At 41.4% G+C, this 144,179-nt stretch overlaps 2 protein-coding genes across 3 annotated transcripts; both read right to left on the bottom strand.

The window, feature by feature from the left end:
- Positions 1 to 42,279: 42,279 nt before the first annotated feature.
- Positions 42,280 to 114,774, bottom strand: heatr6 (HEAT repeat containing 6). Of its 2 annotated transcripts, XR_012099893.1 has the most exons (21): positions 114,585 to 114,774; positions 97,490 to 97,597; positions 95,086 to 95,226; positions 92,399 to 92,514; positions 87,993 to 88,107; positions 85,337 to 85,438; positions 84,551 to 84,691; positions 80,784 to 81,079; positions 79,769 to 79,946; positions 77,093 to 77,299; positions 75,361 to 75,460; positions 70,671 to 71,032; positions 66,472 to 66,594; positions 64,360 to 64,446; positions 64,006 to 64,140; positions 60,018 to 60,140; positions 58,181 to 58,305; positions 56,842 to 56,938; positions 54,670 to 54,874; positions 51,036 to 52,429; positions 42,280 to 42,997 (listed from the first exon to the last, which is right to left on the bottom strand). XR_012099893.1 is itself a non-coding variant. In XM_073053339.1 (20 exons), the coding sequence occupies exons 1-20, from the start codon at positions 114,771 to 114,773 to the stop codon at positions 51,870 to 51,872; spliced, it is 3,510 nt and encodes a 1,169-aa protein (XP_072909440.1). In that variant the 5' UTR covers position 114,774; the 3' UTR covers positions 48,054 to 51,869. The 2 variants fall into 2 exon arrangements, 1 of the variants encoding a protein (XP_072909440.1); XM_073053339.1 differs by lacking the exon at positions 42,280 to 42,997 and having other exon boundaries at positions 48,054 to 52,429.
- A 6,194-nt stretch (positions 114,775 to 120,968) lies between these two features.
- On the bottom strand, positions 120,969 to 125,982 carry LOC140731679 (dynein light chain 2, cytoplasmic). Its single transcript, XM_073053338.1, has 3 exons — positions 125,828 to 125,982; positions 124,445 to 124,581; positions 120,969 to 122,229 (listed from the first exon to the last, which is right to left on the bottom strand). The coding sequence occupies exons 2-3, from the start codon at positions 124,574 to 124,576 to the stop codon at positions 122,092 to 122,094; spliced, it is 270 nt and encodes an 89-aa protein (XP_072909439.1). The 5' UTR covers positions 124,577 to 124,581; positions 125,828 to 125,982; the 3' UTR covers positions 120,969 to 122,091.
- Between the last annotated feature and the right edge of the window lie 18,197 nt (positions 125,983 to 144,179).

Genomic DNA, 144,179 nt, shown 5'->3' with positions numbered 1-144,179 from the left:
AATCCCTTTGAGTGCAGAATCCTACAAAAGGTAGTGGATTCGGCCCAGTACATCATAGGTAAAACCCTCCCAACCATTGAACACATCTACATGAAACATTGCCATAGAAAAGCAACATCCATCATCAAAGATCCTCACCTCCCAGGCCATGCTCTTACCCCGCTGCCACCATCACTTAGAAGGTACAACTGCCTCAGGACCCTCACCACCAGGTTCAAGAATAGTTACTATCCCTCAGCCATCAGGCTCTTGAACAAAAGGGGATAACTACACTCATTCTATTTCTGGTGTTCCCAACAACAGATGGTTTTCCATTAAGGACTCATTATCTTGTTATTTCATGCTCGTTATTTATTGCTATTTATTTATATTTGCATTTGCACAGTTTGTTGTCTATTGATCCTGTTTATAGTTACTGCGTTATAAATTTGCTAAATATGCTCACGGAAAAAGAATCTCAGGGTTGTATGTGGTGACATGTATGTATGCTAATAATGAATTTTACGTTGAACTTTGATCTTCAAGAGGCTGCAGAGGATTGTAAACTCAGCCAGCTCCATCACAGGCTCAAAGTACCCCACCATCGAGGACATAAGACCATATGAATATAAGATATAGCAGCAGAATTAGGCCATTTGGCCCATTGAGTCTACTCCGTCATTTCATCATGGCAGATCCAATTTTCCTCTCAGCCCCAACTTCCTGCCTTCTCCCCATATCCCTTCATGCCCTGACCAATCAAGAATCTATCAACCTCTGCTTAAATATACATTAAGATTTGTCCTCCACAGCTGTGTGTGGCAAAGAATACCACAGACTCACCACTCTCTAGCAAAATAAATTCCTCCTCATCTAAATGGGTGATCTTCTATTCTGAGGATGTGTCCTCTGGTCTTAGACTCTCCCACCACAGGAAACATCCTCTCCACATCCACTCTATCAAGGCCTTTCACCATTTGATACGTTTCAATGAGGTCACCCCTTATTCTTCTGAATTCATATGACAAACCATTCAATCCTAGAATTATTTTTGTGAACCTCTTTTTAACCCTCTCCATTTTCAGCACACCCTTTCTAAGATAAGGGGGCCAAATCTGCTCAATACTCCAAATAAGGCTTCACCTGTGCTTTATAAAGTCTCAACATTACATCCTTGCTTTTATATTCTAGTCCTCTTGAAATGAATGCTAACATCACATTTGTCTTCCTCACCACAGACTCAACCTGCAAATTAAACTTTAGGGAATCCTGCACAAGGACTCCCATGTCCCTTTGTATCTCAGTTTTTTTATATTTTCTCTCCATTTAGAAAATGGTACAACCTTCCATTTCTTCTACCAAAGTGCATGACCACACACTTCCCGACACTGTATTCCATCTGTCATTTCTTTGCCCATTCTCCTAATTTTCAGCCTCCCTCTATCCTCAAAACTATCTGCCCCTCCACACCTATCTTCATATCATCTGCAAACTTTGCACCAAAGCCATCAATTCCGTGTTCCAAATCATTGACATATAACGTAAAAAGAATCGGTCCCAACACAGACCCCTGTGGAAAACCACTAGTCACTGGCAGCCAACCAGAAAAGGCTCCCTTTATTCCCACTCTTTGCCTCCTGCCAATCCATTCTGGGTCACAGAGGCAGAGACCCGACCACTGTGACTTTCCTCTGTTAGGTCATCCACCCCGTATCCAAAGTGATATTCCTGTTGCTGAGGGGGATGGCCACAGGGGTACACTGGCTCCTTCACCCCTTTCCCCTGACTGTCACCCAGTTTCCTGCATACTGCACCTTGGGTGTAACTACCTCTCTATATGTCCTATCTATAATGCCTTCAGCCTCCTGAATTATCCAGAGTTCATCCAGTTCCTGCTCCAACTCTTTAACGTAGATTGAAGCTGGTTGCAGTTCCCACAGTTGTAGTCATCAGGGACACTGGAGATCTCTCCGGCTTCCCACATCCCACAAGAGCAGCATTCAACAATCCTGCCTGGCATCTCTACTGTCCTAGTTGAGCAGATATAAAGAAGGGAAGGAAAGGGGGGAAAAAATTAAGATAGAGCTTTTCTTTTCTTTTGTTTTCTCTGACAAAAGACTCTCTTTGTTGAAGACTCAAAGAGCTAAAGCATCAAGATCACCACTCTGACTCTGTCCACTCAGATGATGGCTGCAGTGCTTGCCCCGTCTTCCTTTAATTTGCCCCTGCTAATCAATTGCAAGCGCCAATTTGGTCGCTGGTCAAAGCTCTTTTTCGCTATACTGACCCACTATTGCCTTTTGTACTCGGGCAGTGGACCTGATGGAAGTCCCCTCCTCTCAGAACTTCCAATGACCAGACATCTTCAACAGGCTGCAGAGGGTTGTAGACTGAGCCAGGTCCATCACAAGCTCAACCTTTCCCAGCATTGAGGAGATCTTCAACAGGCTGCAGAGGGTTGTAGACTGAGCCAGGTCCATCACAAGCTCAACCTTTCCCAGCACTGAGGAGATCTTCAACAGGCTGCAGAGGGTTGTAGACTGAGCCAGATCCACCACAAGCTCAACCTTTCCCAGCACTGAGGAGATCTTCAACAGGCTGCAGAGGGTTGTAGACTGAGCTAGCTCCATCACGAGCTCAACCTTTCCCAGCATTGAGAAGATCTTCAACAGGCTGCAGGGGGTTGTAGACTGGGCTAGCTCCATCATAAGAATAGCAGTCCCCACTATTGAGGATATCTTCAAGAGGCAGTGCCTAAAGAATATAGCATCCATCCTTAAAGACTTTTTCGGACTTGCCCTCTTTGCATTACAAACAACAGGGAGGAGGTACAAAAACTTGAAGATCTACACTCAACTTCTTAAGAACATCTTTTCCCCCTCCACTATCAGATTCCTGAACTGTCCATGAACCAATGAAGATACCCATGTCACTTGTCTTTTACACTACTTATTTACTTTGTGTCTTAAGGTAATTTTTACGTCTTGCATTGCTGCTGCAAAACAACACATTCCAGTGATAATAAACTCGATTCAGATTCTGAGATTTATAAAACAATGGTACATCTTGAGAGAGTAAATACAAAAAACCGTAGCTGAGAGGTCAGAGACCAAAGGGCATAGATTTAAGATGATTGACAGAAGGTTTAAATGAGAGATGAGGAAACTTGTCAGTGTGAACTCTGGCCTGCTCACAGATTGTGACAGCTTGCACTAGTGAGTAACGCTCTTCGCAAACCCTGGTGCAGTAGCAAGGCTGAGTGACCTCTAGTGGAGAGGAGAATCACTTCCCTTGCGCAGAGGATTGTAAATGTTCGGCTGTTGGTAGTCACATTGAGTTTCTTCATGGCTGCAATCATTTCATGGACATGAAGAAATCAGAGTATAGGGTTATCAGTAAAAAATGAACTTGAGTTAAGGGACCAGCAATTAATGTTTGAAAGGTGATAGCTATACTCCTTAGAGCAGCACATTTTTCTGTAAGATACATATATCTTGATAATAAATTTACTTTGAACTTTAAACAAAATGAAGGAGGAACTCAGAAGGTCAGGTAGTATTAATATAGAGGAATAAACAAGCGACGCTTCTGGCCAAGTTAATACACACAAAATGCTGGAGGAGCTCAGCAGGCCAGGCAGCACCTATGGAAATGAGTAAACAGTCGTCATTTCAGGCCGAGACCATTCATCAGGATGAAGCGCCAACTGTTTACTCTTTTCCGCAGGCGCTGCCTGGCCTGCTGAGCTCCTCCAGCACTTTGTGTGTTGCTTGGATTTCCAGCATCTGCAGACTTTCTCTTGTTTGTGAAATTTTGGGCCGAGACGCTTCATTAGAACTGGAAAGGAAAGTGGAAGAAGCCACTCCTCAAAGTCCATTTGGTTGGCTATCAGTCTTCATCATTCTATCCACTCTTTGTATACCTCTAAAAACAAGGCCCAGTGAATTAACAGTCTAAAGTCATGGCACAAAGCAACACCCCACCCTTAGGTAGGAACCAGCGACAGCAGTATCTGTACAACTTTAATGCACACAAAGCCTTCAATTCAGATATAAGTTGATTTTTCTATCCAAATTGAAGAATTCTACATTATGGGAAAGAATATATTTATTAGCTGCTTTACCTATATCTCTGTGCGCAATTAATCACTTTAAGAAAAGCAATAAAACGTAATTGATTCTGTCATATCTTTACTCAAATAGGAAGTCTTAAAACGCTGTTTGCTCTTTGCTAATAACACAGACGGTTTTACTATCTGAGATGCAACCTTTGAACTGTTCAAATGTATGACTCAATGACCTTTTTAACCCAACCCTTCCACCATCCCTCCCCCATCCCCACACACCCTACCACTGCCAGCTCCCCTGCAAGGGAAGTCTATGATGATTCCAGGCTCTGAGCTTCCTGGGTGGAATGGTTTTAAATTTAACAGTCTGGTGGTGTTTCAGTGTTTCAGTATTACAGTTGAACAAAGGGAACTATGGAGCTATGAGGGAGGAGCTGGCCAAAGTTCAATGGAACAATACCCTAGCAGGGAAGACAGTGGAACAAAAATGGCAGGTATTTCTGGGAATAATGCAGCAGGTGCAGGATCGGTTCGTTCCAAAGAGGAAGAAAGATCCCAAGGGGAGTAAGGGGCAGCCATGGCTGACAAGGGAAGTAAAGGGCAGTATAAAAATAAAAGAGAAGAAGTATAACATAGCAAAGATGAGTGGAAAACCGGAGGACTGGGAAGCTTTTAAAGAGCAACAGAAGATAACAAAAAAGGCAATACGCCAAGAAAAAATGAGGTACGAAGGTAAACAAGCCAAGAATATAAAGGAGGATAGTAAAAGCTTCTTTAGGTATGTGAATAGCAAAAAAATAGTTAAGACCAAAATTGGGCCATTGAAGACATAAATAAATGGCTCCATTTATTATGGGGAACAAGGAAATGGAAGATGAGTTGAACAGGTACTTTGGATCTGTCTTCACTAGGGAAGACACAAACAATCTCCCAGATGTAATAGTGGCCAAAGGAACTAGGGTAAAGGATGAACTGAAGGAAATTTATATTAGGCAAGAAACGGTGTTGGATAGACTGTTGAGTCTGAAGGCTGATAAGTCCCCAGGACCTGATGGTCTGCATCCCAGGGTACTTAAAGAGGTGGCTCTAGAAATCGTGGACGCATTGGTAATCATTTTCCAATGTTCTATAGATTCAGGAACAGTTCCTGCTGATTGGAGGGTGGCTAATGTTGTCCCACGTTTCAAGAAAGGAGGGAGAGAGAAAACAGGGAATTATAGACCGGTTAGCCTGACATCAGTGGTGGGAAAGATGCTGGAGTCAATTATAAAAGAGGAAATTACGACACATTTGGATAGCAGTAGAAGGATCAGTCCGAGTCAGCATGGATTTATGAAGGGAAAATCATGCTTGACTAATCTTCTGGAGTTTTTTGAGGATGTAACTATGAAATTGGACAAGGGAGAGCCAGTGGATGTAGTGTACCTGGACTTCCAGACAGCTTTTGATAAAGTCCCACATAGGAGATTAGTGGGCAAAATTAGGGCACATGGTACTGGGGGCAGAGTACTGACATGGATTGAAAATTGGCTGGCTGACAGGAAACAAAGAGTAGTGATTAACGGGTCCCTTTCAGAATGGCAGGCTGTGACCAGTGGGGTACCGCAAGGTTCGGTGTTGGGACCGCAGCTGTTTACAATATACATTAATGATTTAGATGAAGGGATTGAAAGTAACATTAGCAAATTTGCTGATGACACAAAGCTGGGTGGCAGTGTGAAATGTCAGGAGGATGTTATGAGAATGCAGGGTGACTTGGACAGGTTGGGTGAGTGGGCAAATGTATGGCAGATGCAGTTTAATGTGGATAAATGTGAGGTTATCCACTTTGGTGGCAAGAACAGGAAGGCAGATTACTATCTAAATGGAGTCAAGTTAGGAAAAGGGGAAGTACAACGAGATCTAGGTGTTCTTGTACATCAGTCAATGAAAGCAAGCATGCAGGTACAGCAGGCAGTGAAGAAAACTAATGGCATGCTGGCTTTTATAACAAGAGGAATTGAGTATAGGAGTAAAGAGGTCCTTCTGCAGCTGTACAGGGCCCTGGTGAGACCACACCTGGAGTATTGTGTGCAGTTTTGGTCTCCAAATTTGAGGAAGGACATTCTTGCTATTGAGGGTGTGCAGCGTAGGTTCACAAGGTTAATTCCCGGAATGGCGGGACTGTCATATGTTGAAAGATTGGAGCGACTGGGCTTGTATACACTGGAATTTAGAAGGATGAGAGGGGATCTGATTGAAACATATAAGATTATTAAGGGATTGGACACACTGGAGGCAGGAAGCATGTTCCTGCTGAAGGGTGAGTCCAGAACTAGAGGCCACAGTTTAAGAATAAGGGGTAGGCCATTTAGAACAGAGATGCGGAAAAACTTTTTCACCCAGAGAGTGGTGGATATATGGAATGCTCTGCCCCAGAAGGCAGTGAAGGCCAAGTCTCTGGATGCATTCAAGAGAGAGTTGGATAGAGCTCTTATAGATAGCGGGGTCAAGGGATATGGGGAGAGGGCAGTAACGGGGTACTGATTGTGTATGATCAGCCATGATCAAAGTGAATGGCGGTGCTGGCTAGAAGGGCCGAATGGCCTACTCCTGCACCTACTGTCTATTGTCAATGGTGGGGGGGAGAAGGGTGTAAGATGGGGGGGTGGAATTTCTGGGTTAGAATTAATATTTGAAACTGAGCTGGTGAGCTGGGATTGCATTGGAGCAAGGGGTTGATATCCAAGGTAACAACCGGAATGTCTGTGTATAACTGTTGCCCCAGTGGTGTTGAACTCAGTAAGTGCAGTCGTAAAGTTTGTAATGTATTGCTGCATCCCCAAATATTGCAGTGTCAGAAATTGCTTTGAGGTGGTATGGTGGGAGGCTCACCTCATGAGTGCCTGACCTCTGCACCCCCCCCCCTCCCTTCCTGGTCTGTTGCTCAAGGCAGAGGCCACTGTTACTGTTCTACCTGGTCCTACCTCTACACACCTCCCATTCCCATGGTAATCACTGGCTGCAGGACAAGGATGTTGTTAGGCCTGTGGAGTTTTGAACCCTATGGTGACCCTGAATCTGCAGAATCCTAAAGGAATTTTGGGCATTGACATTTTTCTTGATATAGAAGAAGAAGCATTGTCTTCAGTCTTTATTTGCTGGGTACTTCATCTTTTCAATCATTATCCACAGCATTATCATATTATCACAGGACTAAGACTATCAAAAAGATAACGGAGTCATATACTTAATAACAGCTAACTGTGCCAGCCCTATAGATTACAGTAGTCCTGCCATGTAGACAATAATTCATCTGTAATATTTCTTTTTCAAAACTATCTCATATCATTCCAGCAGCAATACAAGGATAAGATTTCTCTCAAATTCATAAGCACGTTTGACATCTCGCCAGCATTTGTTGTGTATATCTCAAGGTCAGAGCTTTTATGAGTTGATTTCAATTTTGCTCAGGGCTTTTTCCTTTTCCTTTACTCAATGCCTCAAGAGCAGGAGTTTCTGACCTGGGGTCCATGGTCTCCTCAGTTAATGGTAGGGGTTCATGGCATAAGAACATTTGGGAATGCCTGCCCTAGAGCTATAGATGTAGTCAATTAGTTCCCACCTCTGTCTTCATCTCCAAAGCACCCATCCTCAGTAAGACTTGAATGCCTATGAGATGACTTTTTAGAGCAGTTTGTGCTTGAGCCTACTCAGGGAAAGGCTATCTTAGATTGGGTGTTGTGTGATAATCCAGATTATATTAGGGAGCTTAAGGTAAAGGAACCCTTAGGAGGCAGTGATCATAATATGATTGAAGGCATTCTGCAAATTATGAGGGAGAAGCATAAGTCAGGTATATCAGTATCGCAATGGAATAAAGGGAATTACAGAGGCACGAGAGAGGAGCTTGCCCAAGTGGATTGGAGGAGAATATTGATGGGGATGACAGTAGAGCAGAGATGGCTGAAGTTTCTGGAATAGTTCACAAGGTGCAGGATAGATATGTCCATCAGAAGAAGTTGCTCTCAAATGGCTGGGGTAGGCAACCGTGGCTGACAAGGGAAGATGAGGATTGCATAAAAGCCAAGGAAAGGACATATAAGGTAGCAGACGTGGGTGGGAAGCTGGATGATTGGGACGTTTTTAAAATCCAACAAAAGGCAACTAAAAGGCCAAAAGAAAGGAAAAGTTGAAATATGAGGGCAGACTAGCCAATAATATAAAGCAAAATACTAAAAGTTTTTTTGGTTATATAAAGAGTAAAAGGGAAATGAAAGTTATGAGGTATAGTGGCACAATGTCCTCCTGGAAGAGTTGATATCATTTGTTGGGGCGAGGCTGTCAATCAGCCACTCTTTTGCAACCAGAGAGATATGAGCAGGGAATGTTCCTATCAGGAGATTTGCAATGTTCAGTTATTTCTTTCCTTTGTCATTGCCTTCTCCTCCAAGAGGACCTCAAACTTGCAGTTGGGCTTTGAGGCCTCCTGCCTCAGCGACCCAGAGAGCCACTGTAAGTATTGCCTTCTTGGACACATCCATCTTCACCAACTGAAAGGACTAGGAACTCACTAATGTGTTTTTCAAACCCTTCAGCAATCAACCTCTCCTGCTTCCTTCTCCTCTCCAACACCTACCAAAGCAACACCAGCATCTGTTGTTTCCTCCGCATTTCCCTCCTGTCCCCTGCTTGTTCTCCAAACCAATTCCAATGTGCAAGATCCCCTCTCTCGATACTTCTTTGACCACGTCCTTTCATCGGGGTCCATGGCATCAACCGCCCTATACTCCAGAATTCCCTTTACAAACACTTGCACTTTCCATCTGAGCTGCATCTAAGCAGATGAAGCATCAGAGAGTGAAGATTGTGGAAGGTGACAGACAGCAGATTGGCAAGGAGAGCATTGAAACAACGATCAAAGTCACCCAGCAAAGATACAGCAGTAGAATGGCTGAGTAGGAACTATGGTAAGTAATTGGGAATTCAGTGACCCCCATCACCCAGGACATGCCCTCTTCTCATTGTTTCCACCAGGAAGGAGGAACAGAAGCCTGATGGTACACACTCTACAATTCAGGAATAGCTTCTAGGGGAACATCCGATTCCTAAATGGACATTGAACCCACTATCTCATATTTTTTATATTATTTCTGTTTTTGCACAACTTTTAATTTAACTATTTAATATACATGTATACTCACTGTAATTGATGTTCTTATTTATATCTTTTCTATGTTTATCATGTATTGCATTGTACAGCTGCCACAAAGTTAACGAATTTCACAACATATGCCGGTGATATTAAACCTGGTTCTGATTTTAATCCGAAGAACTCGAAGGACTTACTTTTGGGGGGCACAGTAGCTTAGTGGCTAGCACAATTCTTTACAGCACCTGGAATCTCCAGTAGGGGTTCGATCCCTGCCACTGTAAGAAGTTTGTAAGTTTTCCCCATGAACATGTGGGTTTCCTCCAGGTGATCCAGTTTCCTCCCACATTCCAAAACGACAAGGTGAGTTGTCGACTGCAATGTTGACGCCAGAAATATGGCACTACCCATGGGCTGCCCAGCACAATCCTCGCTGATCTGATTTGACTCAAAATGACACATTTCACTGTATGTTTTGATACACATGTGACAAACAGAGATAATCTTTTATCTTTTTATAAGGACGAGTTCTGAGCAGAATTCAAGATCATTCCCATGTAAAGTGGAATTGATGCCTTTTAAGCAACAGATGAAAATTGGAAGCAACACAGACAAAATGCTGGAGGAACTCAGCAGGTCAAGACAGCATCCAATAAACAGTCAACATTTCGGACCAAGACTTCTTCTGGACTGGAAAAGAAGGGGAAAGACGCCAAAATAAAAAGGTGGGGGGGGGGGGAGGAGGAGGATAGCTAGAAGATGATAGGTGAAGCCAGATAGGTAGGGATGGTAAAGGGCCGGAGAAGAAGGAATCTGACAGGAGAGAAGGGTGGACCATAGGAAAAAGTAAAGAAAGAGGGGTCCTAGGTGGAGGCGATAAACAGGTGAGAAGAGGAGAGAGGCCAGAGAGGGGAACAGAAAAAGGGAGGGGGGAGAATTTTTTTACCTGATTTGGAGGCTACCCAGATGGAATATATGATGTTGCTTCTCCACCCTAAGGCTGGCCTCTTCTTGACACAAGGGGCAGCCATGGACTGACATGTCAGAACGGGAATGGGAATTAAAATGTTTGGCTTTCTCGTGTTTAAGGTAAAAATTTTAGACAGGAACAAAAACTGCAATCGCATCTAACTCGCCCTTCCACTTATTTCATAGAACAGTACAGCACAGGAACAGGCCCCTCAGCCCACAACGTCTGTGCCCAACACAATGCCAAATTAAACTAAATCTATTCTGCCTGCACATTGTCCATATCCATCCGTTTTCTGAATACTCTTATTCATCCAAAGGCCTCTTGATAATGTCACTATTGTATCTGCTTCCCCAATTACCCCTGGCAGCAAGTTCCAGGCACCCACCACTTGCCCCACGCTCCTCCTTCCTTCCTTCCCTGTCGCCAATTTCTCTCTCGCATGTTCTTCTACTCCCTTTGATCCTCCTGACTCACGGTTGCACCAGGGTTAGCACCCACCAGCTGATTTCCATGTGGGAGGAAGCCAGAGTAAGCCACAAAGCCCGGGTGGTCACGGGGAAAACAGGCAGACTCCACACAGGCCATCCCAGAGGCCAGGATTTGAACCTGGGTCCCTGGAGAAGGGAGGGGGTAGCTCCATCTGTAGCAACGCACACAAAGCGGCTGGGGGGAGCTCTGCAGGTCAGGCAGCATCTGCAGAAAGGAAAAGGCAGTCGACGTTTTGGGCCGAGACCCTTCTTCAGGACTGAGAAGGAAGGGGGAGGGGAAGGAGGCTAGCCGGAAGGTGACAGGTGAAGCCAGGTGGGTGGGAAGGGTCAAGGGCTGGGGAAGAAGGAATCTGATAGGAGGGGAGAGTGGAACAGAGGAGAAAGGGAAGGAGGAGGGGACTCAGGGGGAAGTGATAAACAGGTGAGAAGAGGTAAAAGGTCAGAGTGGGGAATAGAGGAAGGGTGGGGGGGGGGGGCAGTTTTTTACCGAAAGGAGAAATCAATATTCATGCCACCAGGTTGGACGGAATATAAAGTGTTGCTCCTCCACCCTGAGGGTGGCCTCCTCACGGCACCCTCGATCTGCACTCTCCCGTCCGTCACAACCGAGACAGTGGCCTTTGTTATAAACACCAGAGGTTCTACAGATGCCAGAAATCCAGAGTAACACACACAATATGCTGGAGGAACTCAGCAGATCAGGCAGCATCAGTGGAGGGGAACAGACAGTTGATATTTCAGGCAGAACACTGATGAAAAAGTATTTGTTATTTGCTAAAGTGAATCTCCGAGGAGGGTAAGTTATGGTATTGTTGTGCGAAGGTGACTCAGGTTGTGCAATGCCTTGACGTCACATTGGGTCAATAGACTTTGAACGTGTTACAAAGAAGAGAATAGTGGCCCAAATTATTAAACTTAGGTATTGAGCATCTGGGTGAATTATAAGCAGGAAACTTACATCACTGCAAAGTACACGTATCACAATGCCTGCTCATTTTAAGTCTGGTTTCATGGCTACTTTCAAGTCCAAAACAGTCAAGTGGCGCATTGAATTTCCTTCTCTTGCCAAGAAATCTGAACTCATGGGAAAATCTCTGATCTAACATCTTCAGTGCCTCTCAGAGAGATGTCAGGTTGGGGTGAACTGAAGAAGCAAGGAGTGAAAACATTCCAAAAGGCACGCACCGATGTGTAGCTAGGCTGTAAAAGGTTGTTCGTAACTAAGGAGATCTCTAGCTCTTTATCAGTTTATCTGCAATAAATCAGACTTTAGATAAGATGTTATCTTCTCCTTGAACGCAACCATGACTATTGGAATCCTGGGACACAGGGTCCAGGAGCAGAAAACTGTACTATAAAGTTTCATCAATGGGTGTGGTGAAGCAATTAACCTTCTCAAAGTATCATGTGATCCTCAACAATATGTGTTTATCTAAACGTTTGAAAATGGCTCTGGAAATTTGATCAAAAAGACCTGGAATTGGTCATTGTTTTGTTTTACCTGCAAGCCCACATTGAACAGTGTATTGGAAGTCTTAAGGGATCTTTCGATAGACGGTTTCCCAACCCACACCTATGTACAATCCCAAGAATGAGTGTTAGAAACTCTAAACATTCCTGGAGTACTAATATCCCCACTGGACACAATTCAAGCCACCCAGGTGCTAAAGGTAACAGAAGGAAGTCTATAAATGTTGGAAATCCAGAGCAATGCACATAATACACCTGGAGGAACTCAGCAGGTCAAACAGCACCTATGGAAATGAATAAACAGCTGATGTTTCAGGCCGAATCCCTTTATCAGGAAAAGAAGGGGGAAGACGCCTGAATAAAAAGATGTGGGGAAGGGAAGGAGGCTAGCTAGAAGGTGATATGTGAAGCCAAGTGTGTAGGAAATGTAAAGGGCTGGAGAGGAAGGAATCTGATGGGAGAGGAGAGTAGACCATAGGATAAAGGGAAGAAGGAGGGGACCTAGGTGAAGGTGATAGGCAGGTGAGAAGAGGTAAGAGGCCAGAGTGAGGGAATAGAAGAAGAGGGATAGGAAGCAATTTTTTTTTACAGGAAGGAGAAATCAATATTCATGCCATCAGGTTGGAGGTTACCCAGATCGACTATAGTTCAGCATTTAATACCATTATTCCCACATTCCTGATTGAGAAGGTGCAGAACCTGGGCCTCTGTACCTCCCTCTGCGAATGGATCCCCGACTTCCTAACCGGAAGATCACAATCTGTGTGGATTGGTGATAACATATCCTCCCCGCTGACGATCAACGCTGGTGCACCTCAGGGGTGTGTGCTTAGCCCACTGTTCTACTCTCTGTATACACAGGACTGTGTAGCTAGGCATAGCTCAAATACCATCTATAAATTTACTGACGATACAACCATTGTTGGTAGAATCTCAGGTGGTGACGAGAGGGCGTAAAGGAGTGAGATATACCAACTAGTGGAATGGTGTCACAGCAACAACCTGGCACTCAACGTCAATAAAACAAAAGAGCTGATTGTGGACTTCAGGAAGGGTAAGACAAAGGAACACATACCGATCCTCATAGAGGGATCAGAAGTGGAGAGAGTGAGCAGCTTCAAGTTCCTGGGTGTCAAGATCTCTGAGGACCTAACCTGGTCCCAACGTATCAAAGTAGTTATAAAGAAGGCAAGATAGCAGCTATACTTTATTATGAGTTTGAAGAGATTTGGCATGTCAACAAATACACTCAAAAACTTCTACAGTTGCACCATAGAGAGCATTCTGACAGGCTGCATCACTGTCTGGTATGGAGGGGCTACTGCACAGGACCGAAAGAAGCTGCAGAAGGTTGTAAATCTAGTCAGCTCCATCTCGGGTACTAGCCTACAAATTACCCAGGACATCTTCAGGGATCTTCAGTGTCTCAGAAAGGCAGCGTCCATTATTAAGGACCTCCAGCACCCAGGGCATGCCCTTTTCTGTTACCATCAGGTAGGAGATACAGAAGCCTGAAGGCACACACTCAGTGATTCAGGAACAGCTTCTTCCCCACTGCCATCTGATTCCTAAATGGACATTGAAGCTTTGGACACTACCTCACTTTTTTAAAAATATACAGTATTTCTGTTTTTGCACATTTTTTAATCTATTCAGTATACCTATACTGTAATTGAATTACTTGTTTATTTATTATTATTATTTTTATTATTTTATTTTCTCTCTCTCTGCTAGATTATGTATTGCATTGAACTGCTGCTGCTAAGTTAACAAATTTCACGTCACTTGCCAGTGATAATAAACCTGATTCTAAGGTGTTTCTCCTCCTCCCCTGAGGGTGGCCTCATCTTGGCACAAGAGGAGACCATGGACTAACATGTTGTAATGGGAATCGGAATCGGAATTAAAATGTTTGGCCACTGGGAAGTTCCACTTTTGGCAGATGGAGCGGAAGTGCTCGATTAAGTAGTCCGCCAGTTTACGACGGGTCTCACCAATGTAGAGGAGACTGCATCAAGAGGACCAGACACAATAAATGACCCCAGCAGATTCACAGGGGAAGTGTTGCCTCCTCTGGAAGGACTGTTTGGGGCACTGAATGGATGTTGAGGATGTTCACCTCAGTAAGATTTCTTTCCCTGTTGGCTGTGGTTTGACTCGACCACAGGGTCTAATTCAGTGTGTGATATCCTCAGTCATATTTTTTACTGTTATGCTCTATGTACTTCATTTAGCAGTTCCATAAGAGCGGTCTGTTCTGTTTTCAGCCTGTTTGGATTATTGTTGAAGGTAAGAGATGAGGAGAAATGTGTACCATCCAATTAGGATGGTCGGATTAAGGGGAGGCTTCTCTGGTGAGGGGCACTAAGTTTGGCCTTCGGACTTTGGAGATGAAGAGGGAAGACACAGGAGAGAAGAGGTCATAGTATTCGACCCGGAGCGGGACCATGATTCGACAAAGCCAGGGGGGAGATCGTTTGAGGATCAGTGACGAGGAGAAACCTTGAGGTGCACATTTGACCGCTTCATTAAAATGGGCCCTTTCCTTTTTCTTTGTTCTTTTCTTTACTAACCCTTCAGTCAAATTAATATTCATAAATATAATCTTTTAATCGTATGCGGTGGCACTGATTTGTAACAGGGTTGTGAATCATACAGCATTCACACAAACAAGGGTTTGGGGTGGGAGGGTGCCTCCATCTCACTAGTTTGGTGGGGCCGAGGGTTGTCTTCCCTAGACATACACAGCCATGGAAACTAGGGGGTTTCATATGGAAGGCATTTGTAACCACTAGTCAGCCTCACGCTCTCTTGTACCCATTCTTCCACAGCTAATTCTCAATCACTTGTCCGTAAAGTACCAGAGTTCAGCTGCAAGGAGAGAAGCAAGTGTGGGTCTAGCACAGTAGTGTGGCAATTAGCGTAACGCACTACAGTGCTAGCTGTGAGATCAGTGTTCCATCCCCACTGCTGCCCGTAAGAAGTTTGTCCACCTGGGTTTCCTCTGGATGCTCCAATACTCTCCCACATTCCAAAGATGCACAGTTGGGGTAAGTGAGCTTTGGGCAGGTTACACTGGCCCCAAAGCATTGCAACACTTGCGGGCTGCCCAGTACAATTCCTGCTGATTTTATTTGGCACAAACGGCGCATCTCACTGTCTGCTTCGATGTGCAGGTGACAAATAAAACTCAGCTACACTCAGTCGATACTTTATTAGATACCTTCTGTACCTAATAAAGAGGCCACTGAGTGTACGACTGTGATTTTCCGCTACTGTAGCTCATCCACTTCAGGTTTCAATGTGTTGTGCATTCAGAGATGCTCTTCCACACACCACAGCTGTAACGCATTGTTATTTGAGTTACTGTCACCTTCCAGTCAATTTGAACCGGTCTGGCCATTCTCCTCTGACCTCTCCCATTATCAGGCCTCAGAACTGCTGCTTACAGGATACTTTTTGTTTTTGACACCATTCTCTGTAAACTCGAGAGACTGTGTAAATCCCAGGAGATCAGCAATTTCTGAGATACTCACACCACCCCATCTGGCACCAGCAATCATTCCATGGTCAAAGTCACTTTGATCACATTTCTTCCCCATTCTGATGTTTGGTCTGAACACCAACTGAACCTCTAGACCATGTCTGCATGCTTTTAAGCATTGAGTTGCTGCACATGATTAGATGTTTGTGTCAACAAGCAGGTGGACAGGTAGACCTAATATCGTGGCCCCTGAACCTATCTATTCATTCTGCTCACTTCACAATATCGTTGCAGGTAAAGATTCCGTTCAGCCCCTCGTTATCCTGCAAGACCTGCTTCACCTCCCTCAACATTCTCCCCATTGTCGTTTCCCAAATTAAGCCTTGCTTTCTTTGTCTCACCACCCTTGTCTGGGAAATTATTCTGAATTTTAATCATTCTTTTGTGTGATTGTCTGTATGATAGTCCTAAAGTTACCAGCTTGTGGCTATAACACCGCAGTGGTATTCCCACAGTTTAAGATAACCTCATACACTTTGTACGGTAGCATGGCGATTAATTACCACAATGGCATGTAGATATCTGAACTATTGATCAGGAGACAAGAGTTCAAATCTTACTATGATAGACAGGGACTTAAGATGCAAATAATTCTGAAATAACAAAACTAATTTTGTTAATTGTGACCATGAATTCTAATTGACTGCGTCACTGACTGGTACGGGGGGGGTGGGGGGGGAGAGACTATTCCACAGGATTGAAGTAAGCGACCGAAGGTTGTAAAATTAGTCAGCTCTATCATGGGCACTGGCCTCTCGAGTATCCAGGTCATCTCCAGGGAGCAGTGCCTCAGAAAGTCGGTGCCCATCATTAATGTGCTTATAGAGCAACCTGGAAGTTTCAGAAACAGTATCGGTTCATGCCGTCTTCTCATTGTCACCATCAGGAAGGAGGTACAGGAGCCTGAAGGCACATGCTCAACAATTCAGGGACAGTTTCTTCCCCTCTGCCAGCAGATTTCTGAGTGGACATTGAACCCATGAGCACTACCTCACTACTTTTTTTAATTTCCTATTTTTTGCACTACTTATTTAATCTAACCATATAATTGCATGACAAATGCCAGTGATACTAAACCTGATTCTGAAACTACCAGGTTGCTAAGGAAGCGCATTTGCAGTAGGTATGTCCTAACCAGGACTTTCTTTAAATGTGGCTGGACGCACTGCAAAGAAATGCCCTAGCAGAGAGCAGTAGGGAATAGACATTAGAGTAGTGGGAGTGTGGAGTGCACTGCTGGGGGGCAAGTACACTTGGGAGACTCTTGGATGGGCACCAACTTACTGCCTGTTTCGCCACTGGTGTTTAGGGCAGCAGTGAAGGATCACATCTCTGTCAGTGCTTGGCCACTCAAATGTAGAAGGATTCTTATTGCTGTTTCTGTAACAGTGATGCAATGAAGGTCCTCCATCTCTGGTGGTGTTCAGGGCTTCCTTCATCGTGTCAGTAGCTCAGCTTTCACTACTGTCAGTCGTGCAAGTCCCCGGGTGGAGACTCAGGAATACCACTGCACTCAGATGTGAAAGAATTCTTCATTGTTGTTTCCGTAACAGTTTTGTTTTACCAGTCAGGGTTGTTAGCTCTGAGATGAACCCCTGAACCTGGAGGACCGGTGGACCACTCTTAGTCTGTCCTCTACCCTTTGACCTGTTTGGCATGGGTGACCTCACCAAGAGCCAAAGCACAAGGCCCTGACTCCAGCCAACACAGCTCTCCACTGAGGCATGCCAGCCTCCAAACCATGACAAGGTTGTGGTCCTCTTGGAGGGATTGGCACGCAGATGAAAGAAAAATGGAGGGCTATGTTGGGGGGCGGGGGGGAAGCATTAGATTGATTGTGGAATAAGCTTAAAGTTTGGCACAACATTGTGGGCCAGAGGGCCTGTACTGTGCTGTACTAGAACATAGAATATAGAGATCTACAGCACATTACAGGTCCTTCAGCCCACAATGTTATGCCCACCAATGTTGTACTCTAGAAACTAACTAGAATTTCCCTAGCGCATAGCCTTCTATTTTTCTAAGCTCCATGTACCTAGATAAGAGGCTCTTAAAAAGACCCCATTGTACTTATCTATGTTTAGCCCTGCCAACTCTATAATAAAAAAATGTGTTTTGTGTCCATATTGGGAAGCTATGCTCTCTAAGGTCTGTTCTCAGAACTGCAGCCACTGGGCACAGTGATCAGTCTCAGTCATATTCTCTGCATGGAGTCCGACACTCGAATAACCTTCCCATTTCTCGAACTAGGCATAGTCTGACCACAGCCCTATAAACATTGATCAGTGCCTACTCTGATATATAGGTGATGGTGTTGGCTATGTCATTTATGACCACAAGATACAAATCCAGCAGATTTATGAAGCCATTCTGCCATTAGCCTACACAAATTCATTGTTACTGAAGCAAATTCAGACCAACATGCAACACATTTGCAAAGATGCTGAATTAGATCAGATTTTATCCAAAGCCTGAATAGTTGGAACTTAATTATTGGAGATCAATTTAAGTCCTGTAAAAAATGGCTCTGAGTAAATGGGTGTCACTGGGAAATATAATTCTGGTAGCTATTAATTCTAAGAGGACTCACAAGAGACTGCAGAGGCTGGATTCAGCAGCAATGCACAAGAGAAAGAGGACCTCTGTGGGTCAGGCAGCATTTATGCTTCAGTTTGAGATCAGATGATGGGTTTCAAGCAAAACAACAGCCACCCGTTTCAGGTTCAAGTTTAATTGTCACTCAACCATACATGAATATAGCCAAACGAAACAGCGTTACTCTGGGGCCAAGGTACAAAACACAGAGCTAACAAACATACACAGCACAAGGCACATATTGTACTTATAGGGTAGTGGTAAACATACTGTCACACAAAATAGTAATAAAATAGCCCAAGCCCCTGAGTGTCATGACCTGTAGGTTGAATGGTGCATGGCACAAGCCCGCAGCAGTCTGATCATCACATGCTAAAAAAAAATGCAACCGTAGACAAACGCAATCCAGCTTGTTTTCCACCGAGTGAAAACTAGAAGGCAGCACCTCCAAGAGGGGCCAACCCCCCCCCCCCCCCAACCCAGCACGGATACCACACCACACTGCCTCCAGCATCTCCCTTCCCTGAGCGGCTGGAACCGGGGACCCCATGGGATGAGGGCCTGGACCGAGACCACTCACCTCCCCCACCGTTGGTCTTGCCAATGAACCAGCGACCTGGACTTGCAGTATTTCACACTACCAATGTCCAACAGGGTCTGGCCATCATAAGAAAAATGTCTGAGATAATTATGTTATGAAACTTGCAGCTCCTCTGTGCGCAGTACCGATACCTTCTCCTCTGAGTGGCTGAAGCAGACTCCACTGCTATTGAACAACTTGCTAATGGGGCAGACCTGCAGTTCTTGAAGTTCTTGATAGCCAGCAGAGTACTGCGATCGTAAAAAAGACAGAGGACAAACAATTATGCCTTTGGTTGGACCCAGAGAGGCCACTACGTCTGAGCACGCTGCCATTCTACCAGAAGCCCCCTCCATAGATGCTGTCTGAGTTGCTCCAGTCTGCCTGCTTTAAGATTGGCTCCTGAATTAGCAGTTATTTTTAAAGAATATGAATAAGGGTGGGGGAAAAAAAGCAAGTCTGAGCTCGTGATTTAAAGTTGTTACTGTCAGACTCTGAAGAACCAAGAGAAATTTCTTACTGGTGCAGTCATACCGCTGACAGACACACTAAATATAAATTGTCCCTAATATCCCACAGAAAGAGTGTGCAAACCACCGTTGTTTTACGTGTATTAGTCAGCTCCCCAAGTCACGAAGAGAGGAATTATTTCTTCTTACAGAAAAATCATCAACTGGTGTATCTTAGGATTGTTTACCATAAGGCATACTGTCGGAGTGAATTAGGCCATTCAGCCCATCAAGTCTGCTCCATTACTCCATCATGGCTGATTTATTAACCCTCTCAACCCCATTCTCCTGCCTTCCTCTCATAACCTTTGACACCCTTAGTAATTAAGAACCTATCAACCTCTGCTTTAAATATACCTAATGACTTGGCCCCCACAACTGTCTGTGGCAATGAATTCCACAGATTCATCATCCTTTGGCTAAAGAAATTTCACCTCATCTCTGTTCCAATTAGCTCCAATCTGCTAATTAAATTTGCTGACGATACTACACTGATTGGCCTAATCTCAAATAATAATGAGGCAGCCTACGGAGAAGAAGTCATCACTCTGACACAGTGGTGTCAAGAAAACAACCTCTCCCTCAATGTCGCAAAAACAAAGGAGCTGGTTGTGGATTACAGGAGGAATGGAAACAGGCTAACCCCTATTGACATCAACGGATCTGGGTTTGAGAGGGAGAACAGCTTTAAGTTCCATCTCATGTGGTCTGTACACACCAGCTGTGTGGTGAAAAAGGCACAACAGACGGTTGAAGAAGTTTGGTGTGGGCCCCCAAATCCTAAGAACTTTCTATAGGGGCACAATTGAAAGCATCCTGACTGGCTGGATCACTGCCTGGTATGGGAACTGTACCTCCCTCAATCGCAGAGTTCTGCAGAGAGTGGTGCGGACAGCCCAGCACATCTGTAGATGTGAACTTCCCACTGTTCAAGACATTTACAAAAACAGGTGTGTAAAAAGGACCCGAAGAATCATTGGGAATCCAAGTCACCCCAAACACAAACTGTTCCAGCTGCTACCATCTGGGAAATGGTACCACAGCATAACAGCCAGGACCAACAGGCTCCAGGACAATTTCTTCCACCATGTCATCAGACTGCTTAATTCATGCTGGCACAACTGTATTTCTATGTTATAATTGTTGTACATACTATTTATTATAAATTACTATAAATTGCACATTGCACATTTAGACAGAGATGTAAAGATTTTTACTCCTCATGTATATGAAGGATGTAAGTAATAAAGTCAATTCAATTCAATTCTAAAGCGACATCCTTCTATTCTAAGACTGTGCCTTCTTGTCCTAGACTCCCCCACTACTGGAAACATCCTCACCACATTCACTCCATCTAGACCTTTCAATATTCAGTGTAGTAGTAAGATAAATATTACAGTTTGGTGGTGGACACAGGATGTCCTCGACCTGCACAAATGCATCACGGTCAGGCTTGGCTAACGATACTTATCATTGAGTATAAAGAAAGTAATGATATTCCACCTGTTTGCATGATCTCTACACTCATTGTCTTTAATATTTGGTTAGTACAATTGGTTTGTTATTGTTGCATACACTGAGATACAGTGAAATACGTTGTATTGTGTGTCACCTAGACATCACTCCAAGCAAACGTGCATCACGCTGGAAGGCAGTAACAGAATGCAAAATATACACTCAGGTAGTTATTAGATACACCTGTACACCTGCTCATTAATGCAAAGATCTAATCAGACAATCATGTGGCAGCAACTTGATGCGTAAAAGATTGCAGACATGGTCGAGAGGTTCAGACCAGACATCAGCTTGGGGAAGAAATGTGACCGAAGTGACTTTGACTGTGGAATAATTCTTGGCGTCAGACAGGGTGGTTTGACTATCTCGGGAACTGCCGATCTTTTGGGATTTTCACACACAGCAGTCACTAGAGTTTGCAGAGAATGGCGCGAGAAACAAAAAAGCGTCCAGTGGGCGGCAGTTCTGTTGGGGGAAATGCCACGCTAACGGGAGCAGTCAGAGGAGAATGCCCGGACTGGCTCCAGCTGACAGGGAGGCAACAGGAACTCAAGTGACCACACCTAACAACAGTGGTGTGCTGAACAGCATCTCTGACCTTGAAGTGGCCGGACTTCAGCAGCAGAAGACACTCAGTGGCCACTTTAGGTGATAAAGCGGAGGTTGAGTGTAATGTTGCAATTAAAGAGAAAGTGCAGTGGAGACAGACAAATGCGGGTCATGATGAGGTAGGTTGAGAGATCAAGAATAGAGATCTATTCATGACAGCAGAATAGAAGCTGCTCTTCCAGCCTGCTGGTGCATGTTTTCAGGTTTTTGTATCTTCTGCCTGACGGAAGGGGAGAGAAGACGATTGGGGAAGGAGGTTTTTGGTTATGTTATCTGTTTTCCCAAGGCAGCGAGAAAAGATCTGTTCCACGTTGCAAAGTCTCTAGGATGTTTACAACAGTGAGCCTCTAAATAATACCAGTAGTGTTACAATGTGAGATAATTTGAGATATACCTCATCCTCGTTATATGCGGGGGATACGTTCCTCGCAGTCGACGCATAATGTGAATAATTATTTAAATGGAGAAAATAGGGATGCATTCCAGAGGGCTTCCTAAATATGTTTTATCTGTAATTTATCCACATTTTCATACCAATAGGACACAAAAGCAGTACCACAAAGCAACATTCGTATTATATTTCATCAACTTAAGGTAATATTCAATGTAATAAATCATAGAAAGTTAACATACTGGGGTGTACAGTACTCACCAACAGTGGCAGGTGTGTTCGCTCTGGGAGATGAGAGGTTGTTGTGGTATCGGGCAGCTTTACATGGATAAGGTGGATGGTTGTGGTGTCGGGATCATATCAAGCACAGCAAGGGGTGAAGGAAGACTCACAGAACGGCAGCCGGGATGACACCGGTTTGAAGAAAGTGGTGAGGGTTGTTTGCTTGGCAGCATTTTGTTTTTCAGCATAAATTTGTTTGTAGGGAAGAAGGGTTGACGGCAGGGAACGACTGAAATGCTGACTCCATTCTAAACTTGGGTCCATGTCCATCACCATGTGTGCCAAGTGTTCCGACTTCCACCATTCCCTCACCGTTGGTAAACTCCCGGGATTTTCAAAATCGACTGTTGCTTGCAGCATCTGAGAGATAGTTCGCTGTAAAAAAAAACTTGAATGTGGATCACACCTTGGTCGAGAGTTTGAATCAGCGATGTTGCGTTAGGCGGCAGGAAACGCACTGTTATGTTAGGATGAATGCTGTACAACCGTTTAGGATGGGCTGGCGCATTGTCAAGCAACAGAAGAACTTTAAAGGCAAGATTCTGTTCCCGGCGGTAGCGTCCCAGAGCTGTGTTACCTTCACCTGATGCCGCGCTGTTTATAATTTCCAGCTTTTTTTTTCAAATGTTAAAGCGGTTCTCTGCCGCCCGGTGATGGCCCAGGACATGAGATCGGATGTTTAGGAGGCATAGTGAAATATTCCATAGGTAAAACCAACAAAAGTTTAAGAGCGCAAGATCGCACACCCACACCTTGCCAAAACCAATGCGAGACTGGCGGGAGTGAGACTGTGGGGCGCGTGCTCCTCACGTGTTGGCGGGAAAGCGGTGCTTCTCATCCCAACGATGAGACTGTGAGACGTGCGCGTGACTTGTATTGGCGGGAAAGCAGTGCTCCTCGCATAACTGTGAGTTTTGGACGCATATAAGGACACTTTGGTAGAAATTTGTTCCTCGCATAACTGTGAATCCGCATTGTCTGATGATGCATATAACGAGGATAGGGTGTAGTTTGAAGGATGTTATTGCCATAAGAATGTAAGACTGATCAGGGCCAGCTCACCTCAAGTTAAAACCTTGGGTGATCCCAATGAGTTGGACCCAGACTGCCATTATTCGATTTTTACAGAGGTGGGGGTCAGTTTTGGATTTACCAAGTTTATTTATTTATTTATTGAGATACAGTGCAGGCCTTGTGAGCCACCCTGCCCAGTGATCCCCCGATTTAATCCTAGCCTAATCACAGGACGATTTACCATGACCAATTAATTTACCAAACGGTATGTCTTTGGACTGTGGGAGGAAAGCGGAGCACACGGAGGAAACCCACACAGTCAAAGGGAGAACATAAAAAAACTGCTTACAGGCAGTGGCAGGAATTGAAGCAGGGTTACCTGTACTGTAAAGTGTTGTGCTAACCACTACACTACCATGCCTGCTATGAAGTTCTCAGGTTACACAGCAAAGTTATCAGTGGTTAATTTACTGGACCTGCATCCAGAGACCTGGGCAATTGATCAGGAGATCCAGGTCTAAATCCCATCATAACGAATAAATAAGCTTAGTCTCAGTAATAGTGACCATGATATTTCCAGACTATCATAAAAAAAAACATTTATAAACCATATAACAATTACAGCACGGAAACAGGCCATCTCGGCCCTTCTAGTCCGTGCCAAACACTTACTCTCACCTAGTCCCACTGACCTGCACTCAGCCCATAACCCTCCATTCCTTTCTTGTCCATATACCTATCCAATTTTTTTTTAAATGACAAAGTCGAACCTGCCTCTACCACTTCTACTGGAAGCTCGTTCCACACAGCTAACACTCTCTGAGTAAAGAATTTCCCCCTGGTGTTACTCCTAAACTTTTGCCCCTTAACTCTCAACTCATGTCCTCTTGTTTGAATCTCCCCTACTCTCAATGGAAAAAGCCTATCCACGTCAACTCTATCTGTCCCCCTCATAATTTTAAATACCTCTATCAAGTCCCCCCTCAACCTTCTATGCTCCAAAAAATAAAGACCTAACTTGTTCAACCTTTCTCTGTAACTTAGGTGCTGAAACCCAGGTAACATTCTAGTAAATCTCCTCTGTACTCTCTCTATTTTGTTGACATCCTTCCTATAATTCGGTGACCAGTTACGGTGACTATAATTTAGTTCATAGTCTTCATAGAAGGAAACCCCTGGTATGACCCACAGCAACGAAAACAACTTAACTGCCCTCAGCTTCAGGGCAATTAGTGACGGACATTAAATACCAACCTTACTAACAATATCCGCATCCTATAAACAATAAATAATAATGTTAAATATATAATAAATAATACCCCTATCCATTTAGTAGTTTCACTATTGTAGTTTCAAAATTTATCCAGGGCCCAACATATTGATGCAATTGCAAAGAAGGCACTACAGAGCTATAGTTCAATTGGAGTTTGAGGAGATTTGGTACATTACCAAAGACTCCAGCAAATCTCTGCAGACGTACCGTGGAGAGCATTCTAACTGGTCGCATCACCGTCTGGTCTGGAGGGGCCTCTGCACAGGGTCAGAAAAAGGCTGTAGAGGGTTTCAAGCTCAGCCTGCTCCATCATGGGCACTAGCCACCCCAGCATCGAAGACGTCTTCAAAAGATGATGCCTCAAAAAGGCAGGATCCATAATTGAGGGCCCAGACATCCACGATGTGCTCTCTCATAATACTACCATCAGGGAGGAGGTACAGGAGCCTGAAGACACACCCTCAATGTTTTAGGAACAACTCCTACCCCTCTGTCATCAGATTACTGAATGGACAATAAGCCAACCCATGAACACTACTTCTCTTTATGCACTACCTATTTAATTTAATTTTTTAACTATTTTTATCGCAACTCAGTGATTGTTTTATGTATTGCACTGTACTGCTGACATACGTCAGAGATATTAAGCTGATTGGGGAGCCTTTTTCTGATTTCTCCCAGAAGGAAAGTAGGCGTGAAGACAATTTCACTTGGTAAGATAATGGAAAACAGGGCTGGGTGAATCAGCAGCTATCCTACATGTATCTCGACTTCAGTGGGAGAAAAAGATGATACTGTTTTAAAACAGGCCACTGATTTTGCTTCTCCCTGTTTGTATTCCACTGCACAGCTAACATTACCTCCACTAGCTGCTCCACTCTCGCTCCACTCACTGACCTCGATCAAGCTGTGTCCTGATCCTTTCATATTCCTAAACAGGGTTTTTACTATAGTATAGTGGATTTGCAGGTGGCAAGGTGGAGATATTTCTCTACCCAAGGAGGCATAAAGCGCTCCTTCCCCCTGCCAGCCTGCAATTCACACTTGGGCTTTGCCCTTTTCCATTTTCAATTTCCTTTTCACTATGAATACTGCCTCATTGATATTGGAACCAACTCACTCATTTGTTTTCCAATCCTATTTCTTCAAGAAAATGATTTCACTCCATTAATTCATTATCTCACACCCCTCTAGCTCTGTGCTCTAATAATGCATTTAAAATGACAGAATAGTTGAGAAAGGAGACTTCTGTTGCACTTACATGATGTACCGTTATATATATAAAACCAGATCTTGCAGCCACGTCATGATTTCTGCCCAACTTATTAGCTCCATTGATAGCCCGTTTCACAAAAATATTCCAAAACAGAATTCCTCCCTGACATTCCGCAGCATCAATCCATCAGGCTAACAATAATGACTAAGTGAGCTCCATATTTCTAAAATCGCCACAAAATTTAGCACCGGCCAGTTAACAAAAGTCCCGCTCAGGTTTTGCTTGCATGCATCACCCGGTGAAATGACTTTGGATTAGTGTCCATTCCTAATTAACACACCCTCTTAGAGGGAAAGTGTCTGTATTTCAGAGCTTCTTTGCAGTCCTTTCAAAGGATGGCTGGAACTGACCGGTGCGAGCTGGAGGAACTCCCACTGGAGCAGAAGAGGGTGACCTTCCAAAGCTCACAATGAATCCCACCGTCCTAAACATGGCACTGACTAGGACGATTCCAATTTCTATTCAATCCATTTTACAATGAATAAGATAAAATCGTTATCTGTCAAGTGTGCTAGATTATATAATAACCTTCATGGGTAACACAGTTGCCGACAACAGCACCCTTGGAACTGTTGCCCGGTCCCAGGTTTCATCTCACTTTGTCAGCTTTCTCGGCTCTAAACCCATCACATACTCTGCTGAAATAAACAAATAAATCCCAATTTTTTTTTCAGGAAAGGAGTATCAAATTTTAAAGGATTTTCACATTGTCATGAAAGGATTGCTAATAGAGCATCGCTCAGATAGATAGTTGAGATCTTTCTTAGAGCACATTACCTCCCATACTCCCATGGCTATGGGGAGGAAGTCTTCCCAAAACGTTTAGTGTTAGGACGTATTGTGGAGTTAAGGCATGTGGCAAATATTTACTTCAAGAGCAACCAATCTTCGGACATGAATGTAAATTGTAGATTGAATTTAAAACGCAGCCCTGAAAAATAGTTTTGCTGGAGCTTTGGACTGGAGTTGATTGCAAGCCAGACAATGTGATTAACAATCATTTTGGGTGTCTGGAGTGTGGGTGCAAAGGAGGAGTGTGAAAACTATATGTAAATCAAAGGAAGCATTGCAGATACATTGAAACTATAGAACTGTCCTGCTGTTACCTTTGAACTTTAGCATATAAAAATATCATTTAATATCGGATCAGGAGGTCTCTTCCTCCAAGAGTGTCTCATTCTGTTGAATAAAACACTTTTGTGTCCTTTAGCCTCAGTGTCTCTCTGGTGACATTGGTCACGTTACAACATTTGGTTGTGTGAGACTAGAACTAGAGGTCAATGGGTTAAGGGTGAAAAGTGAAACGTTGAAGAGGTGGCACTTCTTCTCTCAGAGGGTAGTGAGAGTGTGGAATGAGCTGCCGTCAGAAGTGGTGGATGTGGGTTCGATTTCAACAGTTAAGAGAAATTTGGATACATACACGGATGAGAAGGGTATGGAGGTCTATGATCCAGGTGCAGGTCAATGGGACTAGGCAGATTAATAGTTCAGCATGGACTAGATGGGCCAAAGAGCCTGTTTCTGTGTTGTAGTGTTCTATGTATATTGAACACTCAATGGCACTTTACAACATCTGTTAAATTCTAGGTCTTAAATATCATATTATGAAGCATGGCTGCAATTAAAATCTCTATGTGGTAAGTGCAAAGCCATTTTCATTTATTATTTTATTTGGGATCCAGGTCATGCTGACCAAAGTGGCATCTACTGCCCAACCTGAGTTGCTCTTTGGATGTTGGTTAAGTCTTCTTTTTGAAGAGCAGAAGTCCATCTGATATAGAAATATGTCCAGAGTCCTATTAAGGAGGGATGGTGTACGGCTTAGAGGAGAACATGAAAGTAGTCATGCTGACATAAGCCCAAAGTCCTTGTCCTTCTTTCATGGTAGAGGTATTCCACCAACTCCTGATTTACGCGCTCTAAATGATTAAAAGGGTTTAGATAGTTAGGAGGGAGCCACTTGCTGCAGGATGCCCATCTTCTGTACTCATAAAGGTAATATTTATACAGTTTCTGGTCGACACCAGAATACTGGTGGTGAAACACAGAGGTGTCTATGTTCAGGGAAGATGATTAGACTTGCTCTTGTTTGAGCTGCACATTGTTGTGGGTGGAAAGCAGTTTACACAACAGTTTTAATTCTGTCTCAAGCCCACAGGCAGGAGTGTCTCCGTGAGAACCAAAATTCCTTGTGCTTTATACATTGTGGGTAGAATGAAAATGCATAATAACTGCATAGCCTATCAGATGGCACCATTACCACTTTATAGGAGGTGGGTGGACAGAGAGCTTTCATTGTCCTCTCGATAAGTTTAAGAAAGAGGACTCTTCTTCTTGGTCTTATGCTATAATGGTGTCAATACCTTGATTCTTAAATGTGTCATACCCCAATGTCTAGTCTAATTTCTGTTAATCTCATCTCACATTTCTCACCTACTTACTGTGTGTTTTCCTGTTATCCTTTCCTTGTCTGTTCGTGTCTCCCGGCCCAGAATTAGACCATAAGACATAAGACCATAAGAATTGCAACGTCTCTTTCAAGCTGTTGATGGTAACTCTTCCCTCTAACTCATCTGTCCCATCATAGCCCCTTTCATTCCATGTATCCCCGAATCTCATGGTCACACACATAACAAATTAAACAGACACGTTGTATATCTCTATACGTGCACACATTGAACATTGGACAGTACAGCACAGTACATGCCCTTCAGCTCATGATGTTGTGCCAACCTTATAACCTACTCTAAGATCAATGTAGTCCTTCCTCCCTTAATAGCCCTCCAGTTTTCTATCATCCACGTGCCTATCTTAAAAGTCTCTTAAAAATCCCTGAGGTATCTACCTTTACCACCATCCCTGGTAACAGGTTCCATGCACCCGCCATTCTCTGTGTAAAAAACTACCTCTGGCATCCCTGACCCCGTACTTTCCTCCCATAATGTAGTAATAAAACAATAAAGATCAGGATATCTCACAGTGCAACCATAAGACTATTGAGGATCTTTGTAAATATTGTGGTTAATTTCAGGATCCAATGATATCGTAGGCTGCAGCCTGTGTAAATGGCACAAATGTACCATTATAATTAACAGTGGTTTGTGCTGGCAGTCGTGGATCATGGCGATTTCAATAATCGATTATCATTTGTATTAAACAATTGTAGACTTGATATCAATATGGGTATAACATAAATAGATTGAAGATTGGAGCATGCTTATTATGAATAGCTCGCATTACCTTTGCCCTCCGACTCTATCTCTCATTAGGTTTCTTTCTTTCTCTCTCTCTCTTTGCTCCCTAGCGGTCTTTGTCTAGCTCGATGATGGTGCGAATGTTTCTTGCCACTTATCAGCCCATGTCGGAAGTTTGCCCAGGTCTGGGTGCATGCACGAACCATCAGCAAACACTCCCTCCTCTGACCTCCTGAGAGCAGGGTTATTGCTAAAATGACTGGAATGAGGACTCCACACTGGGGAAGCCTTACAGTGATGTCCTGGAGCTGGGATGATTGGCATCCACCAACTACAGTATTATTTAGATATTTTCCACTTGGTCCCTACTGATTACAGTTTCAGAATCAGAATTATCATCGCTGACATATAATACGTCATGAAATTTGTTGCTTTGTGACAGCAGTACAGTACAATACAAAAAATATACTATAAATTACAGTAAGAAATATATATATAAAAATTAAAAAACAGTGTTTATGGGTTCTTTGCCATTCAGAAATCTGGTGGCAGAGGGGATGAAGCTATTCCTGTACATCTGGCCTGCGATCAGTAACGAGAAAAGGGCACACTGAGGTCCGTAATGGTGAGTGCCACCTGTTTGAGGCATCACCTTTAGAAAATGTCCTCAGTGACGGGGAGGCTGATGCCCATGATGGAACTGGCTGAGTTTTACCAGGGTTCCTCGATGCTCCCATCTGTTAAGTGCTGCATTGATGTGGATGTAACCCTCGGGCTCGGCCAGAAGAGTAGAGTAAAAACAGAAATAAAAAGTAAGGTAGTGTTCATGGGTTCAATGTCCATTTAGAAATCGGATGGCAGAGGGGAATCGCTGAGTGTGTGCCTTCAGGCTTCTGTACCTCCTTCCTGATGGTAACAATGAGAAGAGGGCATGTCCTGGGTGATGAGGGACCTTAATGATAGGCACTGCCTTTCTGGGCCACTGCCCCTTGAAGATGTCTTGAATACTACAGAGGCTAGTACCCATGATTCTGTGTTGTTCCTTTTCACACCTTGCGGCGCATCAGGTAGAATTTTTTTACAGTTTCTTTAGCATTTGTGTGTTTTTTTAGGAGGCCAAGTTGCTAACTTGATGCTCAACAGATGGAAACCGTACAAGGAGTCAGCCGGAATTGAACCCGGGACCTTTAGCCTCAAAGTCCAGTGCTGATGCCACTACAACACCAGCCGGCTAGTACCCATGAAGGAGCTGACTAATTTTACAGCTTTTTGTAGCTTCTTGAGCAGTAGACCCTATACCATATCTGTCAGAACGCTCTCAACTGTACATCTGTAGGAGTTTTTCGAGTGCTTTAGGTGACAAACCAAATCTCCTCAAACTCCTAATCAAATATAGCCACTGACTTGTCTTCTTTATAGCTGCATCGATTAGTTGGGACCAGGTTAGATCCTCAGAGATATTAATCTATCTGTTGAAAAGCGAGAGATTATTAGATGATGGGGAGACTCTCCTGGTGTCTGTGATATGACATCAAGTTGGCACATGGCTGTCATTCACCTCACTAATTCTCATTCAATTGACTTTTGCTAAAAGACTACTGTATTCAACAGAGAAAGTGGGTCAAGGAATGACAGGTAGAATTTAACTTGGATAAGTACAAGTGATGCATTTTGATAAGTTAACCTACAGCAGCGTGGGGAATGTTGTAAAACAGAGCGACCTTGGGGTATAATGACGTAGTTCCCTGAAAAGTCATGAATGTCATTCACACTGTAGGTGCTGAAGATCCAAAGCAACAATGTGCAGGAGGAGCTCAGCAGGTCAGGCAGTGTCCTTTCCAGTCCTGATGAAGGGTCTCCGCCCAAAACATCAGCTGTTTACTTTTTCCCCGTAGAAGCTGCCTGGCCTGCTGAGTTCCTCCAGCGTCTTGTGTGCGTTTGCCAGGAGTGTCACTCATTGCAGTGATGCACGTGGGTTTACTGTCTGCACACGGTGACTCTGAATGCACAACCAGGTAACTCACAGGACTACCAAAGCAGGATCAGTCGAATTTAACCTGATGCCAGAGCTGGCCATTTCTATTTGATATTGCACACTGGTGGAGCACTGCACGCACTCCGCTGTGGCTACAATGCACAGCCGTCACTACGTCCATATCAGTTCAGTTTTTCATTAACCCCGTTGAGAGCTGTTGTGCAACAACAAATAAAACCTCTACAAGGGCCATTTCAAAGCTGGTAAAAACAGCAAAAATTAGCTCAATTTATTACCTTTGTTCTGCTTTGTGGTCCTGATTAGATAAGACAGGTTTCTAAGGTCAGTTAAAGGAATTCCTACTATGGACCCTCATTGCCAATCAGCTTGTTCATTTTATTTGACTTAATTTTATTTTTCTCAATTTTTTTGTTAAGGCACTGACTTCTCATCAGTATGGTTCCACAGACAGCGTAGCACATAAAGAAAGACAGCAGAGGAACAGGCCCTTTGGCCCATCATGCCTGTGTTGAACGTGCTGCCAAAACAAAGTAATCCTATCTGTTTGCACATGATTCATAACCCGCCATTCCATGGGCATTTGTCTAATTGCAGCATCCGTCATCAAGGACTCCCATCGTCCAGACCATGCTCTCTTCCTGTTGCTGCCATCGGAAAGAGGTACAGGAGCCTTGGGTCCCGCACCACCGGGTTTGGGAACAGTTATTACCCTTCAAACATCAGGCATGGATAACTTCACTCACCACAACCTGGAGATGACTCCATCACCTACGGACTCACTTTCGAAGAATCTACAACTCAGGTTCTCAATCTCAATGATGGGGTGGAAGTTATCTAATTGACCGGTTAACGGGGTTATTTGGAGAGTGAGAAAACAAACAAAGGAGAGTCAAATCTTGAAAATGTCAGAGTTGTCGGACATGCCCAGCAAGCGGAGGGAGAGACTCCTGTGTTCCTGCCATAAGGCAACAACAGCGCCTCACTTCTTCCCTTCCACCATCCAGGGACAGAAAATTGTCCTCTCAAGTGGAACGGTGATTTGCTTCCAGTTTGGTGCACTGCATTTTGTACCTACGTTGTGGTGTCCTCTGCACAGGGGAAACCAAACGCAGGTTGAGTGACTGTCTTGGAGAGCTGATTTAATTTTCTGCCACCCCCCCTCCCACTGACTCATCTGTGGCCTCCTGCACTGATATAATAAAGCCCAAGGAACTGCACCTTTCCAACTCAATATCAAAGTCAACAACTCTGTCATGGACAAAGAAGCGAGCGGAAATAAAATCACTGTAGACATTACACACCCTGCAAACTGCTATAGGGTTATTAAAACAAAAATCTTCATGCCATCTTCAAGGTTTCTTTCTGCAGGCAATTAATCTGATCAACCAGTCTGGTTCACCCCTCAACCCCGTCTATCGATTACATCAGTCACTAAATTGCAAACATTTTAAATTAATTTTTATAATGCTGTTTACATTATAAATAAATGTTGGTATGTATGTACTTATGCACGTTTTATTCCATATCTGTGTTTCTAACTTCATCTTTAAGACAAACCTGACTGTCCAGGTAGGCCCATTGTCTCTGTCTGCTCCTGCCCCACTGAACTCGTGTCTTCATACCTCAACTCCATTCTATCCCCCTTGATTCAGTCCCTTCCCTTTCCTGGACCTGACCACCTCATTTTCACCATGGGAGGGGTATGGAGGGCTATGGTCTGGGGGCAAGTCAATGGGATAAGGCAGCTTAAATGGTTCGGCATGGATTAGATGGGCCGAAGGACCTAGTTCTGTGCTGTACTTTTCTATGACTCTGTGACACATGGATGTCCAGTCCCTATACACTTCTATCCCCCCATCAAGAAGGCCTTAAAGCTCTCCGCTTCTTTCTCAATAAAATAAAATAACCAGTTCCCCTCCATCACCACCCTCTTCCATTTTGCAGAACTGGTCCTCATCCTCAACAAATTTTTCTTTAACTCTCCCAGTTTTTCCAGACTTGAGGGTAGCCAGGACCCCAGGAATGCCTGCCTTTCTGATGGCTATGTAGAACAGTCAATGTTCCAAGCCTTCGCTGGTAATGCTTCCCAACTCTCCCTCTGCTGCATTGATATCTGCATTGGTGCTGCTTCATGCATCCATGGTGAGCTCATTAAATTAATTAACTTTGCCTCTAACTTCCATCCAGCTCTTAAGTTCACTTGATCCATCTCTGACACCTCCTTCCCCTTTCTCAATCACTCTATCTCCATCTCTGGAGACGAACTGTCGACCAACATACCTTCCAATTTCCACGGTCATCTTGACTGTCCCACCCTGCCTCCAGTAAAATTGTATTCCCTCTTCTCATTTCCTTCACGTCTGCCGCATCTGTTCCCAGGATGCAACTTTCATTTCAAGAATGTCAGAGATGTCCTCCTTCCCCAATGAATGGTGTTTCCCTTCTTCCACCAGTGATACTGCCCTCGTTCACATCTCCTCCATTTCCCAAGTGTCCAGGCTCATCTCATCTTCCCATTGCCTTAACAGTGATAGAGTTCCTCTTGTCCTTATCCGCCGCCCCGTCAGCCTCCGCATCCAATACATTATCCTCTGCAACTTCTGCCATCTCCAGAAGGATCCTACTGCCAAACATATCTTTCCCTCCCCTTTCTCTCTCTCTCCCCACCTTCCACAGGGATCACTCCCTCTGTGATTCCCGTGTCCATTTATCCCTCCCCACTAATCTCCCTCCCAGCACTTATCACTGCAAGCAGCCAAAGAGCTGCACCTGCCCATTCACCTCCTCCCTCACCTCCATTCAGGGCCCCAAACAGTCCTTCCAGGTGCGGCAACACTTCACCTGCAAATCTGCTGGGGTCGTCTATTGTGTCCAGTGCTCCCGATGCGGCATTGGTGAGACCTGTTGTGAACTGGGCCACCACTTCGTCGAGCGCCTCCACACCATCAACTTGCCGGTGGCCAAACATTTTAATTCTGATTCCATTCCTGTTCTGACATGTCGGTCCACGGCCTCCTCTTGTGCCACAATGAGACCAGCCACTGAGTGGAAGAGCAACACCTCATTTTCCACTTGGGTAGCCTCCAATCTGATGGCTTGAATATCAACTTCTCTTCCCCGTTTAAAAAATCCCTCCTCCTCCCCTCTTCTTCTATTCCCCACTCTGGCCCCTATCTCTTCTCAACTCGTCTGAACTGCCTGTCACCTTCAGCTGGTGCCCCTCCTCAGAACCAGAATCAGGTTTATTATCACCGGCATGTGTCGTGAAATTTGTTAACTTAGCAGCAGCAGTTCAATGCGATACATAATCTAGAAGAAGAAAAAATAATAATAATAATAAATCAATCAATTAATTACAATATACTTATATTGAATACTCCTCTCTCCTGTCGTCCACTCTCCTCTCCTATCAGATTCCTTCCCATGCAGCCCTTTACATTTCCCGCCCACCTGGCCTCACCTCTCACCTTCCCCTCACCCCAGCTTTTTATTCTGGTGTCTTCCGCCTTCCTTTCCAGTCCTGAAGAAAGGCTTCGGCCTGAAACATCAACTGCTTATTCATTTCCATGGGTGCTGCCTGGCCTGCTGAGTTCCTCCAGCATCTTGAGTGTGTTGCTTTGGATTTCCGGCATCTGCAGAATTTCTCTTGTTTTCATTTTTAAAATAAATAAATACATGGTAAATGTAACCTGCCTCAAACACTATCATCCAGTAGCACTTAATTGTCTTATTTTTTAAATTTATTCATTTATGGGATGTGGACGTTGCCAGCTAAGCCAGCATTCATTGCCCATCCCTAACTTTAAATCAGCCAGGTTGCTGAAGTCACACATAGGCCTCATCAAGTAAGGACGGCAGGATGCCTCCCCTAATGGACATCAGTGAACCAGATGGGTTTTTACAACAATCAACATGGTTTATTTTTATTGCATTCAAAGTTCACCATGTGCCATGGTGGGATTCAATCTCATGTCCCCCAGCATATAACTGGGTCTCTGGATTACTGATCCAGTGGTGGTTACCACTACGCCAAATCTCCCCATAACCCCATATATCCATGGTGACAAAGTGTTTTGAGATGTTGGTGATGAAACATATCAACTCCTGCCTGAGAAGCAACTTGATTCTGCTCCTATCTGCCTACTGGCACAGCTGATGTCACCTCATTCGCTCTTCACTCAACTCCAGAGCATCTGAACAGCAAAGATGCATGCATTAGGACGTGTACTATCAACTGCAGCTCAGCATTCAATACTGTCATCCCCTCAGAACTAATCGGTAAGCTTCAAGACCTGGGCCTCAATACCCCCTGGTGCAATTGGATCCTGGATTTCCTCACTTGCAGACCCCAGTCAGTCCAGATTGGCAACAACATCTCCTCCACGATCGCCATCAGCACAGGAGCACCACAAAGCTGTGTGCTTAGCCCCCTGCTCTACTCGCTTTACACTTACAATTGTGTGGCTAAGCACAGCTCCAATGCTATATTCAAGTTTGCTGACAACACACCACAGTCATAGGCCAAAACAAAGGTGATGATGAGTCAGCATATAGGAGAGACTTTGAAAATCTGGGTGAGTGGCGCCATAACACCAACCTCTCATTCAATGCCAGCAAGACCAAGGAGATGACTTCAGGAGGAGGAAACTGGAGGTCTATGAGCCAGTCCTCATCAGAGAGAATCAGTAACTCTAAACTCTTCAGTGTAATCATTTTGAAGGATCTGTCCTGTGACCAGAATGTAAGTGCCATTACAAAGAAAGAACCCCAACACCTCTACTTTCTTCGAAGTTTCAGAAGATTCGGCATGACATTTAAAACTTTGACAAACGTACACAGATCTGTGGTGGATAGTATAATGATTGGCTGCCACGCAGCCTGGTATGGAAACATCAATGCCCTTGAATGGAAAATCCTTCAAGAAGTAGTGGATATGGCCCAGTCCATCACAGGGAAAGCCCTGTCAACCATGGAGAACATCTGCGTGGAGCATTGTCACAGGAAAGCAGCATCCATCATCAGGGATCCCACCACCCAGGTCATGCTCTCTTCTTGCTGCTGTCATAGGAAGAAGGTACAGGGTTCTCAGGACCCACACCACCAGGTTCAGGGGCAGTTACTACCCCTCAACCATCAGACTCTTGAAACAGAGGGGACAACTTCACTCACCCCATCACTAAACTGTTCCCTCACTTCCAATGACTCTTTAGCTCATGTTCTCGATAATTATTGCTTCATTATTATTATTAATATATTTGCACAGTTTTTTGTCTTTTGCAGATGGGTTATATACTCAGTTGGTGTGGTCTTTCATTAATTCTATTATGGTTAATGGATTTATTGAGCATGCCCACAAGAAAATGAATCTCAGGGTTGTATATGATGACATATGTATTTCAATAATAAAATTACTTTGAACTTTTAATATAATTCTTTATTCTGCATAATTGTTAATGTTGTTGTGTTTAGTTGGATGTAGTGCCAACATACCACAGCAATTTCCTAATTCAAAGTTCAAAGTAAATTCATTATCAAGGTGCATACATGTCTCTATATACAACCCTGAGATTCATTTTCTTGTAGGCACTCACAGTAAATACAAGAAACACAATAGAATCAACGAAAGACCACACCCAACAGAATAGACAAATAACCAACGAAAGAGAGAGAGAGAGGAAGAGAAAGAGGGGAAGAGTGGGAGAGGGGTAGAGGAGGAGAGAAAATGAAAGAATCATCAAGAACCTGAGATGAAGAGTCCTTGAAAGTGAGTCCATAGGTTGTGGGAACAGTTTGGTGATGGGCTGAATGAAGTTGAGTGAACTTTTCCTCTCTGGATCTAGTGCATTCCCAGCATAAATGGAGGAGACGTTGTGGCCAATCCAAACTGACTGTAAGGAAATCGAGAATCCTGCTGCACAACGAGGTACTGAGACCTTGTCTTGGAGCTTATTGACTAGTCTTGAGGGGATGATGGTATTAAATGTTAAACTGTATTTAATAGAGACTATCCTGATTAATGCCCCTTCACTGTCCTGATGTTCCAAGGTTGAATGAAGAGCCAATGAAATGGCATTGGCTGCTGACCTATTGTGAGGGTAGGCAAACTGGACCCAGTCCAAGTCTCTTCTCAGGCAAGAGTTGATATGTTTCATCATCAACTTCTCAAAAGTACTTCCTCACAATGGACATAATGGACATTTACCATTGAGAGCATACTCACCAATTGCATCTCAGTGTGGTATGGCAATTGCCCCATATCGGACCGCAAAGCACTCCAGTGTATGGTGAAAACTGCCCAGCGGATTATCTGCACTCAATTGCTCACCATTGAGAACATCTACCATAAACCCTGCCTGAGCAGGGCGAAAAGCATTATCAAGGATGCACCTCACCCTAACCATGGACTTTTTACTCTCCTCCCATCCAGTAGGCGCTACAGGAGCCTCCGCTCCTGCACCTGCAGGCTCAGGAAGAGCTTCTTCCCTGAGGCTGTGACCCTGCTGAACCTCACATCACAGCGCTAAGCAGTATTTTACCCATAGATAGATAGATAGATAGATACTTTATTCATCCCAATGGGGAAATTCAACTTTTTTTCCAATGTCCCATACACTTGTTGTAGCAAAACTAATTACATACAATACTTAACTCAGTAAAAAATATGATATGCATCTAAATCACTATCTCAAAAAGCATTAATAATAGCTTTTAAAAAAGTTCTTAAGTCCTGGCGGTAGAATTGTAAAGCCTAATGGCATTGGGGAGTATTGACCTCTTCATCCTGTCTGAGGAGCATTGCATCGATAGTAACCTGTCGCTGAAACTGCTTCTCTGTCTCTGGACGGTGCTATGTAGAGGATGTTCAGAGTTATCCATAATTGACCGTAGCCTACTCAGCGCCCTTCGCTCAGCTACCGATGTTAAACTCTCCAGTACTTTGCCCACGACAGAGCCCGCCTTCCTTACCAGCTTATTAAGACGTGAGGCGTCCCTCTTCTTAATGCTTCCTCCCCAACACGCCACCACAAAGAAGAGGGCGCTCTCCACAACTGACCTATAGAACATCTTCAGCATCTCACTACAGACATTGAATGACGCCAACCTTCTTAGGAAGTACAGTCGACTCAGTGCCTTCCTGCACAAGGCATCTGTGTTGGCAGTCCAGTCTAACTGTACTCCCAGATACTTGTAGGTATTAACCTGCTCCACACATTCTCCATTAATGATCACTGGCTCCATATGAGGCCTAGATCTGTACTGTCTCAGTACTTCTATATTTGTGTGCTGTAGCACTTACTTTTTAATCTCAGGTATTTGTAAATAACACTGTTCTTTGCATTTCTGGTTAGATGCTAACTGCATTTCATTGGCTTTGTATCTGTACTCGGCACAATGACAGTAAAGTTGAATCTAATCTAATAAGAGCTACTAGATGACAGTTACTAAGGCAGGTTATCACGTTTTTCTTCAGCACTGGTAGAAGCCTTCTTGAAGCAGGCGGATACCTCAGACTGCCAAAGCGAGAATCAGTACAGGTCTTTAGAGAGATTACAGATATTGGTGAACACTCCAGCCAGTTGATCAACACAGGTCTTTAGTACTCAGCCAGGTACCCCATCTAGGCCAGATGCTTTCCGTGGCTTCACCCACCTTAAGGGTGCTCTCACATCAACCTCAGAGACTGAACTCACAGGGTCATTGGGGGCTGTGGAAGTTTGTGATGGCGCCTCCATGTTTTGACAGCCAGAGCGAGCGTAAAAGGCATTGAGCTCATCTGGTAGTGAAACCTTGTTGTTGCCTACGTCACTTGGTAGGAGGTGATAGCATTCGAGACCTGCCTCGGCTGTCGAGCATACTTCAGTGATTCAGGTTTGGTCTGGAATGGGGAGGCAGAGGGGTGGCTAAGCTATAGCTTCAAGTCAGTGGATTAGGCTGTGTTGAAGGCCTCATCAGAGGATCTGAACGAATACACCGCGGTTGTCTCGGACTTTATAAATACCTGCCCAACTAAAAGCCCTGGATGAACCATTAGATCCACGATCTGCTGAGGGTCAGATGAGTGGCGTTCAGGTCCAGTGACTAAGTAGACTACAAAAGGTCCAAGTACAACTTCTGGAAAGCCATCTCACATGCAAAGTAGCAATTTCAGACTCTGGACCAACCGCTCTGCTGAGCCACTTGTAGCTGAGTGAAACGGTGCAGATGTAATATGCCTTATTCCATTCATTTTTAGGAATATCTGAAATTGTTCAACAACAAACTGTAGTCCAATGTCACTGACTCATTGTTCTGGAACACCAGTCCTTGAGAAGAGGCTTCTCAACACATCAACAGTGTGCGAGGCTACAGCGGAGGCTACTGGGAACACTTTTGGCCACCTTGTAGGTGCATCCACTACTACCAAGAAATTTATGTCTATGAATGGTCTGACAAAATTACATGAGTCCTCTGCCAGGGCAATGCAGGCCATTCCCAGGGATGGAAAGGACCTACCGTTGGCATCTTCTGGACGTGTTGGCATTCGGAAGAATGCGTGGCAAACGGCTCCATCTGCTGATCTATCCCTGGCCACCAGACAAAGCTTCGAGCCAATGCTTTCATTTTAACCATGCCTAGATGACCAGCATGTAGCTCCTCCAACTCTTTAGCTCTCAGCTTGGAGGATAAAACTCTCAATCCCTACATAAAGCAACCCTCGTCAAGGGCAATTTGATGCCTGCACTGGTAAAAATGGGGGAACTGGAATTTCTGCTGCCTAGTCCAGCCATGTGGTGGCCAAGTAGACCTGAGACAGTGTGGGGTCTTTTCTGGTTTCTCTTTGGATCATCTTTGGTGTAATATGGAGACTTCCGATTTACATAAGGAAGAATACTTCAAGAGAAGTGCCTTCTTTTGTAATTTTTTCCAGTATTTCCTTTTCCAAGGATAAATGGGACAATCCATTGGCACTTCCTCTTGAATTCCATCCTGTAATTGTGACCTCCGAGGAACAGAGCCCACCTCTACATTCATGCTGCTGCAGTTAGTGGGACACCCTTCTGTGGATTGAAAATGGACACAGTTTGTTAGTGAGGGTAATCCTCCCAAACAAGTACTGGTTGAAATGCTGTACACCCCAAACCAGACTCAAGGCCTCTCTGTTGATCTTTGCATAATTTTTCTCTGCAGCGGTAAGGGAACATGATGCAAAGGCTATAGCAGTTCACTTCCATCACTCACAACATTTGACATAACGGCACCTATACCATAAGGCACGGCATCACAGACAAGCTTCACTGGACGATGTTAATCATAATGTGTGAGTACGGTGTCTGATGCAACCACTATACCTTTTTGAAAGGCACCTCACACTGCTTCGTCCGTTGCCATTTCTTCCCAGTCTGCAGTAATGAGTACGAAGGGTGGAGCACAGCAGCCATGTTTGACAGGAACCTGTTACAATAGTTGACAAATCCTGAAAAGATCCGCAATTGCGTCACATGCATTGGCCTTGGAGCATCCACCACTGCTTGAATTTCTCAGCACACTTGTGTAATTCTTCTGCATTGATGGTGTGACAACGGTAGGTGATGCTTGTTTAAATAATTCACACTTGTTGCATTGTGCTCTGAGCCCATAATGTTCTAATCTTTTTAACACTGCCTTGAGATTTTGGAGACGTTCCTTATGATTATTACTGGTAACAAAGGTGTAATCCAGGTAACTCTGAGTGCCTGGACAGCCTTGTAGCACCTCGTCCATAGCTTTCCATTAGAATGCAGGTGCAGATGCTACTCCAAATATAAGTCTATTATAACGACAAAGTCCTTTGTGAGTGTTTATGGTTTCCATCTCCATCTGCAGCTAGGATTCAGCTAAGTCCACTTTGCTGAAGTGCTGAAGTGTTCTCCTCTAGCAGGATTAGCAAAGATATCCTCTTTCCCGGGAAGAGGGTATTGATTTACTTTCAATACCAGGTTGATGGTGACCTTAAAGTCACCATGGATCCTTACAGACACATTCTTTTTGACTACTGGGACCACTGGCAATCCTCATGGGCTCCACTCAAATTTAGAATGAATTCCTTCGGCCTCCGTGCAGTCTAGCTCTCTGGCTACTTCATCGCAGATTGTATAAGGAACCAGATGGGCTTTATAAAACCTGGGTGTGGCACTTTCATTCAGTACTATTTAACCCGTGCTATGTTTGAGCTTTCCAATCCCATCCTTGAACACTGCTGTGGCATCATCCAGGACCTTTCTTAGTTCGTTTTCAGTTAACACTGTTACAGGGGATGTGGCATGCAAATAGCGGATGGATCTCTGTCAAGTAGTCTTAACCAGTCACACCCCCACAATACTGGCCTCCTGTTTTTACCACATACAACCCCAACACAGCACATTGCCTGCTGTATTCCACAGGAGTTATATTTTCTCCAGTGTAAGTTCTTAGCTGCATATCTGAAGGCTTCAGTTTAGAATCTTTGAAATGCCATTCAACCTCATTTTGTGGAATGACTGGAACAACTGAGTCAGTTTAATTAATTTTCAATTGACTTCTGGTGGAAGCCAAATTGCTTGTCTATTGTTAGTTTTCACATTGTAAATCTCAAGGCTACTCTGTCCTGTGTCACTCTCATCATTATCAGATTTTTCATCAACAGCATGCAGATTTGTGCTCTTTCTGAAACTGCAACTTGACTTTTTATCTTTTTTCTCTACCCTGTACAGTCTATTTCATTTTTGTCTGCCTGACGTGCACTTTGTATGTGTCCTAATTTGTTGCATTTTCTGTTCTTTTAAATGTGAGTTGTGCTTCAGTTAGGAGCCGTTTTTGAATGCTTTCTTGTAAGTTTCCACAAACTAAATGATCTCTCAGTGTATCATTAAGCCCATCAATCGAACTGACAATGCTCAGAGAACCTCAATTCAGCCACATACACTGAAATGGACTTCTCTTCCTTTCGATTCCACTTATGAAAGCTAAAATATTCTGCAATCAACAATGGTTTCAGTTCTAAATGTTCCTGCTTTACTTTCATGATACCAGCAAAGCTCACTTCCAATGGTTTTGTTGGAGCAGTCAAACATCTAAGCAAACTGTATGCCTTTAAATCCAAAGCCCTCAGCAAAATCGGCTATTTCATTTGCTTCAAAATACTGCTCAATTTGCTCTGTATACCTTTTATCTGTTGTGTAATGGAACTGGTTTATCTTCCCGATATAACCAGTCATTTCTGCTTTTTTAATGATTATCGACCGGTACTCACTGTTTATGAACCCACAAATTCTTCCGTTTTTTGCCTTTTTAAAAAAAAACTTGATCATTTCTGCACGTACTGCACTGCATTTTTTAAACTCTACAGTTTCTTGCTATGCTTTTATTAAAACATCTCCCTCTGCTTCAACAGGTAGGTAGTCACTTCAGGTTAATTTTAAAAATACCTCATCACCACGGTTACGTTTTGTAACTCTAAAAGATAAAATTAATTGAAAGGAAAACAAAGGAGTTCAAAATGTGAGTCTAACTCCGTGCTTACTTTAAGCGAGGCACACATGTATCACGTGGTAGTGTCATGATTATGCAATTCACATACTCTTACATATAACCCACAGTGCATTACATAAACAACAAAGAATGCTTAATCAAACAATACATTTCTAGTATTTCTCAAATATTAAATACCCAACAACAATTACGGGGATAACATTTCCAAGCCTGACTCTGGACAAGTGATACAGTCTCGCTTTTCACAACATTTTACACTCCTCTGTTTGTCATCACATTCCCTGACTGCCCCCATTAACCTATCGACCAGATGACTTTCACAAATTATCCTTGAGGCAAGTTAAAACTAATTTGTTTTTTCTCCTGCCGGTATTGTGGGTCTTGGACTTGAAACATTAACTGTTTATCCTTCCACTCATTCTGTCTGACTAGCTGAGTATTTTCAGCTTTTTCTGTTCTTGGGGCTTGAACATGGTGTCTCCAAGCATTCCAGTTACAGTGCAGTTAGGTACACAGTCCAATGTTGTCCAGTAATACTTGTCAAACCTGAAGAAAGTTCAGCGTTTTTTTGTGTGTGAAGTTCTTTTTGAATCGTTTTTGAAATCACTTTGGATCAGCAACATCTCTGAAACAAAATCAATTCTCCAACAAGTCAGTAGTCTTACAAAAGTGACAACACCACATTAACCAAAGACTTTTTGCAAGCACAGCAGGCTTTGCAGATAAGTATTGCGTCTGTGTTTACTGCTGTAAACACTCCGACCTCAGTGCAGAAAATGGTGCAAACAGCAATAAATTCCCAAACTTCAACATTATTGATCTGTTAGTTTGAACAGATCTCAACTATCTCTGAGCAGCAACAAGAAAACAAGATATTTTTCTTTTCTCTAGACGAGCTCTCCAAATATTGAACAATCAAAAGATAGATGACATACTTGCTTCCTTTATGGAATTCAGAGCTGTTGTATTTCACCCTCCTTGGCTCATGGATAGGGCCAATAAGAATCCTCGTTATGATCTCCAGGTATTGACCTGGCTGATTGTCCATCTTTCTTCCTGTAGCCTCATCAAGAGATCAGTAAATAGATAAACTCCACACCACTGCAATGGCATGGAGCTATCCTGGCAAACACTGTTTAATTTAGTTTAAATTTGTAGTTTAACTTAGGACCGGTGGAGAAGATAACCAACTAGTAATTCCTGTCCCTGATCACTGTCCAAACATTGCTACTAAAATTTACACCGGGGATACAGGATAAGAGAATAAACTTCTCTAGTGTGATGCAATTAGCCTCATATGATCTTGCTTCCCATTGAAGAAGTCATTTCAGCAGGAGATTGCAGATGACCTCATAGCCATTCTGCAAGAATCAACGCCTTTATGAAAGGAGGAAGAAAATTAGCTACAAGACCAGAAAAGCAATTGAAAAATAATTAATCATTCAATATTGTACAGGTCCTTCAGGGTTACAGCAGGGTTCCAGCCCTGAGGACTGTCCGTAACCCTAACATTGCGTAAATCAGAATTGTAGATACAAACTGAGTTCCCACAGAGCAGAAGATGTTTGCAGAGATGGGGTGTCCCAACAAATGGAGTCTGAATAAGCATTTTAAATCTTGTTTTGCCATACTTAACAATAACACTGATACTAACAAATTTAATCCAGGCTTAAATCAGGTTAAAATACCTATCAAAGCATTTATTGCAGACAAGGCTTTATATGCAATTGATGGTTTTAAAAAGGGATTTGTTGCTGGCCTGAACGGCAAGTCTCTAGGTAAGGTTCATGAAATGGACATCAAAACATATTACTTAGAGTGTATACTACTTGGGTTCAGTGTGGCAAAATTCCAGCAGGACAGTCACCTGCAGCAGTCAGATGTTTTCTCAAACGCTCGTTTGTATTTACAGGCCATACATATTCGACCTGTGATGGCCGGTGTAGCAAGAATACTGAGCTAGCTTCAATATTGGCAGCCATAACACTGTTCCACAGTCTGATACATATCTTACAGAGGGAACATTTGGAATGTAAATCCTTAATTCCACTAAGAACAACAGCCAGCTCTTCCTATTGCACTTCTAAGACTGTAAGACATAGGAACAGAATTAAGCCATTCAGCCGATCAAGTCTGCTCTGCCATTTGATCATTGTTGACTTATTTCCCCTCTCAACCCTGTTCTCCTTCCTACTCCCATAACCTTTGACTCCCTTTCTAGTTAAGAACCCATCAACCTCTGCTTTAAATATACCCAATAACTTGGCCTCCACAGCCATCTGTGGCAATGAATTCCACAGATTCACCACTCTCTGCCTAAAGAAAGTCTTACTCACCTCTGTACTAAAGGGACATCTTTCTATGCTGAGGCTGTATCCTCTGGTCCTGAACTCTCCCACTATTGGAAACACCCTTTCCACTTTCACCTTGTCTCAGCCTTTCAATATTTGGTAGTTTTCAATGAGATCCTTCTCTTACTTCTAAACTCCAGTGAGTACAGGCCCAGTGCCATCAAACATACCTTATACATAAACCCTTTTGCACCTGGGTTATTCACATAAACCTCCACTGGACCCTCTCCAATGGCAGCACAATACTCCAAATAAATACCTGAAGATCAACATGTTTGGAATTCACTTCTTCAAAATACTGCATGTTTGATAGTAATCCTGCTGTTGTACTGGACTTAGGCAAGACATGTGGTGTCTTGTGTGCATGTTGGTTCTCAATACTCAAGGAAGAATATCCATACCTGGAATAGGTCCAGCATAGACTCTCCAGATTTCAGGAGGAGAAACTGAGGAAGTTGGCCAAGGCACACTTGAGTTTAGACAATGCTGTTCTTCATTGCAAGGGGTTTGGTGTAAAAAGAAATGGAAAACTGGTGCAATATTGCAGACGCCTTGCCTGGAATACTACAATAGTCTTGTTTTCCATTTATAAAGAATAATATTCTTGCAAGGAAGGCAGTGCAAAGGATAAGGTGCCACAGTAGCGCAGCGGTTACTGTGATGCTATTACAACTCCGGGTGTTTGGAGTTCGGAGGTCAATTCTGGTGCTGCCTGTAAGATGTTTGCATGTTCTCCCCATGAACCATGTGGGTTTCCTCCGAGTGTAAATTGTCCTGTGATAATGCTAGTGTTAAATTGGTGGGTTGCTGAGCGATGCAGCTTGTTGGATTGGAAGGGCCTATTCCGCATTGTATTTATAAATAAATAATTTTTTTCCCCTCAGGTGACTACTAGAATGAAATGGTGAGTGGGCCAGACTGTGCATCAACTAATCTTATTTAGTGGAGCAACATGGCTGAAGGATTAAGTATAATACTTAATCTTGATTCAATGTGCTTAGAAACCTACCTCTGGAATAAAGTTGGTCTGAGGGTCCACCTAGTGGCATAAGAGGGAAAAGCAACTTAGAAATCCCATTTCAAACCCCCAGTCCAGACCGTTGTTGCACTGCAAATGAACCATTTCTATTCTATTAACATTGTATTTTTTCCAATGTGTCATTGCTTAACTGTATGAAAAGTTCAGAAACAAGGAAACCGTAGGTGATTGTATATTCTATCATAGCCAAGGGAAGACAGAGAAACCACAGTTTTAATCTACTGCGACCTGGTTAGAAGATGAAAAAGAACTAAATTATTCTCGATTCAGAGACCCTGAACATCGAATCGTCACAAAAATCTTTACAGTGGCACCGCAGAGATCAGTGATTAAATTTGTGGTGTGTCACCCATCAGACCTGGAAGATCCCGAGCCTCTGCAGATGAGATATTGTTAGGCAAGATCATAGCCAAGAACTATAACTAACTATATTAGTCCTGGGCTGTGGAGAATTGGAAAGAGGCTAATCTTATTTACCTACTTATAACAATCCATCGGGTTAAAGCTGGCTCCAAGCAGAGTAATCCCATCAATTGCATTATATCTCTCCTTATTTGTCTTAACCCCTACAACTTATTCTCCTACATGTCCTTCAATCTCCCTTTTTGATTCTATTTAGCCACAAAGGAGTAATTTAACACCACCAGTACATTCCAACATCCAAGGTCAGGATCAGACCTGTGTTGTTGGAACTGTGAGGCAGCAGCACCATCTGCTACACCACCTTACTGCCCAACAGTTCCCTTTTCCTGCCCATTATCCTAGCTCATCACATCAGGTTTATTTACTGTCACTGACACATGTTGTGAAAAATGTTGTTTTGTAGCAATTTTGTGAAATTAGCAGCACTTGTCACAAATCCATTCCCCCATTACAATTCGGAATATGGTGTATACTGTACTGTGCAAAAGTCTTAGGCACATTAAGTTCTGTAAAGTGAAGATGCTTTCAAATTAAGTTTCTAAACATCAAAAAAATACTATAAAGAGCAGTAAATCAAATCAATATTTGTTGTGACCACCCTTTTCCTTTAAAACTGCATCAATTGGCTAACATGAGAGGGGCATAGTTTTAAGGCGCTTGGAAAGAGGTACCGAGGGGATGTCAGGGGTAAGTTTTCACAGATATTGGTAGGTGCGTGGAATGTACTGCTGGCGGATACAATAGGGTCTTTTAAGAGCTTACATGCTTAGAAAAATGGAGGGCTATGTGTTAAGGAAATTCTAGGCAGTCTCTAGAGTAGGTTATATGGTCGGCACAACATCGTGGGCTGAAGGGCCTGTAATGTGCTGTACATTTCTATGTTCTATGTTCAATTCTCTAAGGTACAATGCCATGTAGTTTGATAAGAAAATTGGCTGGCAGGTTATTCCAAGCATCTTGGAGAACTTGCCGCAGTTCTGCAGACTTTGGCTGTCTCGCTTGCTTCTGTCTCTCCAGGTAATCCCAGTCAGCCTCGATGACGTGGAGATCAGGGCTCTGTGATGGCCATTCCATCTGAAATCACACAAAAACTCCAGGGTGCCTAAGACTTTTGCACAGTAATGTTCATAAAACCAGCTAGTACTGGTTATACCTTCTCTGGCTCCAATTGATCAACGTGTGACTATCGTGAAAAAAGCCTTTTCTTACGGAAACAGAAAGGTTATATGACAATGTGGTTATTTAAAAATTCAGCATCTACAGTCCGGTGTGTCCAAATTCAAAAGTGTGAATCCTATATCAGAAATAGAAATAACCATCTGTTTAACTGTCCTTTATATAAAAATAATGGCAGATAGCAGGTTAGAACAGTTTAGATTCACTTCAAGTTTCTTTCTTCCCTTAATCATTTTTGCCATTGCTCATTTCAGTAGTTCAATGCTTGCCAACATTTTCATTTGGAAAGTAAAGAAATTATTGATGATGTTTGGAATTCCTTTTAATTTTGATAAATTAATAAGGAAAACTATTACTTCAATGTAAGTACTAATCTTATTTAATTAGTTACATAAATATAAAATTAAATTGAAAAGTGTCTGAGGCATTACATTACGGCATAAACAGAATGCAAATAAGACAATGTAGAGCAATGTAAAATTCTGCCAGAAGATCGAGGAAATTATTTCCAAGTATTGAACTGAATTTGGGCAAATTATCAAAGTGCATGCATTAACATCTGGACAGGTTTGAACCTACAGATATTTCAGTGCAATAAATTAGATGGCTTGCGATCTCTTTTTGAAAGAGCATTCATGGCTTGGCAATCCTACTTGAAAACCATGGAAATCACTGAATCTTTAAACCAATGCTAAAAAGATTTTCATTTATATTACATTCTCAGAATAGTCCAAAAGCACCTTGCAGCCAAACTATTTAACAAGTATGTTCAATGTTGTACCTGACAAAAAGCAGAAATCAAAATTGCAAATAGGAAGGATTAGCAAACTGCAAATATAATGATGGCAGGTGTGTCACTGGTGTTATTTGAGGGATAAATATTAGGCAAAGACTTCCAAGGCTCATTAATATTACAAGTAACATATAAATTGCATAGAGTAAGTACACAATTAGAGGTCTGCCCACATGCAAATTACATATGCTGCTGCAAGTACGAAAGCACAGAAATACCATTGTGCTTCAGGTAATAATCATGTTATTTGAAAAACCACAAAATGGCGGTGATGTTAATTCATACTGCGGTCATTATTAGGATTCCTGCTGTTATGTTTACCAACGAACAACTTCCATACATCTTTTCCCACACAAGGAGTTCAAGTACCATACAATTAAGAAACAATTTGAGAAAGCAAATAGTGAAAGGTTGTTTCCACTACTTTATAGATTGGACCAGATTCATCATTAGCTTGAAGGAAAATAGAGAGAAAATTCCATCTATCCTTCCCTCCCTAAATGACACATACAGGATGAGTAGATCATAATATTTAAAAGGTTTCCAGTTAATTTTCAACAAGGAAGTATCTGTGAATCCTTGGACACGTATTATGGGCCTTTCTTGATGTGACTTCTGAAGTTCATGTATCCCTACACAATCTCCCCCTCAACACAGAGCTTTAATAAATCGGTTGGTAGCTGTGCAAATTTTTTCAGCAAATCTCAAAATTTTAGGTTTCAAAGGATAAGGGGTGGGGCGTAGTGGGAATGGCATTGCACTGGATCAGAATAATTTAAGTTGATCTTGGAGATTATTTGTATAAAATTACTATATTATTGTTTGAGTATTGAATACAGTAGTTTTATATATAGTACTAGAAATAGTGAAGCAGAAATTTTATCTGAAGGTGGGTAAGTGATTATAGTGGTCCATCTGGTGACTAAGTCAGCAGATTCAAACCTGGTCAGGGTACCATGCTTTGGATCTTCCTTAACTTGGTAGGCGACTGCCAGACCTTTACATGGTGCACAGCCACTTTTGGAGCAAACTTTTGACATTGGGAACAGTTTTGAATAAGGAAGCTTGTTTACTTGACAATACCTCTGCAAAATACCTTAGAAAACCTTTACATTTTTAAAATATGCAATAACAAATGGTGCAGCAATAAGTAGTTTTGAAATTACAAATTGAGAATTTTTTTCATTCCTTCAATTCAATTAAAGTGCCGATAATATAAATAAAATAACTGGCTCAATGGCATGCAATTGTTTAGCTAAAAACAGGTTTGTATTAGGAATTCTTCGATTGGACTGTTAGGTTGCTGAAGGGAGAAGGCTGAGGGATGACCTTTTCAAGCTTTATAAGATCATGAAGGACACAGGTAATGCAGACAGTCGTAGTCTACTTCCCAGGGAATTCTAAAACTAGAGGGCATTCATTTAATATGAAAAGGGAGAAGTTTAAAAGGGACCCAAACTGTAAGATAGTCACATAGAGAATGTAGGTAAAGTGGATTCTGGTTAATTGGGCCATCAGTTAATCAGACCAGCCGTTTAATTGGGACAGAAGACTGTTTCTGAACAGTTTCTAACCAATGTTAGATATGTGTACTTGTGTGGTCCTTAGACAGTATACCATGCTTAGTGCAAACAGTTTTTAAATTCAGTTAGTTGTGTGTATTTGTGTTCAAAGAGTAGTAATTTTTGTCACCGATAGTTGGTGAAAATAAGCAAAAAGACATTCAGAACCCTTTTGCTCACTGCGGTTTCAGCTTTCAGGTTTGGAAATGCCAGAAACGGCCAAGAATGAAATGAAACAGTTTCACTACTTCAACAAGTTAAGATGCAGAATTTGAAGGTATCGACAATCATCTTGAATGTTACAATGAAAATGAAGATTTGCAGGATGCAATCATCAAAAGGATTGTATGAAGGCAGTCCATATCTACACTAAGTAAGTGCCTGCACTGATTTTTGTTCATTTATAGTCCAAAAAAAAAACATGACAGTGTACACTGAATTAATTCCTCTGTCACTAACTATTAGGAACACAGTTTTATAGTACTGTAGTACTATTCGTAGTGTTCTCATTTGTTCTGTGTTTCATTTAAATACATAGTTTGTCAGTCAGTTAAATGGTAGTTTGTCTTTTGTAATACCTTTTTAAGTATTTCCATGAAACTTTAGCTAATTGGAGCAGCTGCATAATTGGTCCAAAACGCACTGGCCCTGTAGTCCCAATTAACCTGAATCCGGTATATATAGAACAAACTGCCAGAGGTAGTGGAAGAGATGGATAACAATTACAACATTTATAAGGACATTTGGATATAAGTATATGAATATTGAAGATTTACAACAGGGATCCTGAGATCCACAGATCCCTTGCTTAATGGGACTGGTCCATTGCATAAAAATGGTTGGGAATCCCTGATTTATAAGGATTTGGGCCAAATGCAGACAAATGAGACAAGATCAAATAGGCTTGGTGGTCAGCATGAACAAGTTCTTACTAAATGCCTGTTCCCATACTGTATAACACAATGTCACAGCGGTACATCTGTGAAAATACAACTTTGTTTCACTGATGCCCTCTGTAGTCCCCAAGAACCTGTTTGAGCTGGGGCCGGGGACCGGATTAGTAGGTGAAATGTGTTTTCGTTGGTCTTACATTACAGGTTCCTAATATTGACCTCAGTCTGCAACCATGGAACTTGATCAGTGACCATTGGCAGGTCCAGTATCAACGAGGAAAACGTACAGCTACTGAGAACCCCACAAGCAGTACTTTGTGTGCACCTTCCAAAGAGCAAAAACACAAGGGAAGCTGTAAACTGGCTTCTGAATAGAAGCTTACAACAAACGTGGAAGGCATGGCTGAATGTGCTTTCAGTACTTACATGTAATTTGATAATTAATTATTCTCAGCTCCTTTCATCCAACTTTATGGGTTTTGAGCGACATCACACCGATCTCCGAATAGACAATGGCTCCAGCTATCTGTGGCACTGAAATGATGGTGTTGAAGGAGTGGGAGTAGAAGGGCTGTGTTGATCCAATAAGGGTGATAAAAACAAATAGAAATAGAAATGATAACTGACCCACAGCCGAACAGTAATGAGTACAGCTATTAGGTACATAATTAAAATATTCCATTCCACAGCACTGCCAGCCACCTACACTGAATACATTGTGGCACTTCAAAGGCTTTTTAGTTTATTCTGTACTCCGCCCACGTACAGCTTTCAAAACAAAATTGTCAAGGAGATGTTAGTGCTGATGAACATTGTCCTATCCCGGAGACCCTATGTAACATTATGCACACCCACGTCCAGTTAGGCAGTAAGTGAAGACTCCTCTGTTCTGTTTACAACTTAAGAAGTTACCAGGTAAAAGCATTGGTGAGACATCTTCAACTTTGCATGCCCAACTCTCACAATGAGATCAGCAGCAATTCCAAGATAGTTTCAGTGGGGGGCTGCACCCTTGAAATCTGGGTGGCAGGGGGCAGTGTGAGCGACTTCCTCTGGGAGATTCCGAACCCAAGGTAGTAATGAACTTTCATTCCAGTTACAAGCCAACACAATCCCAGAAATCTTAGAAGCTGGAAATGCCTACACCGTTGTACACCCCGTCCCACAAATATTAAATTAAATAGATAGCTGTTAAAATGATGCAAATTATTTCTGACATTAAAAAGGCAGAAGATGGTTATAGCCCTTAAAAATCATTCATCATGCATCAGTATTTTTTAGATCAGTCTGTGTTGCTTCCACGCAATGTTTTAAAATAACATCCAAGTATTTGACAACCATTTCTCTCTCATCAATAGACACCTCCTGAAGGCTGTTTATATTCTGAACAGCCTCCTGCAATATCCTGACCCGATCCTGTGGGTCGGACTGAGTCATTGTTTCATCAGCCTCCTCTCCCGACATCAGGAAGCGCTGAACAAAAGTTCGGATCAAGCTGCCCTTAGCCGACAGGGCTTCATGGATGCAAGGAAGGTCTTTGCCAGTGACGAGACGGAGGAGGTGAAGCAGTGTCTGACAGATCTGAGTCCGCAAACTGGCGCAGTATTTAAATTCCAGGAAGTCCTCAGTCTCCTCGCTCTTTTCCAGGGCCAGCACCAGTGCAGTCCAGATCTCACAGAACTGGTTACTGTCGCCATAGCATTCGCGGGTATCTGGGACTGAAAGTGCCATGGCCGACTTGATGCGCACTTTGAAGTTCTTGCAGGTTTTTACCACTGACGTCAAAGCACCAAATGCTTGTGGTGCCCAAGGAGCAGAGTCTGTAAAAATCAGCAACAATAACACATGAAAGTATTCCATCATGTTATACTTCATTTCAAGCATTAATCACAATCTCAAGTGACACTGAAAACCAGGCCTAATGTATTTTTAATTGAGGGACATGCTAAACAAAGTTGCAGCAAAGTGATTATACACTCGGTGGCCATTTCATTAGGTACACGCTCATTAATGCAAATATCTAATCAGCCAATCATGTGGCAGCAACTCAAGGCTAAAAACATGCAGACATGGTCAAAAGTTCAGTTGTTGTTCAGACCAAACATCAGAAAGGGAAGAAATGTGATCTAAGTGACCTTGACTGTTGGTGCCAGACGGGGTGGTTTTAGTATCTCAGAAACTACTGATTTCCTGGGATTTTCACACACAAAAGCTGAGAGTTTACAGAGAATACTGAAAAAATACATCCAGTAAGAAGCAGTTCTGTGGGCAAAAATGCCTTGTTAATGAGAGAGGTCAGAGGCAGATCAAACAGCATCTATGGAAATAGTCGATGTTTCCAGCCAAGACCCTTTCTCATGACTGAGATGGAAGGGGGAAGATGCCGGAATAAAAAAGGTGGAGGGAGAGGAAAGAGGCTAGCTGGAAGCTGATGGGTGAAGCCAGGTGGGTTCAAGAATGCCCAGACTGGTTCAAGCTGACAGGAAGGAGACAATAGCTCAAATAATCACACAATACAAAAGTGAATGCAGAAGGGCAACTCTGAATGAACAAAAGGTCAAACCTTGAAGTGGATGGGCTACAGCAGCAGAAGACCATGAACATACACGCAGTGGCCACTTTATTAGGTAAAGGAGGTAAATAATAAACTAGCCACTGTATATATCGATTTCTCCACATTCAAGGGGTTCCTGGTTCCAGTCACCTACCTGAAATAAACAGCACTAAGAGGAGGAGCGTAAAGAAAAGGTCCAGCAAACCATCTAAAAGCCTTTATTTTTAATAAGTGACCTTTGATACTAAGACAACCTTGCTCTTTATTCATATTCCACTGGCTACTTTAGCTGAAGAGAAGGGGAAGGAGAATTCCGTAAGCAATATACTGTAGCAGGTGAGTTTCAGCTGGAATCCCAGTGAAAGATCCAATAACCACAGCATGTCTTGCCACGGGCCAAAGCCTACATTATATTTATAAATGTACTTTAGAAGGAAAGAGCAAACACGAAGAGATTTGCAGATGCTGGAAATTCAAACAACAACACACACAAAATGCTGGTGGAACACAGCAGGCCAGGCAGCATCTATAGGGAGAAGCGCTGTTGACCCTTCGTCTCGGTCCGAAACGTCGACAGCGCTTCTCCCTATAGATGCTGCCTGGCCTGCTGTGTTCCACCAGCATTTTGTGTGTGTTGTTGTTTAGAAGGAAAGGATTTTTTAACAACACCACTAGATGGAGCAGCTCAATGCAGTACACTCCTAACATCTTTCAAACCTCTCCACACAACCAAATTCATTCAAGTGAATCAAAATCAAGTGACTGTTATGCAACACCTTTGATGCAAAAGATCCAGTCACATAATTTTGTAGAAAAGCAGGGGGTTTATTAAAGATATTCTGGCCAATATTTATCTCTCAATTAATGTAATTGAAACAGATTAACTGATCAATATTGCGCTGCCATTTGTGAGAGGTTCAATGCGAAAATTGGCTCCCACATTGTCTGCAATTAACTAGCCCAGCCTTCAAAAGTACTTAATTGGCTATAAAGCAATTCAGGATGTCATATAAGGGAGGTAGAAGGTATTAAACACTCAAGTCTTTCTGGCACTGCAAACAGAAAACATATATGCAAGTGCCTCTCTTCATACTGTGAGTTCAAGACCACTATATGGAAAAGATCACTTGGATTCCCAGTCAATTGTTATGAGGCTGGATGCAATTTCTGACAGGATGGTGCAAGACAGTTATAAATTTACAAAATGAAAAATTGTGTAAATTGTTAAAAGGTTAAAAAATGTACAATTTATTCATAAATGAGACTAGTCATATCTCTTTTTCAAAATACTTTGCACATGCACAATGGGCTGAATAGCTCAATTCTGTGCTATGTGAAGCTATTTATTATGCGACAATACCATTTGCTCCACAGGGCACCACTGACATTTACTCTTCCTGCAAGTAGCAAACCAAAGACTGGCAGGAAAGCCCACTGAAAATCACATCAAACGCTTCACAGCTATAAAGGTGAAGAGCTCCAAAGGTCAGCAAATGGAATACATACCGAGTGGAATAGCTGGGTTTTTGAACATATTTCCCAGTGCATAGCATGCATTCCATCGCACCTTCATGGTTGCCTCACTCTGAACAGTGCAGATTAAGGCTTGAATTGATTCTTCGATGCCTGGCTTGAACTGGGCCTTGGAAATTTGGTGGGGTTGCAGGAAGTGCAGCAGGTTTCCCAGAGCCCTCACTGCATTGCTCTTTACCTAGATCATAAAAACAGAATGATGTTCAGCATGAAGGAAGATCAGAGTTTTCTTTAAACATTTCAAAATTCTAAATGTCATTTCACATACATCGCACTTCAGCAATAATCTGAATACAAGAGATTCTGTGGGTGCTGGAAATCCAGAGTAACACACACAGAATGCTGGAGGAACTCAGTAGCTTAGGCAGTGTCTATGGAGAGGGTTAAACAGATATTTTTGGCTGAAACTCTTTATCTGGGAATAGGCTTTAGATTTATTTCATCTTTCCATAAATAGTTTCAGTTTTCATAAAATATGAATATATAGCAGGGCTATGAGGATTAGGAAAATTAGGAAGGAACAATCTGCTAGAGTAAGTAGTAGACTCAAGTCCAACAATTTCAACATTTTAAAGTCATTTGAACAGGTACATGTTAGGAAAGGTTTAAAAGGATATGGGACAAACAAAGGCAAATGGGACTAGATCAGTTAGGTGAGCTTGTCAGCATAGAAGAGGTGGGCTGAAGGGCCAATTTTCTGTGCAGTGTAGTTCTAAGACAACCAGCATTACCAAATCAAATCAAAACCAGGCATGGAGCAATATAGTACTTTGAGTCTTGTACTTAGCGAGATCCTGAGCAAAATCATTCACAGAGAAAATACACGGATAGAAAACTTCAAGCTCAGTTTATTGTCATTCAACTGCACACATGTATAACGTTCCTCCAGACCAAGGTGCACAAGACAGTGCATATAGCTCACACATATAATACATAAATTAATATTACCATAAATTAACAAATAATAAGGTGCACGTTAAAAAGTAAACAGTATAACACTCCTGGCATTTCATACGTGATGAGACCTGGGTGGTGACAGGGAGTTCAGTAGTCTTACGGCCTGGGGAAGTAAGTTGTTTCCAGCCCTAACAGTTCTTGGCCTAATGCTACGGAACTACCTGCCTATGGTAGGGTGTCAAAATGATTGTTGGACTGATGGGAGGGATCATGGTCAATGCTAAGGTCCCTCCCTGTGTAAGCAGTGATCCTGATAAATATCTCTAATGGGCAGAAGAGAGACCCCAGTTATCTTTTCAGCAGACTTCACAATCCTTTGTAGGGACACGCAGTCAGATACCTTGCAATTCCAGAATCAGTGATGCAGCCAGGCAAGACACTCTGAATTGTGCTCCTGTAAAAAACCGTTAAAATGGTGGGATGGGGGCGGGTAACCTCAATATCCTCAGAAACTGGACACGCTGCTGTGCTTTCTTGACCAAGAGGTGATGTTTGGGGACCAGGTGAGATAGTGGACAATCGCAGACAAATGGGACCAGCTCAGATCGACATCTTAGTTAACATGGACAGAATGGGTAGAAGAGCCTGTTTTCATGCTGTATAACACTATGACTCTATTTTGATTATATTACAATGGATTTTTTTTCACTCATGCTTTAATACTTTGATAATTGATGCTGCCTGACCTACTGAATGCTTCCAGTATTTCTGTTTCATTTCAAATTTCTATTGCTTGCAAATTTTCAATTTTCACTTATTATGATAAGTCTTGTTTCTGAAAAGGCACTAAATCCCTTTAAGAATGCACTGTGTAATGATCTGTCTGTTCAGACAGATTAGCCAGGGTATCTAGTAAATATGCAACATGCTCCACGATTTGGAGCTAAAATGGGAAATTACATAACAGTTTCAGATTATTTTGCATCAGTAACAATAAGAATGACATCAATTGTTTAATCTCTGAGTACACTGATAAATCAATGTTAATAGACCACTGGCAGATTGCCAGTGGCATTGATCATTGTTAGCTGGTGGCTGTACAATTTTATAATAACAGAGAAGCTTTTAACACTGCAAAATGTGAAGTGAAAATCACAGTAAGTGCACACCATACACAAGATTACTACTGAGAGGGTCATACAGACAGACATAAAGCAAACACCCCTAGAATAAAATGTTACTGTGAACCTTGTCTTTATCATGGGATGCATGAGTTGCCGATTTCAACATCTTAAGAAGCAGAACATCTGAGAGTTCCTCTTGGAAATCTCGACCCATGGACTCCCTGAGAAAGAACAAAATGACATAAGGAAATAAACCTGGAGACACTTATGTTCCAAATTATTCAGAAAAACGTTCACAAGATAAAGTCTTACGGGAGCTATACGACCCATGAACTACTTGGTTTTCCATTTGTACTTTAATTTTTCTTAAGGCAAGCAAACCTTCATTATATGTCATTGGCAGAATCTAGCATTGTACAGCACAGAAACAGGCCCTTTGGGCCACTGACAAACAAATACCCATCTACACTTATCAGGTTTCAATCTTTGCACTTGGGACTTAACTAAATGTAATTTTGAGGACTTGAGAAAATCCACAAGCAAGGTAATAACAGGCCACTAGACCATAAGACATCAGGGCAGAATTAGGCCTTCCACCCATTGAATCTGCTCTGCCATTCAATGATGGCTGATTTATTATCCCTCTCAACCCCATTCTCCTCTCTTCACCCATAACCTCTGAAGCCTTTATTAATAAAGAACCTATCAACCTCCACTTTAAATATATCCAATAACTTTACCTCAAAAGTCACCTTGTAGCAATAAATTCCGCATATTCACTACTATCTGGCTAAAGAAATTTTTCCTCATCTCAGTTCTAAGTGACCTTCTATATAATCTGAGGGTGGGCCCATGGATCCCAGACTCTTCACACCCACTCTATCTAGACCTCCCAGGGCCTGTTATTAAAATTAAAAGCTTTTGCCCTCCCATCTCCGGTTCTCCATTCTCATTTGAAGTCAGTACTCACTATTGGCAATAAATGGCAGGGTGACATGTGATTTATTCCATGAATAAATATATAAAAATAATCACAATGGACCCTCCACTGTACGAGTGTAGAATGTCTAACATTCTTGGCTGGTGAACAGCAGACATTCCAGTGCAATTATTTTTATTTATTCATTCATTAAACCTCACACTTATTGACTATCATTAATTGCCGCTGAACTGTTGAGGCAGTTAAAAATTAAACATGTTGGCAGTCTGAATTTGTGATACATCTTCCATTCAACGTCCCTTCTTGAGCATGTGACCTAGCTTCCACCTTCATGCATTGCTCAGCAAACTCACAATACAGGGCATTGTTGGTAACCACCCACTTATGTAGCATGGTAACAATTGCCAACCTCGCACAATGACAGTAAACTGCATTCTGGCAGGGCTCTATTTTCAACCATCATTAATTCACGCAAGCTTTGTACATTGAAGGAAAGCATGCAGGGGCAACAATGGATACGTACATGTTAGCGATCAAGGTGTCAGTGAGATTGGCCAGCGACCAGGCTGCCTTGGTACGAACATTTAAGGACTTGTCATCCAAGGATGTCAAAATGGCATTTGCAGTGTCAGCAACAAACATCACATCCTGTTTCATGAAATAAGTTAAAATTTAGTTTTGATAATGAAAATAAGGTATTAGTTTCTTTCACTTACATCTTTAATGAACTGAACTTAAAGTATGAAAGTCAATCCACAGCTGATGGGCCATATCGTGTCCAATTCAATCAATCAGTTGCATTTGTCTCCACAATTTTCCAATAGTTCTGTTTAACATTTATGACTTTAGGAATAAATCAGCTTAAGGATTTGGAGTTTTTAATCTGGATATTCCGTAAGGTAGAGCAGAGCATAGGTATTGACCAACGTCTCAAGCCTTAGGAATCTTGGTATAATGTAAAAGGGCCAATGCTAAGTACAATCAGACCTTCAGCACAGTCCACCAGTGCTACGTGGATAGGCGGAATGGGAAGCTTGATGTGCCGGCAGACCTTCATCTCAGCTCTGATATCCACATCTCAATGCAGAGGAACAGAGGTCTTGAGGCGAGCTGAGCCATGAAGACGTTACACAGCCAAAGGGAATTCTGTTCAATCCAATGGTGCCTTGCCAGCGTTAGCATGGTGCAGTAAAGCTCCAGATATTCTGCCCTACTTTCAAAACACAGTGATGACCTTTTAGCTTTCGACAGCATTAAACAGAACACTCCTGTTCCAGAGTGCTGCTTGCTGTGTGCAAATTCACTGCCACATTTACTACAGTATAACAAGATTAAATTCCATTAGATGTGAATGGTTTTGTGACAACTTAAGCTGCAAACAATAGAGTATAACTAGAATCCTTTTTGCTCCATTAACTCATATCCATTATGACATGAGTTGAGTTATTAACAATGCATTAGAAACAAGAAAGATAGGAAATGGTATTTATATTTTCACAGGGTGAGTTTTTGGCATTTATTATATCTATTCTAAAGCGTAGTAGCGTATGTATCATACAGCAAAACAGTTTATTACTCACAGAAAGGTCGAAAAGAAATTGCCACAAAGAATATGCATTGAAGCACATCATTATGCAGTATTTGGAGCTGATTATCCTCAGTTATCCTCAGACTAGCAGTTATTTTATGCAGAATTCTTATCACGTTCCTACACCTCTTCTTTTAACTTGATGTGCACTGTAAGTTTTTCATTTTCAATCTCTGACCCAGATTCTGGCCGTTTCCCTTCCCCTTTCCCAGTAGGAAAGGGTACTATTAGGATGAATTAGGCTACTATAAGGATGAATTGGGTGTTACACTAGCGTAGCAGTTAGCATGACACTATACAACTCCAACCTCCTCTGTAAGAATGTTAGTACGTCCTCTGTAAGAACGTAAGTATGTCCTTCCCACGTGTACAAGGGTTTCCTCAGGGTGCTCTGGTTCCCTCCCACAGTCCAAAGATGTACCAGATGGTAAGTTAAATGGTCACTGTAAATTGTCCCGTGATTAGACTACGGTTAAATCAGTGGGTTGCTGGGCGGTGTGTCTCAGTGGGCCAGAAGGGGCTGTTCCGCACTGTATCTCAAAATAAATATATAATTAATCAATAAATTATCTCTATTTACAACATCTACAGCTTTAATTCTCATGTCTCATGGATTCACATGAAATATCAACTATCAGGAAATATACATGTTTCTACAGCAATCAGTGCTCTTAATCACCCACCTTTCCGCCCTGCAACATCTGAAGAAAGAGGAACATTCAACAATGAACATTCACAACTCTACAGGATTAACTGTACAGGATTCACTGACCTGTCGGAGCGAGGGGAAGAGGATGTAAACACCCAATGCTCGCACAGCAGCCGCCTTGACCAAGGGATGTTCACTGTGATTCAGTCCAAGCAGCAGAGTGATGCATAAGATCTGCTTTTCATTCTGACAAAGCAATTTAATTAGAGAAAAAGTTGGAACTTGGAGTTTAGCAATATGCTCCATTATGTAGACCTACTCATTTGGAAGTCCAACAACAATCAGTAATCACCAGGATTAATTTTCTCATGTATCAATTTTCTAACAGTTTTTCCTTGAGGATACTGGATTATGAATCATAGAGTCATAGTAAAATGACAAGTAGGCACCCTACCTTATTATCTCTTCCCCCAGTAGTTGGTCCACAGCCTTCTACACCTAAGCAATTCAAGTGCTTGTTCAAACACTTCTTATACGCTGTGAGTCCTCTTCAACCACTCTATCAAACAGCACATTTCAGCTACCTGCCACTCTCTGGGTGAAGAATATCTACCTTGCATTCTATTTAAATCTCTTCCCCCTTATCTTAAACCTGTGCCCTCTACCTTTATCTACCTCTGACTTGGGGAAAGGTCTCCTGCAGTCTACCCCGTTTACACACTTATAATTTTAATTACCTGAATGATGTCCAGTCCTAACCTTCCCTGCTCCAGAGAGATCTGATCTACCCTCTCTAGTCTCTGCTCATAACTGAACTGTTCCATCCCAGGAAACATCCTGGTGAATTTTCAAAGTTCAAAGTATATTTATTATCAAAGTACATATGTCGCCAACTACAAACCTGAGATCTATATTCTTGCGAGGATTCACAGTAAATACAAGAAACATGACAGAATCAATGTAAGATTGCCCCCAACAGGATAGACAACCAATGTGCCAAAGACAACTGACTGTGCAAATACAAAAAGGGAAAAAATACTAATAAAAATAATAAGCAATAAATTTCAAGAACCTGAGATGACAAATCCTTGAAAGTGAGTTGCTAGGTTGTGGGAACAGTTCAGTGTTGGGGTGAGTGAGGTCATCCCCTGATGGTTGGGAATTAATAACTGCTCCTGAACCTGGTGGTGTGGCCCTTGAGACAGCTGCATCTTCTTCCTGATGACAGCAGAGAGATGAAAGCAGTGGGGGTCCTTTTCCTGCGTCACTGCTCCATGTAGATGTACTCAATAGTGGGGAGGGATTTACTTTTTGATCGACGTGGCTGCATCCAGTACTTTCTGTAGGCTTTTCCAGGCAAGGGCATTGGTATTTCCATAACAGGCAGTGATGCAACCAGTCTATATACTCTGGACTACACATCGAAAGAAGTTTGTCAAGGTTTTAGATGACATCCTGAATGCTTGCAAACTCCTAAGGAAGCAGAGCTCCTGCCAAGCTTTCTTCGCAATGACACTTACATGCTGGGTCCAGGACAGATCCTCTGAAATGATAACACTGAGGAATTTAAAGTTGTTGACCCTCTCCACCTCTGATCCCCTGATGAGGACTGGTTCGTGAACCTCTGGTTTCCTCCTCCTGAAGTCAATAATCAGCTCCTTGGTCTTGTTGACATTGAGTGAGAGGTTGTTGTTATGGAACCATTCAACCAGATTTTCAGTCTCCCTCCTATATACTGATTTGCCACCATCTTTGATTTAGCCTACGACAGTGGTGTTGTCAGCAAACTTTAATGTGGCATTGGAGCTGTACTTAGCCTCACAGTATTAAGTATAAAGCGAGTAGAGCAGGGGGCTAAGAACACAGTTCTGAGGTGCACCTGTGCCGATGGAGACTCTGGAGGAGATGTTGTTGCCAATCTGAACTGATTGGGGTTTACAAGTGAGGAAATGGAGGATCCAGTTGCTCAAAGAGGCATTGAGGCCTACATCTCAGAGCTTATTGATTAGCCTTCATGGGATGATAGTACTGAATGCGGAGCTGTAGTCAATGAAGAGCATCATAATGTGTGCATCTTTGTTTGTTGTCCAGATGTTCCAGGGTTGAGTGAAGAACCAATGAAATGGCATCTGCTGTTGACCTGTTGTGATGCCAGGCAAACTGGAGTGGATCAAAGTCAAGAAGGAGCTGATATGTTTCATCACCAACCTTTCAAATCACTTCATCACAGTGGATGTAACTGCTACTGAACGATAGTCATTGAGGCAGGTTACCACATTCTTCTTAGAATTCTCCTCTTCTCCTGCTCCCGCTCTGATGCCATCACATCCTTCCTATACCTTAGTGAACAGACCTGCATGCAGTACTCCTGAGGTGTGAATAAGGTTTACTAAAATTGTAGCATAAGCATCCTACTTCTGTGTTTGATGCCCCAACTAATGAAGTCCTGTATCCCATTTGTCTTCCTAGTCATGTTACTATCTGTGTTGCCACATTCAAGGATCCTGGAATTATACTCCAAGGTCCCTCAGTTCCCTAATACTACCCAAGACCCTACCACTCATGGTGTATGTACTAGCTAGTTTAGTTCTGCTACCTCACATTTGCCTGGAGTAAACTCCATCTGTTATTTTCAGCCCATTTTACTAACATATATCTCTTTGTCACCTAAGACTACCTTTCACATTATTAACAATTCCACCAATCTTCCTGTTATCCTTCAACTTGCAGCTCATACTTTCCACATTCATATCCATATAACGCACATACATACGCAGCAAGGTCCCCAGCGTCAATCGTTGTGGGACACCACTAGGCATTGGCATCCAGTTGCAAAGATCTCTATCTCATATTGTCAAGACGATTTTGGATCCATTTTGCCAACTTGCCCTGGATCCCATCGTTTGAATCAGTCTCTTTCACAGGACCTTGTCAAAGGACTCACTAATGTCCACATAAACCACTTCTCTAGCTCCATCTTCATCGCTTCACTTTGCTACCTCAACTTGGCCGGACAAGATCTGCCCTTGACAAAGCCACAATGGGCATCCCTGATTAGCCCCTTCCTTTCCCTGTGATCATTAATCCTCTATATTGGAATATTTTTCAATATTTTGCCAACCACTGACATTAGGCACTGACTACAGTTTGCTGGGCTTTTTTTTCTGCTGCCTTTCCTGAAAAGGGAGGCTAAGTCTGTTTTCCTCCAGTCATTTGGTATTGCATCCACATTTAGCGAAGATTTAGGAGATTCCAGCAATCTCTTCCCTTGCCCCTTGTAGCAGCCTGGGATAAATTCCATCCATTGCTGAAAATGTATCTACCTGCTAAGGAAAAGAAAAACTCCTCTTTGACCCCCTTCCCTTGTCAACTCAGTCTAAGCACTTTCCAAATCTCACTAGTATGTCTTATGCTTGGGTAGAGTAGCTACTGAACTCCTTGCTAAATGGTCATCCTACAACAAGGTATCTCAACGAAAGGCACAGAAGTACAGGAAACCTGTACTTCCCTGTAAAAATCACTACAGAACAACCAGGAATACACATCCCATATTTCCTCTTATTAGTCCACAGGTACATTGGCCAGCTTTACTGTTTCTAACACTGCATTGCAAATCTGGTCAGCAAAATAGACAAGAATAAAATTGCTAGATCCATGAAATTTGCTGTAAAGGTACTTTAAGTGCAATACTAATTATGTATTCACTTCAGTTTGCTGCCAAAGTGGCCTTGGTGTTTTCCTTGTATGGAATTTGCTGATCTTGGGGTTATCTAAGGATGTTATCATAATCCCTCCTTTTCCTTTACCCTACAAGTCTCTCTCTCCTACACTGCAGACAGGATAGTCACTTAATGGCTAACATCCTTCCCTCAAGCAACAACACCAAAAGAAAATAGTTCATTCGTTTCTTTTTCTTTGTGGAGTTGTTTCCGGTGTACAATAGCACGTGCGTTAATCTATTTAACAAATATCATGAAACCAAATAACATTTTGAAGAATCTGTCAACACATTAAAATACAACATACAGAATGTTAAGAAGGAAGCACAGCAAAACTTTACCACAGAATAAAAGAATGCCAAAATACAGCAAGGTTTATCAACTATTCTTACAGGCAGACTACTAAAAGCTTCTGGTAAAATTGAGGAAATCGCATCACAGGTGCTGGTCTGGAGTGTGGAATGCTCATCATTTTGTAACGCCCTTGGCAAAGGACCACTCAACATCCTGGACCAAAAGGTCACGACCTGCAATAAGAGAAATTATCTTAACATGGGTGACTAAATAGAGCCAGCAAGGAAGAGAAGTCTACAGATTCACCGTAGCATTTGCTGTACAGAAGCTTTATTGAGGTGAAATGGTGCCTTGTGGCAACACCATTTGAGGAAGGGTAATAATATTAATCATGACATGAGTTAACTTATACCTGACAGTAATAGACAACTGAGAGATAAATAACAATGTACCTGGGTAACTGGTACTCTCTGATCATGGGGTGTGGGCGAGTCTGGTTTATGTTGCTGGACAATCCCTGAACCGATTTCCTCCACCAGCTGAAACAACACAAGATATTCTTCAAAAACTATAACAAGCAACCAGCGTAATGATTCTTTGAAGCTCTTCTTAGAATGCATGTCCTGAGAAAGGCAGGATTAGAGAGAAACTAATGATGTCATACATTGAAGAATTGATGCATTATGTCCTTTAAATCTGGCCTGTTGATTTTCTTGGCAGTCCTATGAATATTGATTCTCATAGTGGGGTACAATGTCAATGGGCAGTGAACATCAACAGAGAGTGTAGGCAAAATTTGAGAGGGATGACTCTAATGCCAACCTCATCGGAGCACTCACCACAGTGATCACAGCGTAGCTTTTGCACGGTAATCAGAAGAAAACTCTGCTGGGTCGATTTCCTCTCTCCTCATTCAGTGCATTAAATCTCAATTATTGTTCAACTAATGACTTTGGATCTCTCTGCCAGTCCAATTTTAGTTAGGTCCTACCTCAAGGTCAAGTTTCAGCCTGTTGATGTTTGAGCCACAATCTCACTGAGTGGTGGAAAAGAATTAAGAATCTAAATGGCGTCCCTTTGTTGCCATACCATGCATCTGCAAGTGATTCTATCTACAACAAATTCCTCCTGGTCTGTATTATCCCACATTACTGCAAGATTACACCAGTGTGTCCCAGCACAGAGAAGTAGCTGATATGGAGTGAAAGGAATATGGGATGAAAGTTGTTTGCTCTCTGTAAGAGTCTGTAAGCAGCAGGAGCGCTGGAGTCCATGCTAGGTTGGGGGCTGCCTCCCCCCAGCCACATCGCTGCTGCTCTCCAGTGTTCGCTCCCTGGAAGACAGGCTGGATTCCCTATGGCTGACCCAGCGTGAGACTAGTTGATTTGCTTTTTTCTGTGGCTGAAACAGCACGAAATGAGGGACTGTTGCGTGCTTGTTCTTGTAGAAACGTGGCTCCAGGGCAGAATTTTGTGCACCATCAATCTTCAGACCATGCCACTCAGGGACTTGTGCTAATATTATTTTTTGTGACTGTATGGTACTGGATGTGCTATTATACCTGTACTGCCCCGGAGGAATGTTGTTTCATTTAGTTACAATCATGGGTATGGGTGAATGACAATTAAACTTGAACATGCGGTAAGTGTTCAGCCCACTCAATAATTTCCAAGTGAGCAAAGGCATTCCTAAAAATCTTCAGTAAATATGACACTCTCATTGTGTACAAAGCTAGGCAGGGAGCTAAACAACTTTCCAAAAATCAGGCAAGATGGAAACTTTCTTCAGGGTTTTTAAAGAGAAAACTGCAGAAAGTTAAGTAAAAGTAAAACACATGTTAGATTCAATACAGAATTGTCACAATATATCAATACTATCAACTATTCTCACAATCAACATTAAACAAGAGAATACACATATACAACATTCTATAGCTATGCCGTAGACTAGAGTGAAATCATGGCACAATGACAGCAGAATAGCGATGATCGATAAACATAATACTTCCTTCAAAGTACATCTACTAAATGTTCACTAATATTAAGAAAGGTTCACCAATATTAACTCACGGATATTGCTGTTTTAAGAGCAATTAAAGAGTGGATGAAGATGGATGTGTTTCTACCGTGTTTGCTCCAAGTCGAAATCCAAATTAACCGCGCAGGAAATAATGTCAAAAACGACCTATGAATAAGAAGTGATGTTTGTACAAAATGAACTGCATACAAAATGAACAGCGCCTCTAGAGGCAGAACTAAGATGTCTGGTGTTTGAAAAACAGAAGGGTGCGAGACATCTGGTCCATCAATACACAATTCTAATGCCTGGTGTCAATTAGAAATTGGAGCTGAATTCACAAGAGGTTTTCCCTGTGAAAACTCAGTGAAAAGCAAAGGGTGATCTTGCAGACATTCTTCTTTTTAGTTGTTTTGAGTTACAGCAAAAATTGCAAAGATTTGCTCAAAAATTCTATGCATTCAATTCACTGGCCTTATCAGGACATCAAAAGATAGCCAAATAATAAAATATTTCAAAGGTAAAATTAGCCTTAGTGTCCTCCTTACCCGAGCGCCATGCAATTGAATAGATGGATCTTGTTCTTCCATGCTTTTGCAAGCAACTTCTCCTAGCTCCATCAAGCTCGCCTGTGCCATTCTGAAATATCCTTTGACAAGCAGAGCCAATACCTGCAAGCCAACAAAACATATCCCTTTCATATTTTCATCTAATAAGATCTCAGGCAGATTGAGTGACACTGCAGAATCAACCAAAACTGTTACCCACTTGTCACTTCTGTTCCGTAAAGGTTCTGAATTATTTCCTTTCCTCTTTAGCTATAAGACCAAATGTCAAAAGATGCATCTTTAAAAGTAATGTATATGACAGAAATACACTCAGTAGCCACTTTATTAGGTACATGGGTACACAGGCTTGTTAATGCAAGCATCTGATCAGCCAATCGTGTGGCAGCAACTCAATGCATAAAAGCATACAGGCATAGTCAAGAGTCATTGGGGAAGAAATGTGATCTAGATGACTTTGCCAGGGAATAGCTGTTGGTGCCAGATGGGGCAGTTTGAGTATCTGAGAAACTGCTGATCACCTCGGATTTTCACACATGACAGTCTCGAGAGTTGACAGTGCGAAAAACAAAAAAAAAGTGAGCAACAGTTCTATGGCGAAAATACCGTTAATGAGAAAAATCAGAGAATGGCCAGACTGGCTCAAGCTGACAGGAAAGCTAGGTAACTCAAGTAACCATGTGGTACATCAGTGATGTGCAGAGGAGCATCTCAGAATGCACAACACATTGAAACTTGAAGTGGATGGGCTACAGCAGCAGAAGACCACGCTGAGTTCCACTCCTGTACCTACTAAAGTGGCCACTGTGGGTATATTTTCAACTGTGCACCAAACTAATAAAGCACCTTCATTCAATACCATAAAGTATACTTGTTTTTTAAATCTAAAAAGTTAAACAAAAAGAAATCACAAGGTGGGAAGATGATACAATTCGCACCCCATGACCATACCCTGTGATAATAACAAACAACACTTGCTATGTACTGCATGCCACTGTCCAATAGGACAAAGACCAATAAATTATAACTGGAAAATATCAGCCACAAGCCTATCACTGGCATCTTCGTCACAACAACACTGCTGAGATCCTCATTTTCAATGTAACAAAGTTCAAAAAATCCTGTTAAGTGTGTTACAGAGCCATCTCAGGACTCTGGTAAAATAAGGCAATATGAAATCTTTTGAGAAGTCAAATATGGGAAACTACACCAGTGAGGACTTAAAACACGAGAAAGTCGGAACTGACCGTCAAACCTGTCCCACATTCAATATGATCAGAGCTGATCTACGCTGGCCTCACATCCCCTTCCACACCAGTTGCCCCTCATCCGCAGTTCCTATATCTTTCAAATAGTGGATTCCGGTTATTTGGGACATATAGGGATCAATACATTTTAGTCAAATTAGCTGAAATAGTTAAAAATGTATAAAAATGATAAACTACTATTAACAAATTGTGTACTTAAATGAATTACAGAACAAATTAAAACACTACCAATACAGTACCAAAAACTGTGGATTAGTTCCTAATAGTTATCAATGGAGGAATTCATACACTGCCATGTTTTTTTATGATTGACTGTAATTGAACAAGGGGGTGTATGGAATGTCCAGGGAGGGGTAGTGCCTCCAGTGGAGGGGCAGCTCATTCACCTCTGGTCCTCATCCACACTCAGTCTCACCTGGGAATCCAAGTAGCTGTTTGCATGTAACAGCGGTCACACCCGGTACACTGCTTCGACAGACATGCTAAATCATGTGAGGGTAACCAATGGGCCTCATATCCCAGTGAGACAGGGATATGCCTGGCCTAGCACACAAAGTCAGCTCCAGCAAACTGAGCAGATGAGATGTACAGTGAAATCCGATGGCTGAGAAAGCGGTTCAGCAATACTCTGTGAAGAGCGACGGGCGTCATGAGGCACAGAAGTCATGGTAATCCACTGCAACCAATGAAGACCCCAGTTGTGATGACTACTTATACCACTAGAACCGACTTCAGAGATCGACAAAGTGAAACTGCACTAGTGCAACAGCTTTTCCACTTTAAAAACTCTCCAGCACAGGTTCCCTGTCATCATCGAATAAGATAAGACAACCACCAAATAAATAAAATCAGCACAGACACCTCGTGCAGATAATGGACTGCCTTCATACAATGCCTTTAGACAATTGCATCCTCCAGTTCTTCATTTTCATAGCAACATTCAAAATGATTGTCAATACCTTCAAAATCTTTGCAGTTCCTAACTTGTTGAAGTAGTGAAATAGTTTCATTTACACTCCAGGCCATTTCTGGCATAAGACTATAAGAAATAGGAGCAGAATTAGACCATTTGGCCCATCGAGTCTACTCTGACATTTCAATCATGGCTGATCCATTTCCCTCTCAGCCCCAATCCCCTGCCTTCTCCCCATATCGATTCATGCCCTGGCTAATCAAGAACCTATCAACCTCGGGCAGAAATAAACCCAATGACTTAGCCTCCAAAGTCACCTATGGCAACAAATTCCATAGATTCACCACTCTTTGGTTGGAGAAATTCCTCTTCATCTCCATTCTAAATGGACATCCCTCTGTTCTGAGGCTGTATCCTTTGGTCCTAAACTCCCCCACCATAAGCAACACCCTCTCCACATCCACTCATCTTTCCTCACCATTGACTCAAACTGCAAATTAATCTTTATGAAATCCTGCATGAGGACTCCCAAATTCCTTTGCACCTCAGATTTTTAAATTTTCTCTCCATCTAGAAAACAGTCTATGCTTTTATTTCTACCAAAGTGCGTGACCATATGCTTCCCAACACTGTATTCCCTCTGCCACTTCTTTGCCCATTCTCCCAATTTGTCCACGTCCTTCTGTAGCCTCTCTGCTTCCTCTGAACTACCTGTCTATCCACCCATTTTCATATCATCCATAAACTTGGCCACAAAGCCATCAATTCTATTATCCAAATCAACGACTTATAACATAAGAAGAACTGGTCCCAACATAAACCCCTGTGGAACACCACTAGTCATCGGCAGCCAGCCAGAAAAGGTTCCCTGTATTCCCACTCCTTGCTCCCTGCCAATCAGCCAATGCTCTAACCATGTTAGTACCTTTCCTGTAATACCATGGGCTCTTAGCATGTTAGATTCTCCTTTGTCTATCCTGCTTGTTATTTCTTCAAAAATTCCTACAGATTTGTTAGGTAAGATTTTCTCTTGAAGAAATAATGCTGACTTTAGCAACACACACAAATGCTGAAGGGTCTCAGCCCAAAACGTCGACTGTACTCTTTCCCATAGATTCTGCCTGGCCTGCTGAGTTCCTCCAGCACTTTGTGTGTGTGTTGCTCGGATTTCCACATCTGCAGATTTTCTCTTGTTCATGCTGACTTTAGCCTATTTTATCACATGCCTCCAAGTAACCCGAAACCACATCCTTAACAACTCCAACATTTTCTGAATGCTTGGAACCACAATGAGCAAGACAAGTCTGAATTGTGTTACTGCTTACTTCTTGCCAACTATTCGTGACAAAAATCTTGATTTTTTGAACACAGGCACATTCAACTGACGCAACTAAAAAAGTGCTTGATCCAAGCACAGTGGAATGTTGCAATGTATGCTACTGATGCTTGTTAGAAACCATTTGACAACCATCTCCTGTTCCAATTAAGCGGCATAGGGTCCCAAAAAAACAAAGTGTATCCTGACTATTTTCTCAATTAGTTTTTGCTCTTTAGTTGTCCCAAGTAAGTGGCCATCCTGATTAACCGATGGCCCAATTAACCAGAATCCAATGTATTTACCTATCTTCACTTTAAAGATAACCACTATCTTAGGGGACAGAGAATTCCATAAGTTCATTACTCACTGAGGGAAGAAATTAATGCACATCTCACTTTTAATAGATTGGCCTCTATTTTAGAGCTTTGTTGCCTTGTGTAAAACTCTCCCACTAATAAAAACATCTCAACATCTACCTTGTAATCCCCTTAGAATCTCAGATCTTTGGATAAGGTCACTGCTCATTTTCAAGGGAAATTTTCCAGGGCTGTCTTTACCATGATGAATAAGCCAGAAAGAATATGGCAAGGAAAAATAGAAGAGTGAGTAAAAGATTTAATACATAAAGAGGTTAGGATTAAAACAAAATCTCTGAACAATGCATCAAGCATTAGGATCTCACCTGTAGTGCCTCCACTCGAACCGGAGAAGCTTCATACAAGCTACTTCCTGTGCCTGAGCCAGTGTCACTGTCAGAGTATGACTCCTGCTTTGGCACGGTAATGATGGAAATGCATAACTGGGTCAGCCAGCAGAGCTCCAGCTGTGGGCTTTCCGGGATCTCCTCTTCTCTTTCACGGTTTGCAACCACCTGGGGTTTTCTCCAGGATTCGGCATCACCGAGGCGGTGGGGTGTCCCTGAGCCGCTGCCCGAGAGGCCTAATGAGCTAGGCTGTTGCAACAGCAGCTGCACCTCAGGGAGAGGAGCCTGAACGGACAGGATAGCCCCAAGCAAAGTCAGGCTGCACACACGCACATTGACATCTAGAGTTTCAGGAGGGAAGAAAGTACAATAATCCTTATGGTTAAAAGCATGGACAGCAATCAACTTTCCTGAACCAGTATCAGAATCAAATTCAGAATCTGACTACACAATTGAAAATGCCCTATTTACAATGCTTAACATGGTAGCTCCAGATCTATGATTATTCAGTTGAAATGATAACTTCATCTGCAGGCTCAATACACAGTAATTCAACACAAACATCAGCTATGTAGCTCCAGTTCTGTAACTTAAACAACACTGGGCAGTGCCAGGTCTCTGATGGCTCAATCTAACACTAACCATAATTAAATCATCTTGTAAAGATTAAACATTAGCTTTATTTTTCATATGTACATTGAAACAGAAGTGAAATGAATCATTTGCATCAATGACCAATACAGTCCGAGGATGTGCTGGGGATGCGCTTCCAGTGCCCATAGAGTGCCTATAAGTTGCTAACATGCAAGTCTTTGGATCAAGGAGGAAAATTGGAGCACCTGGAGGAAATTTGCACAGTCACGGGGAGAACATAGAAACCCCATACATACTGTGATACTAGAAAGTTCGTGAACCCTGCAGAATTTTCCCTATTTCTGCATAAATATGACCTAAAATGTGATCAGATCTTCACATAAGTCCCAAAACTAGATAAAGAGAACCCAATTAAATAACACAAAAACATTATACTTGTTCATTTATTTATTGAGAAAAATGATCCAATATTACATGTATTTGTTGGAAAAAGTATGTGAATCTCTGGGGTAATGCCATCTACAAAGCTATTTGGAGTCAGGTGTTCTAATCAATGAGATGAGATTGGAGGTGCGGGTTGTAGAGGTACCCTGCTCTATAAAAAAAGACACACAAATTCAGGTTACTGACAGAGACTGCTCCTCTAAAGAAAGATCTGTTTATGTGCACCATGCCTCGACCAAAACTACTTTCAGAGGACCTTAGAAGAATTGTAGAGATGCATGAAGCTGGAAAAGGCTACAAGAGCATTTCTAAAGACCTATGTGTTCATCAGTCCACAGTAAGAGAAATTGTCTACAAATGGAGGAAATTCAGTACTGTTACTACTCTCCCTAGGAGTGGGTGTTCTGCAAAGATCACACCAAGAGCACAACATGCAATGCTGAAGGAGGTGAAAAACAACCCGAATAATAGCAAAAGACCTGCAGAAATCCCTAGACATCCCTTGCTAAAGTCTCTTTTCATGTGTCCACTATAAGAAAATCATTGAACAAGAATGGTGTCCATGGAGGAAACCACAGTTCTCAAAAAAAAACATTGCTGCACGTCTCAAGTTTGCAAAAGACCATCTGGATATTCTACGCCTCTGAGACAATATTCTGTGGACAGATGACACAGAAATTGAACTCTCTGGCAGAAATGCACATTGTTACGTTTGGAGGAAAAAGGGCACTGCACACCAACACATAAACCTCATCCCAACTGTGAAGGAGCATCGTTGTTTGGGGCTGCTTTGCTGCCTCAAGGCCTGGACAGCTTGCAATCATTGAGGGAACAATAAATTCAAAATTGTATCAAGACACTATATAGGAGAATGCCAAGGTTCAACACCTGAAGTTTAATAGAAGTTGGATAATGCAACAGACAATGATCCGAAAGACAAATCAACAACAGAATGGAATTCGTGTTTTGGAATGGCTGAGTCAAAACACTGACCTTAATCCTATAAAATGTTGTGGAAGGCCCTGAAACAAGTAGCTCATGTAAGGAAGCCCACCAAAATTCCCAGAGTTGAAGCAGTTTTATAAGTAGAAATGGCCTAAAATTCCTCCAAGCCAATGTGCAGTACTGATCAACAGTTACCGGAAACATTTGCTTAAAGTTATTGCTGTACAAGGTGGGAGTGGGGGGGGTCACACCAGTTTCTAAAAGCAAAGGTTCACATACTTTACCCAATAATTACATGTAACATTGGATCATTTTTCTCAATAATTAAATGAACAAGTATAATTTTTTGTGCTTTTTATTTAAATAGAGAAGAAATAGAGAAGACTCTACAGGGTTCACAAACTATCTAGAACCACTGTATCGTGGCAGAAATTGAACTCCAATCACTAGTGTTGTAAAGCTTTATGCTAACCACTATACTACCTTGCAACGGATCTTTGGACCTTTAATTCATGTAGGAAAAATGCAGAGGGAATGGACCCAAACAATAGCAAGATATGTGACCTACAGAAATGGCTTTCTAGCTTGTTTTGAGATACAAACTGGCACCTCAGCATCTAATATGATGCCAGGTCACACACCCTCTTAGTACATTGGCAGTAGTGACAGAACAGGAGAGATCTATTACTCGTGCCCTAAGTCAAGCATTTGGTGCTTTATCTTTAAGAACAGAGTTCACTTCCCTAAACTGAATTGCCCTCTTGTTAAAAAATACCTCTTGTTAAAAGTTGCATAAAGGATAGAGAGGAAACTAAGTAATTATAGATAGATAGATAGATAGATAGATAGATAGATACTTTATTCATCCCCATGGGGAAATTCAACTTTTTTTCCAATGTCCCATACACTTGTTGTAGCAAAACTAATTACATACAATACTTAACTCAGTAAAAAATATGATCTGCATCTAAATCACTATCTCAAAAAGCATTAATAATAGCTTTTAAAAAGTTCTTAAGTCCTGGCGGTAGAATTGTAAAGCCTAATGGCATTGGGGAGTATTGACCTCTTCATCCTGTCTGAGGAGCATTGTATCGATAGTAACCTGTCGCTGAAACTGCTTCTCTGTCTCTGGATGGTGCTATGTAGAGGATGTTCAGAGTTATCCATAATTGACCGTAGCCTACTCAGCGCCCTTCGCTCAGCTACCAATGTTAAACTCTCCAGTACTTTGCCCATGACAGAGCCCGCCTTCCTTACCAGCTTATTAAGACGTGAGGCGTCCCTCTTCTTAATGCTTCCTCCCCAACACGCCACCACAAAGAAGAGGGCGCTCTCCACAACTGACCTATAGAACATCTTCAGCATCTCACTACAGACATTGAATGACGCCAACCTTCTTAGGAAGTACAGTCGACTCTGTGCCTTCCTGCACAAGGCATCTGTGTTGGCAGTCCAGTCTAGCTTCTCGTCTAACTGTACTCCCAGATACTTGTAGGTCTTAACCTGCTCCACACATTCTCCATTAATGATCACTGGCTCCATATGAGGCCTAGATCTCCTAAAGTCCACCACCATCTCCTTGGTCTTGGTGATATTGAGACGCAGGTAGTTTGAGTTGCACCATATCACAAAGTCCTGTATCAGTTTCCTATACTCCTCCTCCTGTCCATTCCTGACACACCTCACTATGGCCGTGTCATCAGCGAACTTCTGCACATGGCAGGACTCCGAGTTATATTGGAAGTCTGATGTGTACAGGGTGAACAGGACCGGAGAGAGTACGGTTCCCTGCGGCGCTCCTGTGCTGCTGACCACCGTGTCAGACCTACAGTCTCCCAACCGCACATACTGAGGTCTATCTGTCAAGTAGTCCACTATCCAATCCACCATGTGAGATGTGAGACATATGTTCTCCAGTTCTACCAGTCAGTTAAGCAATGACACAAGCTTGGGATCTGATCTCTTGCCCACATTCTCAGCCAGAGAAAGATGCAGGCATTAAGAAAATGAAAATTATACAGGAAATATAATAACAGCAGGAAGTGCATTTTGTAGTCAGATAGGCTGGGGAGGTGTCCAGAATCATCAAAAGATTCAGGAAGGAGAGCTTTGTGGAACTGGTAGAGAGGAAGAATTGAGACCTGGGCCATATAAACCATAAAATGGCTGGGCAGGCTTCAAGGGCCAGGTGGTTTACACCTGATCCCACTTTCGAGTGTGTTTTCTTGTATGTTAGCCAGTACTGGTTTCTATCACTGTTCTCTGATTATCCTGACACAGTTGCAACAGTGAGACACCAGAAGCAAAAAGAAAAACTCAACCCATTGTTTTTGGCTACTACAAAAATTCAATCATGGCTGGGTAACTGGGGGATAAAAATACATAAACCAAAGCTCCTAACTTAATTCTGTACCTTATTTTCCAGCTCTCTCATTTTCTGCCCTTCCTTCCTGACCTAGCTTTTACTTTCTAACCATGTAAAAGGTCCAAAATCCTGTCCCTCTGTATTACAATAATGACTACACTCATTAACAGGCTGTGACGTGCTTTCTGACAACCAGAGATCAAAGAAAAAAAAATACACTTACTGTCCTGCCACAGTCCATCATCCCCACTTTACTCAAGATCCATGAACAAAAGTAGAGATCTCCTTATATATTCGAAAATAAACAGAAGCACAAACCTCGAAAGCAATTGTAAGGTTTAATGTGATTCCAGACACGGGTAAGAAGTCCTGGTTTGAGACGATTATAGGGAACATTAGTCACCAAATTAGCAAGACACTGTTCCAAGAAAAAAAGAAAAATACAAGATCAAAATACTAAACTTATAAGATACCACCCCAACTTTTAAAAAGTCTTTAAAAAAAGTACTCCTCAGTACAGTACTCTCATTATCACACCATAATGTAGAGTATGCTGTGACGTCTTGGAGTTAGAATTAAAACAGATGTTTGCTTAACTGAATTGACACTTATTCACTAAAAGGACACAAGGAGTGTATTAAACACAACAGATTCTGCAGATACTGGAAAACCTGAGCAACATATACAAAATGTTGGAGGAACTCAGCAGGTCAGGCAATGTCTATGGAGAGAAATAAGCAGTGAACATTTCGGGCCAAGATCCTTCATCAGGACAGATACACGATAAAGGGTCTCAGCCCGAAGTGTCAACTCTTTATTCCTCTCTATAGATGCTGCCTGGCCTGTTGAATTTCTCCGGTATTTTGTGTGTTACTTTGAATTTCCAGCATATGCAGAATCTCTTGTGTTTAAAAACAAAAGCAAAACTGTTAGACTTGAATACATTAAATGGTGTTATTAGAGAAGTTCAGCTCATTTCACATATTTAAGTTTCGGAGTTTTATTCATCACTCCATTCTTGTCTTTAACTTTAACTCGTTGAATCATCATCTTCATCATCATTATGCACCGTGTCATATGACGTGGGCAATCATGGGTTTTCCAAGACCACATTTGTTTGTGGCAAATTTTTCACTAGAAGTGGTTTACCATTGCCTTCTTCTGGGCAGTATCTTTATAAGATATAACATCAACAAGATATTTGCTTAGAAAGAACTGAAATGATTCAAACTACTGGCAGGTGATAGGTGGTTGGGTGGGTGAAGTAAGAAGCTGGAAGGTAGTAGATGGAAGAGGTGAAGGGCTGAAGAAGATGGAATCTGATAGGAGAGGATAATGGACATTGGAAGAAAGCGGACAGGCACCAGAGTGAGCTGACTGGCAGATGAGGAGAAGAGAAGGGATGAAAGGTGAACCAAAATGTGGAATGGAAAGAGAGAGACAAGTTCTGAGGAAGGACACCAGGACATAGTGGTGAATCACATGGGTAAAGAATCAGAGAGAAGCAGAATTCACAGACTGTGAACAGTGAGAGAGGGTCTTACTGAACACAATTTAAACTTCTTCGGGATAGGCATAACTCAAAGAGACTTCGCAGTGGATTAGAGTGTGTGCCACTTAATGGGGAGTACAACTGACTGTTATGTGAAAGTACTGGCAAAAGCTATCAAAAGATAATGTAGCAAGTTTCACATCAAGAAAGAGATTTTTAAACACAATGTAAGAAATTATTACAATGAAAGCCAAAAATGACAACTTGATGAATCAATTGCAAACCACACACAAAATGCTGGAGGAACTCTGAAGATCATGCAGCATATATGGAGGGAAATGAATAGTTGACGTTTCATGCTGAGACCCTTCGTCAGGGACTTGGCCCCAAATACCAACTGGTTATTTCTCTCCATTGATACCGCCTGACCTAATGACTTCCTCCAACACTGTATGTATGCTGCTCAATTCTTCCAGAATCTGCAGCATCGCTTGCGTCTCTGTAGAATCAATTAATCAATAAGCACATTAAGATGCAGTAGGAACACATACAGTTTACCTTGATTATCTGTGTGAGTGTTTGTGGCGAGGATTCTGCCACTAAGGCAAGCAACAGACATCTGTGAAGCTCCCGGATGCTGGAAGCCAGGGTGACAGAGAAAGGTATGAAGGCTCTGCGATGGTCATTGGTGTCTTCTGCAACAGATAGAAAGTGCTTCGATCCTTCCAAGATGGCTGATAAGACTTGCAGGGCACCAGCACGGACCTAATCGATGTAAATTGGTTTATGATTGTCGCATGTACAAAGGTAGAGTGAAAAGCTTGTCTTGCCCATAGATCAACTCATTGCAACAGTGAACTGAGATAGTACAAAGTAAAATAATAACAGAGCACAAAATAACTATTCCTAGGATTTTAATTTAAATAGCAGAACAATTGCAATTGAAGTAATGAGTGGATCTGCAAAGAGCAGCTTGTAACTGAGTAGCCACACTCCATTTACTGAAATATTAAACTTCAGTAGCTCATTCTTCTACATTGTTCTTTAGTCATCAATCTTTTGTCCACAAATGAAAGAGAATTGTAATCCGTTTCTTCAGAGGCCACATATTGCACTTAAGTCAATATATGAAGTTCAATCTATGGATCTCAAATTGCTGATAATAAACATTAATTCTACAACTAATTGATTCCAAATTTCCCGACCTACAAAATTCAGAAAGGCAAAACCAGCCTGTGCAGTCTGCCCAGTGAGGGCCAGGTTATCTGGGATCAAAGAGCACAAACTAAAATCCAGCTTTGCAGATTAATAATTAATTTGTATCATAAAAGCTAGAATTTCACTATCCTCTGGCTAAAGAAATGCCTCCTCATCTCTGCTCTAACGAGATGTGCTTCTATTCTGAGGTTGTGCCCACTGGTCCTAGTCTCTCACATTATAGGAAACATCTTCTCCACATCCAATCTATCTAGGCCTTTCAATATTCAATAGCTTTCAATGAGATCTCCTCCCTCATTCTTCTAAACACCAGCATATACATTAATGATCTGGATGATGGGGTGGTAAATTAGATTAGTAAGTATGCAGATGATACTAAATTAGGTGGCATTGTGGATAATGAAGTAGGTTTTCAAAGCTTGCAGAGAGATTTAGGCCAGTTAGAAGAGTGGGCTGAAAGATGGCAGATGGAGTTTAATGCTGATAAGTGTGAGGTGCTACATCTTGGAAGGACTAATCAAAATAGGACATGCATGGTAAATGGTAGGGCATTGAGGAATGCAGTAGAACAGAGTGATCTAGGAATAATGGTGCATAGTTCCCTGAAGGTAGAATCTCATGTGGATAGGGTGTTGAAGAAAGATTTTGGTATGCTGGCCTTTATAAATCAGAGCATTGAGTACAGGAGTTGGGATGTAATGTTAAAATTGTACAAGGCATTGGTGAGGCCAAATTTGGAGTATTGTGTACAGATCTGGTCACCGAATTATAGGAAAGATGTCAACAAAATAGAGAGAGTACAGAAGAGATTTACTAGAATGTTACCTGGGTTTCAGCACCTAAGTTACAGAGAAAGGTTGAACAAGTTAGGTCTTTATTCTTTGGAGTGTAGAGGGTTGAGGGGGGATTTGATAGAGGTATTTAAAATTATGAGGGGGATAGATAGAGTTGATGTGGATAGGCTTTTTCCTTTGAGAGTGGGGGAGATTCAACCCCTACTTGTCAAGAGGACATGAGTTGAGAGATAAGGGGCAAAAGTTTAGGGGTAACAAGAGGGGAAACTTCTTTACTCAGAGAGTGGTAGCTGTGTGGAACGAGCTTCCAGTAGAAGTGATAGAGTCAGGTTCGATATTGTCATTTTAACAAAATTGGATAGGTATATGGACAGGAAAGGAATGGAGAGTTATGGGCTGAGTGCAGGTCAGTGGGACTAGGTGAGAGTAAGCGTTCGGCACGGACTAGAAGGGCCGAGGTGGCCTGTTCCTGTGCTGTAATTGTTATATGGTTATATGTACAGACACAGAGGATTCAAGCGCTCCTCATGTTTTAACCCTTTCATTCCCCAGACTATAAAGGCTTTCTCTGGACCCATTCCAATGCCAGCACATCTTTTCTTAGATAAGGAGCCCAAGACTGTTCAGTACATGAGGGGTAATTTCTATTAGCAAATTAACCAATCAAGCAAAGTATTTTTAAGATGTGGGAAGAAAGAAACTGATGAGAAATCCAACGGTGACAGGGAGAACATGAAAACTTCTTTCAGCCAACACCTGAGCTGAGGATTGAATCCAAGACTCTGGAACTACGAGGCAGTGGCTCTACAAGCTGAACAACTGTGTCATCCTCATTATTCCTTGATACCTTGTGAACTAATTTAATCTAAAACTAGATTCAAATTACAAGATGTAATGGCAATCTAAAAATCAAGAAAGTAAATTCTACAACAAATCAAATAGGTGTGGAATGGAAAGACAAGTGTTTAAAAATTAATAGCAGTTTTACAGTGTTAACAACAGTTACATTGTAGTTACAGGACATAGTCTACCTTACAGATAGGGAATTAGTTTCTAGGCAACTAGATGCATTTGTATTATATTTTATTACTTACTTAAGATAATATTTTGTTTTGTGCTGTATGTGATAGATGTTTTGTGGGTGCACTGGGGTCCAGAGAAACGTTATTTTGTTTGTTTGTATACATGTACAGTCAGGTGACAAAGCTGAACTACTCCTTACCTTTGGTGATGGATCTTTTAAAGCAATAGTCATCAAGGATACAGCCTGTGGGCTTCCAATACCAGGAGCATCTGAAATAAATGATGACCAGTAGCCATAAAGAACTTTCTTCTCTATTGACTTTATAGTTGAAAGGAAGCAGGATAAAGCTCCCTGGCGGACTTTTCCCTGAAGTGACCTATAAAGCCAAAAAGAAAAGTTCTGAGACCGGTTATTTTCTCTTTCCTTCTATTATTTCTTCTTATACTTTCTCATCCACTGAAGGTGCTGACCAATGAAAGACTCCATGGAGCACATATTGGGAATACAAGCACAAGACACATACTAAACTTTTATTTATCTGTTTTCAGCAGGTAAAGCTACTTGTCGGGAATGTAAAGGTATTAATTGGTCACAGATCTTAAGCACTAATCTTCACCATGTCAGCAACTATTATGAGTAAAGCTACGACTAGTGTGGCCAATAACTAGCGTTTTTTGAGCTAAGTTTTCAAGTTATGCATTTGCTTTTACTAGGACATGACATACCATTGTTTTATATTCTTTTAATTCCCCCTTTTTCTTAATCCCAGAGATGTGGTATACATTTTATACATAATTGACATTTGGCTTATTTATGTACACAATCACATTCAAAGATTATGTTTCTCTTAGCTGAGGAATCTTGGACCAGGGACATATTTTGAGAATAAGGGTTAACCATTTAAGACTGTAGAGAAATTTCTTCACTCAGTGGTGGGGAACCTTAAGAATTCTTCATCATGGTTGAGTGTGAATGCTCAGTTCATGTTCAAAAGCTTTCAACTACGGATTTCTGGTCAATATAGCAATCAAAGGATATAGAGACTGTAATGGAAAAAGGTACTGAGATACAAAATAAGCCATGATCTTGATGAATGGCACAGCATATCTGAGGAAAGGTGGACTACTCCTGCTCCTCATTCTTAGGTTCCCAAAAACAAAGGAGAGCGCACAATACACACTTACTTTATATTTTAAAATCACAAAATACTTACCGCAGTTTGCTCTGGATTCCACCCTCAGTATCGGAATACTCAGAGTCAGAACTATTTATTTTTTTCCAGGTGGGGTAGAAGGAATTTGAAGCGTCTTTTCCATCCAAGGATAGTACTATCCTATCAGAGAAGTTCTTTGGTCCATGAAGGAGGTTAAAGGTCATGTTTCCTCCTCTTTGCCGCCCATTCTCTGGTTGACAGAGTAGTTCTGGCTGTGGTATGTCACTGTGGAGGTCTTCCTTTTGATCTTCTGAATGTTCCCTCTTGTTTTTGGATCGTGATTTCTTTTTTTTATGCTTGTCAAGAATAAAGAAGCACATAAGAACGTACTCTCAAACAAAAAAGGGAATCAATTTCTACTTCTGATGGACTTCACTTTCTTAAGATGAGAGATTTGATTAGGAACTGTGCTTAAGATGGAATAGAAAACTTATTTATCTTGCACTCATACTTGTATTGCTTGGTTTTACAGAACTCTGAATGGCTATTCTTCCATTAGGATGATGAATGTAAGACATGTTGGAACTGTGAGATTTTAGCTAGACCTGAACTGTGGCTGTGTAGTTCTACTCACTCTCATCCCAAAGGCAAGTTCTAACATCCTTGTGTTGATTCAACAGAAATCCGGGATCCAACAGGCACATGCTAGCTCACTTATCATCAAGGAAATTCATCACCATCCTTGAGCAGAAAACCTCAGCCCCAATTTCTTGCACACAAGTTTACCTTTTAGTGTATGACATGACTGTGTGTCTGTAAAAATGTCCTAATTTCATCAGTACTCACCCCATAAAACTTCTAACAGGCAACTTCAGTACCAGCCACTATGGCTGTTAGTGCAGTCACACTTAGCTAATCAGAAATTTAAATTGCTGAAGGTGAAAAATCAAAGATGACAGCTTGTAGCTCTTAGACCTATTTGTACAATGAAAATCTGATGGATGGGGTAAGTAAATGAAACCTAGTTTCATTCTGTTTGCAAGAAACTAAAGGCAATCTCCTCCTGGAATAAAGAAAGAAAAGTAGACAGCTCTGATACTTGAGCCATTCACTGCTTATCTCTACTTCATCCTACAATGAGGATAGAGAAGACTCCTTGGTCCTTCTGAACACATCCTCCAGGAATACAAAACCTATTGCCATATTATAACAACATTCAATGGCGTCTTTAAGGAATTCAACCAAGATCTTTTCATATTATATGCCAATAATTTGAATGAGCAATTTGTAGACAATACAATGACAGGTGAAGGTGTAGATAAGGTTGAGGAAGCACAGAGTCTGATGAAGGACTTGGACAGACTGGGAGAATGGGCAAAGAAATTGCAGATGGAATACAGTGTAGGGAAATGTATAGTCATGCACTTAGGTAGAAGAAATAAAGGTGTAGACTATCTTCTAAATGAGGAGAAAATTCAAAATTCAGAGGTACAGAGGCATTTGGGAATTCTTGTTCAAAATTCTCTGAAGATCAACTTTCAGGTTGAGTCAATGGTAAGGAAGGCAAATGCAATGTTAGCATTCGTTTTGGGAGGACTAAAATATAGGAGCAAGGATGTAATACAGAAGCTATGTAAGACATTGGTCAGACTGCACTCGCAGCATTGTAGGCTGTTTTGGACCAGTTATCTAAGACAAGATATGCTGGCATTGCAGAGGGTCCAGAGGCTCACGAGTGTGATTCTGGGAATGAAAGGGTTAACATATGAGGAGTGTTTGATGGCTCTGGGCCTGTATTCACTGAAGTTTATAAGAATGAGGGGAGATCCCATTGAAACCTATCACATATTGAAAGGCCTAGATAGAATGGATGTGGAGAGGATATTTCCTATAATGGACCAGAGAGCACAGCCTCAGAATAGAGGGACATCTATTTAGAACAGGGATGAGGAATTTCATTAGCCAGAGGGTGGTGAATCTGTGGAATTCATTGCCATGGACAACTGTGGCAACCAAGTCACTGAGTATATTTAAAGCGGAGTATGATAGGTACTTGATTTGTCAGGGCATTAAAGGTTATGGCGAGAAGGCAGGAGAATGAGTTCAGAGGGATAATAAATCAATCATGAAGGAATGACAGAACAGATTCGATGTGCCAAATGGCCTAATTCTACTCCTATGTTTTATGGTCTAAGTATCCTGACCTGATGTTTAGCTTCAGTACAGAGTTATTTTCTGACATGTGCCCTAAACTTGCACACTTCAGAAACAATAACAACGATAAAGAGAAAACTTCCTTCTAGTGATTTAAAACCAGATCACAAGCTTCCTTGTAGAGGTCCCAATGGAAAGCTATGCAAATATAATATCACATATCTAGGCCCAAAAATAATATCCATTAGCTATTTAAGAAAAAAGAACTGCCTATCATGTTTCTCAGAAATGTTTCAATTGCCTTTACATACTACATAACTGAGATGAAGTTGTTTGTCACATTGACAAACACAGTAGCCATTTTTGCAACACCCATCTTATAACCAGCACTGGAAAGAATGACGATTGAAGGTTTATTTCATTGATATGTTTTATGGTAGCATCTGAATACTTAGGAGGAAGTTTATTTACAGCAGTCCTGCGAGATGGGCAAAAACATTTTCAGGCCGTTATACATTACAATTTACTTTTATTTCCATTGAAGCAAATTTAGAAGCAAACTGGTAGGGTTTGTAATGTGTGGCCAAACCAAAAAAAATACAATTTCCCCTGGAGATAACATGTCACCTTGTTGGCAGATTGCTTTAAAACAAGGAACTCTGGTGCATCAAAGACTAGACAAATACCAAAATTTGTGATGATCCATATCTTTAGTGCTATTAGCACGACGATTAAAAAAGACAAATAATTGGAAGCGGGATTGTTTCCCTCATGGGAAATGAGGAATATAAATAATTGAATCATTTGGAGAAGTAATGTGACCATGGAACTCACAAATTGTTATAAAATCTATGCTGGTTCTCTGCAACTTTACAAGGAAGGAAATAAGAGCATAGGAGATAGGAACAGAATTAGCCCATCAAGTCTGCTGCACCAGTCCATCACGGCTGATTTATTATCCCTCTAATCCCATTCTTCTGCCTCTTCCATGTAACTTTTGACCCTTTACTAATCAAAACCTATCAACCTCCACTTTAAATATACCCAACGATCCAGTCTCCTCAGCCATCTATGGCAGTGAATTCCACAAATTTACGACCCTCTAGCTACAAAATTACTTTGTTCTGAAGGGATATCCTTGCATTCTGAGGTTATGCCCTCTGGCCCTAGATTCCCCCACTATAAGAAACAACCTTCTCCACATCCACTCTATCAAGACCTTTCAATATTCAATAGGTTTCAATGAGATCTTCCCTCATTCTTCAGAACTCCAACAAGTGCAGGCCCAGAGTCATCAAATGCCCCTCATTCATTAACCCTTTCGTTCCCAGGATCATTCTTGGGAACCTCTTCTAGACTCTCTCCAATGCCAACACATCCTTTCTTAGACAAGGTGCACAAAACTGCTCACAAGTGCGGTCTGACCAAAGCCTTATAAAACCTCAGCTTTAGACCTTTAACCAATTTGTCCTTTTTATGACTTCAGACCCATAGGACTATGGGAGGCTCTTGACTACCGAATGAAATAGCCCTGGAAGCCACAAGGTTCTGTGGAAATTATAGAGGACAACAAATTTGGTCTTGACAGTGACAACAACATCCTGTGAATGAATTTAATTAAAAAAAACATTCAATAGCAAGATATAAAGTTATTTTTGAAAATCCATTATTACCCCCACTTGTTTTGAAGTGTTTGTGGCACCTCCTGTTTGGTCTTTAGTTGGTGAACTGCCTTCATACTGGGGCAGAGGCGTTGGATATAGAATTGCAGGAACTTCAATGTTCACACCTGGGAAACCATAGAACATGTATTTCTGGGAAGATATGAGCAAATGGGAAAGAAGATACTTAGCCAAAAGGTAAAATAATTACAGGCTGCAAATCAAGCTAAACAGTATTTTTTGAACATAAGACAAAGATTGAAGGCTAAGAAAACTGCCTGCAATTAGTATTTCCCTGGACACTACTAACTCCAGTCACAATGCTTCAGAATGAATCAACTGCAGGGGTTCATCAAATCTTGCATAGTTCGATGTGCCATTTAAAGCATGTATAAAGGAAACTAAGATTACAGTATGCAAACACTGGCTGTTAGTGGGTCTTCCCTATAGATACACTTTTGCTGTTAACAAATAAATTGTTCAGCTATAGTCAGGCCAAGTTCAGGAGGTGCATGAGCCTGAAGATACAGACTCAACATTTTAGGAATAGCTTCTTTCCCTCCACCATCAGATTTCTGAATGGACAGTGAACCAACCCATGAATACTACCTCACTATTTCTGCTCTCTTTTTGTATGACTTATTTGATTTAATTTATATATATATATATATATATATATTTCTTATTATAATTAGTTTATTTATTGCACTGCACAGCTGCCACAAAACAACAAATTCCATGATATATGTCAGTGATACTTAACCTGATTCGGATTCTGGAAAGCTTACAATCACTTACTTTAAAAGCTGCCAGGAGAGTTCCCAGTTGGTCGGCTTGTGTCAGATTAATCCTTCCGGCATTCAGAATAGAATGGATGCCCTTCAGTGCATTTTGTAACAACTGAAACAAGAATTTCAATCTCATCAATTGCTGAAAAGAGTGTATAGGCTCAGTTGATGATATGAGAGATAGAGAGCAATGCTATAGTGGCAGGTAGTCGTGATTCCAGGACTTAGGGAAATGTGTATTTAGTGCCGACATTGGGAAAGGCAAATCTTACTTAATCTGTTGTGAGAAGACAATGGGCACCCCACAAAAAAGGAGGATGCTGACAGGGAGTGAAATAATAGAAGAATTATTCCCTCAAAAACTAGGCCCTGGGATTGTCAAAGAGCTGTGGATTTCAGACAAACATAGCTTGATGACCACACATCTTCAATGCACGGTAAAATAACATGAAACTCTTACTCTGTTTTTATCTCTTTCAATTTCTCTATTGCCCTCTAGAAAGTCAAATCACAACTTTGTGGAGATTAATAATAACCTTTCATTAACTCTACCGGAGTTGCCCTTTTCTCCAAAAGACACCAGATACAACTGATACCATGCACTTGCCAGTTTTTTATCAGTTCCTTTCTATATATGGCACTCAAGTGCACACACATTCACCAACTTGTCCTTTTCCACCAGAAAGACTCCATTAATACAAACTTTAGCTGGTTTAAATATTGATGGAAAACAAGTCCTTCACAGGTATTATCTCAAAGTTTGGCAAGTGGACAAAACATTACAGAACTACAATTACTATCTTTCTCAGAGTGTCTTATATTTAACTGCTGAATGTACAATTAATTAAGCAAAAAATTTTCACAATTTTAGATACAGGTCTTTCTCACTCCTTGAAAGAGCTACATTTACAGTTAACTCATATTGCTCAAAATTATTTAATAACAAATTCTGCAGTTGAAGCTCTTGTACATATAGGCAGACATATGATACACTTCGGAACACTATTATACACAAAGCTTTTCATCACATCATGGGTACTTCCCTCAGTCTATGAGAACAGAAACATTGTGAAATGTTTGCTAAGTAGAGGTGAAGAGAAGCCAACTTATAAAACTACTGGTGGTTGCTTAGTAACACCGAGGCACTGCAATTTTGACCAGACTCAAACTTTCTCATATGGAAACCCCATAGTCTTAGTATAGCTCTAGAAAGACAATGACTTCAAGTACAAAAACTTTCTTTAGAAGAGTACAATAATATTATCCAACCTGAAAAACATTTCACAGCCATTTGATGCACTAAATGGTCGGTGACAGGTTATGGCATTGGAACAAGGTTAAGAAAGCAGAACTAACAAGTAATTCTACTTAAATTGATTTTACGTAGATGCTCAAAAAGAAAATCAGAATGAGAAACATAATTTTCTGTCACTTAGTGCTTGTGACTGATAGGTGCCGAATACTATTCACAGCTTGTAGTACCTATTGCCCTGGTTATACACAACATTTTGCTATCACGACTTTTGCTTTTGGCTGTTAAATTATATCATAATGAAATCCTCTATGTATTGCTAGGTCATGACTCATGATTTCCAAGCAGAGAGCTCTTAACTTATAGTATAAAGGAAAAAATGGTTTTGCAATGATATAGTGACTCAGCCCAAGAATAGTTAAACTGCTTTTACAGCGTTGAAGTACTTTTGAAGTGCATTGTGATGGAACAAATGCAAGAGACAATATTTGCCATTATCGTAAGGCATAAATTCGAAGCCGTGCATGTCTTCAGCTGAAGACCAGAATGCACAATGGGATGGTAACCTTCACTTGTTTAAACACACCTCCTAATATCAAGGTTTAGCATCACTGGGATAAAGTTAGCTTTACTGGGATACAAACAAGCAGAGCAGGTGAGCAAGGATGTGGAAGATGGTGTATAATAGGGGGGAAATGTGCACATAACAGAACTATCACAAATCATTGAACATACAGGTCAGACTGGCAACTAGGAAGACAAATGATACATTTACTTTATTGGTCGAAGGGTTTGAATACAAGAATAAGGAACTCTTGTGGAGTCTTGGTTAGACCGCATCTGGAATACTGTATATAGTTCTGGTCTCATCGCCAAAAAAAAGCCTGCACTTGTCACTGTGGGAATATTGCAAACTGGTTTGATGGACAGTGTGTTCATCACACGAAGGTGATTTTGTAGACCGAAAATATATATTGTATAGCATAGAAAACAGAAAGGAAGATCTCATTGGAACACAAAATGACTTAATAGCTTACAGGCTAAATGAAAGGGAATATTTTTCATAATTGTCTCTAAGACCAGGAGACATATTTTCATAAAAAAGAATAGGCAATTTAAGACTGAAGTGGGGAGAAATTCCTTCATCAGAGGGTGGTGAAAGTTTGAAATTCTCTACACCAGACAGCTATAGTAGCTCAGTCATCGTGCTAATTCAAAATGGAGAATGGTAGATCTATCGAATATTAAGAGAATCAAAGGATATGGGGATATTGCTGAAGCAGATCAGCCATGACAGAGCAGGCTCAGACCTATTCCTATTCCTGATCCCCTTTCTTACATTTTTAAAAGCCAATCATAAGTCAACTCAAATATAAACATATAACTTGATCTTAGGTGCATGCTACCTAGTTACCTTACAAACTGTAACATCATCAACGTCAGGACTCTTTGGGTTCTTCAAGACATTCAGAAAGGTCTGCAGTGATACGAGTTTGTACTGTTCCTCCAGGTAAGCCTGTCCAGGTACACTGGCAACAAGAAATTGAAACAATTCACTTCCAGGTTATGAACCTTCTACAATTTTCTTTCAATACTTAAATAATGATAGTGAGTTAATGAGGATTGATTTTATTCCATCCTCTTTGAAGAAGAGCTGTTTAAAAATGGTTACATATTATCGCTGTTTTCAACATGTTATGTTTGAGATGAATGCACCTGACAACAGCAACTACCATAAACAAAGAGGCTAAAGGGGGAGTCCTTGGTCTTAAAAGGTATATCCATAATATGTAAGGTGGTAGCTAACTTTAACATGGATTGGGTCAGTAGCTGAGGCAGGATAATGATTCATCTAATCTCCGCCCCATGATGCAGGCAGAACTGAATTTAGTGTTGCTTACTACAAGCCAATCCTTTAACCACCCTCTGTTCTTTCCCCATCATTGCAAAACACAATGACAAAAACTCCCTTCATCACCAGCTCAGTGAGGCTCCTTCAGGGCACCACTCAAGATGAGGATCTTTAATATGGTGGTAAGGACAGCTGGTGCAAGGGCACAACACCAACTCAAGATCACCTCCAAGTCACACATCAAAGCAACAGAGTGGCGCAGTTAGTACAGCTGTTCCCTCATAGTTCCAAACCTCTGGGTTCAATCCTGACTTCTGCTATTGGTTGCATTTGGTTTGTATGTGCTCCCTCTGAACCTGCACGTTTCCTAGGGGTACTCCAGTACTCTTCCACGTCCACATATGTGCAGGTTAGTAGGTTATCTGTCTAATGTAAATTCCCCATCAGCTAGATGCTAATAGGAGTTGATGGAATTACGGTGAAAATATAACAGGTTAGCAATAGGATTCGCATAAATGATAGGCCTTTCTGTGATGTATGAGTCTACGACCATTCTAACTCAAAGTTCGAAGTAAATTTATTAGCAAAGTACTTCTTGCAGGCATACTCAATAAATCTGTAACAGAAGAATAACCATAACCTGTGTATAAGATGATGATAGGCATTGATTGTGTGGATAGCCATAAGTTTTTACCCAGGGCTGAAATGGCTAACATGAGGGGGCATTGTTTTAGGTGCTTGGAAGTGGGTACAAGGGGGATGTCAGAGGTAAGTTTTTCACACAGAGAGTGGTGGATGCGTGGAATGTACTGCCAGCAAAGGTAATAGAGGTAAATACAGTAAGGTCTTTTAAGAGGTTATTAGATAGGTACATGGAGCTTAGAAAAACAGAGGGCTATGTAGTAGGGAAATCCTAGATAGTTTCTAGAGTAGATTACATGATCGACACAGCATTATGCACCGAAGGGCCTGTAATGTGCTGTAGATTTCTACGTTTCTATGTAACCATAACACAATCAATGAAAGATCACAGCAACTTGGGTATTCAACCGAGCCCTTAAAAGTAAGCCCATTAGTTGTGGGAACATGTCAATTATGGGGCAAGCGAAGTTGAGTGAAGTTATCCCCTTTGGTTCAAGAGCCTAATGGGTGAGAGGTAATAACTGTTCCTGAAGCTGGTGATGAGAGTCCTGAGGCTCCTGTACCTTCTTCCTGATGGCAACAACAAGAAGACAGTTTATCCTGGATGGTGGGGGCTCCTGAATGTGATGCGACACTGCTTCTTGTAGATGTGCTCAATGGTGGGAAGGGTTTTACCCATGATAGACTGGGCAGACTTTTGAACTGCCATTTATGCTATCACTATTTTATTACATCCTCTCTTTGCAACCTTCTCTTTTTTTGCATCTCCTTTAGAATTAGAATCAGAATCAGGTTTAATATCACTGGTACATGTTGTGAAGTTTGTTAACTTTGGGGCAGCAGTACAATGCAATACATGTTAATAAAGAGAAAGGCTTCTATACCTTTTTCCTGACAGTAGCAGTAAGAGAGCATGTCCTGGTTGGTGGAATTCCTTAATGATGGACACCGCCTTTCTGAGGCACCGCTCTTTGAAGACATCCTGAATACTTAGTAGGCTCCTGCCCATGATGAAGCTGACTAATTTTACAACTCTCTGATCTTTAGATGGATTCAACCCAGTATCTGTCTTATGTTTATTTATCTGCTTTGTTTTATTCTTTCTCTCCAGTCATCCAGGAACATTCTTACTGTGCTATCTTTCTTCCTCAAGGAAAATACCTATATTGCATTTAAACTATCTCTTCCTGAAAGTCTAGCTTGGTCTAGTTACAATTTTACCTACCAATGTTTAATTCAATTTACCCGGGCCAGATGTTAAGTCTGCCCCTTCTCCAGTTGATTAGTTTTATCTCAGAGTGGTCCATATCCATTTCCATCTCTATTTTTAACCTTATGATACTATGATCACTATTCCAAAATTGATTTCACTGCTTCTCTGCTGGGTAATAGCTTACCACTGACTTTTCAAGAGCATTTTGGGTAGGCAGTAAATGCTCAACTTACCAGCTATATCCCCTGAATGAATCAAGTACAAAACAGCAGTTCTGCACACTGTCCATTAACCACGAAATCGAGCATTATGAGATGGTCATAGGGAAGAAAATGAAATATTAAATTCCCAGTCATATAGTTTTTACAAGGAAAATCAATTTTGAGAGACAATAAACCAGATTTCACCAACAGATGTTGGCAGTGCTGTTCACCTCTTTGCATGGCAGCAAGTCTAAGATTCCCACATGTCTGCTCATGAAAATCACCTCTCAGATCCTGCAAGAAGCAAGACCCAATAATTTCACTGAGGATTATAGGCCTACAGATGCCAAGGTTTAAGCAAGCTTCTATTTTCAAAAAAAATTGTGTGTTTTGTTTAAATATTAATTATTTAAGTACTCTATGTTTTATTTGACATCAATTACCTTGTCAAAAACTGTTAATATATTTTTAAAGAAATATAATTATTTACTATAATTTTAATATGTTTGACAAATCTCCATGCCAGAGGCAAAAGAAACTACTAAAGATTCCTCCAAGCTTTTACAGCTAGCAAAGCTTGGGGCAAGTCCTTAGCAAGCGTCTAATTTTTCAGGGACATTTCGAGGACCAGGTTATTTCAGTGCATTGTAGGACCCGCAGTGTTTTAAGACCGTAAGACCATAAAATATAGGAGCAGAAGTAGGCCATTTGGCCCATCAAGTCTGCTCCGCCATTCAATCATGAGCTGATCCAATTCTTCCAGTCATCCCCACTCCCCTGCCTTCTCACCATACCCTTTGATGCCCTGGCTAATCAAGAACATATCTATCTCTGCCTTAAATACTTGGCTTCCACAGCCACTCATGGCAACAAATTCCACAGATTTACCACCCTCTGACTAAAGTAATTTCTCTGCATCTCTGTTCTAAATGGACGTCCTTCAATCCTGAAGTCATGCCCTCTTGTCCTAGACTTCCCTACCATGGGAAATAACTTTGCCATATCTAATCTGTTCAGGCCTTTTAACATTCGGAATGTTTCTATGAGATCCCCCTCATTCTCCCGAACTTCAGGGAATACAGCCCAAGAGCTGCCAGACGTTCCTCATACGGTAACCCTTTCATTCCTGCAATCATTTTCTTGAATCTTCTCTGAACCCTCTCCACTGTCAGTATATCCTTTCTAAAATAAGGAGCCCAAAACTGCACACAAATTGTGGTCTCATGAGTGTCTTATAGAGCCTCAGCATCACATCCCTGTTCTTATATTCTATACCTCTAGAAATGAATGCCAACATTGCATTTGCCTTCTTCACCAGTGACTCAATCTGAAGGTTAACCTTTAGGGTATCCTGCACAAGGACTCCCAAGTCCCTTTGCACCTTTGCATTTTGAATTCTCTACCCATCTAGATAATAGTCTGCCTGTTTATTTCTTCCACCAAAGTGCATGACCACACACTTTCCAACATTGTACTTCCAAACTCTGTGAAACACCGAATGTGCATGGCAGAGTGCTCACGTGTGAACCAGGGAAATACAGGCATGGAGAATTCCTGGGCAGCAAAAATTCCTGACCATAGCACTTGACATGCAAGACTCAGATAAATAAGTTTGTAACTTCCAAAGTTTAGTTGTTCAAACAATTCTCCAACTAGACCATTTGATGAAGCATTGAACTTTGACAGACTAGAGCAATGCATGTAAACAGGCCATTTTGTTATGCTGTTTATGCATGTCCCACTAGTCAACAATGAAGAAGGTATGAAGAAAATTATCACAGAACTCCCTGAAATTCTAGCTCTCTTTCTGTTCATCCGTCATTGGAAATAGCACTAGCCAGTGAGGAGAGAAAAGAACAGGATTGAAAGATTTGGTGTAAGTTATTATGCAAAGTGATGGGATGGTCTACCTCAGACAGAGATTAGCCATGCAGTACACAGCTGCCCTCCGTAAGTCCACATCAGACTCCGCCGGTGCACTAAGCTGCAGTAAGATTCCATTTTTTCCAAGCAGGTCTGGCAGAAACTGGAAAGAAATGCAAAAATGAAATTACATCTCACATTTATCACTATTCTTAACTAATAAAAGTCTTCAAGGCAAATGAATGCTGTACATTGCTTCACAGGTAATCAATTAAAAAACTGGAAAATACAGCAGTCTTCTCAGTATTTGCAAGATCAGAAGAGTGAGTGTAAATCTGCCACGGGAAGAATAGCAGGAGGGGGAAGAGAGTTGTTTGTGATTCCATAAGCAAACCATCAGCACAGATACTAAAACAGAATTTAAAAATCTGTAACTAATATTTTTTTAAATGTTAAGCTTTTTCATTCAGCTGCATGTGGCACAGCAATTCTAAAGGGATCCCAAACTAAAATTTAGCACAGTCCTTTCTTACTTGCCCTTTTTCATGTGTCAGTGATAGTCCTGGGAATAAATTTGGTAAAACATTTGAGCATCCCTGTAAGTGCCATCAGGATCACTCTGGAGCTGAGCAGAATCTGGCTGCTGAAAAATCCTACAATGCATCTCTACATAAATGGTTCTTTGATGATGGCAAAGAAGGAAGCCTTTCATCCCATCTAGCCTTTGTAACACCCAGTAGAACCAGTCAGTCTTGTAGTCCCACACTTGTCCTATGACCTACAAATTATTCTTACTCAAGTACCTATCCATTTCCCTTCAAAAGACCTGACTGATTCTGTTTGCATCACCCTTACAGGCAATAAGTTTCATAACTACTCTACCTCTTCATTCTCATCCTTGAAATGCTGGCTAATGCTCTCTATCTTTTTTCTCTGTAAGGAGAACCTCTCTAATCTAATATTATGGCTCTGCTCATCAGAGGAAAATGCAATTATGATCCTAATTGGATCCAAGGAATCTACGCTTTCAATTACATTTCCCTGGATCTGGCATCACCATGGGAGCACAACAGCAGGCCAATGCTTTGACCGGATCCAAAAATTTCTGGGCATCTTTGTTCATTTTTGACAAGTTCCAATCGATTATCTACAGCTGAAATAGTAATCTGATGTCTCTTGACACCAACAAATGTGCTTCCTAAAACCAGTATCTACATTACTGCAGCTTTTCAAATGTTAGCCTTGAAAACTGGTTGAACAGGAATTTGATGACATTGATTAACATGAGCAGATGAACTCAGCAGTTTTTTTTAACTGAAACAAATGTCTTTATTTCAAACACAAGAAAGTGCAAATTCTGGAAATCCAAAGCAACACACACACACACACACTCAGCAGGTCAGACAGCATCTATGGAAAGGAGTAAACAATCAATGTTTCAGACTGAGACCCTTCTTCAGGAGTGAGAAGGGGGGAGATGCCACAATGAAAAGGTGGGTGAAGGAGAAAGAGGCTAGCTGAAAGGTGATAGGTGAAGCCAGGTGGGTGGGAAAGATCAAGGCCTGGAGAAGAAAGAAGCTAATCAAAGAGGAGAATGGAAAGGAGGAGGGGACCCAGGGGGAAGTGATAAGCAGGTGAGAAGAAGTGAAAGGTCAGAGTGGGGAATGGTGGGGGGGGGGGGGGGGGGGGGAGTAAAATTTGTTCACCAGAAGGAGAAATCGATATTCATGCCAGCAGGTTGGAGGTTGGATCCTTGGCACATGGAGGAGGCCAAGGATCGACACATTGGAAAGGGAATGGGAATCAGAATTAAAATGTTTGCCCACCAGGAAGTCCCGTTTGTAGTGGATGGTGTGGAGGTGCTCAGCAAAGCAGTCCCCCAATTTACAACAGGTCTCACCGATGTAGAGGAGGCTGCATTGGGAGCACTGGCCACAACAGACGACCCCAACAGGTTTGCAGGTGAAATATTGCCTCACCTGGAAGAACTGTTTGGGGCCCTAAATGGAGATGAAAGAGGAGGTGTATGGGCAGGTGTAGTATTTAAGCTGCTTACAGACATAAGTGCCTGGAGGGAGATTAGTGGGGAGGGATGAATGGACAAGGGAATTAATGAGGGAGTGATCTCTGAAGAGAGCCGGAGCTGTTGAAGTTGTGTTTAGTGGTAGGGTGCCTTTGGAGATGGCAGAAGTTATGGAGGATAATGTGTTGGATGCAGAGGTTGATGAGGTGTTAGGAAAGGACAAAGGGGACTCTATCATTATTAAGGCAGCAGAAAGATGAGGTGAGTGCAGATGTACAGGAAATGGGAGAAGATGCGGGTGAGGGCAACATTAATAGCAGAGGGAGGGAAACTCCATCCTTTAAAGAAAGAGGACATCTCTGACGTCCTGGAATGGAAAGCCACATCCTAGGAACAGATGCAGTGGAGGCAAAGATACTGAGAAAAGGGGGAATTTCTTTTATTTCCCTTCTCTGCTAAGTATCCTTGTGTCAGCTCCTTAATAGAATCCTTCTGCATTTTACTTTCCTTTTCTCAAATGAATCAGTTTCCACCACCCTTTCAGGTAATACATTCTAAATCATGATGTTTTATTGTGTAAGGCAATTTCTCCAAATCTCATCTATAGTTTTGTAACTCATTTAACACATCTAGAGGTGGCTATCCTTTACAATACCTTAATCTTAATAGGAGATGTGCAGCATATCTTTGTTTCTAAAAACATGAACATACCTTTTGGCACCGCGGTCCATTACCATATACGAGAGCAGCTATGGCCTGCAGTATTTCGACATGAGTCCAAGAATTGCATTGCTGCAGGGCTCGGATGCAGTATGAGAGTAAAAGTTCCAAACTCTGTTCATCAACTGTTACCTTAGAAAATAACAAACAGCAAAAGTTCTCCAAGCATCTTTACTAACATTTCTCTAACAGCCCAGAAAGCAGAATGACTGGTTATAGACTAATTCCTCCCCTAGAGAAACATTTAAAAATCTTATTTACTTTTAACATCTATTAAATGTCATACTTACTTCTTTTTTCTTGAACAATATTAACTATCTTAACAACTGACACCGGACAAATTACTTGATTTCTGGTTTTCATTTGGGAAACACCTTAATTTGCTATCCTCTTTTTATTATTATCACTTGGTCAAACAAAATGATAGGCAGCCAATTTTGAGTTGTAAAGGGAAGTTACATCCAAATAACATACTTATTTTTGCATTTTTGAGGTGATAACTATTGTGGTAGCCAAGGAAAAAGTGGATGGGTGTTTTTAAATGAACTTTCAGGAGACATACAAGAGCTGGTCACAAAACTGAGAGCATATGGGAGTGGTGGTAACCTAACAACATTAGCTGAGAGCAGATTAAGAGCTAGAAAGTGAAGAATAGAGTAAAGCAGTTTGCACTCCATGTGGCAGAATATAAAGAATGCATTCATCAACAAATTTAGAGGCAATTCAAATTTTCAATTTTTTTAATATATAACTCTACATCTAAGTCAGCTGTCACTATAAGAAGTGCACATCAAAGTACAAGGACACAAAGGATATTGATGGAACAAGTGAAACTATGGCCAATAGAACCTGATATGGAAAAATTTGAGGTCATCCACTGGAGACCGGATGATGGATCAGTGTAGCTTATAATTGCAAAAGGCTTGAAACTGCTGAACAGCAGAAAGATTGTGGGGTTCATGCATAGAATTCATTACGAGCAGACGTACAGGTACATTAAAAAAGTTGATGCTGCTCCACAATTTAAGATGAAAGCTATGCTACAGAAATGGAAAACTGATGTTCAACCACATTTGGAGAACTACTAGGTACCACAACCTTAGGGAGCATGCACAGGCCATAGAGGGGAAAGCAGTGCAGAATCACCAGACCGATACAATGGCTAAATGGGTTAAATTGTAAGGAGTGATTGCATATTCAAAACATGTGTTCCCTTCAGTACAGAAGTTTAAAGAGTCATCTCTTTAAAGCCTTTACAATAATCAAAGGATTTCAAAGGGCAGATAGAGAGAAACCACTCATTCTGGTGGAAGAATTTTAAAATAATATGCAACTAAAAATAAAATTTGAGCTTAGCTATTCAGGAGCAAAATGGATATCAGGAATTTTGCTCCCCACAAAACTCTGAAATTAATAGATTTTTGTTGATCCCAGGTTACAGGATACAGAATGATCCTATTGCCTGGCGGAACACACTCAGGGAGATGAACAGCCCACTCCTCTTGTGGTCAATGCTTTTCTGAAGAGATGCAATGATTTCCCACTCCTTCTGATTTATTTTATCACAGCTCCTCATTATCTGATGGAAACACAAGCCTAAATGTACAATTAAGCCAGTAGGTCATCTTCATTTACAGATTCTATTTACGTTAATCTTAATACTCCAAGTTGGAAACAAAGAAGCAATGCCCTTGTGTTTTGAGGTGGTGTTCTGACATACCTTTGCCTTAACATTCCTTGATTCTCCCCACATGGCTTCCTTTTAAGATTTCAAAGCTCAGGATTCCTTAGTCTTTACTGTAAATCACAGACCATCTCTATGGTGATAGCATTAAATGTGCTACAGATAATCTGCAATGTAACCTTCTACATTGTCACTGCTATTCAAAGTCCCAAGAAGACCACCCTCAAATTATACCCAACAATAATACTCAAATATTTCCAGGAGTATTAATTGGAGCAAACTCCTAATTGGTAGTTCCCTGAATCCAGTGTCCCATAAAACCCCCCTCTGCCACTTTTAAAGGATCAAGGCATTCAATAAAGCCAGCGTTGCTCAATATGCTGTGCATCGGTTAACTATCAGAGCATCAACACAATATCACAGGAACAGAAACAGACCACTCAAACCACTTTTTGTTGCTTTACCATACAAAGGAAATCATGTCTTATCTATGTCCTGAAACCAACAATCTGTTTTGAGTCTGCATCTAGATGAATTTCATTCTTGACTCATATTAACTTTTACCAAAACACAAACAAATCAACTTTTTCAGTTAGTTCAACAATGTCACTGAGAAGTGCAATCAACTACTTACCATAAGCAAGGCCCCAGTTCCAACTAACTGAATAACAGAGCTGTTTAGAGTGCATAAAACGTTATGGAAGTTCATACCTGCAAACGGTTGAGCAAATGATGGATTAGTTGGCACATTTTGCTCACGAGGTGTTCCTGGTTTAACTGAACAAGTCGACAAGCTTGGACAAGTAAGGAACACACATCCTGCAAGTGGAGGGCAAATTAATGAGATTTCTTAGGGCAGATAACTTTTAACTTAATCTATTCACATTGCTGATAGGTCACTTCTAATTTGTACATCTGCCAACTCAAAAATCCATGAGAATGTCATTGGTCCAGTACATTAAACTTACACTGAGGAACTTCTCACTGCTACATATTACATTGAGTTGTCAGTATATCAAGAGATTTGACACATACATGTTTCATCAGCTGGAACCCTTATGTCAAAATCCAAACTATAGTTTTCCAGTTTGTCTCTTCCATATTAGCTGCCATTTTATGCACTGTTAGAAACTGTCTTCTTAATCACCTACTTTGACATGCAGCTCTTGCAGTGCAATGACATTTAGAATGTAAAATCTTCTGGCTTCTGCTCAGCTCGCAGCACTGGCGACCTAAATTCTACTGAGTCTTTGAGTATACGGTTGGGTTTCTCAATGCCCTGAGCTGTGCGCTTCTGTAAAGGTGGAGATTTGCATCAACATGCAGGTTTATGATCACTTCTCTACCAGGAGTTGTTTTTAAATGCAGGATACGATCACTTTTTTTTCCAGGAGTATAAGCACAATACCCTAACCACATTTCAATGCAGACTGATTCAAGGACCTTAATACAAAAACAGATCCATTTGCATTGAAGTCGATTTTACATTTTCAGGTTGACATCCTCCAGGGGGCAAACAACAGAACAAAGGCTTTGGACAAAAATGCTAATATATGTTGTACATTACATACTCCTGCAGGCCTGACAGCATTTGCTCCTTTATACTATACAATATGTACTCTAATTTAAAGAGAAATACATGCACAAATGTATTAGTAACATAAAAAAGAAAATGCTACTTAATTCTTATACTGTACCTTATTTCCATAATTCAATACAATCAATATGAATCAACACTTACAATATTGCTTATCACTGTGCTGTCATCAATTTTGGTTTTAAAATGCATGAAAATACCTTGCTATTCCTCTATCCCACTATTTATTTATGTTTTGTAACAAGACAACTTTTATGACTTGCACTGCACTGCTGCCGCAAAACAACAAATTTCACAACTTGTTATCGGTGATAATAAACCGATTCTGATCCAAGTCATTAATGAACACACCTACTAAAGATCCCTGTGGAACTCCGCTTGGCGTATTCTCTCAATACAAATACCTGATCGTTCCAATTCTTGGACCAGATCAATAGTTGGATTTGATTCCACAAGGTTTCAATTTAACTAACAATCTCTTAGGAAGAATTGGAAAACAAAATAAAAAGCTGCAGATGCTGGAAACCTGAAATAAAAACACCAAATGCTTTGAACATTCAAGTGACACTCTTGAACAAAGAAACATTTTATAATTTTTACTAAGAACTTTATATGCTGTGTTTTAGAAATTCAATCTTAGCCTTTGTCCACTATTTTAAGACCATAAGACCATAGGAGCAGAGTTAGGCCTTTCAGCCCATCGAGTCTGCTCCACCCTTTCATCATGGCTGATCCCAGATCCCATTCAACTCCATACTCCTGCCCTCTCACCATACCCCTTGATGCCCCAACCAATCAGGAATCTATCAACTTCCACTTTAAATATGGACTTTAAACGGACTTGGACTCAACTGCATTCTATGTTCAGTTCAGTTCAGTTCCAGTTTATTGTCATTTAGAAACCACAAATGCAATGCAGTTAAAAAATGAGAAAACGTTCTCCAGAATGATATCACAAAATCACCTGACAAAACAGACTACACCAGAAAATCCACATAACGTTTGGTAATCCCCAAATCCAGAGTCCGGAGAGGCTACTGTGTATTAATATCGTGCTGCCAATCTGTGGAATGGCAGAGCATTGCACAGATTTACCACTCTCTGGCTGAAAAAAATCCTCCTTACTTCTGTTCTAAAGGGTCGCCCCTCAATTTTGAGGCTGTGAGGCAATTTTGGGAAACAGTTTGTTGTTGTATTATTGATCTAGTGACTAGATTAACTGTGCAACTGGTATTTTCAACATTAAACAGAAGTACAAAGATTTCAGCTAACCATCTTTCCACATTACCAAATGCCTCGTGAAAGCATTCTTGTTCCCACCAATACCTGCTCTATACACTGTGATTTGGCACATATGTGGTTGAAGTGTCTCAAGATTAATTTAATAATTAAGGTATTGGTCTCTTCTCAGCTTAACTCTATTCAAAACCTGCTGTTTTGGCTGCTGCGATATTGGCACTTAACCAACCATATCGTCTTCCATTAGCACTGCCCTCTAACTTTCTATACAGATGAAATTTCAATGATGGGCTATGCACCCAATCAGATATTGTTTGCAATAGGAGAAAGTACATTGAGAATAGTTCAAACCAAATAACTCCCAATAGATATATTTCAATACAATTGTATGTAGCTTACAGTGCAGAAAAGCATCATACAGGTCTTGACACAAGTTCAAGGCAATCACCCTACCAGGAAACAATGTTTTCAGTACTGCGTGTTTATTTGGGTATGCACAATAGATTTTCCACAATTGCTAGGCTATTAGTTATGTAGCACCTGCTTCTCGATTCTGAGTCCAAGCGACAGCTAGCTTGCATGTTGTATCAGAATGGTATGGTATAGATTGCACCAATTACCCAGTGCAAATGCAAATGCCTGATTACAGTTTTACTTCTTACAGATTCTAAGTAAAAACCAAATCTGAAGACAAAGATAGAATGAAAATAGCATTGTATTGTGGGCTATCTCCAAAGTCAGATCATTTATGTATGTCATTACAAACTCTCCATTTAATTGTTCATTAAAATAAAATTGCAGTGAACTGTTTTCATCATTGTCTCAATGAACATGCGGCACAAAGTGCTTTGAAACTTGTTGAAAGATACTATACAAATTTAAGTACCCTTGTTGTAACCTAACCATCTAGCTCCATAATAAAACCTTGAGAATTAAGGAGAGCAAATTTCCCATCTTATATCAATGAAGTTCACAAAATATATTTAGGAAAGATAAGAGCAAAAATTAAACATCGGTGAATGCAAGCCTATTTCCTCATCCTCTTCCCAAGGACAAATGCACACTCTCTCATTGAAACACTAGGACTGGATGTCAACTGCAGCAAAATCTCCAGTGACTGGTTATCGTGCAAGATCTCAGGAGGATTTATTGAAATGACAACATCAAGGCTGCACTTCAGGTGCAGATAACAACTGGGTAAGATCCACCAAATATTAAAGTCATGGAAGAGTAACCAAGTTACTACTAAAAAAGTGTTTCATGAAAACAACAAACTATACCTTTAATTTAGAAAAGTGTCCTTAAACAATTTATAATAACATAATCAAAAAATTATTCTGAATCAAAAAAAAACATCCTAAGATGAAAAGAAATTATGTTGTCAGGCTAGTGGTGAAGGTTCAAAGTAAATTTTATCAGAGTACATATATGTCACCACATACAACCCTGAGATTCGTTTCCTTCAAGCTTACTCAGCAAACCTATAGAATAGTAACTATAACAGGATCAATGAAAGATCAAGTAGAGCATAGAAGACAATGAACTATGCAAATGCAAGTGTAAATAATTTAGCGATAAATAACAAAAGCTTGAAAATTAACAAGATAAAGTCTCCTTAAAGTGAGATCATTCGTTGTGGGAACATTTCAATTAGAATCATATGATTTTTCATGAAAAAGTTGTGAGTCCATTCAGTCCATCAATCTAAGCCAAATCTTCATACAACAATCCCTTCTGTTTCTCCATTCTTTTCCTGTAGCAATGCAAATTATTCTCTTCCCTTTTGAAGCCACTAATTGTTTATGTTCCTGCAACTCTACAGGCAAGTTTGCACAGTCAAGCTATAAAAGAGTGTATGTTTCACAATATAATTCCAGAAGCTCTGGATAATGACATTTATGGGAAAGACTAAGCAGGAGCTACAATCTAGAAAAGAACCGAAATAACAAGATCAAAAAAAGTACACCAGGCTTTCCCTCCCGGTGGTTGGGGGGGTGGTGGGGGGGGTCACTGGTCTAATCTACTGACAAGGTGCTGTGCAAAATGAGGAAAGCACTGGATGCAAGAAAAATGGAAAAACAGTAAGAAAAGCAGCCATTGTAAGTTGCCCCGATGCAGAGATGAGTGGTAGAATTCGTAGATTGTTACTGAGAATACGGAAAGAATAAAAATTGGATAACACAGGATTAGTGTAAATGAGTAGATACAATAATCTGATATAAAAACAGAAAACACTGAAAAATCTCAACAAGTCTGGCAGTATTTGTGAAAAGAGAAACTGGTTGGAGGGACTTTGACCTGAAAATGTAAACCCCGTTTATTCTTGACTCCATATAGAACTGAGGGAAGTAGAACATGAAGAATCAAGAACAAAGTTCTGCTTTACACCAAGGAGTAGCTTTGGGCCCCTTATTTAAGGAAGGATGTGTGCAGACATCAGAGAGGGTTCAGAGGAAGTTCAACTCCGTGAATGAAAGGGTTATCATATGAGCAATGACTGAAGACTCTGAACCTGTACTTACTGAAATTTAGAAGAATGAGAGGGGATCTCATTGAAACCTATCGGATGTTGAAAGGCTGAGATAGAGTGGATATGGGGAGGATGTTTCCTATGGTGGGGGAGTCTAGGATCAGAGTGCACAGCCTCAAAATAAAGAGACGTCCATTTAGAACAGAATTGAGGAGGAATTTCTTTAGCCAGAGTGATAAATCTGTGGAATTTGTTGCCACGGGCAGCTGTGGAGGCCAAGTCACTGGGTGCATTTAAAACGGAGTATGATAGGCTCTTGATTAGTCAGACTGTGAAAGGTTATGGGGAAAAGTAAAGTAAAAGGCAGGAGAATGGAGTTGAGAGGGAAATTATCATCCATGATGAAGTGGCAGAACATACTCACTGGGCTGACTGGTCTAATTCTGCTCCTATGTCTTAAGAACTTATGGTCTCATCTAACCTGGAGCAGGAATAAAAATACAACTGTTCAACCTAGACTTTCTAGAATAGAATGAAAAAAAATGTACCCCTGATGGCCATTTAGTGTGCCTCTGCTGGTCAACAAACAAGCAGCCAATTGGCACCAAATTTACAGATTCCCATATGAAAAATAGCAGTCAGATAGAATCTACAAGGCCCTGAATCAGCACCTTCATCATGCCAAGGGGAATGCAATAAATCAGTAGTCTGAAAAATAAGTAAGCTCATTCCTCCATGGCTGTATTTGATCACACTGATGTATACGAATTATTAGCAAAGAAAATGGACCTGTATTTTTTGCAGAAATTTGCAATGTCTGCAGAGCTGAAACTTAGGACATTAATGTGAGCCAACCACTAGATTTTCTCTAAAGAATCTAACTTAGCTTTTACACTTGTAAGCTGAATTAATCATATAAGCCAACAATAATAGAACATTATTATAAACTACACAAGATCTGGCATCCCACTGACTCAGTGATATTTAAAAGATAACCCATGGGGTCAGTAGAAATGAGTAAACTTCTCACTGCAGTAAGAACAAGACATTAAACTCTATAGTATCTTAACTTTACACCCAATTTCTGAAACAAAACATCAGAAGGTACTCAGCAATGCAGTAAATCTGAGAAGTTAAGATAATTTATTCAATTATTTGGAACCGTAGCAAACTAGTCATATACTCCAAATTTACAAACACGAGGAAATCTGCAGATGCTGGAAATTCAAACATCACACACAAAATGCTGGTGGAACACAGCAGGCCAGGCAGCATCTATAAGGAGAAGCACTGTCGACGTTTCGGGCCGAGACCCTTAGTCAGGACTCCAAATTTGCCATGCTCACTAATGGATCAGAATAAAATCACAGGAGCTAGAGACCAAAAAAGAACTTGCCATGGAATTCCTAGCCAGCAAGAATAAATAAATGATTTCTGACACCCTAGGGCAATTCTATGTTCTTCCAAAGGGAATTCTCCTCTCCTATTAGATTCCTTCTTCTCTAGCCCTTTACCTTTTCCACATATCACCTCCCAGCTTCATTCCCATTCCCCCCACCTACCTGGCTTCACCTATCACTCCTTTCCCCTCCCCCCCCACCTACTTACTTTGTTTTCTTCCACCTTCCTTTCCAGTCCTGATAAAGGGTCTTGGTCCAAAAAGTCGATTGGTTATTCATTTCCATAGATGCTGCCTGACCTGCTGAGTTCCACAAGCATTTTGTGTATGTGTTGCTCTGGGATTCCAGTATCTGCAGAATTTCTTGTGTTTACAATGAACATTTTATTTTTGGTTCTTATCAGATGCAGTGATGCATATATGCATTTTAACTAGATAAAAGGACTAAAGGAAAATAAATCTTTGTTTAGAACTGGTAAACTACAGCAAACTTAAATCATTTATGTTAATCTGAAAGGGGAAAAAAGCAATGTGTAATTTCTGCAATTATAATCTGATTATTTATTTAATGATACAGCACCCCCCCCCCATATTACACCCATTTGAGCAATTAACCTACTAACCCATACATCTTTGGAATGTGTGAAAAAACCCGAGCACCCAGAGGAAACCCACTTGGTCATAGGGAGAACATACAAACTCCTTACTGACTACAGCAGAATTGAACCCGGGTCACTGGTTCTGTAATAGTGTTACGGTAACTGCTACACTACCATGCTGACCTTAATGACTGGCTATAATTTTAAGGCAGCAACTCAAATCCTGTCAAGACAAATTAAGAATTTTATGTCTAATAATACACATTAAATAGTTCATTTTAAGAAATCAAACTACTTATTACTGTAATTTGGGAAAGGAAGCATTTCACACTCTGTGATAACACTGCAATGTTTCATCATATCAGTGCAGACCAAAACATGATGAAAGTTCCAAGTGGTAATTATCCACATTCAGTATCTAGAAGAGTCTGCACCAGTTACACATTTCCATTTGCAGTTTTAACATCTGGGTAGAATCTGTCCAATTGAGGATTAATTCACTGGATAATATTCTCACCTTAATCACAAAGAAAAATAAGATGATGCTCCTGCAGTTAGGATGAAGGAAAAGATTTGAGTTCATGGTGCATCACTATCACTTTTCACCAGTGAGATCTGCCTATTGACTGGAATGTCAACAGTTATTTTATTTGTCCTTATTCGAAAATTACATAATTTGACCCCGGGTCAATGTACATTTTAGTAGCATTGCATGAGTAATCCAGAAAATGCAAGCAGTTGCAAATAAGAATATTATTCTTCAAGAGCCTAACTTGTAGTTAGTGGTGACTAGGGAAGGGCAGGATCAAGTAGACAAAATCTGCTAATTATGCACACCTTTGTGCAAACAAAGTTAGTGCGGGACACAGCTGCTGCTCTGCAGCATGTTATGACTAACCCTTCCCAATGATAAGTGTCAAGAGCCATTTCAACTCTGCATACTTACTTTCTGCGACTCATGAACCACCATTCTCTTAAATCTTTACCATTTAATTGTTTCTTGCCTTTTTATTGACAAGTCTACAACTAGGGGTATAATCTCTGGATAAGTAATCAGTTGTTTTGAGTATCAGAGGAAAAAAACTGCAAATCCTTGGAATTTTGAGAGGTCTAGGGGGTGGTGTTTTGTTGAGTGTATTGAAGGTTGAGATTCTGTTCCAGCAATGAGGGAACTGGAGGGTGTGGAGATTGAGTAGCAATGTTGACTTGGGAGTACAGGATTAAGACGAAGGTTAACTTTATTTATCACATACACATCGAAACAGTGAAATGTGTCATTTACATCATAATAAATCAGCGAGGATTCTACGGGGCTGGGATGCAAGTGTCACCATACGTCTGATGCTGACACAGGATGCCCAAAACTCACCAACTCAAACAGACAACTGCAGTGGTGCTGCTCTCCGGTCCTGTTCACCCTGTACACATCTGACTTCCAATATAACTCGGAGTCCTGCCATGTGCAGAAGTTCGCTGATGACACGGCCATAGTGGGGTGTGTCAGGAATGGACAGGAGGAGGAGTATAGGAAACTGATACAGGACTTTGTGATATGGTGCAACTCAAACTACCTGCGTCTCAATGTCACCAAGACCAAGGAGATGGTGGTGGACTTTAGGAGATCTAGGCCTCATATGGAGCCAGTGATCATTAATGGAGAATGTGTGGAGCAGGTTAAGACCTACAAGTATCTGGGAGTACAGTTGGACGAGAAGCTAGACTGGACTGCCAACACAGATGCCTTGTGCAGGAAGGCACAGAGTCGACTGTACTTCCTTAGAAGGTTGGCGTCATTCAATGTCTGCAGTGAGATGCTGATGATGTTCTATAGGTCAGTTGTTGAGAGCGCCCTCTTCTTTGTGGTGGCGTGTTGGGGAGGAAGCATTAAGAAGAAGGACGCCTCACGTCTTAATAAGCTGATAAGGAAGGCGGGCTCTGTCGTGGGCAAAGTACTGGAGAGTTTAACATCGGTAGCTGAGCGAAGGGCGCTGAGTAGGCTACGGTCAATTATGGAAAACCCTGAACATCCTCTACATAGCACCATCCAGAGACAGAGAAGCAGTTTCAGCGACAGGTTACTGTCGATGCAATGCTCCTCAGACAGGATGAAGAGGTCAATACTCCCCAATGCCATTAGGCTTTACAATTCAACTGCCAGGACTTAAGAACTTTTTTTTTTTTTTTTTTTAAAGCTATTATTAATGCTTTTTGAGTTAGTGATTTAGATGCATATCATATTATTACTGAGTTAAGTATTGTATGTAAGGAGTTTTTGCTACAACAAGTGTATGGGACATTGGAAAAAATGTTGAATTTCCCCATGGGGATGAATAAAGTATCTATCTATCTATCTTCCTGCACATATAACAAGCTCGTCGACTTCTTCAACTTTGCCTCCAACTTCCACCCTGCCCCAAATTTACCTGGTCCATTTCTGACATCTCCCTTCCCATTTTCAATTTCTCTGTCTCTGTCTCTGGAGACAGCTTATCCCATGATGTCTATTACAAACCCACTGACTCTCACAGCTACCTGGACTATACCTCTTCCCACCCTGTTACTTGTAAAAATGTCAACCCCTTCTCTCAATTCCTCGGTCTCTGCTGCATCTGCTCTCAGGAGGAGGCTTTTCATTCCAGAACTAAAGAAATGCTTCACTTCCTCTAACGTGAACACTGCCTTCAACCACAGCTCTTCTATTTTGCACGTCTGCCCTCATGCCATCCTCCAGCCACCCTACCAGGGATAGGGTTCCTCTTGTCCTCACCTACCACTCTACCAGCCTCCAGTTCAGCACATAATTCTCCATAATTTCTGCTATCTCCATATCTTTCCCTCCCCCCCCCCCCCAACACTTTCTGCTTTCTGCAGGGATTGCTCCCTATGCGATTCCCTTGTCCATTCATCCCTCCCCACTGATCTCTCTCTTGGCACTTATCCTTGCAAGTCGAACAAGTGCTACACTTGCCCCTACACCTCCTCCCTCACCACAATTAGGGGCCCTGAACTATCCTGTCAAGTGAGGTGACACTTCAACTGTGAGTCTGTTGGGGTTATCTAATATATCCAATGCTCCCAGTGTGGCCTTTTGTATATCAGTGAGACCCGACATCGATTGGCAGACTGCTTCACCGAGCTCCAATGCTCTATCCGTCAGAAAAAGTGGGATCTGCCAGTGACCACCCATTTCAATTCCACTTCCCATTCCCATTCCAACATGTCCATCCATGGTCTACTCTACTGTCGCGATGAGGCCACACTCAGCTTGGAGGAGCAACACCTTATATTCCGTCTGGGTATCCTCCAACTTGATGGCAAGAACATCAATTCCTCGAACTTCTGGTAATGCTGCCACGCCCCCCCTTTCTCTATTCCCCATCCCCTTTTCCCTCTCTCACATTATCTCTTTGCCTCCCCATCACCTCCCAGTAGTGCTCTTTCCCCTTTTTCTTTTTTCCATGGGCTTCTGTCCTCCCCTGTCAGATTCCCCCTTCTCCAGCCCTGTATCTCTTTCACCAATCAACTTCCCAGCTCTTTACTTCACCCCTCCCCCTCCCAGTTTCACCTATCATCTTGTGTTTCTTCCTCCCCTCCCCTCACCTTTTAACTCTGACTCCTCATGTTTTTTCCTCCGGTCCTGCTGAAGGGTCTCGGCCTGAAACGTCAACTTCACTCTTTTCCATAGATGTGGCCTGGCCTGCTGAGTTCCTCCAGTATTTTGTGTGTGTTAACTCGAACCATACATCTTTGGAATGTGGGAGAGGAAGCCAGAGCACCCGGAGGAAATGCACATGGACACAGGGAGATGGTGGTGGGAATTGAACCCCGATCTTACTATAATAGCATTATACTTACAAAAAGGCTGGATGAACTCAGCAGGTCGGGCAGCATCCATTGAAAGAAGCAGTCAACGTTTCGGGTCGAGATCCTTCAGCTTTTTTGTACGTCTTGATTTGACCACAGCATCTGCAGTGTACTTTGTGATAGCATTATACTATTGTGCCATACTTATAATGAACTTACTGAATACTGCAGCCATGTACCTGTTCATACTTACATTCCATATGTTCATGTGGGAGAGCAAAGACTTACAGAAAGCTTCAGGAAAGAGCACATCAAAATAACAGACTGAAATGATGAAGTGCAGACATTAGAAAGGAAAGAGGAAAACAGACTGGTGTGCAAAATGGAAGTAGGGAAATATAGTTTGTAACTCCAAAAACTAATCGAAGCAAAAGGCACCGGAACCAGGGATATCGATCTACTTACTATTCTTTGCTTTACTGAGGTGATGTGATGTGGTGGCATGACGTATCCCATTACTTCTTACATATGACCCATAATGAATTATGTAAACAAACAATGGCTCAATCAAACAATATATTTTAAATATTACTGAAATATTGAGTACAGTACAGCAAAGCTTTGCTGTTTCTGAAGGATTAAAAGAATAAATGTAAACAAAGGTGGCTCCTTCCAGTGTCATTTCACTGTGATCTTCTGCAGCTTGACACACATATTATACATCTGTACAACAGCCCCATTTCACAGATTCTGCCAATGGCACAATATTGTCATCATTTAAATAAATCCTTAAAATATTCAAAACTACCAAATATTCCTGCAATAAACTTGATTGAAGATCTTGATGATCCCTGGTAAGGGTGCTGAGGAAGAGGATTTCTTGGAATGTATGCGGGATGGTTTTCTGAACCAACATGTCGAGGAACCAACTAGAGAGCAGACCACTCTAGATTGGGTATTGAGCAATGAGGAAGGGTTAGTTAGCAATCTTGTCGTGCGAGGCCCCTTGGGTAAGAGTGACCATAATATGGTGGAATTCTTCATTAAGATGGAGAGTGCATAGCTAATTCAGAAACAAAGATTCTGAACTTAAAGAAAGGTAACTTTGAAGGTATGAGACGTGAATTAGCTAAGATAGACTGGCAAATGATACTTAAAGGGTTAACAGTGGATATGCAATGGCAAGCATTTAAAGATCGCATGGATGAACTACAACAATTGTTCATCCCCGTTTGGCAAAAGAATAAACCAGGGAAGGTAGTGCACCCGTGGCTGACAAGGGAAATTAAGGATAGTATCAAGTCCAAAGAAAAAACATATAAATTAGCAAAAAAAAGCGGCACACCTGAGGACTGGGAGAAATTCAGAGACCAGCAGAGCAGGACAAAGGGCTTAATTAGGAAAGGGAAAAAAGATTATGAGAGAAAGCTGGCAGGGAACATAAAAACTGTCTGTAAAAGCTTTTATAGATACGTGAAAAGAAAAAGATTGGTCAAGACAAATGTAGGTCCTTTACAGTCAGAAACAGGTGAATTGATCATAGGGAACAAAGACATGGCAGACCAATTGAATAACTACTTTGGTTCTGTCTTCACTAAGGAGGACATAAATAATCTTCCGGAAATAGTAAGGGACCAATGGTCTAGTGAGATGGAGGAACTGAGGGAAATACATGTTAGTAGGGAAGTGGTGTTAGGTAAATTGAAGGGATTAAAGGCAGATAAATCCCCAGGGCCAGATGGTCTGCATCCCAGAGTGCTTAAGGAAGTAGCCCAAGAAATAGTGGATGCATTAGTGATAATTTTTCAAAACTCCTTAGATTCTAGATTAGTTCCTGAGGATTGGAGGTTGGCTAATGTAATCCCACTTTTTAAAAAAGGAGGGAGAGAGAAACCGGGGAATTATAGACCGGTTAGTCTGACATCAGTGGTGGGGAAAATGCTAGAGTCGGTTATCAAAGATGTGATAACAGCACATTTGGAAAGAGGTGAAATCATCGGACAAAGTCAGCATGGATTTGTGAAAGGAAAATCATGTCTGACAAATCTTATAGAATTTTTTGAAGATGTAACTAGTAGAGTGGATAGGGGAGAGCCAGTGGATGTGGTATATTTAGATTTTCAAAAGGCTTTTGACAAGGTCCCACACAGGAGATTAGTGTGCAAACTTAAAGCACACGGTATTGGGGGTATGGTATTGATGTGGATAGGGAATTGGTTGGCAGATAGGAAGCAAAGAGTGGGAGTAAACGGGACCTTTTCAGAATGGCAGTGACTAGTGGGGTACCGCAAGGCTCAGTGTTGGGACCCCAGTTGTTTACAATATATATTAATGATTTAGACCAGGGAATTAAATGCAGCATCTCCAAGTTTGCGGATGACACGAAGCTGGGCGGCGGTGTTAGCTGTGAGGAGGATGCTAAGAGGATGCAGGGTGACTTGGATAGGTTAGGTGAGTGGGCAAATTCATGGCAGATGCAATTTAATGTGGATAAATGTGAGGTTATCTACTTTGGTTGCAAGAACAGGAAAACAGATTATTATCTGAATGGTGGCCGATTAGGAAAAGGGGAGATGCAACGAGACCTGGGTGTCATTGTACACCAGTCATTGAAGGTGGGCATGCAGGTACAGCAGGCGGTGAAAAAGGCAAATGGTATGTTGGCATTCATAGCAAAAGGATTTGAGTACAGGAGTAGGGAGGTTCTACTGCAGTTGTACAAGGCCTTGGTGAGACCGCACCTAGAATATCGTGTGCAGTTTTGGTCCCCTAATCTGAGGAAAGACATTCTTGCCATAGAGGGAGTACAGAGAAGGTTCACCAGATTGATTCCTGGGATGGCAGGACTTTCATATGAAGAAAGACTGGATCGACTAGGCTTATACTCACTGGAATTTAGAAGACTAAGGGGGGATCTTATTGAAACGTATAAAATTCTAAAGGGATTGGACAGGCTAGATGCAGGAAGATTGTTTCCGATGTTGGGGAAGTCCAGAACGAGGGGTCACAGTTTAAGGATAAAGGGGAAGCCTTTTAGGACCGAGATGAGGAAAAACTTCTTCACACAGAGAGTGGTGAATCTGTGGAATTCTCTGCCACAGGAAACAGTTGAGGCCGGTTCATTGGCTATATTTAAGAGGAAGTTAGATATGGCCCTTGTGGCTAAAGGGATCGGGGGTATGGAGAGAAAGCAGGTATAGGGTTCTGTGTTGGATGATCAGCCATGATCATTCTGAATGGCAGTGCAGGCTCGAAGGGCCGAAGGGCCTACTCCTGCACCTATTTTCTATGTTTCTATGTTTCTAAAAGAACAATGAAAAGACCGATGTATTTATAAGCAAAGTCTTTTTTGAAGATTAATACAAGAAACACATGCAAACAAGTATTTTTCACTAGAATAAGACCCTGAAGCCTATCAATGATATTCTCACCAAACTCTACATACTTCCTCTTCTGACAATTTTCTTAAGGCAGTGACTAAACAACAAATGAAAATTTCAAACCAAAAGTTATAGTCTTCTCCAGGAAACACTGCCATCCTGAAATACATACCTGCCTCTCAAAATCCAACCCTACATCCCCATTGGGAGAGGTGGAAACGGGGAAGGCTGGCCAACAGGGCTCTGGTGAAGCAGTACAGGCCAATCCCCTGTACAGTGGATACAATGGATTACAGAAACATTGATGAACTCCAACCTTGCCATCGACTTTGGACGATGAAGGTGGGAGGTCATCAATGGCCAATGTTCCACTGGGAGCTGAAGGCCCAAAAAGAAGAAATACATAACTATAATACTCCATAAATTATTCACTCATCTAGATCCCTTAAACTTTTATTTCTATGCATAAAATGGAAGGAGGCTATTCACCCCAATGCAACCAGGCTAGTTTTTCTTCTTGCAGCCTGTTTATACATTTCATGATGTTCACTACTTCCATCCAATCCCCTATCATCAACCTCTTTTCCAAGATGGACAACAATCTTCTCATCTCTGAAGTAAGCCCTTTTACTCCCTTCCTAAAACCTTCACATCACTCCAACAGTGCACTGTCCAGAAAAGCACACAATATCCCGTTTGTGCTTGAATAAATGTTTTACAAAGGTTCATGACCACCTCACTACTATACTCTATAAAGCAAAGGATTGCATGTTTGTTTTTAAATCACGTTCCCAATCTGGCCTGCCACTTTCAACAAACTATGCACATGTACCCCCATATTTCTCTGTACTTGCAGTCCTCATAGATTTTTTTATTCCTGTATTTTAAACTGTATTTCCTATACTTCCAAACAAAATAAAACACATCACAATTCTCAGCATTAAATTTCATCAGCATCAAACCATTCATCCCACCTGTTCATATCTCCTTACCATACAATTAACTGATTAAGAGACAAGTTCTTTTTTAAGGTGTTCATTAGCTTAGCTGCAGCCTATACTGAATAGCCACTTCATCAGATACCTCCTGTACCTAATAAAGTGCCCACTGAGTGTATTTCCATGGTCTTCAGCTGCTGAAGCCCATCCACTCTAAATTCGACATGGTGTTCTCTCCCACACACCACTGTTGTAACGTGTGGTTATTTGAGTTACTGTCAGCTTGAACTAGTCTGGCCATTCTCTTCTGACCTCTCTCATTAACAGGGTGTTTTCACCCACAGAAATGCCACTCACTGGAGTTTTTTTGTTTTTGCACCATTCTCTGTAAACTCTAAAAGATCGTTGTGCATAAAAATCCCAGCAGTTTCTGCGATGCTCGAACCATCCCGTCTAGCATCAACAATCATTCCACAAAGTCACTGAGATGACATTTTATCCCCTTGACCATGTCTGCATGCATTTATGCATTGAGATACTGCTACATGATTTGTTGATTAGATATTTGCATTAACGAGCAGGTGCAGGGGTGTACCTAGTAAAGTGGCCACTGAGTGTAAAACCATTTAATCTGAAGGTTCTTTTCCAAATTCATGAACAGCATGCACAATTCACTTTCTATCCTTTAAGGAGATGAGATCTTATTTTTAATTACTTGTAATATTTTACCCAAATGGCCAGATCAATCAAGCTGTATTAACTCATACTGCTGTACATAGGCTGCAGCACTTGTCGACATAACAGCAATGTAGTTACTTCAAAACTGCATTTGTATTCTATTTTAAAATGTTAAGACATTCCACAACACTAATTCAGTTGGGACGATGTTCAATAAAACCTTTAACTTATTGACTATTTTTGACACATCCACATAAGCTTCACAATAGTATGATGCATTTTCCAAATGAACCAAATAAAAACATTGACAATGAAATGGTAAACTTGCTGTATTGTACATCATTGAATTACTTACCCCTAGCAAGAGGTATTGGTTCTGTTTATTTGGTCTGATAGAATGATACATTTACTGGTTCAAGGGAGGAGGGGGGAAAATATTTACCCAGGATCGCACTACTAAAAGAAATGGATTTGTTTTCAGGTTGCTGTGTAATGTTGATGCTGCTGATATTCAGGAATAAAAATCAGAACTGTAATAGCAGTAAATTCCATTCAGACCACTGAGTCATACCAGTCCTTAATAGAGCGATCAATCCTCTTCTGCTATACCCCAAGGCATACCTCTCAAATGCCTGTTCAGTTTCCTATCGAAAGCCCTGACTGATTATCTTTCCAGTAATTCGTGAACCCTCACTGTCTAGGAAAAGTTTTGTTTTTAATTATAACACCTTAGGATGTCCTAAAAAACTAAACAAATGTAGTCACGAATCTCACCTTCAATTGGGTCAGAAGATCCCACCAGAAGGATGAAAGTGATGTGTCTAGATGGCAGCAGGGGGGTGGGGGGGGAATAACTGCCAGGAGAGTCAGCTTCTTGAAAGGGATCACCTATAGCCTGTCCTCGTCTAACCATGCCTTAGCTAAAGAAAGCACAATGGTCCCTCTGTTTCCTCCGAATGCTAAAGAAATTCAGCGTGTCCCCCTTCACCCTCACCGATCTTTATAGATGCAGCACAGAAAGTATCCTACCTGGATATACCACGGCTTGGGAAGCAACTGCTCTACCCAAGACTGCAAGAAACTGCAGAGAGTTGTGGCCACAGCTCAGCACATCATGGAAACCGCCCTCACCTCCATACATTTCTTCCTGCCTTAGTAAAGCTGCCAACGTGACTAACAACCCCATCCAGCCTGAACATTCTTCTTCTCCCCTCCCATTGGATAGAAGATGTAAAAGCCTGAAACCACATACCACCAGGCTCAAGGACCACTTCTACCCCATAATTGTGAGAAATTGGATGTTCCCTATTATGATCAGATGGACTCTTGACCTGACAATCTACCTCGTTATTGCCTTGCACCTTATTGTCTACCTGCACTGCACTTTCTCTGTAAGTGTAACGCTTAATTCTGCACTCTATTATTGTTTGCCCTTGGATTACCTCAAAGCACTGCTGTAATGAAATGATCTGTATGGACGGCATGCAAAAAAAAGTTGTTCTTTTCACTGTACCTTGTACATGTATCAATAACAAACCAATTTTCCAATACAGTAGTTAAACGATTGCGCCTTGTTTGTCTGTACAGGAAAATCTTTTTGTGATTAAGTAACGTAAACACCACCACCAAACTGCAAAAGAAGGGCAGCAACGGGTTATATTTAGTTACTGTCACGAATGATCAGCGTCTCTCAACCCCTTACCTCGCGGTTTATGCTAGAATGGTTGATATAATTCTCCGAGATGAGCTGATCGAAGACCAGATTAAGCTCGGTTTTGAAGTTCTCGTTGTCTGAAGCCCTGATGGTGAAGAGCTTGTTACGGAAGCGGCTGAAATCACAGTCTGAGTGGTAAGTCGCCACCGGTTCCCCTCGCCCCTGCTCGGCGGCCATGACTGTGCCGCACTGAGTCACTTCCTGCAACCGGGCCTCCTCTCCATGGTAACGGGCGCACGCAGCCGGCAACTCCATCCGGGTTAACTGGAGGTCCAGTCAAGTTTCTGTCACGGTGGAGAGTTTCTCTTTAACTTCACCGAACCTTTCAATGTCTGTGAGACTGAATAGGTTGCTCAAATGGGGAAAGAGAAAACTTAAGCAAGGTTCTGAATGACTGGCCGTTTGCACTCTACCAAAGACATTTTTATGATCGTGTATGTTTTTTAAGACTGGCAAAAGGGGAAAAGTCATTTTCTTTGGATGGAAGCCAGTATTGGTGATTTTTTAAAAAATATTTCACAGATAAACTTTACTCATAATAATATACATAAAATAAAAACATGATACAACACATTCTTAGTGGCATATGGTCAAAAGATTCAATAGTGTTCATTCTTTATTTAAGAATCAGCACCGTTACTTCCCGGGGCAGTACACCCTCTCAGTGATTAAGGGGCTTCCCCACCCGACTCAGCCGCTCCGTGTGCAGTATCCCACTACAGACCCAAAATTTCTTGAACTCGTCAAGAAACACCGGCTGCTGGTTGGAGAACGTACCTTCCTGGTAAACATGCCAGGCTAGTATTGGTCAACTGGTCAACCAGGCCAGTATTTGCTGTATACTTGAACGGGAGACAATAAAAATGCTGATTCATTGGATGCCGGTGATAACAATTATAATTTTTAATTATTTCTGTTCTCATTATGGATTATTTTCTGCCCATTCAATTTTTATATAAAACAGCATTTGTTGTCCTATATTATTGCAATTATTTTCTGGTTACAATATGTGAGCATAAATACTTTATATTCTGTTTGTTCATAATGGATACACATAATGAGTGAGTTTTACTTGCTGGGTGAAGTTGTGAATATTTCCACAGACTGCCAAATTTTTCCCCAGAAATTTACTTTGTTAATAATATACACCATACATGGGACATGCCTTTTTCTATATTATTTGTACCATCCATTCGACAGGAATTTGAATGTGAATAGGAACTTTGCAAGGTTTGTTGGGCCAATTAGCTTGTTCTTGTCAAAAAAAATACTTTATAATGTTCTAATACGTTTTCTTACAATTTATTCATGCTGCCCATGTTCCATTAAACAATGCATTCAAGCAGCATTTGAGATGGAGACAATGATTTTTAATGTAGTTTTTCAACATTAAAACATTTCAACAGTCACTGATATGCTGTGCCATGTTTATAAATGTGTCTAATGCAACCAGGGCACTACCATTTTGAAGAACGACTGGAAAATTACAAGTGACATGGAACAGCTTTGACGTGAAAGGAGGTTAGAAAGAGAGGCCAGATCTTTTAAAGCTTTTCCTTTCTCAGCACTGCAAACCTCACAGTATTTGAAAGATTGGGAATTTTCCATTGCATCTTCATTTAAATTGCAAATTCACAGTCTTCTGATGAAATTGCTTTCAATTTTCAGTTCTGACAAAGAAATGCAAACAACTGTTTCTATTAAAACAAATTGCTGATAGCCATGTATTCAAAAAATTTAAAAATACTAACTGGGAGCAGGCATACACCATCTGGTCCTCTGAGCCTGCCCCAACATTTATTAAGATCATGGCTTTCTAGCATTTTGTGTCCGTTTTTATTAATTTATAATAATCACTGAATTACATAAATGGTTAGATTTTCATTTTGTTACTCCTGATTTCAATATTTTAAGTGTCATAAGATCCACTTTTGCAAATTCAGAATCTGTGACTCACAGCTGACTCCTGAGATGGATTTGATTCCTGTAGCTATGCATTGTAGGTTATGGAAATAAATATTAATATTTCACATCACCATAATCACATGCAGTTTTGTTGAAAATATGTGAAGATTATTGAGTTCAAACAGGTTAATATCTTTCTGGCATGGGTACCATGGTAACTAGAAGTGAGCCTCCATAACCTTTTGGGTTTTGTTGTATTATTTTGTGTAAAACAATATGCGAGCAACCTCTGATGGCAATGCCAATTCATCCACTGTGAAGGTAAACTACAAAGTAGAATGACCCAATATTGATCCTAATCTGTGCTTATGTAACTGACTGGACCAGCTTTTATTCCCCATTGAATATGAAGAATTCAGTCCATAATTGTGGGTATTGTGTGAGACCAGAATATATTTTGACTGCAGCTCCCTTCACCATCCTGCTGATAGCTGTGTGATAATACTCATCATTTTTGAGAGCAATTTTTTTGTCTGAGATGCTAGATGACCCGTTCCTGCACAGTAAGCCCAGGACAGATGGGGAAAATCATCAATTTTAAAACATGGCAGTTTTCTTTCTTCTCATTCCCCCTGGTGTTCTGCAAAGAGATCATACTAGGGGCATGATTCTCTTGGATTATCCACATCTTGTTGTATTTACACATGTTCAAATAGAAGCTCCATCTTCACATTCCTCGTTGTTTTCCACAGGGATCATGAAATGGGGTTGAGAAATCTGACTAGACATTATTTCCATTCCACTCAGCCTACCAATGCTGAAACTACAAATATTATCCTGGCTTCTCATCACCTGAGAATGGTGATTCAGTCAAGAATCAGAGGAATAAGTTGAAGGAAGCCTTGTTGAGTTATTGAAGAATGCCTTGCCAATCTTATTAACTACAGCCAGTATGATGAGAGAAGGGATATTTATCCAAGTCAGAGGAGTGCAATTAAATGAACTGAGTGGTACAAAACATCTTGCAATTTTGTTGTAGTTTTTATTCATCCTATTTTAGGAGGCGAATTGCTCATTGCAGAATACTCATCCTCTTGGTGATCCACAGGACGTTGATTGAGGAGGATTGTTTGAAGATTCTATTAAAAATCATGGGAAGATGAATGGAAATTCTATTCTAAGTTATGCCCTCCAGTTTAAATATTAGCAGGCAAGCTACTTTCTTCAGGCATCTCCAATCATGACATAACTGGGCCATTGATGGCAAAAACTAAGGTGATCAAGTGGATGATGGTCACTTATAATGGTGGCCTGAAACTTCAGTAACTGAGTTCCAACAATCAAGGTGATCTTACTGCTCATCAGGCCATTGTAGATCATGACTTCCATTGGTGTACTTTGCAAGGATTGCTCAGTGCCATGTTCAAATATCGAGGACATCACCTACTGCTGACGTCGTGTCCACTGATGGATACACAAGGGCAATGTAAGTGAATGGTTGTGGCAGAACCTCACCTATTACAAGTTGTAAACATGTCCATTTTTTTGCTGAATAATTGTGCAGAAATACAAGGTTGGCTGCATGGAATACTATATCTTTTTCAGCAGCATGGAATCAAAGATGACTTGTTTCCACCAGTGTCTATCCCATACTTTTTTTTAGTGTGGAATAATCTATGCTCACCAAATACCTTATGGTCTTGATCCAAAGTCAAGGAAGTCCAAGACAGTTGGAGGGCTGACTCTGTACTCATGTCGACATGCTCTAACCAACCACTCACACAGATGAATGACCTTATACATATGCTTTCACTCAGCTGCCCTCCTTAAGTCGCCCCATCTCTGACCCCTTTTACTAACTGCCTTTCTTGATCTCCAGCCTTCTCATAAACACAAGAGATTCACAGATGTTGGAAATCCAGGGAAATACACACAAAATTGCTGGAGGAGCTCAGCAGGTCAGGCAGCATCTAAACGGTGACTCTTTGGTCCGAGACCCTTCTTCAGGACTGGAGGAGAAGGGGGAAGATGCCACAATAAAAAAAAAAAGGTGGGTGGAGGGGAAGGGCAAGCTGGAAGGTGGTAGGTGAAGCCAGGTGGGCAGGAAAAGAGCTGGAGAAGAAAGAATCTGAGAGGAGAGGAGAGTGGACTATGGGAGAAAGGGAAGGAGAGGTACTGGGGAGGTGATAGGCGGATGAGATGTAGTAAGCGGCTAGAGTGGGAAATGGAAGAGGGAAGCAGGAGGGGGGAAAAAAAAGCAAAAAAAATTAAAAATTACCCAGGAGAAATCGATGTTCATGCCATCAGGTTGGAAGCTACCTGGACAGAGTACAAGTTGTTACTCTTCCATGCTGAGAGTGTCCTCATCACTACATTACTCCCCCAATCTCCAGCTGACAGTAGTTTGCACTAAGAGTGAAGCTACCCAACAAATACCATCAAGGGTCACTTCCCAATTCTCAGCAGCTGAGCCCAGAGCCTCTCCTAGAAATGTACAGGATAATCTTCATCTTATGCTAGCATACAATAGACCCAACAATCACCCATATGGCACTAGGGTATTAAGAGATCAAAGTGGTATACAGCTAGATATGTTTTTAAAGTGATGTATACAAGTCAGCATATACTACTTTGATATTCATTTTGCCATCATATACAGGAAAATAAAGAAATTCAGTAAAGACTATTGCAAAGGCTTAGCTGGGAGTGGGGCTAGTTCCAGTGTACAGATTCTCTGCAGCAGAAATGTGCCCAACTGCCTTTGTTGTTACTCCAGACTATTTCCTTGATGTCACACAAAAATTCAATTACGTAGACTGCCATTTGGGATCACAGGGTCCTCGGGAAGGGAATTTTACTCCCCAACTTCATTATGGTTGATATAGGATATATTCTTATTTCTCCTGACTCCCTTATCAATTTGCAGTTTTTACAGTGGATGAGATTTTTGAAATATTCAGGCATTTTCAAAATAGCCTCATTGTTAAAATTGACCAAAGTTGTATTCTGCAATTGAAATTAAGATTTTCTCTAGTGCAAACTGCAACACATCAGTAATTCTCTCCAAGTATATCCTCTGCTAACTTACCCTTCTCCATCAGAAGGCAATTCCACATGAATAAACACAAGGAAGAATGCATTCTGCTTTCCTCCTATGCATTACCAACTCAAAGTTTATTCACTTAATCAAAAAGATCACCAGAAAACTTAAGTTTTGGCTGAACATACATTATATGGGAAATAAAGTTTCATAAATATGTTCAAGATGTGTCAACGTATTGCATACTAGAACACTTAAATAAAGGGGAATTCAGATGGAACAAATTTAGAATAAAGCTCCTTGTCCTGTAACCCAGCAATGCACTTCTATTTTATCTTCTGAATGTAACTTGGAACAATTTCTCAAGAAGTCTCATTCAAGATACTAGAGTACATCTCACAATTAACATTAAAAATGTCCCTTTTACCATTCCTATAAAACCCTTTCTCCACAAGATTCAAGTGTGACAGGTAAAACTACCATTTAAAGAGCCAATCCGATAGATTAAAAGATGAGACTAGGGCTTACTTCATTTTACTGAACATTTATTGGTCTGTAATGATTTTCTTTATACAGATGGCTTTGAAATACACACGTTAAAATTTGAGAAAAAATCTTAAATGAATTTATGCATGGGGGGGGGGGGGGGGGGGAGGTGAATCAGTAGCTGAAAGTTCCACAGGGTTTAAGTTTAAATCCATTACTCTCCCTGATCTACACAACAGTGTTAATAGTACAAATCAAACAACCTAGACAATATCAGAATACAGGTAAATTATGTTGTACAGCTTCTTTATGCAACTAATGTTATGGAAACTAAGCTCAACCATAGAGGTTTAATGCTCCTTGGAATATTGTTGTATTTGTTCAACCCATGAAAGACAAAGCAGAGGAATAAATATGCTTTGACAATACCTTCCATACCCTCTACAATGTTAAATAGGTGCACAGGAACACTAATCTCCTCACTACTCTTCAAGACAAACAATCCCAACTTGGAAATTTCTTACTTTTAACGATGAATCTAATTTGTAACTTCTTGAATACATATGAAAGTTACCTACCCAATGTCATTTCATCACTGGGGAAAAATTAGGGTGGACATTAAGTGGTAACGGTCACAAGTGATTGAAGACAACTGGGTGGGGGGGGGGGGGGACAAGCTGATAGTGTTAATGCTCTGCCTTGCATATAATTACCTCTAGTCTAGAGCTAAGTAGCTGCAAAAAAAACCAAAAAACAAACACCTTTTAAGGACTGCAGTTGCCCCCAAAAGATAGTGTACAGTCCCTTTTAATAAGTGGGGGGGGGGGGGAGGGAAATCACACTAGCAAAATCTGAGTACGTACTCAAATATAGCCACAATGGTCAAGAATGGAAATTGTTACATTGGATCAGAAGCTACAAAAGAGACAAGACAACTTCCATAACTGACAGAGGTCTGACACTTTCCATTTATTGGCAAATACATTAAATTAGCTTAGACACATGAACCAGGATTGAAGCTTTTTCATGCTTTAATCACAAGCTATGTACATACAAATACACATCAGGAGGGGAGGAGGGAAGTCAAAAATTTCTCATTTTAAATTTCTTAGATGTCACTTGGGAAGACTAAATCAATATAAGCACCTTGCATTTATTTTTAATTAGTTTGCTTATATCAAAGATCAGTTTGAAACCTTCTAATGAGCCAGGGTTGAGTAGGGGTGGGCAATAGATTATGAATGGACAAAACACACCACAAACAGTTTGGTGAAAATCTTCCTCAGCATGCAAACAGAAAAGTTAGGATAATGTACAAATTGCCTAGTAGCTCCTGTACATTTTAGAGCAACTTTTGACTGTTGCAAACTTGACAGTGATCTTACAAGTTTTAAGGTTTCTCCACATTTGGCAGATTACAGCACAAGGAAAAACATGTTTGTTTCGTCCTGTTTAAGGTGCAACCAAACCATTCTCGACATTTCTGGCAGGCCAGCCATTTCATGTTTCTATGTAGCGGATTTCTTTTTAAATTAAAAAAACTTTACTTAGCCACAGAACAGGGGAGAATCAAAACCCAATAATCTTTTGTAATCAAAAAACATTGCCAATACAATTCACTGCAATAGCAATCTCCTGCTATCACAAACAGCTTTTAAAAAAAATGGCAATAAGTATCTTACACCCAACATCTGCACTCTTCCATATAGTAAGAATTTGATGTGGGACAGGGTTAGTTTTGGTTGGGGGGGAATGGGGTGTTGGGAAGGAGAAGGGAAGAAAAATGAAATGTATTTCTGAATGAAATTAAATTAAATGCTTCTATAGAAGTGTAATAATCCAGGTCTTCAGGTAGAACCATCCCAGGTTTTTTTCCTAAATATTCAAAGGCCACTGTTAACCATTTCAGTGCAATGAAAAGAAAGAAAAAGCCATTTTGGGCATTAAAGCAAGTTTACTGCTACATATACACAGAAGATAAAGTCCATGCAGCCGTTTAGCCATTAAAGGGACTGTGGCTCCAGCCGTCAGTGCTCAAGTTCATTTTTATTCCCCTTTCCCTTTTTAGCCAGACTTGAATAGAAGAATCGCAACCTGACCCAGGTAAAAGTAGATGAAGTGTTTTGTTTCATGTGTGACATAACTACCAAAGTTTCTGCCAACTATGCAGTGCCAGGTAGGATTGTACTTCTTGTCAAATTCCTGCAAAAAAGCAAAAAATTTTCATTAACCAACATAGTTTTTCTTCCCCCCACCCCACATGCCCTGCTGCATAGCCAAACCCAGAACAAGATACAAATGATATAGTGGCAATTGCCGAAGGTTAAATTTTGGCAATTAATGACAAAATCCAGGATAGTGCAAGGGCATTTGTGTGTTGTCTTTTGCATATTAGTTGTTTGTCTTTGTGTGCGGTACGACACTTCACCTGTGAGTCAGCTGGTGTGGTATACTGCGTCCGGTGCTCCTGGTGTGGCCATTTATATATTGGTGAGACCCGACTCCGACTGGGAGACCGTTTCGCTGAACACCTACACTCGGTCCGCCAGAAAAAGCAGGATCTCCCAGAGGCCACACATTTTAATTCCATGTCCCATTCCCATTCTGTCTATCCATGGCCTCCTCTATTGTCAAAATGAATCCAAACTCAGGTTGGAGGAACAACACCTTATATACCGGCTGGGTAGCCTCCAACCTGATGGCATGAACATTGACTTCTCTAACTTCCATTAATGCCCCTCCTCCCCTTCTTACCCCATCCCTGACATATTTAGTTGTTTGCCTGTTCTCCATCTCCCTCTGGTGCTCCCCCCCCCCCCCCCCTTCCTTTCTCCTGAGGCCTCCCGTCCCATGATCCTTTCCCTTCTCCAGCTCTGTATCACTTTCACCAATCACCTTTCCAGCTCTTAGCTTCATCCCACCCCCTCTGGTCTTCTCCTATCATTTCGCATTTCCCCCTCCCCCCCACTACTTTCAAATCTCTTACTATCTTTCCTTTCGGTTAGTCCTGACGAAGGGTCTCGGCCCGAAACGTCGACAGCGCTTCTCCCTATAGATGCTGCCTGGCCTGCTGTGTTCTACCAGCATTTTGTGTGTGTTGTTGTTTGAATTTCCAGCATCTGCAGATTTCCTCGTGTTTGTTTCATTGATTCTATTGTTTCCTTGTACTTACTGTAAATGCCTACAAGAAAATGAATCTCAGGATTGTATATGGTGACATAAAAGCACTTGAATAATTAATTTGCTTTGATGGCCCCAGAATTGCACATTTAAGTTAGTATGGGCTACAGTTGTTCACAGTACCCCTTAGTTTGAGTTGGAGTTGGAACAGTAATATGCAACAATAAGGATGTGTGGGAAGAGAAAGAAAGAGGTCAGCCTTGGCTGAATTATCCTCATGAAGAGATAGCCCAATATGTAGACAGACAAGAGCAATAAACAATCTGCTGGAGGACCTCAGCAGATCAAGCCACGTCTGTGAGATGAAAGGAACTGTTGACATTTCAGGCAGCATCCATGGAGGAAATCAAGCCCGAAAGATCCCTCCGCCCCAGTTCCTCCAGCATGCTGCTCTGGGTTTCCTGCATCTGCAGTATCTTGCGTCGACATTTCAGGCAGAAACCCTGCAGCAGATGCTGTTCGGCCTGCAGAGTTCCTCCAGCAGATTGTTCGCTGAATATCCAGACTGCAGCGCCTGCAGTCTACTGTGGCACCTAGACAAACTGTGGGCCGAGTTGTGAAGGCCATTAGAGAGGGTGGACTAAAGGGGTCACTGCCATGTTGTAGGAGCCCACAGCTCCAGAGATACCAGAACTGTTACTGGCAAATAAGATGTCCCCCCCAGCCCCTCTCCTCTCTTTCCTATTGCAGGTATGGTATGTTAAAGCATTGGCTACTTAAAATTCTGGACATTTTTAGTCTGCTTCTGCCATCATGTATCACAACAAACTTCCGAGAAGTTGTAAATCCAAACAAGTGCACCTGCATTCCTAGAGAGCATGCAAGCACTGTGCTTTCAGCTATTTCTGCTGGCAACGGTTCTAGTTGTGAATCATTTGTACCTTGGTGCCAAAATCCACTTTGGACCTTGAAAGTATTGCCTGACACTGGACAGGGATGAGAAGGGCTGCAATTATTACAGTATTTAAGTTACATCACTGTACACTGGAACAAACCTGACCCACACTAATCTTTCTTCGAAGATTTCCTAGGGAATCTGACTTCAGTCTCCAACTGTTGAATGTAGGTGGTCCAAGGGGCACCGAGATAGGCGCAATGAAGCACCAGGCGTCCAGGCTATAGTGATCTCCGATGACATCTTAGTGAGAATTAACCCTATGGATAACGGTAGCCTTCCACACTTCGACCATTTGTAGCAGACCGTGTACCGTTCAAACGCCACTTTAAGAGAATTTACCTTTTTGATAAAGGCAGCGATGTCCTTTTCGATGTTGTACTTCTCCATTGCCTGAGTTGCACAGTCCACCGCATCCTGCTGCATATCTTCAGACATGTCAGCATTTTTAATCACAGCTTTTCTATCGGACATCGTGCCTACGTTTAGGGGGGAGAAAAAAGACACCGCGACTCAACAACGTGCTTCTAACTCAAGGGTAAAGAGAACACTCGCGGTACGGTACTGCTGATGTCGAGATAGTTTTTAAAAAAAAATAACTGGCTAAATAAGGCAGATTTGATTACTGAAGTTCTACATTTAACCCTCGGTTGAACTGACGAGGACCCATTGTTCAAACTTCCTGCGGCTAGATTCAGAGAAGACAAACGCACCCTGCATTCATCCAGAGCAGAAGATTACGGCGCGCGCACACACACACACACACACCCCAGTCCCAAAACCCATCATTCACGCAGGACAAAACGAGTCTACCTCCATTTGCAAACACAAGAGGCTGACAATGGCACGCAAGGGGATTTCTCAGGCTGCTAAAAAGCTTTCACATTTTAAGTCCAACGAAGTACAAAAAAATTTTACACAAGAACTGAGCGTACAATGCGTTCAAAGGCACTGTCGCACCCCAAACCAGATTTTATTAGCGATAAATAAATTAAACTCAGGTTTAGCACTTGGTGTACAAACGGCCAAAAAAAAAGGGACTAGGATGAGGAAGGATATATTTTAAAAATAGGGACTGCATTAAATTTTAGTATTGATTTGGACTAGACTTGACTCTCCCGTGGAGGGTCATCGATAGCTCAAAAGGTGCACGTTCGATCAAACGCTGACAGAATTCCTTAGAGATTGGTCTGTTGGATTTGAAGGTGGAGTCCTCCGATTTCTGCAGAGGACCAAAATGGTCCCCTCCCCCATTTTAATTTTATTCTTCCAAAAATAAAACACCCACTAAAATTTAAACTTTATTCACAGGCAGGTTTTTTCCCGTCGTATTGTAGATTTGTTCTAATGAATTTAGCAAACGTAACCCTCCCCGTTAAGGCAAAGTATTCGCTACAGACTCACGTAATACAAGTGAACGCAATGAACACGCTTCCCTTGTAATTAACACATAATGGGCTTGCAATACGTCCTAATAAAAAAATTATGCAATTTCTGTCACTATCCTCATAGACTACTATAAAAAAATAGGCTGCAGCAAATAGGTGTACTGGCACCAGCATTTTACAAAACGCTGGATCTTTTAACGGAGGTCATTTTAAGGTAACTTACAGGGAAAAAAAATGTAACTAGATAGAATGCACTTGGAGAAAAACGCTAAGAATTAAAGCAAACAATAGCAAAATAACCACACACACACACATGCCTTGCGGGAGATGATCTCACCTTCCCGGTACTGAACTGCCAATCTCTCCAGTGAAGCTATGCTTTTTTTTAATTCCCTCGTAGCCGCTTTCTCCGCGATGCAATCTGCTGTTTAGTGACACCCCGCCCCTTCCGTGTCTTCTTGAAATACCGCCCCGTCCCTCCGCAATGGCTGAGCTGCCCGTTCGCTCTATTGGCTGAGAGCAGACCGTCTTCTCGACCCGTGCATTTTCCCCTTGCCTGTTTATTCCTGCATTTTATTTCATCCCACAATACAGTGCGATCAGGGAAACTTGTTCCCAAATTTCACTCGTCAGGATTGCAACAGGCTCCTCGGTTCATATCGAAAGACCGCAGCCAAAAGCAAGTGATCTGCTCCGCGCCGTTGCGTGAAATGCGGGTCTCACTGCAACTGGGGACCGGTTGCATAACTAGACTTACGTTTACTGTGGGGGTGGGGGGCACGATTGTTTGCAGGTGTAACAGTAGCGCATCATTTTGTGGCTACCCTGCAGAGATGGATTATGTGACCGCGTTGCTAATGGCAGTTGCTACATGTGTTTCCAACACGTGGAACCGTACAAAACGACAGTTTCTGTCCTTCAAGGTAATAACATTCAACTCGTCAATGTTGCAAGCTGCCCGAGAAACTCGTGGGGAAAAATAGATTCACAATACCATAGCCGCTGCACCCCCTCCGTTGCTCACCTCAGCCTCAAATGCACGGAGAGAAGTTAACTTTTCAATTTACTCTTTGAGAAACGCTCATTTCGATAACAAAAACAGAAAGTGATGGAAACACTCAGCAGGTCGGGCAGCACCTGTAGAGAGAGAGAGAAACAGAATTGAGTTTCAGGTCATTTGGCTTTGAATTGGAAATAAAAATTGTACCAGGGACAGGGGAGGTTAGGGTTGCGTAGGTGTGATCCTGATCACGTGCTGGCTTCAAGACTTTGCACTTTCTTGCTGTTCCTGCTGCTTTTTCCACTTTCCATCTATGTCACAAAGATGTACTGGTAGACTCATTGTCCTTGAGCAGTAAAGTGGCAAAGGAATCAAATATTTTGCATGCATAAGGTACGTCATCTGAAATTGCCTATTTGCATCCCCCCACATGCGATGGCATATAAGTGTTATCACAAAAAAAAGGTACAATCTCTTCTCTCGCAAAGGTTTGCGTAGCTTAGGCAGGTCTCCAAAAACTTCGACAAACTTTGGTAGTTGCAAAGTGGAGAGTATCCTAATTGGTTGCATCATGGCCTGGTACGGAAACACTGATGTCCAGAAATGAAAAAGACTACGGAGAGTGGTGGATACAGCCCAGTCCATCACAGTCAAAGCCGCCCCCCCCCCCCACCACTGCATACATTTACTAGGAGCACTGCCCTAAGAAAGCGGCATCCATCATCAAAGCCCCCACAATCCAGGCCTTCCCCTCTTCTCTCTACTGCCATCAGGCAGGAGGTACTGGAGCCTTAGGGTCCACACCGGCAGGTTCAGGAACAGTTATTACCCTGCAACCAACAGGCTCCTGAACCAGCGTGGAGAACTTAACTCACTCTAAACTGATTTGATGATCTACAGACTCTTTACAACTCATGTCCTCAGTCTTTATTTATAGTTTGTCTTGTTTTGCACATTTGTTGTTTGTCAACATTTGGCTTGTTTATGTCTTTTTCCTAAAAATCCTTTTGTATTTCTTTTGCCCCCCTGTGAATCTCCAGGTAGTACCTATATAGTAACAGATCAGTACCTGGATAATAAATTTCCTTTGAACTTTGAATGTGAGGCAGAATGATTTTCAGAGTTACAGGGAAAATGGGCCTAATGGGAATGTTTGTTTGGGAATGGTCATGGGGAATCTGGTTTGGGCACGTGGATCATAATCTTAAAGCTGAGAGTATCAGCCTAGGAGAGTATAGCAGGTATTCCCTCAGTTATCTGTGAATCTTGATGATCTTTACAAAGCATATAGGAGAGGAAAGGTCATCACTGCTCATAGACTATGAGCTTGGTGCTACTCAAAGGCTTTGCTGAGACATGGGAAGCAGTGATGAATTTCATACTGATATTCTTCCTTCACTGAGTAGAGGCTCCTTGTTGGGGGGGAGAGGGGCAGGCTGATCAAGATGTTTAATGTAAGCCCATTCTTTTGTAGGCTTCTGTTTAGCTAAATGGATCCCAAGGCTATGCATGGAGTTCGGGTCAGGGATTTATAAAAAAATATATATATAAATACTCAGGTTTAAGCTATGGTTAGATTGGGCTTGGGTGCAGTTTTAATTTTCAGCAAGAGCAGTTCTCTTGGTGAGGAGATAAATTCAAACCAGAAATACTTTGGAAAACAGTAGTATGCTGTCTCTTGTTATCTAATAAGTATTTAACTTTTCTGTTAGGTGGACTATATTTCCACCTTATATTACATCTACAGTGTTCTTGGGCTCATGTTCTACCATGTTTCCTTGTCGATTCTTTGATCCTTTGGGTTCTGAAGAAGCATCTTGGACCTGAAATGTAACTATTCTTTCTTTCTACAGATGCTGCTTGACTGGCTGGCTGAGTTCATGTCTTCCTGATCCTTATTTACTGAAACACTAAAATAGCCTTTGCTATTTCTAAAAACTTTCCAAGTCTCATTCATTTCTTTCTATCTTTAAATGTTCTCATCAGTCACAGATAATCACTTTTGTTTATCTTTGTGTCTTTTTCCACTTGTGCAATATCTTATCTGTTAACTGCCTTACCTTTCAACCTATTTTCCAATCTACCACAGCCAACTGTCCTTTTGTATTTCCTGATTTCCCTTGTTTAGTTATAAGACCTTAGTTTTTCATTAAACTCTTTCCCCAAAGGCCCTTCAATACACGATTATTAATTAACCCTTTCTTATTAACAAAACAAGGTCTAAAATAGACGTTTTCCTTATTGATTCTTTAACATATTGCTCTGGAAAAGGATCTTGCATACATACCATAAATTTGCCATCCTCTTTATCACAAGAAATTTGATCTCTCCAATCCCTGCAGAATTTGAAACTTTACAAGTGCTGAAGTATTGTCTGGACCCAGAATGTTGACTCTCCCTTTGTTCCTGCTGAACCCGCTGAGTTGTTCCAGCAGTTTGTTCTTTGCTCCCTAAATGTGCTATTCACAATGTTCTCAGCCTCATGATGCACCACAGTAACTCCAACCACTATTCCAGCTCCAAACCATGGAGCTGAAGCTACTACAGTTGGAGATCAACACGTACAAAAGCTGGATGAACTCAGCAGGTTGGGCAGCATCCGTTGAAATGAGCAGTCAATGTTTTGGGCTGAGACCCTTCGTCAGAACGAAGGGTCTTTGTGTTTACAGTTGGAGATACCGGGCATGTAGGTGCTTCAAACAGTGGAAGCAACCATGACCTCCACCATTTCTCTTATCGTGGTCAAAGGGCCCTCAACTGTGTCCAGACCATTTGCTACACTTTTCCTTCAACATTTTCTTCCTCTAGAACTTTCCCATCAACTAACTCTGACTCACTCTGACCAACTCAGCCCACATCAGGACACATCCCTCCCACCATCAGAAGTATCAATATGAGACGCCTCGAGGCCAACATCTATCATCAAAGATCCCTATTATCGAGGGCCTTGCCATCTGTCAGCTATAAGCAGAAGCTACAGAAGTCTGAAGTCCCACGCCACCAGATTCAAAAAACAGCTACTTCCCTTCAGTTATTCAGTACTTGAACCAGCTTTAGCAAACTCAATCACTACTTCAGTATAGTACCGCTATGACCAGTTTGTATTACAATGGGATTTGAGTTTTCTTTTTGTTCTGATTGTGTTCTTTCCTGTAAATTTATGTTTTTCATTTGATTGTTTGTCTCTTGTGCTATCTGCCTGTGATGTTGCTTCAAATAAGTTTTGCACTGCAGCTGTGCATACATGACAAGAAACTCAACTCAGACTCTGACATGCAATACATCATTTCTCACCTTTTCCACCACCTCCAAGCTATCGCCAACCAGATTTTCTCCTTGCCTCTCAAGATTCTGATGGTACTGTTCCCTTCATTGAGTTGCTGCCATATGTTTGGGTGATTAAATATTTGCATTAGCAAGCAGGTGTATCTAATAAAGTGGCCATTAAGTATATATGTTACAATATATTAGCTTGAGATTCACTTTCTTGAAAACATTTACAAGAAAAAAAAGTACAATAGAATTTTATGAAAAACTATACATCAACAAAGACTGACAAACACCAACAAACTGTGCAAATAAAAATAATACTGAGAACATGAGTTTTAAAAAGTCCTTAAAAGTGAGCCTAGGCCATAGAATCAGTTCAGAGTTGTGATGGTAAGTGACATTATCTACAGTGGTTCAGGAGCCTGATTGTTGTAAGGTAATATCTGTTCTCAAACCTGTGGGACCTAAGGCTTCGGTACCTCCTACCCAATGGTAGTAGCGAGAATGGGTGATGGGGTCTTTAATGATGGATGCTAGTTTCTTGTGGTAGTGCTCTATGTAAATGTACTCAATAGTGGAAAGAGCTTCACTTGTGATGGACTAGATATAGCCACCACTTTCTATAAATATTTCCATTCCTGGCCATTGGTGTTTCCATACCAGGTCATGATGATACCCTCCTTTGTGCATCTATCGAAGTTTTTCAAACTCTATAGAAATCAAAATCTATAGAAGTTTGTCTCACTATGACACACCCTCTGCTTCTTACAGAACCTTCCCATTCAAGCACATTTTTTTAATTGTCTTGGTCTTTTTACCATGAATGACCAAGCCACCCTCTAGTGAATTGTTAATTTGTACGTTGCCCACTTAGAAGTCTGTAATGGTTGCCTGCTATGAGGTCTCATTTAATGTAGGGCAACTAAGAACAAATTGGGTGAGTTTGTAACAGATCGTCAATATTCACTCCATAAGGGTGAGTCTTAATTTACAGTCAATATTTTAATTCCCAGCATCACTCCCATTGTAACCTCTATCACTGTCCCTGTGCATTATCATCATAATATTTGAAAGAAGGTTGAGGAATGCTGTATCATCTTTCAACTCAGCACGTTCCAGCCTTCGAGATTCACTGACCATTGCTCCCTTTTTAAAACACAGTTGCTTGCTTTGGTATTTGCTGGGGGGGGGGGGGGGGGGGGGTAGGAAGAGAAATACGGTCAAAGGATATATAGTTAACAGAAACCACCTATATGCAGCCCGGGTGCTGAATGGGTTGCATTTTTACAGATGTAAACATGCTACTTTCTCTATGAGTCATAAAATACACAAACACACACGATATGGTAACCATATCGCTAAAGCATTGTAATGCATGGCATCAAAGCACTCAAGGCTGATAAGGAAAGAACAATTATAAAACAGTAGGAGAGAGATTAAACCAGTTCTTACAGTTGTAGAAAAGAACATATGTATGCACATTGGACTTTTTAAAATTTAGTAATATGGGAGCTCACTTATATTTACGAATAAACTCTTAAATTGGGTGTTTGTAACCTGGGGATGGCCTGAAAGCAGGAGCCAGCCTCTTCAGGGATCTTCCAACTCAACCATATTATTTGTGGTATAGCCAATTGTACCTCACCCTGATATAACTCTTTACTAGTTCCATGCAATGTATCATAGAACTTTGGACTATTTTCTAATACTTTGCAAACAGCAATGGGCTTTGTAATCTCAAGGTACCGCTGGGCAAACAAAGATCTTCGCCTTTAGAACTTTTGCAAATTCGTAGGACAAGTGGTCTGGGAAACAAACCATAATATTTGTATCGAGAAGGACTGTTTCTTCAACATGTACGTTCATGTATCTACAGTATATTTGTTCAATTTTGCGATACAGTAAGTGTCACATGGCTCTGAGGCATTCAGGAACTTAATGGGTTATGTCAGGACAGATGAGATAAAGGGCTATTAATTGGATTCTAATCACCTACTTATAGGAAAACCACTAAACTGCCATTGTTTATTCAACAGCTGCCTCCCAGAGTCATAAAGAGAGTTTTTTGGCACTATCTATAGAGAAATAAAAATCCTCTCTGATGTCCCAACATATTTAGAACAGAGTTTGATACGTCCTTGATTAATCAGGGTGTCAGCGGTTATAGGGAGAAGGCAGGAGAATGGGGTGAGAGAGATAATAAAGCAGCATGATGGAGTTGTAGAATAGACTCAATGGGCCAAATGGCCTGATTCTACTCTGATGTCTTATGGTCTAAAGAACTACCCTTCAACTAAAATTGCCATAACAGATTATTTGGTTATTACTTTGCTGTTTGTGGGAGCTTGCTGTGTAAAGGACCATTCCTGCACCATAACAATGACAACATTTCATATTAACCTCATTGATTGCAAAGCTCACAGGAACAGTCCAAAACGCAAAAGGTGGCAAACTTGTTTTATTTTCACTTGAAAGGAATAATACAACAGCTAAGATTTCTGTAATCTATCATTATAACTTGTTAATACAATAGATTATCTAATCACAGCTTTAAGATACAGAGTGAAAATTTCTTTTGAAATTAAAATGTTATTTTGACAGAGCAAATAAGCAAATGATGATAAGTGGTTTAACAGCTATCAAGAAGCATGAAACAAGGCAGTAATTCGATCTGATGGCACTATTGATCATCTAGCAAGGTTTATGTGGTTTATCAGAACCTGGACATTGTGTTAATGCCTTAATCATTGTTTGATGTTTATAATAAAAATTTTATAAAATGTTTTTCTTTCTCCATCATTCTTTCAGTGAGGGTTAAAAGACTTGAATAGAAATATGAATGAAAAGAGCGGGCCGGAAAATAAGTACCCACATGATATTAAAGCATTATAAAAGATTGCTTAGTAATCTTGATTTTAAGAATGAGAATTAGTTTTCTCATATGTTAGTTTGTTTCAATCCCATCTAGAATTAAATTTCACCTTTCTGTCATGATTGCAAGTGTTTTTTTTTTGTTTAAATTAATTTGTAAAATCTCAAAGCAGATTCTCGCAAAGACCATGGCATCAACCACTCCAAATTTGGCCCTGTATCAAGCCACTGCATTGCTGGCTGGTAAAATAGAGGGAAGCTTGTCAAACAGGTGCAGTAGGAGCCATGGTTCTGATATCAGCAAGCTATTATGGCAGACTAATGACAGCTTCATGCTGCATTTAACCATGCTGTGACCTTACACAGGACCTGGGAATCATTAACATGCACAATGTATAATATTCAGTATATACAATATTCAATTGAACATTGAGTTCAATTCCCTCAATGGATATAAAAATTACTTTTCAAAAGCCAAAACCACAGTCTTGTTCCTGAAAATAACATCAACTGCCAAGTTATTTTTGAGGCAATGATTTCAAGGTATAATAAAATTACAATGAATTCTTGTATTTCCCCAGTATCTGCAACCAGCATCATGTACAGTTGTGATGGAAAGCATACTTCAAGCCTAAAAGTTTGCTGAATTTGGTACCGCGTTGTTAGAAAAAAGAAGAAATCTGTATAATGTTTTATACGGTGAGATATTGGTGATCAAAGGGACCAAAGTGGCTTTGTGCTCAAGTCATTTAAAAATAATGTGTAGATACAGCGGGTAATTAGGGGAACAAGTGGTCGTTTGGCCTTCATTGCAAGAGGATTTGAATACAAGACTAAAGTTACTGCAACCATGTTAGGGCCAAGTGGGATTACAACAGGGCTATTATGTATAATTTTGGCCACCCTACCTACAACAAGGAGGGAGAGATCACAGTGAAGATTCAGCAGTCCAATTCCTCGAATAGTGGGTCTCATACAAGGAATGATGGTGAGTCACTGTATCCTTGGATAATAAAATGAACCTTTTTTATTTATTTGGAGTTTATTACAATGAGATCGATCTCGTTGAAACATACAAAATCCTTAGAGGATTTGACAGGATGGAAGGAGGAAGGATGTTTCCCCCGGCTAAATATTTTTAAAAAAATTATTTTAGCAATACAGTGCAGAGTAGGCCCTTCTGGCCCTTCTAGCCATGCTGCCCCAGCAACCTTTGTTAATCTTGACCTAATCACAGACAATTTACAATGACCAGTGAACCCACCTGGTATGTCTTTAAGGGTATGGCATTAAGGACTGAAATGAAAATACATTTCTTCCTTCATATGGTGATGAAGCTTTGGAATGCTTTACCATAAAGCCTGTGGACACTCTATGGATGAGTCCTTTCAAAACATAAGTTAGTGGATATCAAAGGAATGAAGCAATATAGGGGCAAGGGCTTTTAAAAAGGGTTGAGGTGAATGACTGGCCATGATCTTGTTGAATGGCAGAGCAGGCTCAAGATCATGCTCTCATGTTTTATAATCTTGTGTTTCTGACTGTGATGAGTGCATCCACATACAGGGGACAACATCAATTCCCATGCAGTACTTTCAGAACATTGCAGGAGAACTTGGACCATGTTGTCTATTTTTCTTTTTGTGTTTGGGCACTCTTGGGTCACCAAGTCTTTACTACAGTCTCAGACCTGGATAGTCACCCAATAGGTTAATTACTTAACTTCATCGTTCAGGAACAACCACCACTCCCCCATCCCCTACTACCATTACTACACTTCACTGGCCAATACACCCTACAATCTGCCCCCACCGCCTCCCAATTTCCAAACTGGCCATCAACACAGAATCACAGAAATCTGATCTGTAAGCTGTTGACCTTCAGTGCTCTGATTCTTCCCTAATCTTACCCAACCACCCAACACTATGCCAATGTAAATCATAAGCTCAAGAGATTCTGCGAATGCTGGAAATGCAACGTACACAAAATGCTGGAGGAATGTTCCCCATCTTTTGTTGGTTAATGCTCCAAAAGAATTACCAGAATCTGGTAAGGCTCCCCAACTCTTCCTGCACTACATTGACAACTGCATTGGTGCTGCTTCATGCACCCATACTGAGCTCATCAATTTCACCTCCAACTTCCACCCTGCCCTTAAATTCACTTGGTCCATATATGAAACCTCTCTCCACCTTCTCAATCTCTCTGTCACCATCTCTGGAGACAAACTGTCTACCAACATCTTTTATAAACCTACCAATTCCCACAGCTATCTTGACTATACCTCTTCCTGTCCTACCTTCTGTAAAAATGCCATTCCCTTTTCTCAGTTCCTTCATCTCCACCGCATCTGTTCCCAGGATGAGTCTTTCCAGGGTATCAGAGATGTCCTCCTACTTCAAAGAATGGGGTTTCCGTCCTCCTCCAATATTGCTGCCCACACCATTATCTCCTCCATTTCCTGTATATCCGCACTCACCTCATCTTTTTGTTGCCTTAACAGGAAGAGTTCCTTGTCCTCACCTACTACCCCATGAGCCTTCACATCCAACACATAATTCTCACCCATCTGTAATAAAATTTTACCACCAAACACATCTGTACCTCACCCCTCCCCTCCACTTCTGCAGAAATTGCATCCTCTGTGACCCCTTGTCTATTTGTCCCTCTCTTCTAACTTCCCTCCTGGCACATATCCCTGCAAGTGACAGAGATGACTCATTCACCTCATCCCTTACATCCATTCAGGACCCCAAACAGTCCTTCCAGGTGAGGCAACATTTCACCTATGAGTCTGTTAGGGTAATCTATTGTATCCAGTGCTCCCGATGCAGCCCGACGTAAATTGGGGGACAGCTGTGTCGAGCACCATCTACCAAATCAGACTTTCCTGGATGCCAGCCATTTTAATTCTTATCCCCATTCCCACTCCAAGATCTCGGTCTATGGCCTCCTCTTGTCACAATGAGGCCACTCTCAGGATGGAGGAGCAACATCTCATATTCCATCTAGGTAGCCTACAAACCGATGGGATGAATATCAATTTCTCTTTCTGGTAATTTTTCCCCTCCCCCTTCACTCTTCTTCTATTCCTTACTCTGGCCTCTTATCTCTTCTTCTCTGCTGCCTGTCACCATCCCCTGGTGCCCCTCCTTCTTCCCTTTGCCCATGGTCCACTCTCCTCTCCTATCAGATTCCTTCTCCTCCAGTCCTTTACTTTTCCCACCCACCTGGCTTCACCTATTACCTACTGGTTAGTCCTCTTTCCCTTCCCCCCAACTTTTCATTCTGGCTTCTTCCCCCTCCTTTCCAACCCTGAAGGAGGTTCTCAGCCCGAAGTGTCAACTGTTTATTCATTTCCATGGATGCTCCCTGACCTGCTGAGTTCCTCCAACATTTTGTGTGTGCTGCTAGTGCAAATCATTCTTTCACTGTCACTATTCTGCCCCCTCCGAAATTTCCAATGTGCCAGGTTCCAAAACACTGCCCTCTTCCCCCCCCCCCCCCCCCATATCTTGATCCCAATCCTGGACAGCATATCCCATTACTTAAGTTTACAAAACCTGAGCCTCACAGTTGGAGTTTTCAGTGGATGCCAATGGTCAAAGTGTTGCTGCTGGCATCTACCGTGCATTCAATATAGCCTCCGACCTCTGTATGGAAAAGCTTATCCCTAAGGTCCCCTATAAATCTATCCCCTTTTATCTTAAACCTATGCCCTCTATTGACTCTCCTACCCATTAAGTTGCACTAAACTTCTCAACTTGGGTTTCTTCAAGATGAAGGTGATTAACAGATGGCATTCTGAAAGCTGCCTGAATGGAAGGTTATTTCACTCCACACAGTGGAGCTCAAGCATAGTTGAACTTCTTGGATGTGAACATGCTAATGTTTATCATGGTGATTCCATTGAGCGCAACGTAAACATTTTGCACAGCTCCCTGTTAAGGCAATTGATGCAGTAGGACAAAGGTGAGTATAGATGGATCAGGTGCACGTACTCTTGAGGAATGCCATTGACGAGGCCAGGTGGCATGGTCATGTAGCAGTTAGTGCATTGCTTTACAGTGTCAGTGATCTCTAGATTGGGGTTCGATTCCTGCCACTGTCTGTAAGGAGTTTATGTGTTCTCCCCATTACCACATGGGCTTCCTCCCACATTCCAGCATACATCTAGGGTTGGTAAATTGTAGGCATGCTATGTTGGCACCAGAAGCGTGGCGACACTTGCAGGCTGCCCAGCACTATCCTTGTCGATTTGATTTGACACAATGACGCATTTCATTGTACGTTCCAATGTACATGTGACAAATAAAGCTAATCTTTCTGTCTTTAAAACTTCCTCAGTTCTCAAACAGGTCACGAAATATTAGATAGATAGATAGATACTTTATTCATTCCCATGGGGAAATTCAACTTTTTTTCCAATGTCCCATACACTTGGTGTAGCAAAACTAATTACATACAATACTTAACTCAGTAAAAAAATATGATATGCATCTAAATCACTATCTCAAAAAGCATTAATAATAGCTTTTAAAAATAGCTTTCTCCAATCCATCCAAAAATGCATAAGTATTGAAAGAGTCAGTCAGAGGTGATCCTTCTCCAAGTGTTCCCAATCTGGGGTCCATGGCGTAAAAAAGCTCGGGAACCCCTCTTCTACACTTTAAGAACCAAAGTCAAGAGGTGCAGCAGGATCATGGGCTGAAGGCACAGGCTTTCAACATTGAAGCGCTATTTACATAGAGTTCACAAACAGAAGGAAGGTCAGGCAAGGCAATTTTTAACTTTCACTAAGATTGCTTTATAACAAAATGTTCTGTAACCTTGGGATAATTTTCAACACATAAATGAAAACTTTGCCCAGATGTGTGAAAACATATGAAAAAAATTATCCATTAATAGCACTCCATTGAAGTAGCAGAAATCGCAACTTGCTCAATATGCAGTCTATACAGCAATGGGCCAAGTCGTCCCAATTGCCAATCTTGTGTTCAGAAGATTATCAGCATTCCCCTCCCAGGACTGTTGGCCTCCTAAGCTGCTCCTGAGTTCTCAGAGCTCCCAGGGTCGCTGACCTTCCTTTAAACTAACTTCTGTGATTAATCGAAAGTGAATATTGTTTTGCCTGATTTATTTATTTATCTACTGTATCTATCTATTCATTCATTACTTATTTGTTTGTTCGTTATTTAATTATTTATTCATTTAGGAATATGCGCAACATGGGCCCCTCTGGCCCAACAAGCTGCACGGCCCAGCAACCCAACAATTTAACCCTAGCCTAATCACAGGACTATTTACAAGGACCTATTAACCTACCAACCAATATGTCTTTGGTATGTGGGAGAAAACCAGAGCGCCCAGAAGAAACTCACATGCTCACGACGTCAGAATTGTACTCCGAACTCTGAGATGTAATAGTGTCACACAGCGCTACCATGATGCCCTACAGTAGAGTAATGGCTGGCTGATTTGTCGGCTAATCAGCCACAGCTTTCCTGTCATTCATTGTACAATTTAAGGCCTTAAACCTTAGTTAAATAAAAATATACACTACTGTATATAGCTAGAGTGCCTAAGACTTTTTCACAATACTGTTCAGATTTTATGTATTATATTGTACTGTTGCCACAAAAAAAAACACATTTCATGACATATGTGAGTGATGTAAAACCTGATTCTGATATGGTGCTCTATTGCGCACTGAGAGTGGGAAGGGGGCAGAGAGAGGGAATGATGGTTGGGAATGGGGGACGGGAGAGTGGAGGTAGTGGGAAGCACCAGAGAGACATTCTGTAATCATTAATAAACCAATTGCTTGGAATCAATGACCTTGCCTGGTGTCTGAGGGCTGGATGTGTTTGCACCCACGCCACCCTCCACCCTCCACTCCTTCTCTGCCACCTGCCCCACACCTCTCCCATGGTGCTCCACCCTCACCAATCCCAACATCTTTTATTCCTGCTAGATTTACAAACTCCCTCTCTGTTCCACATTGACAAATACAGTACTGTGCAAAAGTCTTAGGCACTCAAGTTATATATATGTGCCTAAAACTTTTTCACAGTACTGTATATTTTCTAAATTACAAAGTATTATTGCAATGTAAACTTAACTTACTGTTTTACGATGATAATGATGATGATAACATGTTTCCAATCATTAGATACTAAAACTTTAAAAATTGTTTCAACCGTCTGCAAAATATTAAAAAATGTAAATATATAATCCTTTGAAACACAACTTCTTTTTAATTAATAGTAATGATACATCAATTAATAAACAGCTGGGGCATGATAGTGATCCTTACAGACTTTCATCCCAGCAGCTTCTAACAGAGGAAAAAGCATTGATAGTAGGACACAAATTAATTTCCTGTAACTTGAAGCAAAATGAACATTTGTAATGTCTGTATGATGTTTCTTATATGTGACACCTCTTTGTGTGTGTATATGAGAAGGACAGGGAGAAAGAGAAAGATTGACTGCAGATACATGGAGCTCACCACAGGATCCTGCAATTCATCCAAGCTTTATTAATTTAAATAATAAAACACTGAAACCCTGTCTATCAATACCTATGTTTGACTGTTCTTTGGACAAGTACAGACTATCTGCTCCTACCTGAGTCACCCTACAGCTAGACGTCCTTTTTAACCAGCTGCTTCCTCCCTCATTTCTCTGTTAAATCATCATTGAATGACTCAGCATCCACAGTTATCCAGGATGAATAATTCCAAAGATTTGCCCCATTATCAAAGAAGAAAACAAATTCCTTTTTTTTCATTTTAAAATAGAAGACTCCTCATCCTACTATAATGTGTCCCTTATTGCTCGACTTTCCCATGGGAAAACATCCATACAGAATCAATCCTCTCAAGCTCTCCTTACAATTCGTGTGTTTGTTGATTGGGTGACCCTACATTCTGCTGTAAACCCATGCTGCTGTTTTTCCTAATCCAACATCACTTTATCCCAGGAGGGATTTGTTCTGTTCTAATTACACAACAAACAAACTAAACAATTAACTGATTAAATAAAAAACAGAAAATGCTGAAAACACTCAGCAGGTCAGGCAATTGAGAGAAACAGCAAAGACTGCAAACTCATCAGAACTGTGAAGAGAAAACACAAATTAGAGGGTCAAAATCAAAATAAACCTATTATCAAAGTACATATATGTCACTGATACTACCTCGAGATTCATTTTCTTGCAGGCATTTACAGGAAAATGTAGAAATACTGTAGAATTTATGAAAATCTTTACATAAACAAAGACAAACAACTAACCAATGTGCAAAAAAAGACACATTTTGCAAAAAAAACCACTGAGAACATGACTTGTAGAGTCCTTGACAGTGAGTTTGTAGGTTGGGAAATCAATTCAGAGCTGAAATGAGTGAAGTTATCCACGCCAGTTCAGGAACCTGATTGTTGTAAGTAGGTTAATAACTGCTCCTGAACCTGGTGATGTGGGACCTAAGGCAACTGTACCTCCTTCCTGATGGCAGCAGCAAGAATAGAGCATGACCTGGATGGTTAAGGGTCCTTGATGATGAATGCTGCTGTCCTGTAGCAGTGCTTCTTGTAAATGTGCTCAAGGGTAGGGACATGGTGTTCATGGTTGTGGAAGGAAGGGTGGAGGTGCTAGTTACTGAGCCAGGAGATGCCTTGTACCTGCATTGAGAGAGAAATCTTCAATGCTTATAGAGTCAGCATGGAAACAGGCCTGACAGCCCTCTGGCCATTTCCCACCACACCTGAGCTCGCATTTCAGCTCCAAAATTACATTGAACCGTCTTTTCTGACATCAGATTTAATTCTAATGCTGGTGGAAATGGCGGCTTTCAGTGGTCTCACATTAGCATCAAGTCCCTCTCCTGCTGCCTGGATCAGCGTTCAGTTCTTGACTCCCACCTGACCCCAAGTGCGCTTCATTTGCACAAACTCTTAATGTGAGGCATGCTTAATGATCTTAAGGCACAAACTAACGGAGATGGGAGTAGACTCTCACATGGTGGATTGGATAGTGGACTACTTGACAGATAGACCTCAGTATGTGCGGTTGGGAGACTGTAGGTCTGACACGGTGGTCAGCAGCACAGGGGCGCCGCAGGGAACCGTACTCTCTCCGGTCCTGTTCACCCTGTACACATCAGACTTCCAATATAACTCGGAGTCCTGCCATGTGCAGAAGTTCGCTGATGACACGGCCATAGTGGGGTGTGTCAGGAATGGACAGGAGGAGGAGTATAGGAAACTGATACAGGACTGTGATATGGTGCAACTCAAACTACCTGCGTCTCAATATCACCAAGACCAAGGAGATGGTGGTGGACTTTAGGAGATCTAGGCCTCATATGGAGCCAGTGATCATTAATGGAGAATGTGTGGAGCAGGTTAAGACCTACAAGTATCTGGGAGTACAGTTAGACGAGAAGCTAGACTGGACTGCCAACACAGATGCCTTGTGCAGGAAGGCACAGAGTCGACTGTACTTCCTAAGAAGGTTGACGTCATTCAATGTCTGTAGTGAGATGCTGAAGATGTTCTATAGGTCAGTTGTGGAGAGCGCCCTCTTCTTTGTGGTGGCGTGTTGGGGAGGAAGCATTAAGAAGAGGGACGCCTCACGTCTTAATAAGCTGGTAAGGAAGGCGGGCTCTGTCGTGGGCAAAGTACTGGAGAGTTTAACATCGGTAGCTGAGCGAAGGGCACTGAGTAGGCTACGGTCAATTATGGATAACTCTGAACATCCTCTACATAGCACCATCCAGAGACAGAGAAGCAGTTTCAGCGACAGGTTACTATCGATGCAATGCTCCTCAGACAGGATGAAAAGGTCAATACTCCCCAATGCCATTAGGCTTTACAATTCTACCGCCAGGACTTAAGAACTTTTTAAAAGCTATTATTAATGCTTTTTGAGATAGTGATTTAGATGCATATCATATTTTTTACTGAGTTAAGTATTGTATGTAATTAGTTTTGCTACAACAAGTGTATGGGACATTGGAAAAAAGTTGAATTTCCCCATGGGGATGAATAAAGTATCTATCTATCTATCTATCTATCTGCAGTCCCATGTATATTACTCCAAACTCAAAGACAGAGTCGCAAAGACTCTTTTTCTGGCAGGAAGGGAAGTAGTTTTGGCACAGGTTGGTGAACCATCTCACTCACATGCGCTGGCAGTGAATGGAGGAATTTGGACCAGGTGCAGGTAGATCAGAGGTATATAGCACAGATACATTCTACCACCCACCTGCACTTTCGGAGCAAGTTACAGTGACCAATTAACCAACTAATCTGCATAGCTTGGTGATGTAGGAGGAAACATGAGGTTGGTGGTGTTATGGATAATATAGAAAGTTGTCATAGTTACAATGGGATCTTGGGGTCTACATCCATAGATCCCTCAAAGCTGCCACGCAAGTTGATAGGATGACATATGACATGTTCACTGTCCATTCAGAAAGCTGATGGCGGAGAGGAAGACACTGTTTCTGAAACACTGAATATATGTCTTCAGCCTCTCATACCTCCTCCTTGATGGTAGCAACAAGAAGAGGACATGCCCTGGGTGATATGGGTCCTTAATGATGGATGCTGCTTTTTTTAGGCATCACCTTTTACAGGTGTCCTCAGTGCTGGGGAGGCTAGTGACCATGTTGGAGCTGGTTGAGTTTCTAACTTTCGGCAGCTTTTACCAATCCTGTGCAGTGGACCCTCCACACCAGCCAGTGAAGTGATGCAACCAGTTAGAATGCTCTCCACAGTACATCTGTAGAAATTGATGGGAGTCTTTGGTGATATACCAAGTCTCTTTAAACTCCTAATGAAATATTACCACTGCTGCGCCTTTTTTTGTAATTGAATTAATATATTGGATCTAGAATTGATCTTCAGAGATGTTGACAGGCAAGATTTTGAAAATGCTCACCCTTTCCACTGCTGATCCCTCAATGAGGATTGGTGTGTGTTACCTCAACTTCCCCTTCCTGAAGTCCACAGTCAATTCCCTAGCCTTACTGATGTTGAGTGCCAGGTGGTTGTTGTGACATCACTCAACCAGCTGATCTGTCTCACTCTTGTACACCTCCTCATCACCATCTGAAATTCTGCCAACAATAGTTGTGTCATCAGAAAACTTGCAGATAGCAATTGAGCTGTGCCCAGCCACACATTCGTGGGTGTAGAAGGGGTTGAGCAGTGGGCTAAGCATGCATTCTTGAGGTGTGCCAATGACGATTGTTAGCAAGAACAAGATATTATTTCTGATCTGCACTGACTGTGGTCACCCGATGAGGAAGTCAAGGGCCCAGTTGCAGAGGCTCAGGTTTTAGAGCTTGTTGATTAGAACTGAGGGTATAACTGTGTTGAACACTGAGCTTCAAGCAATAAACAGCAGCCTAATGTACTGTAGGTATTGCTATTGTCCAGGTGATCCAAGACTAAGTGAGATTGCAGTGGGTCCAGATCCCTGTTTAGGCTGGAGTTGATTCTGGCCATGACCAATCTCTCAAAGCTCTTCATCATAAGTAGATGTGAGTGCAACTGGGTGATAGTCATTGATGTAAGGATTTAATAAAACACTTGCCTTAAAAATTGAGGCAATAAATGCAACATCTTCTAATCTCTTACGCTGCATCTTCAACCTTTACATTTTTAAACAACAATAACAAGGGAAAATTTCTTACAAAGGAATATGAGGAAAAATATAAGTTTTTGTCTGATTAACATGCTGAGCTTAATAAAGATCCTTCCTTCCATTAGAGACAATTTTTCCTCTAAATGATCTGTGTGTAATCGTGGTCTGTGCCTTTCTGTGTCATTGCTGCCAAACTTAGTAGAAGATATTTACCCGTTTTGGTTCTACAACTCTTCATACCTTAAATTTAAAAAAGCACACAAAAAACACGCATTTAATTATGTCTTACACTTTCTAAGGAAAACACTTTGATTTCTTTTGTCTCAGAACATCACAAAACACGAATTACTTTTGAAGCAAAGGCAATATATTTTTTAAACCATTTGTAGTCGATTATGCAATAACAATGACTGCATTTGAGAGTAGAGGTGATGAAGGTTTGTTGCAGTTATTGCTGAAACAAATTGAATAGGGGCTCTGACAGCTAAGTAAAAAGACTGATGACATTATTCTAATGTGGGTCACTTCAGTATTATTATCCTTTTAACATTGCAATCATTGTTGCTTTAATTGACCATTTGACTACAGTATATTTATGAGCTTCCTAATTGCTAAGTGCAGAAATGATAAACCATTTGATGATTATTGAGACATTATAGTATACAAGTAAATCTCCAGTGGTGTAGCCCAAAGTAATTACAAAATAGGAATGATTTTAGGATTACATATTGAGCTTAATTATTACATAGTTAACAGAAATTTGACTTGAAAATGTTACTCAAACTCTGGGATTAGGAAGTTTACTGGAGGTAAACTGGGAGATGATAATATTCCCTGGATATCATTGATATCCTGGGAACATCTTCCTTGTTATTGAGATTCTGTGGAGGAAAAT

The sequence above is a fragment of the Hemitrygon akajei genome, chromosome 8 (assembly GCF_048418815.1).
Source record: "Hemitrygon akajei chromosome 8, sHemAka1.3, whole genome shotgun sequence".
Classification (NCBI taxonomy): Eukaryota; Metazoa; Chordata; class Chondrichthyes; order Myliobatiformes; family Dasyatidae; genus Hemitrygon; species Hemitrygon akajei.
The sequence above is the reverse complement of the archived record's forward strand: the minus strand, read 5'-3'. Positions and strand labels throughout refer to the sequence as shown.

Coding starts and splice junctions, on each gene's coding strand:
- heatr6 (XM_073053339.1), bottom strand. CDS start 114,773: ATGGCCGCCGAGCAGGGGCGAGGGGAACCGGTGGCGACTTACCACTCA. Junction 84,692..85,336: donor CTCTCCTGGCAGCTTTTAAA/GTAAGTGATTGT, acceptor ATATCTTCCCAG/AAATACATGTTCTATGGTTT. Junction 56,939..58,180: donor GACACCTTGATCGCTAACAT/GTACGTATCCAT, acceptor GTTCTTTCTCAG/GGAGTCCATGGGTCGAGATT.
- LOC140731679 (XM_073053338.1), bottom strand. CDS start 124,576: ATGTCCGATAGAAAAGCTGTGATTAAAAATGCTGACATGTCTGAAGAT. Junction 122,230..124,444: donor TCGCTGCCTTTATCAAAAAG/GTAAATTCTCTT, acceptor GCTTTTTTGCAG/GAATTTGACAAGAAGTACAA.